This window comes from Aethalodelphis obliquidens, unplaced genomic scaffold (genome assembly GCF_003676395.1).
Source record: "Aethalodelphis obliquidens isolate GAN/ISIS:26980383/991018 unplaced genomic scaffold, ASM367639v1 scaffold20, whole genome shotgun sequence".
In the NCBI taxonomy this organism is placed as follows: Eukaryota; Metazoa; Chordata; class Mammalia; order Artiodactyla; family Delphinidae; genus Aethalodelphis; species Aethalodelphis obliquidens.
The window spans coordinates 27,843,550-27,987,728 of record NW_020837964.1 but is presented as its reverse complement, the minus strand read 5'-3'; the positions used below and the strand labels follow the sequence as shown (position 1 = coordinate 27,987,728).

Sequence of the window (144,179 nt, the reverse complement as noted above, 5' to 3'; positions counted from 1 at the left end):
GGCATGACGCTCCATCCCTCTCTTGCCTCCTCTGAGTCCCTGCTGTGGGATGTGCAGCTCAATTCTTTCTCTCTAAACAGCAGCCCCTTGTTCCTCTACAAAGAGAATGGTACAGTGGCAAGACTCTGGGCTGTGGCATTAGACCAACCTGGGTTCAAATCCTTTTCTGGTTCCTTAGCTACATGACCTTAGACAATTTCCTCTGCTCAGCTTCCTGTCTGCTCTAAAACACAAGGATACTTTGAAAGAGTTGTTGGAAGGATTAAATTAAACAGCATAACTCAAGTGTCTGTCATATGAGTTCCTTTCCCCTAAACTTCCCCTTATGATAATTGGGTTCCCCGGCTTCATAGTCCCAGAGAATCGAGAAACTGTTAATTCATTATAATGATAATTGATATCATTATCAATTACACACCTTCTGGGTATAAAGTATGGTGCTAAGATTATTCATCAGGTAGAGATAAAGCAACCCTGATCCAGCTATCAAGTAAGGAGTTTTCTGGTTTTCAAACACCCATTCCTGGCTTGCTGAATGGAAGACAGAGAACAAAGAGCCCTCTTTGCCAACAGATCCTGATAGATCTTTGTGGTTAAAATGAAACAATGTGCTGAGTCCTGCCCAGTCAAATCCACAACACAGAAGTTATCCCGCTTCTTCTCAGGTCATTGTATTTCTTTCATTCACTTGACACATTTATTACGTACTTATTCTATACAAAGCCTTGCATTGAAATGAACATATTTTAATTTTACTTGCAGGAATTAATTTCAGAAAAAAACAAACAGAAACGTTGATTCTTGCCAGGATAGATTTTTACAAAAACATCATAGAAATTGATGGATGATTTTAAAAACTGAGACCATATTGGATAAAAACTCTCCCTTCAAATCTTCCAGTTTAAACTGAACCGTGAAACTGAAGAGCAGCCTTCTCATCATTTAAAATCAAATGTATTACAAAAAGTAAATGCTGTGAAGACACAGATTAGAAAGGTAAACAAACATATTTTCCATTAAAATTACATTACCAACCAGATGGATAAAGAAAGTTTTGTTCTTCCCTAAATGCCCTCTTCCCTGACTTTTTGAGAACTAACTTTTATTTTCTGCTCTAAAAAGAATGAGACATCTAAGACAGACTTCAGTCAGGGGCTGTAGCCTGGTGAGTGTGTGTGAAATGGTTTTCATAAGGGTAAACTCTAGCATTGCTTCACTGAAGTCTAAGTGTTCAGCACTCTTCTGTCTCAAGGCAAGATAAGGTCTGGCCACGTCGCTGCTTCAGGAAATGCTTCCAGTGCCCAAGAATGTTACAGAACCACAGACCACCAAGATAGGGCCACAGGTAGGAGCTGGCTCTGCCTCACTATGCCACAGATGCCACTGTTAGCCCTAGTTTGGACCAAATGCTGAGGATGCCCGTTCTATTTGAGAAATTCAGACTCTGTGAGTTCCGGCAGAGTTGATCAGTTGTGAGTGCTGGAGCCTCCATTCTGAGAGTCCGGACTCTGGGGGGTCAGGCTGGTCCTTTTTCAACTAACATTCGCTGAGCGCCCCCTGGTGGACATAAAGAGGAACATGTCATGCCGCTGCCCTCGGTGAAAGTTATGGACAGTTGCTATGTCCTGTGATGCGTAGCGTGGGGTGAGGGCAGAGGGTAGCTTTGTTCTGGTGAGTCGGAGAAACCTCTACTCAATTGTAGAGCATTGTGGCAACAGGCCCTGCGAGAAATAAAAACAGTTAACCTTTATTGAGCACTTACTCTATGTAAGACTCTGCTCTAAGCCCTTAACATGTATTAACGAATTTAATCCTTAGAACAACCCTTCACGGTAGATTGTTATTATCCCTATGAGAATAGTCACAATGTGAAAAAGGTAATTCCCCCCCAAAGTTAACCTGCACGTTCTTGGGTATAGTTACCAAAGAAGGGAGAAGGTGTGGTGGAAAGCCCCAATGCCACCCAATATCCACTATTGTCCACCATGCTCGTTTGCTGATGTTAATTTACTCCTGGGTTTTCAAAGAAGGATTAAGTCTTCTGATGTCTAAGAGTGGTAATAGCTAGAAGTCTGTTTCTGTTTTCTAGTTCATTCTTGGGGACAATTTTCTTTTGTCATTTAAGGCTTTTTTTCTCCTGAACCTCCATCTGCAAATGCACTTAATAATCAACCACAACAGAGCCCCTGACAGATGGGCCTCAAAGCAGATGGCTTCATTGAAAGGCAGCAATTGAAAATGGAGGGTAATTTGAACCAATCAAGAAGATGGGGTCTCTAGGAGGCAAAGTTTCTACAGAAACTGTAACCATATCCCCCAAGTTCCTTTGGTGCATTTTTCACCGGCAGATGAGCATTCCTGGGGGTGGATCCAACTTTTTTTTTTTTTTGACATCTGGAACGTTGAAAAGGAAGAGAGGGAAGCCCTGGGGCCTTGTCAATCAAATTCACTTTTCTTTTGGCAAATTCAGCATCGGTGACAAATTGCGCAGTTTGATATAAACAAAGTTGATAGATGTCGGCAAAGCTGTTTTGAAACAGCAGCAACGAAGAGATGTGTAGGGTTTTTTTTTTCACTCAACAGTTTGCTTAATAACAAATAAAACAACCAGGTGTTTAAAAAATGCTACCACCTTCACAATGTCATCAGAGTGTTAGCTGCTGATTAATGAGAATGTGGGATTTATTCCCTTCCCAATTCAGAAACTTGGCAGGAAAGTCCATTTAATAGTCCAGTGGATAGCTCTTATAGTTCACGAAGTCTTCTAAGTTCACCTCTGAGTCTTTTGTGGACTAGAAAACACTGACCGTGATATCAGAAGACTTGAGTGTAGGCTCTGGTCTGCCACTACCTCCCTCTGTAACCTTGGATAAATCATTTAATTCTCCCAGAGTTTAGGTTCCCACAGGATGCACAATGATAATCAGCCCTGCCCTGCCCTGCCCTGGATTGTTGCAAGGTTCAAGGCCTATATTAGATGTGAATCACATTTTCTGTAATTTGAAAATTATTAATCTTTTCATTGAGAGATCATTTCATCTGGTAAAGTGCACAAATCTTAAATGTACAGTTCAATAAATTTTTACATATGTGTACACCTGTATTGCCACTCAGATCAAGATAGGATATTCTGGGGTTTCCCTGGTGGCGCAGTGGTTGAGAGTCCGCCTGCCAATGCAGGGGACATGGGTTCGTGCCCCGGTCTGGGAAGATCCCACATGCCGTGGAGCGGCTGGGCCCGTGAGCCATGGCCGCTGTGCCTGCGCATCCGGAGCCTGTGCTCCGCAACGGGAGAGGCCACAACAGTGAGAGACCCACATACCGAAAAAAAAAAAAAAAAGATAGTATATTCTGGCACCCCGAAAAGTTCTCTGTGCCTTTGCCAGTCAATACTTCCAAGGAAAAATTACTGTCACCTCTATCACCATAGATTAGCTTTACCTGTTCTTGAACTTAATACAAGTAGAATGGCATAGTATGTATCCTTTTATATCTGGCTTTTAGCTGGCAATGGTTTCTGAGATCCATTTATATCAATTCAGGAATCGTAGTTTCTTCCCTTTTTTTGCTGAATAGTATCCCATTCTACAGCCATACCCCAGGTGTGTCATTCACTGATGGACACATGGCTGGTTTCCAGTTTGGGGTTATTATGAATAAAGCCACTATGAGCATTTTTGTAAAAGTGTTTTTGTGTAAATGTTTCCATTTTTCTTGGGTAAATATCTAGGAGTAGCATGCCTGGGTCATAGGGTAGGTGTGTGTTTAACTTCTTTTAGAAATTGTTAGTTTTACAAAGTGGTTGTATAGTTTATATTCCCTCTAACAATGTATGAGAACTCTGGTTGCTTTACATCTTCCCCATGCTTGTCACCTTTAAACTATGGTGTCTTTTACAGGGATGGGGGTGTTATTACTATGAGAGAAGAGATAAGTGTAGGAATTAATATGGAATATAGAGTCTGAAGTCATGTTTGAATCATTGTTCTGTGCTGGGCTGACCATATGGCCTTGAGTAAGCCACTTAACTCTAGCCTCATTTTCTGCATCTTAAATGAGGCTGTCAATAGCATCTCTCTCAAAGGGTTGCTGTGAGGATTAAGTGAGAAAAGTCTTGCAGAGACCCTTAGCACAGTTATTGCATACAGCTCAGTTAATGATTGCTGTGGTCTTAAGTTCCTTTGTTTACTCTTTAACAGATCCCAGTTGTAGAGAACGTCTTTCAATGTCCTGTGTCTCTCAGGAGCTCTGACAGAGCCCAAGGATTATGAGCCATCTTATAGGGTAAGAACTGTCTATCCTGTCTGATCAGCAACATCTTTACTGCCCCCAAGATGGAGTTCACACCGAGGACGACACAGCAGAGAGATGGAAAGTCCCTGGAGACTGTGAGCTGCTGAATCAACCAATCTACTGCCAAACTTCCAATTAGATTAATAACACATTTCCTTGTTGTTCAGGCCAAATTCAATTGGTTATTTGGAGCTCAAACATCTTGACTGATACACCAAATGATCTCAACGTTCCTCCGCTGAGCCTGGACCTGCTCTCAGCATCCTTAGCACAGGATTTCTGGATAGACCCAACCAATTGTGAACACACAGGAGCTAGTGTTCTAGTCAAAGCCTGTTTGCCATGTCTGATGTCAAGTCACCTTTTGTGCAGCTGAAATTAAATTCATCTGAAGAGCAAAGTAAGAAGCTTCCCTTTTAAGCTTTTAATGACTTTTAAAGAATACTGCTAACCACTCAGCCACAGATCACAAAGCATTATGCAATTTGCTGCCACCCACTAAGAACCCATCTCTGGCAGCAGCAGCTCAAGTTAGGGGGCAATTGTGGAGCTGAATTCTGTCATTTAAGAAATATTTCTAGCTTTCTTTCCATGAACCGCATGCTAGGGATTGGGGGGGAATACCAAAGAAGTCAAACAAGGTTCTAAACTGCAAATAGTTGAGGGAAGGGAAAGTGATATGAATTCTGGGTAGCAAAAATATCGAATATTCTACAGTGGAGAGAATATTTTACTTTTTTTTTTACTTTTATTATAGTATAATGGATAATATATGTGCGGTAAAGTACACAAATCTTAAATGTTCAGCTCAATGAATTTTTAAAAGTGAATATATCCATCCACTCAGCATCCAGATTGAGAAACAGAATATTAACAGACCTCAGAAGATTGTCTCATTTCCCTTCCTAGTCAACAATCCTTCCTCCCTTCAAAATAACTACTGATCTGACAGTGTGTCACCATAGATTAGTTTTGTCTCATTTGAACTTTATATAAATGGAGTCATACATTTGGGTCTGGCTTCTTTTGCTTACCGTGATGGCTGTGAAATTCATTCATGTTGCTTTATGTGGTTGTAGTTCATTCTTTTATTTACTGCAGTATTTTCTTCTGTGACCACACCATAATTTATTTATCTATTATTCTTTTAATGGACATTTGGGTAGTTTCCACTTCTCGGCTAGTACAAATAATGCTGCTATGAACATTGATGTGCATGGCCTTGGTGAAAATATGTATACATTTATGCAAAAGATAGATAAAACGTACATACATACATATATACATACATAGAACTGTTGAATCACAGAGTATGTGTGTATTTAGCTTTAATATATTTTGCCAGTTTTCCAAAGTGTGTGTTCCTATTTACAATTCCTCTGCAGTATATGATGGTCTCAGTTGCTCCACAACCTTAAAAACTTTTTTTTTTTTTTTTGCGGTACGCGGGCCTCTCACTGTTGTGGCCTCTCCCGTTGCGGAGCACAGGCTCCGGACGCGCAGGCTCAGCGGCCATGGCTCACGGGCCCAGCCGCTCCGCGGCATGTGGGATCTTCCCAGACTGGGCACGATCCCGTGTCCCCTGCATCGGCAGGCGGACTCTCAACCACTGCGCCACCAGGGAAGCCCAAAAACTTTTTTTTTTTAATTTTGGTAATATAGACATAACGTAAAATTAACCATCTTAATTTTCAAGTGTATAGTTCAGTGGTGCTAAATACTTTCATAGTGTGCAATCAACATTACCATCCGTCTCCATAACACTTTTCACCTTGTGAAACTGAAATTCTGTACCCATTAAAAAATAACTCCATTACCACCCCCACTCCCCAGCTCCTGGCAACTACCATTCTACTTTATGTCTCTATGATTTTGGCTACTCTAAGTGAAATCATACAGTATTTGTCTTTTTGTTACTGGCTTATTTCATTAAGTAAATGTCCTCAAGGTTCATCCATGTTGTAGTATATGTCATAATTTCCTTCCTTTTTAAATTTTTTTAAATTTTTAATTAATTTATTTATTTTTCTTATTAGTCATCCACTTTATACACATCAGTGTATACATGTCAGTCCCAATCTCCCAGTTCATCCCGCCACCACCATCAACCCCCGCCACTTTCCCCACTTGGTGTCCATACGTTTTTTCTCTACTTGTTTGTCTCAATTTCTGCTCTGCAAACCGGTTCATCTCTACCATTTTCTAGGTTCCACATACATGCGTTAATATCTGATATTTGTTTTCCTCTTTCTGACTTACTTCACTCTGTATGGCAGTCTCTAGATGCAGCCACGTCTCTACAAATGATCCAATTTCGTTCCTTTTTATGGCTGAGTAATATTCCATTGTATATATGTACCACATCTTCTTTATCCATTCGTCTGTTGATGGACATTTAGGTTGCTTCCATGACATGGCTATTGTAAATAGTGCTACAATGAACATTGGGGTGCATGTGTCTTTTTGAATTATGGTTTACTCTGGGTATATGCCCAGTAGTGGGATTGCTGGGTCATAGGGTAATTCTATTTTTAGTTTTTGAAGGAACCTCCATACTGTTCTCCACAGTGGCTGTATCAATTTACATTCCCACCAACAGTGCAAGAGGGTTCCCTTTCCTCCACACCCTCTCCAGTATTTGTTGTTTGTAGATTTTCTGATGATGCCCATTCTGACCGGTGTGAGGTGATACCTCATTTTAGTTTTGATTTGCATTTCTCTAATAATTAGTGATGCTGAGCAGCTTTTCATGTGCCTCTTGCCCACCTGCATGTCTTCTTTGGAGAAATGTCTGTTTAGGTCTTCTGCCCATTTTTTGATTGGGTTGTTTGTTTTTATAATATTGAGCTACCTGAGCTGTTTATATATTTTGGAGAGTAATCCTTTGTCAGATACTTCATCATTAGTGTATAGGAATGCAAGAGATTTCTGTGCATTAATTTTGTATCCTGCAAGTTTACCAAGTTCATTGATTAGCTCTAGTAGTTTTCTGGTGGCATCTTTAGGATTCTCTATGTATAGTATCGTGTCATCTGCAAACAGTGACAGTTTTACTTCTTCTTTTCCAATTTGTATTCCTTTTATATCTTTTTCTTCTCTGATTGCCGTGGCTAGGACTTCCAATACTATGTTAAATAATAGTGGTGAGAGTGGACATCCTTGTCCTCTTCCTGAGGAAATGCTTTCAGTTTTTCACCATTGAGAATGATGTTTGCTGTGGGTTTGTCATACATGGCCTTTATTATGTTGAAGTAGATTCCCTCTATGCCCACTTTCTGGAGAGTTTTTATCATAAATGGGTGTTGAATTTTGTCAAAAGATTTTTCTGCATCTATTGAGATGATCATATGGTTTTTATTCTTCAATTTGTTAATATGGTGTACCACGTTGATCAATTTGCATATATTGAAGAATCCTTGCATCCCTGGGATAAATCCCACTTGATCGTGGTGTATGATCCTTTTAATGTGTTGTTGGATACTGTTTGCTAGTATTCTGTTGAGGATTTTTGCATCTATATTCATCAGTGATATTGTTCTGTAATTTTCTTTTTTGTATTATCTTTGTCTGGTTTTGGTATCAGGGTGATGGTGGCCTCATAGAATGAGTTTGGGAGGTTTCCTTCCTCTACAATTTTTTGGAAGAGTTTGAGAAAGATGGGTGTTAGCTCTTCTCTAAATGTTTGATAGAATTCACCTGTGAAGCCATCTGGTCCTGGACTTTTGTTTGTTGGAAGATTTTTAGTCACAGTTTCAATTTCATGACTTGTGATTGGTCTGTTCATATCTTCTATTTCTTCCTGGTTCAGTCTTGGAAGGTTATACCTTTCTAAGAATTTGTCCATTTCTTCCAGGTTGTCCATTTTATCAGCATAGAGTTGCTTGTAGTAGTCTCTTAGGATGCTTTGTATTTCTGCGTTGTCTGTTGTAGCTTCTCCTTTTTCATTTCTAATTTTATTGATTTGAGTCCTCTCCCTCTTTTTCTTGATGAGTCTGGCTAATGGTTTATCAATTTTGTTTATCTTTTCAAAGAACCAGCTTTTAGTTTTATTGATCTTTGCTATTGTTTTCTTTGTTTCTATTTCATTTATTTCTGCTCTGATCTTTATGATTTCTTTCCTTCTGCTAACTTTGGTTTTGTTTGTTCTTCTTTCTCTAGTTCCTTTAGGTGTAAGGTTAGATTGTTTATTTGAGATTTTTCTTGTTTCTTGAGGTAGGCTTGTATAGCTATAAACTTCCCTCTTAGAAGTGCTTTTGCTGCATCCCATAGGTTTTGAATCGTCGTGTTTTCATTGTCATTTGTCTCTAGGTATTTTTTTATTTCCTCTTTGATTTCTTCAGTGATCTCTTGGCTATTTAGTAACGTATTGTTTAGCCTCCATGTGTTTGTGTTTTTTATGTTTTTTTCCCCTGTAATTGATTTCTAATCTCATAGCGTTGTGGTCAGAAAAGATGCATGATATGATTTCAATTTTCTTAAATTTACTGAGGCTTGATTTGTGACCCAAGACATGATCTATCCTGGAGAATGTTCTGTGCGCACTTGAAAGGAAAGTGTAATCTGCTGTTTTTGGATGGAATGTCCTATAAATATCAATAAATCTATCTGGTCTGTTGTGTCTTTTAAAGCTTGTGTTTCCTTATTAATTTTCTGTTCGGTTGATCTGTCCATTGGTGTAAGTAAGGTGTTAAAGTCCCCCACTATTAATGTGTTACTGTCAATTTCCTCTTTTAGAGCTGTTAGCAGTTGCCTTATGTGTTGAGGTGCTCCTATGTTGGGTGCATATATATTTGTAATTCTTATATCTTCTTCTTGGATTGATCCCTTGATCATTATGTAGTGTCCTTCCTTGTCTCTTGTAACATTCTTTATTTTAAAGTCTATTTTATCTGATATGAGTATTGCTACTCCAACTTTCTTTTGATTTCCATTTGCATGGAATATCTTTTTCCATCCCCTCACTTTCAATCTGTATGTGTCCCTAGGTCTGAAGTGGGTCTCTTGTAGACCGCATATATATGGGTCTTCTTTTTGTATCCATTCAGCAAGCCTGTGTCTTTTGGTTGGAGCATTTAATCCATTCACGCTTAAGGTAATTATCAATATGTATGTTTCTATTACCATTTTCTTAATTGTTTTGGGGTTTTTTTTGAGGTCCTTTTCTTCTCTTGTGTTTCCCACTTAGAGAAGTTCCTTTAGCATTTGTTGTAGAGCTGGTTTGGTGGTGCTGAATTCTCTTAGCTTTTGCTTGTCTCCAAAGCTTTTGATTTCTCCATCGAATCTGAATGAGATCCTTGCTGGGTAGAGTAATCTTGGTTGTAGTTTCTTCCCTTTCATCACTTTAAGTATATCATGCCACTCCCTCTGGCTTGTAGGGTTTCTGCTGAGAAATCAGCTGTTAACCTTATGGGAGTTCCCTTGAATGTTATTTGTCATTTTTCCCTTGCTGCTTTCAATAATTTTTCTTTGTCTTTAATTTTTGCCAATTTGATTACTATGTGTCTCAGCGTCTTTCTCCTTGGGTTTATCCTGTATGGGACTCTCTGTGCTTCCTGGACTTGGGTGGCTATTTCCTTTCCCATGTTATGGAAGTTTTTGACTATAATCTCTTCAAATATCTTCTCGGGTCCTTTCTCTCTCTCTTCTCCTTCTGGGACCTCTATAATGCGAATGTTGTTGCGGTTAATGTTGTCCCAGAGGTCTCTTAGGCTATCTTCATTTCTTTTCAGTCTTTTTTCTTTATTCTGTTCTGCAGCAGTGAATTCCACCATTCTGTCTTCCAGGTTACTTATCCATTCTTCTGCCTCAGTTTTTCTGCTACTGATTCCTTCTAGTGTATTTTTCATTTCAGTTATTGTATTGTTCATCTCTGTTTGTTTGTTCTTTAATTCTTCTATATCTTTGTTAAACATTTCTTGCATCTTCTTGATCTTTGCCTCCATTCTTTTTCTGTGGTCCTGGATCATCTTCACTATCATTATTCTGAATTCTTTTTCTGGAAGATTGCCTATCTCCATTTCATTTAGCTGTTTTTCTGGTGTTTTATCTTGTTCCTTCATCTGGTACATAGCCCTCTGCCTTTTCATCTTGTCTATCTGTGAATGTGGTTTTTGTTCCATGGGCTGCAGGATTGTCCTCTTATTCTTAACTTTTACCCTCTAATCACTCTTATTTCTCCTTGATAGGAGCTTGATATATCTTCTTGTATCTGTAGCTGCTGATTGATTTTGTAAGCAGATAGGGTAGGGGGAGTCTTCAGAGAAACAGAACCAGACATGGCTTTCTTGACATCATAATTTCCTTCCTTTTTAAGGCTGAATAATATTCCATTGTCTTTATATACCACATTTGCTTATCCATTCATCTATCATTGGACACTTGGATTGCTTCCATGGTTTGGATATTGTAAATAATGCTATGTACATGGGTGTACAAATGTCACTTTGTGACCCTGCTTTCAATTCTTTGGAGTGTGTACCCAGGAGTGGAATTGATGGATCATACAGAAATTCTATTTTTAGTTTTTGAGGCTCCTCCATAAAGAATGGGTTTTTCTACTTCTGCAAAAATGTCGTAAGGATTTTTATAGGGATTGCATTGAATCTGTAGATCTCTTTGAGAAATGTTGACATCTTAACAATATTGTCTTCTAATCCATGAACATGGGATGTGTTTCCTTTTATTTATGTCTTCTTTAAATTGTTTCAGCTATGTTTTATAGTTTTAATTGTGCAAGTTTTTCACCTCCTTGGTTAAGTTAATTTCTAAATTATTTTTTCATGCTATTGTAAATGGAGTTGTTTTTGTATTTTCTTTTCAGATTTTTCATTGTTAGTGTATAGAAACGTGACTAATTTTTGTGTGTTGACTTTGTGTTCTGCTACTTTGTTGAATACATTTGTTCATTCTAACAGGTTTTTTTGGTGTGGAATCTTTAGGATTTTCTACATATAAGATCCTATCATCTGTGAACAGAGATAATTTACTTCTTCCTTTTTTATTTGAATGCCTTTTTTTTTTTTTTTTTTTTTTGCGGTACACGGGCCTCTCACTCTTGTGCCTTCTCCCTTTGCGGAGTGCAGGCTCCAGACGCGCAGGCTGAGTGGCCATGGCTCACAGGCCCAGCCGCTCCACAGCACGTGGGGTCTTCCTGGACCGGGGCACGAACCTGCATCCCTTGCATCGGCAGGCGGACTCCCAACCACTGTGCCACAAGGGAAGCCCTTGAATGCCTATTATTTCTCTTTCTTGACTAATTGCTCTTCCAGTACTATGTTGAAAAGAGGTAGCAAAAGCAGGCATCCCTGCCTTGTTTCTAATCTTAGAGGAAAAGCTTTCAGCTCTTTGCCATTGAGTATGATGTTTGCTGTGGGGTTTTCATATATGGCTTGTATTATGTTGAAGTACTTTCCTTCTGTTCCTAGTTTGTAAAGTGTTTTTATAATGACAGGGTGTTGAATTTTGTCAAATGTATTTATGCATCAATTCAGATGATCATGTGATTTTTCTCCTTCATTCTGTTAATGTGGTGTATTACCTTGATCAGTTTTCATATGTTGAACCATCCTTGCGTTCCAGAAATAAATCCATCTTGGTCATGGTGTGTAATCTTTTAAATATGCTGCTGCAGCTGGTTTGCTAGTATTTTGTTGAGAACTTTTACTTGTGGTATCTTTGGCTGGCTTTGGTATCAGGGTAATACTGGCCTCATAGAATGACTTGGAAAGTATTCCCTCTCCTTCAATTTTTTGGAAAAGTTTGAGAAGGATTGGTAGTAGTTCTTTAAATGTTTGGTGGAATTTACCAGTGAAGCCATTGGATCCAAAGCTTTTATTTGTTGAGAGATTTTCTATTACTGATTCGATCTCATTAGTAATTACAGGTCTACTCAAATTTTCTATTTTTCTTGATTTAGTCTGTGTAGGTTTTATATTTCTAAGAATTTGTCCATTTCATCCATCATTTTTGGGGCTACAGTTGTTCATAGTACTCTTATCTTTATTTCTGTAGATCAGTAGTAATGTCCCCACTTTCATATCTGACTTTAGTAATTTGATATTTCTCTCTTTTTTTCTTAGCATATATAGCTAAAGTTTTGTCAATTTTGTTGATCTTTTCAATCAATCAATTTCTGGTTTCATAGATTTTTCTCTATTTTTTTCTATTCTCTATTTTATTTACTCTCTGCTCTAATATTTATCATTTCTTTCCTTCTGCTAATTTTTTTTTTTTTTTTTTTTGCGGTACGCTGGCCTCTCACTGTTGTGGCCTCTCCCTTTGCGGAGCACAGGCTCCAGACACACAGGCTCAGTGGCCATGGCTCACAGGCCCAGCTGCTCCGCGGCATGTGGGATCTTCCTGGACCAGGGCACGAACCCGTGTCCCCTGCATCGGCAGGCGGACTCTCAACCACTGCGCCACCAGGGAAGCCCCCTTCTGCTAATTTTTGATTCTTCCTTTTCTAGTTTCTTAACATATACAGTTAAGTTGTTGATTTGAGATATCACTTGTTTTGTTTGTTTGTTTGTTTTAAGCAAGGTCTTCTTAGAAGCCCATATGATTTAAATTTATTTATTTATTTATCTCACCACTCTTCATCGCAGTGCGCGGGACTCTCACTATCGCGGCCTCTCTTGTTGCGGAGCACAGGCTCCAGATGCGCAGGCTCAGTAATTGTGGCTCACGGGCCTAGCTGCTCCACTGCATGTGAGATCTTCCCAGACCAGGGCCCGAACCCGTGTCCCCTGCATTGGCAGGCAGACTCTCAACCACTGCGCCACCAGGGAAGCCCCACTTGTATTTTTAATATAAGTATTTATAGCTATAAATTTCCCCTTTACTGCTTTCACTACATTCCGTATGTTTTGGTATGTTGTGTTTTCATTTTCATTCATCTCTAGAAAATTCAAGTATTTTAAAATTTTCCTTGTAATTTCTTCTTTGATCCATTAGTTGTTCAATAGTGTGTTGTTTAATTTCCACAAACTAAAAAAAATTTTTAAATTTTTGTGTTGTTGATTTCTAATTTCATCCTACTTTGTTTAGAGAAGACACTTTGTATAATCTATCCCTTAAAATCTACTGAGACTTAATCTGTGGCCTAACATGTAGTCTATCCCAGGAAACGTCCCATGGACACTAGAGAAGAATTCTGTTGTTGTTCTGTACATGTCTGTTATATCTAGTTGATCTATTGTGTTAAGTCCTCTGTTTCCTTACTTATCTTCTGTCTTGTTGTACTATCCTTTATTGAGAGTGGGACATTGAAGTCTTCAACTATTATTGTAGAGCTATTTATTTCTCCCTTCATTCTGTCAGTTTTTGTTTCATATATTTTGCTGGTTTGCTATTATATATGCAAATGTTTGTAATTGTTATAATTCTTGCTATGTTGAAACTTTTATTAATATATAATGTCCTTCTTTGTCTCTTGTCATCTTTCTTGATTTGAAGTCAATTGTGTCTGATAATAGTATAGCCATTCCCACTCTTTTTTGGTTACTATTTACATGGAATGTTTTTTTCCATCTTTTCCCTTTCAATCTATTTCTGCTTTTGGGTCTAAAGTGAATCTCTTTTAGATGGTATATACTTGGATCCATTCTGCAAATCTCTGTCTTTTGATTGGAGAATTTAATCCATTTCTGTTTAAAGTAATTGCTGGTAAGGAGAGACTTCTGTCACTTTACCATCTGTTTTCTGTATGACTTACACTTTTTTTTGTCCCTCATTTCTTACATTACTGTCTTCTTTTGTGTTTAGTTGAATTTCTGTAGTCAAATATTAAAATTCCTTTCTCATTTCCTTTTGTGTATATTCTATGGCAATCTTCTCTGTGGTTACCATGGGGATTGCATTTAACATCCTACAGTTATAATACTCTAATTTAAATTTACACCAGCTTAATTTGAATAGCATACAAAAGCTCTGCTCCTTTATAGCTCCATCCTCACCCCTTTCTGTTGTTGATGTCACAGAATTACTCTTTATGTACTGTGGGCCCCAAAAACTAATAATTCTTTTAAATGCATTAGTCTCTTAAATTATGTAGAAAACAACATGTGGAGTTATAAATCAAAGCTACCATAATGGTAAATTTTAGACTAATAATTTAAAAATATATATTAGTCTCTTAAATCATGTAGAAGACAAAATGTGGAGTTACATTGTTACAATAATATTTGTTTTTATAAGTGCACATGTATTTACCTTTTGTGATCTTTATTTCTTTATACAACTTCAAGTTACTGTCTATTGTCCTTTCGTTTCACCCTGCAGGGCTCCCTTGAGCTTTTCTTGCAGGGCATGTCTAGTGGTAGCAAATTTCCTCGGCTTTTAACCTGGAAATGTCTTAATTTCTCCCTCATTCTTTTGGGTTTTTTTGCGGTACGCGGGCCTCTCACTGTTTTGGCCTCTCCTGTTGCAGAGCACAGGCTCCGGACGCGCAGGCTCAGCAGCCATGGCTCACGGGCCCAGCCGCTCTGCGGCATGTGGGATCTTCCCAGACCAGGGCACAAACCCGTGTCCCCTGCATTGGCAGGCGGACTCTCAACCACTGCGCCACCAGGGAAGCCCTCTCCCTCATTCTTGAAGGACAGTTTGCCAGACATAGTATTCTTGGTCGATTTTTTTTTTTGTCCTTTTAGCATTTTGAATATATTGGCCTACTGCTTTCTGGCCTCCAAAGCTCCTAATGAGAAATCTGCTGATAATTTTATTGAGGATCCTTTGTATGTGACAAGTTGCTTCTCTCTTGCTGCTCTCAAGATTCTCTCTTTGTCTTTTGAAAGTTTGATTATAATGTACCATGTTGTGTGTCTCTAACTTCATCTTACTTGGAGTTCATTTAACTTCTTGGATGTTTTTCATACCTTCATCAAATTTGAAAAGTTTTCAGTCATTATTTCTTCAAATAGTCTTTCACCCCTTTCTTTCTTTCTCTTTTTCTGGAATTCCTACAATGCATATGTTGGTCCACTTACTCATGTCCCACAGGTACCTTAGGCTCTGCTCACTTTTCTTCAGTTTTTTTTTTTTTCTGTTCCTCAGACTCCATAATCTCCATTGTCCTAGGTTCAACCTCACTGATTCTTTCTTCTGCTTCCTCAAATCTGCCTTTGAATCCCTCTAGTGAATTTTTCATTTCAGTTATTGTACTTTTCAGAATTTCTGGATTCAGAGCTTCAGAGTAAGCACCAGGATTTCTTTTTGGTTTCTTATAGGTTTTCTGTGTCTTTACCGATATATCCATTTTGTTCATACATCATTTTTTTGACTTTTCCCACATCTTCCTTTAGTTCTTTGAGTATCTTTAAGGCTTTTGTTTTAAAGTCTTTGTCTAGTAGATCTGCCATTAAGTTTTTTTTCAGGGGCATTTTCTGTTGGCCTATTTGTTTCTTTGAATGGGCCCTACTTTACTGTTTCGTTTATTTGTATGCTTTATGATTTTTCTTGTGAAAACTGGACATTTGAATCTAGTAAGATAGTAACTCCGGAAATCAGATTCTCTCCCTTCCCAAAGGTTTGCTAGGTTTTTGTTATTGTTTTTGTTTTTATGATTGTTGTAGACTATCTTTGTGCCAAGGGTCAGCCTGAGGTGTGAACTTAAGGTCTTCTCAGGTCTTATCTGAGCCTATGCTTTTCCTTGGGTGCAGGTGGTCATTTTCTAATTTCACCCATGTATGTAGTTGTTTTTGAATACTCTAGTCTTTAACATCTGAGGAAAAGAGAAAAATGAAGTGGGGAGATAGGGCACTGGCCCTTCAAATAGGCTGGGAATGACCTCTGCTGGAGTGGAGGGGGAGGGACTTGCAACAATGGGAGAAGGTGTTAACAACAATGACTGCCTTCTCTTTGTCTGCACCTCTGAGATCAGAAGCAGCAATCAGTGATCAGAGCACAGATCCCCAAGATTTGGAGGATCTTGGAGGACAGGGCCTTTTTTACCCACGCCGGGTCCTGCAACTGTGTGCAAGCTGCCCCAGGAATATGTGCACAGCTGTCTGTCACATGGCTGGGGGTGGGGGATGGGTGTCTGAGCTTAAATACATGGAAATTAACTTCAATTTACCACCCAAGCCTTCCCCTGGAAGTTGCAAGCTTCAATAGATCCATAGTTCCAAAATAGTTACATCAAACAGATTCTGCCAGTGCAATTGTTGTCCAAGTGTGGACAGATTCCTGATGCTTCTTAGAATCCTCACTTTTCAACCTTTTTAACACTTGGTTTTGTCAATTTTTTAATTTAGCCATTTTCTCAACATTATCAGTAGTCAGAGAAATAAAAATTAAAACTATAATCATATATTCTATACATCTATTAAAGGGGCTCAAATAAAGAAAAATATCTGATAATACCAAGTGTTAGTCAAGTTTGGAGCAACAGGAACTCTTATACGTTGCTAGTGGGAAGGTAACATGGTACAACCATTTGGAAAACATTTTGGCAGCTTCTTATAAAGTTAAACGTATAAATACCATACAACCCAGAAATTCCATTTTTAGGTATTTACAGAAGAGAAATGAAAGCATATGTTCACACAAAAACATGTACAGGAATGTTCCTAGCCAAAAACTGGAAAAAAATCCAAACATTTATCAGAATGAATGGATAAATAAAATGGAGTATATCTACATAGTAAATACTTATCAATTAAAATGAATCAACTACTGATACAGGTATCAACATGGATGAATATAAAAAAACATTATGCTGAGCTAAAGAAGCTAGACACAAAAGATATGGCATGATTCTATTTACACACAGTTCTAGAACAGGCAAAAATAAGTTATAGTGACAGGAAGCAGATCAGTAGTTTCCTGGGATGTGTGTTAGGGGATAGAGAGGAGGTTGACTGTAAAGGGACAGAAAGAAACTTTTTAGAATGATGGAAATCTTCTATACCTTGATTGTAGTGATGGTCATGCATTTATTAAATACACCTAAGTATACTTTTAAAACAGGTCCATTTTTTGGAAGGAGACTGTACTTCATGAAAAATGTAATCATTCTGGCCTGGTGGTTGTTTAACGGTTATTCATTGCAGATTTAATTTGCATTACCCTATGACTAATTATGTTGAGTACCTTCCATATACTTACTGCTGTTTTGATATTTTACTAGTCAGGTTTCTCCACAGAAGGCAAACTAGAGACCCAGGAGAGTCTGTATTAGTTCCAGTCCAGTCCAACAGGCTCAAGGCCCAGGAAAAGTCAATGTTTCAGTTCATGTCTGAAAGCAAGAGGAAAAAACAGTTGAAAGCAGTCACGCAGAAGGAATTCTCTCTTACTCAGCATTTTTGTACTATTTAAGCCTTCAACTGATTGGATGGGGCCCACCCACATTGGGAAGGGCAATCTTCTTTACTCAGTCTACTGATTCAAATGTTAGTCTCTCCAAAAACACCCTCACAGACACACCCAGAATAATATTTGACCAAATATCTGGGCATCCTGTGGCCCAGTCAAGTTGATACATAAAATTAACCATTATAAATATCCTCTTTTGTAAAATACTTATTCAAGTCTTTTGCCCATTTCTAATTGGGTTATCTGTCTTTTCCTTATTGATTTATAGGAGTTCTTTATATATTCTGGATATGTCATAGTTCGAGAAATGTATTGCAAATTTCTTCAGTCTCTCAGTGGGGTCAAATTTATCAGTCTTTTCCTTGTAGTTAATGATTGTTGTGTGTTATTTAAGAAATGCTTGCCAACCCCAGGTCATGAATTCTACTATCTTATCTTTTAGAAGATTTATTGTGCTTTCTTTTCACATTCAGGTCAATAATCCATGTGAAATTTATTTTGGGTATACGGTGTAATGTAGGGATACATTTTTTTTCCCCTATAGCTAATAGGCTCATACTACTTACTGAAAGCCCTATCTTTTCCCCCTCTGAGTCACTTTTGCCATAAATCAGGTAACTATATCAGGTCCACTTCTGGACTCTCTGTTTCATTGGTTTATTTATTTATTCTTGTGCCAATTCTTTTAAAATTATTATAGCTTTAAATAAGTCTTGATATTTGACAGTATAAGTTCCCCTCCCACTTTGTTTATCTTCTTTAAGAAAGTCTAGGGACTTCTCTGGTGGCACAGTGGTTAAGAATTCTCCTGCCAATGCAGGGGACACAGGTTTGATCCCTGGTCCAGGAAGATCCCACATGCCAAGGAGCAGCTAAGCCTGTGTGTCACAACTACTGAGCCTGCACCCTAGAGCCCGTGAGCTACAACTACAACTACAACTACTGAGCCCACGTGCCACAACTACTGAAGCCCACGTGCCTAGAGCCTGTGCTCCACAACAAGAGAAGCCCCCACTCGCCACAACTAGGGAAAGCCCGTGCGCAGGCTTGGGGACCCAAAACAGCCAAAAATAAATTAATTAATTAATTTTAAGAAAAAAAGAATGTCTAGAAGGAACATTCTTGGCCTTTTACATTTTCAGGTAAAATTTACAATCAGCTTGTTAATTTCCTTTAAAATTTTTTCTGGGATTATAACTTGAGGTATTTGAACCTAAATCACCTTGGGGAGAATTGACATCTTTATAATACTGTCTTCAATCCAAAAACATGGCATATTCCTATGTTTATTTAGGTCTTCTTTTGTTGCTCTCAGCAATGCTGCGTAGTTTTTAGTGTCAAGATCTTGCACATTTTTTTGGTCAAGTTTACTCCTCATTGTATTATTTTTATGCTAATGTAATTTATATCATTAACATTTTTAATTTTCTATTTATTTTTGCTAATATATAGAAATACAATTAGTGTTTTTTGTTTTCGGTACGCGGGCCTCTCACTGTCGTGGCCTCTCCCGTTGCAGAGCACAGGCTCCGGACGCGCAGGCTCAGCGGCCATGGCTCACGGGCCCAGCCACTCCACGGCACATGGGATCTTCCCAGACCGGGGCACGAACCCGTGTCCCCTGTATCGGCAGGCGGACTCTCAACCACTGCGCCACCAGGGAAGCCCCTCCAATTTTTATACCTAGTATTTCTCTTTCCTGTCATAATGCACTGGTTAAGCCTTCCTGTACAATGTCAAATAGAAATGGTAACAACTGACATCTTTTTCTCAGGGGAAATATTTATATTTCATCATTAAGTGTGATGTTTGAGGAAGGCTTTTTAAAACCAAATTAAGTTCCCATCTATTCCTAGTTTGCTAAAAAATTTTTTTATCATAAATGAGTGTTGTATAAAATGCTTTTTTAATGTGTTTATTAAGATACACATTTTTTTCCATACACATTTATGCTGTTAGTGTGGAGAATTACATTATTTTCTAATGCTAAATTAACCTTGCATTTTTGGCAAAAAAAAAATCCCTTTTAATTATCTTTTGCTATATTGCTGTATTTGGTTTTCTAATATTTTATTTTGAATTTTTGCCTTATGTTTACTCAGGCTGTTGTCCTATTTCTTTTCTTGTAAGGTTTCTGCCAGGTTTTGAATTCAAGGTTATAAAGTTCTCATTTAACAAATTGTAAAGTGTTCTTATTTTTTCTATTCTCTGGAAGAGTTTGTGTAAGATTAGTGTTATTTCATCCTTAAATATTTGAAACAATTTGCCAGTGAAGTCATCTGGACTTGGAATTTTTTGTTTTGGGGTATGTTTATTTTATTTCAGTGGAAGTAAAGGGTGTGTTTTGAAATCCTGTCTGTCCCAGAGACCATGACACTTGCTTGTCCTTCATGTCTCCACATGGCTGCTCCTTCAGCGATTCAGTTCTTTGCTCAAATACCACCTCCTCAGAGATGTCCTCCATGACTGCCCCAGCTAAAGTAGCACCCACTCCTTTCAGCTACAATTTCCATTTTTTTGTAGACTTGTGTTCCCTAAAATTAACCTTTCCAAAAAATTGTTTATTTACTCTCTTTCTCTCCTGTTAGATTTTGAGCTCTGTGGGGCAGGAACCTTGTCAATCTCCTTCCCCTCTGAATCTTTACACTCAGAACATAGCAGTTGCCCAACAAATATTTTTCAAGTGACTAAATGAATAAAAGGAAGCCATATAGAGATGCTTTCCCCACAAAATCGCCAGAAGACAAGAGCAATGATGAGGATGTTCATCATCAAGTCTTACATTTTTAACAATAAATATCGCCTAGGGTCTCCATCAGACTTAATACAGAAACAAAAATCTGCTATATAATTCTGTAGTCTCTGCCAAATTATGATGTCATTTTGAAACAAAATGTAATGAACATAAAAATAAGACTTCTTGGGCTTCCCTGGTGGCGCGGTGGTTGAGAGTCCGCCTGGCGATTCAGGGGACACGGGTTCGTGCCCTGGTCCGGGAAGATCCCACATGCCGCAGAGCGGCTGGACCCGTGAGCCATGGCCGCTGAACCTGCACATCCGGAGCCTGTGCTCCACAATGGGAGAGGCCACAACACTGAGAGGCCCGCGTACAGCAAAAAAAAAAAAAAAAAGACTTCTTCAGTTTCTTTCTTTGAAAATGGAGCTGTTTAATATTTTTTTTGTTTAATGTTATTTTTTAAATGTATAGAACAAAATGTAACATGATGGTGAAAACATTCTGCTTAACATTGTTGAAAGCACCTCCTTACATAGCATGTGAGGGACAACCACATTCAGTTGGGAAAAGCTTACTGAATTCTGGCCTGCTGACTTTGTAACAAGCATGTTAGATGAGCTGCTGCAAGGGTTCAAGTAATCTTGCATCCTTCAGGATTATTTTGATTATAAGTGACAGAAAACCCAACTGAAAGTGAATTTTTTTTTCTCATGCAACAGAACATTCCAGGGGTAGGGTTAGCTTTAGTTTGATCTAGAAGCTCACATAATGTCATTGGATTCTGCCTCTCTCTCCATCACTACATTGTTCTCTTTTGTAATGGCTTCATTCCTAGGTAGGTTCTTCCCTCATGGCTAATAACTAAAGTTCTAAAAGCTTAATTTCAGGGAGTGAGGACTTCTATGAAAACTCCTTCACAGTTCCAATTCCAGTGGTAAAGAGAGCAACTGTGTGAGCAGAACATCTTGAGAATGAATTTTTTTGACTCTGTTGAGTCATAGGCCCATCCCTGAACCAGCCACTCTAGCCAGGGTAGAGCTCATACTATACTAGTAGTCTTCTGCTACTTGTTTTTCACACTTAAAATTATGTTTCCAAGATCCACCTGTGTTGTGTTTGTAGCTATAGCACACTCATTTTCACTGCTGAATAATATTCCATTGTTATAATACCCACAATTTATTTATTTAGTTAATGGACATTTGTTTTTTGTTTTTGTTTTTTCCTGTTATGAACTGTGCTGCTGTGAAGATTCTTGCAAATATCTCCTGGTGCACATGTGTAAGAGTTTTTCCTGGGCATGTATCAAGGAGTGGAATTGCTGGGTTTTACAATATGGAAGTATTCAGCTCCAAAAGGTAAACGTCCTGATTTTCCGTTTGGCAATGTTTCATGAGTATTTGTCTATGGTATTAAAAATTCTTCTTTACATAATAGAAAAAAGCAAGGTAAAAGGATAAAACATTATTCAGATGCAAGATGCTGTTATATTTGTGGATATTGTCTGACCACAGCAGGATCTGGTTATATTTAATAGCTTTAAGACAAAGGCCACACCCATATATATTGTCAATCAGCATCAATCATTTATACAGAACCCACAATATGCTTGTGTGAGCTGTTAAAGACAAACGAAGCTGGACACTAGTTAAAGCGGTAAGGACATATTTTAATCAGCAATATTCTATTGCAGTAAAGAACAGAGTCCAGCATGAATGGAACTCAACTTTGATTTGTACAGAGGTGACTGGGCGTTTCAAAGGGAGACTCAGAGAATAGGGAGGGGGTTGAGCTCTGCTGAGTTAGGGAAAAATTACCAAAAGTGGGAAGGAGGTGTCAGTCCATGTGAAACTCATCTGGATTTGCTAACTGGTGCTCACTGAAGTTAGGCTGCTGCCCTCGCACAGAGGCTGGGAGACAGGGACCCTATCTTCAGGTGTTGGCTGGAAAAAATGGTAAATTCTTTTGGCAGCCTTGAGTTTTCTCTGGCAGGTACTTTAAGAGGGGCTAGGGTCACCTAAGGATGTGGCCCTGAGCTGTTAGAAACTATGTTGGTTGTTTTGCTCAAGTTGTTACAGGCTGAGGTTGAGGCCCTAGAAGAGAACAGGGCTCAGAGGAGCCTGGCTAGAGTTCTGTCAAGGAGAGAATCTGTCAGAAGTGAGAGGAAAGGTGTGGTGAGGGTGGGAATAGCACTATTTCTCTCCTCTTTACCTTTGCTTACACCATTCCCCCAGGAAAAACCTCCTCTCTCTCTGCCATTCTAAGCCCTATTCATCCTTATGGCTCAGTTAAGGTGTCACTTCCCCTGAGAAGGCCTCCTTGACTTTCAACCCACCAGACCGGGTTAAACACCCTTAGCATCCTTATATAGCTTTGTCACGCACTTAGCACATTACATTGAAATACACTCTGCTTCCTCACCAGATCGTAAGGACTGGGTCTCATTCATTTTGGGCATATTGTGGGCACTAATGTATGTTGCATGTATGGGCACTGTGACAATCAAAGGTCCACTCTCCTTATGTCTTGGACACAGAAATAGCCTCCCAGCTCCTCTCTGCTTCCCTCTTCTCTACCCAGAGGGCTAGAGAGATCGTCTATAAAGGTAAGTCAGCTCATGTCACAGTTTGGCTTCAGATCCTCCGGTGGCTTCCATTTGCATGAGGAATAACTTCAACTTTCTTGCTGTGGCCTGAAGGACCTGCAAAGTCTGGCCCCAGCCAACTGTGAGTCTTATCCCACCTGAGCTGGATCATCCTCTAGCAGTCATACTCCCCTTCTTTCTATTCTTCAAACACCAGGCTTGTTTCCCGGTGGAGCCTTCAGATTTGTTCCCTCTACTTAGAATGTTCTGCAGCCAAGACTCTGCAAGGCTGACCCTTTCTCATCATTCATGTTTCAGCTCAGCCAGCACCTCCTCAGAGAGGCCCTCCCTGACCACATTCTCTTTCCCATCACACTGCTTTTCTCGTCATTGCCCTCCTTACAAACTGGAGGTGATTTATTATATTTTGTTTTCCCCACCAGCTTGAGAACTCCATTAGGGCAGGGATCTTGTCTGCCGTGGCTGCCACTATGCCCCCAGTACCTAGAATAGTGCCTGGCACTCGGATGGTGTTCAATGAAGGGTAAGAAATCCGCGCAGGCAATTGTGGGATCGCTTTCTCCGGCAGGAGCCGACTCTAACCACGTGGGAGGGGTGAGGGCGGTGGCTGGGTGCGTGTGGGGAGGGACAGCTCTGTCGAAGGCCCCGCCCAAGCCCCGCCCAAGCCCCGCCCATGTCCGTGTCCTCCTCCTCGGGTCTCCATAAAGTTCATTTGGCGGCGCGCCGCGCGGGGTCTTCTGGGAAGGCCGGTCTCGGCCAATCAGGAAGCGCGGGCGAGCGGCGCGAGACGCGGTCGCCGCGTTTTCTAACCCGGACCTGAGCGGCTGACGCGGCTGCAACGCCAGGTAAGGGTGTTTGTGGCTCCGTCCTTTCGACACGGGGCAGGTCCTTGAACCTAAGGTCCAGAGGCTGGGCGGAGCCCGGTCCCCGTGCTCGGAGCCGTGCTGCTCACACTTCCCGTTCGCCTCATGGCAGCCGGCACGCCTGACGCCTGCGACACAGCGCCCTGTCGAACCGCCCCCCATTATAGCGTCGGGCTGCGCTCCGGGAGTGCTTTCTATCTGCTCTCTTTCTGAATGCGGAGCCTCGGCCCCCTGGCGACCCTCCTGTCCCACTACAGCGCTCTGCCGGCGCGCCACGCCCCCTCCCCTGCCCTGCGAGTCCACCCTTGGCTGTATCGGTGCCCCTCCCCGCCACCACACTCCGCCTGGTATCTTCCTGACCGCGCCCTGTCAGCTCCCTCGCTCGCTCCTCGGGGATACTCTATCGGGAGGCGTTTCCCTCCCGGGAAAGGGACTACCCTGTGAGCCTTGGCCTATCTCCTCTGTCTGCATCCAGCGCAATGCGCCATCCCATGCAGGGAGATACTAGTGATTAGAACCTGGAGGTGGCCCGCACTTTTCTCTGGGCCCACAGCACCGCATCCTCTGCAAAGGCAATGCCTGCATTTATTGGGTCTCTTTTTTAAAAATTACGGGGCCGACCGCAGGGGTCTTTGTTCCAAGTTTGGACGACCCATTGACAGAGTTGCTGGTCCAGGTTTGCCCCTCTGTCGGGGGCAAAAGAGATGAGAGGTTATGATTTGTTTAGACCAAAATGTTTTTCAGCAAGGGTCACCTTTCTGTTCTGTTTGGGGGCTGTGAGAGGGTGCCCTTGGGCATCGTATCCTTCTTTCTTTCAGTTATTCTTCTTTGTGAATTTGTGTTTGGGACATTTTCATTTTTTATTCGTGGTGATCTCACTCGAGGCTCATCGTTCTTAATACCTGTTTATTAGGTTAACAGATCCCACATGAATATCTCTAGCCTGGGCCTCTCCCTTGACCTATATCCAGCTGCCTACTTTAATATCTCCACTGTGATGATTTGTAGGGAACTCAACCTGAACATTTCAAGATAGGGCTAGCAAGGTTCCCTCCACTTCTCTTCCCAGACTGCTTTTCTTGCTGTTTTTTTTTTTCTCAGTAATGTAAAAGGCTCTGACCGTTAACCTTTGAGTCATCCTTAACTGCTCTCTTTCTTTCTTACTTCACATCCAATGCTTGGCATCCTGGGCCAGGTCACCATCACCTCTCCTGGATTATTGAAATAGTCTCCCACCTGGTCTCCTGGCTTCTGCCCTGGCCTCTATTTTCAGCACAGCAGATAGAAGGACCCTCCAGTGGGTCCCCATCTCATTTAAAGATGAACTCCTTACAGTGAGTTATATGGCTTTACATAATCTGACCCACTGTTATTTTCCCACTTTCGTTTTCTGCTACCCTCTCCTTCCGCATGGCAGACATGCTCCGACCTCAGGACCTTTGTGCTTGCGATTCAATATTCATATGGTTCGCTCCCTCACTTCTTTCAGGTTTTTATTCAAGGGTCACCTAGTGAGACATTCCCCACTTCCTATCTTCCTTTATTGCTTTAGTCGTTCTTATATTTTACTCATTTATCTGTGTATTGTTTGTTTTCCCCCTCTAGAACATTATCTGTTTTGTTCCCTGATGTATCCCCAGCACCTAGACCTGGCACACAGTAGGTGCTCGACAAATAGAAAATAAATCCATGTTCCTGACACTGTTAGAGGCTTGGGGATCCAGTGGTGACTGAGATAGGCCTGTGCTCACTGAGCTGCTGTTTCTGTGGAGCACATCATCAGCAATAAGCCCGCAGGGGTAGCATGTAGTGGCAGGGCCTTTTTAAAAAGAGGGCAAGGATGTCTGAACAGAGACCTGTTTGAAATCAGAGAGGGGAGTATCTCGGGCAAGAGCATTCCTGGAATGGGAACAGCAAGTGCAAATACCCTGAGGTGGGAACATTAGAGATGTGGTGAACTTGAGTGTCTAAACCTGCTTCTTGATGGGCTGAGGTAGAAAATAAGGTAGAGAAAGATAGATATGCCAAGGAGAAGGAGGGGTCAGAGCAAAGACCTGGAGGTGAGGACATGAGGTATGTTCAGGGAACAGGTCACTTTAATTCAGCAGACATTTTATTCGGTAACTTTTTAAAGTTTGTACCAAACTTAGCAGCTGAGAATTCAAAGCTGAGCAGTCTGTGGACCTCACCCTACAGGAATTCTCCATGTAGAGAGAGAAACAGACTTGGGAATAAAATCATCACAACTCTTCACCTGGCCAGGGAAGAACAGTAATAGATGGTTGAGAATAGTGTGGGAGGGGTTTGAGGTAGGTAGGACTGTCCCAGCTGACTTTGCAAGGTACACAGGAGTTCCCATGTGCCAGGGTATGTTTGTGTTCTAGCAGAGTGTACACCTGTATGTGCCAGTGTGTGAAGGGAGGAAACAGCATGAGGCATCCCAAGGAATAGAGAATTGCTAGGGTATCTTTGCTGGGAGGCAGTAAGAGATGAGGATGGTAAGGGTGGCAGTGCCCATTCTTTGGATGGTGCCCCTATTGGCCGTGTCAACGCATGAGCACTTCCTTCTGTAGGAGATGGAAGGTGTTCCTGAGGGTATAAAGCCAGGGGAACGTTTCAGAAAGACCTCTCTAGCCAAGGGGAGTGTAGGTTAGAGGAACAAGAAGGCTTAGACTGTTGAGGTAATCAGGAGAAGAGCGTGAGGTTAGAGTGGGGGCAAAAGAGATGAGGGTTCGACTTTCCGAAAGGTTTGGGAGATAGACCTGGAGATTGGATGTTTGGAGAGGAAAGGGAGCCTGAGGTGGTTTCTGGCTGAATTGACTGGTGCTAATTGTTTTATCAAGAGAGACTGGAAATGCAGGAGGAGGAAGTGGTGCTGGTGGTGGTGGCAGTGGCAGCTAAGAGGGGAGAGAAGTGAAGCGTTTGGGATAATATGTAGTTTGAGGCATCCACTGGTCAGCCAGCTGTAGATGTCAGGTGAACAGTTGGAAATATTGACCCTGGGAGAGAGCTGGGCTGGACAGAGAGATACGGAAGTCACCTTTGTTTTGATAGGTCAGTGTCCTTGCCTGGGCCCAGATAGGCGTCCGAGGTCCATGGAAAGGCAGCCTTGAGCCTCCTGGCACTGCCTGCTTAGGAGTGTGTGTGTGGTTCTCTTGGATGCACATGTGTATGTGAACGGATTCAGAGAGGTCTGTAGCCATCTGGGAGATGAATGGCTGTGGTAGGAATTGTAGTTGAAGTTCAAGTGGATGTTATCCAGAGAAATATATAGTGTGAGAAGAGGAGGTCCAAGGATAGAAGCTTGGCATTTGAGGGGTGGGTAGGTGAAGGAGGCATAGCAGAGGAGGCTGAGAGAGGGAGGAGGAGGAGGAGACCCAGGAGAAGGTGGAGTCTTCACGTCTTGGGAAGAGAGAGTTTCAGGAAGGAAGGAGTGGTTAGGATGTCAAAGGCTGTGAGAAAGGAAGGATTGAAGAGTCCATTGGATTTGGCAGTTGGGTCAGTGGTGACTGCTGGGGAGTTCAGGAAATGGGAGGCAGGCAAGCAAAAGTTAGATGGCAGTGGTGATGAATGAATGACGTGTGACAGGGGATGGCCGTCTCTTTATGAAGGGAGTGGGAGCCAGAGGAGGACACGGGGTCGAGGAAGTTTTTAAAAATAAACTTCTTATTTTAGATTTGTTTTAGATTTATAGAACACATGCAGGATAGTACGGAGTTCTCTGTATCCCTCACCCAGTTTCCCCTACTGATGAGGAATTATTTTAGGGAAGGAGAGACCTAAATCCTAGAAGGAACCAATGACAGTGGAAAAAAAGGACAACCATCACTTCCTGAGCTCTGGCTGTGCGCAGGTCTCTGCCATGGGCTTTACTTCTATAATCTAATGCATCCTCACGGCAACCCTGTGATGTCAGGCTTACTCCCTTCCCTGTCTCCCTCGTTTCAGTAAATGGCACCTTCATGGTCTGAGTTACTCAGGCTTAAAACCTTGGCATTGGCCTTGACTTCTTTTCTCCTCTCACACTCTACATCAGCAATTCATGTCTACACTAAATCTACTCTTAAAATATAGTATCCATGAATCAGACCCACTTTTTGTCTCTTCCACCACTATCACCCTGGTCCACGCAGGTCTCAGGTATCACATCTGGGTGATGGAGTAGCCTCCTGACTGGTCTCCCTGTTCTTACTTTGTCCCCTCAAGCCCCCTGTCTGTTCTCCACACAGCAGTGGGAATGAGCCTTAGAGAAGGCTCAACCCTTCACTGGCTCCTGTCATAAGTAGGCTGAAATCCAGAGTCCTTGGTGCTGGGAAGCCGACATGATCTGACCCTGTCCCAACCCCTTCTCCCAGCACCCTTCCCCATGATTATGTGCTTCAGCCACGTGGCCTCCTGCTCTTCAACTATGCAAACTACACTTCTGCCTTGTTTCCTTGGCAAGAACATTCTTCCTCCAAATATCTACATAGCTCACCCCCTTACTTCAATCAGGTCTCTGCTCAAAGGTTTCCTTTTAAAAGAAGCTTCTCAGAACACCCCAGCTAAAGCAGTCCTACCATCCACTCTGCTGCATTTCCCTGTTTTACCTCCCTCATAGCATTTATCAATACTTGGCATCATGTGTCTATATGTTTATGCATTTTTATTGTCTGTCTCCTAATAGACATAAGCTCCCTGAGGCTGGGGAACTTTGTCTGGTTTTTCCATAGCTCCATCCCCATTGCTTTGAACAAACAGTACCTAGCATGTGGTAGATGCTCAATAAGTATTTGTTAAATGAATGAAGGAAAGCTGCCATATAAATCACCATGACCTGAGTGGCTTAAACAACAGAAGTTTGTTTTTCTACAGTTCTGGAGGCTAGAAGTCCAAGACCAGGGTGCCACATGGTTGGGTTCTGGTGAAGACCCTCTCTCTTTTTGGCTCGTAGGTGGCCACCATCTCAAGTGTGTTCACATGTACTTTCCTGGGTGAATGTGTGTGTGGAGTAGGGGTGGGAGATAGAGGAAGCAGTTTTCTGGTGTCTCTTTTTAGGAGGGTACTGATCCTGTCATGAGGGCCCCCTCTTCATGACCTCATCTAAACCTAATTACCTCCCAAAGGTCCCTTCTCCAAATGCCTTCACATTGGGGGTTAGGACTTCAACATATGAATTTTAGAGGGACACATTTCAGTCTGTAGTACCAGAAAAGTTCTGTTGTGCTTCCTCCCAGTCATTCCCCATCCCCACCAACCCCCCGGATAACCAGTGTTCTGATTTCTAGCACCACAGATTAGTTTTTTCTCTTCTTAAAATCCATATAAATCGAATCATGCAGTGTCTTTTTTTGGTGTCTGGTGCTTTAGTTCATTCTTATGTCTGTGAAATTTATCCCTATTGTTCCATGTAGCTTTAGTTTGATCTTTTCCATTGCTGTGTGGTATACCGGGGAATGACTACCACCATTAAAAACTCAAATGGTATAATTCTGTATATACAGTGTTTTAAGATTATTTGGGGTCGGTGGGGGGGGGCAGGGGACTCAGACTTTAGAATCTGATAACAACTATAGTGCTTCTCATATTTTTTTAAAAATGTATGCATATATTTCCCGGGGTTCCTGGTGCCTGTGATGCTGGTGTCATGGCTTTCAGGACAAGAAGCCTTCCTTAGTTTACAGCAGGGTTTCTCAACCTTGACACAATTGATGTTTTAGGCTGAATAATTCTTTGTTGTGGAGGTTGTGCTGTGCATCATAGGATGTTGAGCAGCATCCCTGGCCTCTGCCATCTAGATGTCAGTAGCACGTCACCTCTCTCTCTCAGTTGTGACAACCAAAAATGCCTCTATATATTGCCAGTGCTCCCTGGGGAGCAAAGCTGCCCCCAGCTGAGAACCGTTGGTTTCGAGAGACGAGCCAGAGCCTTTTGGAGGTAGACTTGGTGATCTGCCCCCGATTATGCCAGCTGTAATATGGGGCCTGTATCATTCCTCAGGTTCTTTATACAGATACTTTTCATCACCGCTAAAATGGGGCTGCTCCTTCCAAGGACACATTCATTAAGTGAGTTTAAAGACTGAATTAAAATATCCCACGTCTGTAGATTCTTCACGGCGGGCAGGACCTTAGAAATCACCTGAGCCAACCCCTTCCTCTCACCGGTGGTGAAACTGGGATCCAGAGATGAGGAAGGGCCGGTCCCAGGGTCAGAGAGATGATGCGGGGCAAAGCCAGGAAGGGGTGCACAGTTCTACTCCAAGAATTTGTCAGAAGGTAGGCTGTGTGGTTACTTTATGTTTCTGTGTGATGCCAGATTGCTTCTCTTTGCTCATTGAAGATGAAATAATACAAGTGTTATGTATCAAGAAAGCTGATACTACACACTCCTTACTGCAAACACTGAGTCATCCAGGCCCATACTTGTACTGAATCACTCAGGTCTTTAATTTCTCTTCTGTCTAGGGTAATTTATTTTAATTCTTTGTTTTTTTGTGTTTTTTTTAGATTTATTTTATTTATTTATTTTATTTTTTTCAACCAATAGCATTTATTTACAACATGTTTACAAATAAATCTATTACTTAAAATAGAGAACAGCTATTAAGAAAATTTTTTCACACACACACACACTGTATTTTATTTTTACAAGAGATAAATAAACTGACACCAAGCATTGTAAATGGATGACCACAACAAAAGCAATAATGACTGCATTTACCAAACACGAAACACACTCATACTATGTCATAATATTGACATTCAGTCCAGTAATCCTCCACTGTAACAGCTCCTTTATTTTTCAGTAAAAATTGATTTGTATATTTTTCGCCTCTGAGTCCTTGTGGGATTTTTTATTTTTTTATTCAAACAGAAAGTCACAAAAATTATAATCATCCTCATCAGTTCACTCAGTCCCATGTAATTAATTATTTTTTCATCTTGATCTTTTGTTAGCACTTTTATGAATTCATGAGTTTTCCATTAGAGTTCTGAAAATGCTTTTTCATTCAGTTCAGCAGTATAGTCAGTTACCAGAAACCTGTACTTGTCAGAGTCTTTTCCATGAATTCCTTGAAGATGAAACCCTTTTATAGGAACATATTTGCAAAAGTAGTTCTTTGTTTTCTCCAGAAGTCTACCTTCTGAATAATGATTAGGTCTAACTCTTTTACTTAGTTTCACAGGACTATGAAGAGTTAATCCAACAGCACTTTTTTTGTTGTTGTTAATCATTGTTTTTGTCTTCTAGAGGCATCTGAAACAATAGTATCTGTTAGGATGTAATTTTCTTTTGGTTGTTGTAATTGACAGCTGACAGATATAGTACAAAGTAGAATGATGCTGTCATTTAACCATAGTTTATGTATTCAGAAGAAGAGAGGAGAGCAGAACCAGTCTTCAGCTTTTGACACCTCCTGTGAGGCTTTCCTCATTAATCTTGGTGTTGGACATTGAACACTGTTCTTGTGTTTTAATCCTGTTGCAGACTAATTAATAATAAGTTTGAGGGCAAGATTTCCACTTGAAATTCAATGCTAAATTTCTTTTGAATCACACCTTCATTGTGGAAATTTGTATTTATAATTAAAACCATATTTGATAGTGGGGAATGTAAAAATTGTACATTTAAAAATTGCAGGTGTCTCCCAGAAGTTCTTACTGAATGATATGAAGCTGTGATTAAATGTCATAATTTAGTATCATATATTTGCTAGAAGATTTTTTTGAAGCAGAGACATTTATAATTGACAAAGTGTTGCCAACTTGGCAACTTTGGGAAAAAGCTAAAATAGCATTTTACAGTGATATAAATCAGGAGAGTTAATAATACTTTCTGTGTATCATCAACCCCTTGAAGGAGGTAAGCATTATCATCTCCTCTTTAGAGATGAGGAAATTATTTGGGTTTTATCCCCGAGGTAAATCAACTGATTTATTATGAAGGATGAATGGCCAGGTAAAGAGGTACATAGGACGGGGTCCGGAAGAGTCCTTAGCACAGGTGCTTCTGTCTTTGTGGACCGGGGTGCACCATTCTCGCAGCGTGTGGATGCATTCACCAACTGAGAAACTCAACAAATCTCATTGTTCAAGAGTTTTTTTTTTTTAAAGAGAAAGGTGAATATATGATCCAATTTTTAAAAAATTTTATTTATTTATTTATTTATTTATGGCTGTGTTGGGTCTTCGTTTCTGTGAGAGGGCTTCCTCTAGTTGCGGTGAGCGGGGGCCACTCTTCATTGCAGTGTGCAGGTCTCTCACTGTTGCAGCCTCTCTTGTTGCGGAGCACAAGCTCGAGACGCGCAGGCTCAGTAGTTGTGGCTCACGGGCCTAGTTGCTCCGCGGCATGTGGGATCTTCCCAGACCAGGGCTCGAACCCGTGTCCCCTGCATTGGCAGGCAGATTCTCAACCACTGCGCCACCAGGGAAGCCCCCAAGAGTTTTTATAGAGCTTAATCTGCAGCCCTTGCTTCCCCTTCCCAGAGGTTGGTGGGTGAGGCTGAAAGTTCCAACTCTCTAATCACTTGGTCTTTCTGGTGACCAGCCCCATCCTGAGGCCACCTAGCTTAACCTTTCCAATTTACCTCAATTGCATACATTCAGGTGTGCTTAAAAGGGGTTCCTTGTGAGTTACAAAAGACTCAGAACTTCAGGACATTCCAAGGGTTTTAGAAGCTGTGTGCCAGGAACTTGGGGACAAAGACCACATATATTTCTTATTATACTACACTACTCTTTTTTGGCTTGATTAAATATTTAACATGGTTATGTTGGGAATGTGGAAATGACCATATTTTTCATAATTAAGACACATGTTAATAGCAAGTGAACCAAAATTATTTGATGCATTTTTGCTCTGCCCTTTTTTTAAGTTCATTTCATCCTATATGCCATTTGGAGATTTTTTTTTTTCTCTTTGTTAAGAATGTTTATGTGCCTGGAAGGGACATTTTTTTGGACAGTGAATGACAGGTGAGTGCTGACTAATTTGAAGAAATGGAAGTCTGCCCAGTCCTTGGTTTTAGCTCTAGGTGAGAGCTGTCTCTCTAAAGCCGTGGCTTTAATTTTTTCCCCTAGTTAATTTCTCATCATCCTCTAGGTGTGGTGAAGAGGTCTGGATCTTGGGAACTTCCCACTAAGAGCATTCGCCATTTCTGTTTATTTATTATTATTATTTATATATATTTAAAATTTATTTATTTATTTTTGGCTGTGTTGGGTCTTCGTTTCTGTGGGAGGACTTTCTCCAGTTGCGGCGAGCGGGGGCCACTCTTAATCGCGGCGCGCAGGCCTCTCACTATCGTGGCCTCTCGTTGCGGAGCACAGGCTCCAGACGCACAGGTTCAGTAGTTGTGGCTCACGGGCCCAGTTGCTCCGTGGCATGTGGGATCCTCCCAGACCAGGGCTCGAACCCGTGTGCCCTGCATTGGCAGGCAGACTGTCAACCACTGCGCCACCAGGGAAGCCCTATTATTTATTTTTAATTTTTAAAATTTTTTTGGGTATACCGTGGAGCATGTGGGATCTTAGTTCCCAGACCAGGGATTGAACCTGCACCCCCTGCATTGGAAGCACAGTCTTAACCACTGGACCGCCAGGGAAGTCCCACCATTTCTAATATAGCAGGGTGTCTGCAACCTCTGAAAAACAGTGGGTCATTGTCCTTCATTTTGATGGGGTACTTTTTATTGAAGTGCAATACACAGTCAGAAAAGTACATAAATCACGAGTCTATCTCAGTGAATGTCTTAAAATGAACACACTATTAAGCAGCACCCAGAATAAAAAAACAAAGTTACCAGCCCCCCAGAAGCCTCCTTTCTGCCTCCTCCTGTTCCCCCCCACCCCCCACCCCCCCACCAAAGGATAACCAGTCTTGCCTTCTAACAGCAGTGATAAGTTTGCCCTTCATTTTAAGGCTTACCCGGGTGTTTGAGGAGGTCTGTGGAGGCTCAGTAGGACTTCTGCCAAGAGGCACGGAGAGCAGTTTGTTGCTCAGGGCCCTCGTACCCTGCCATGCTCTCTGAAGCACCTTTCGGTGTTTCCAGAGGCCACTCAACAATCAGGCTCAGAGTCATGCTGACAGAGAGGAGTCTTAGTGCTGTCTGTCCTTGCTGGCCTTTTCCGGTCCAGCCCCAGTTTTGCTGCATTGACTGTTCCACATCCCACTTCTGTGGGTTCTCAGTGTGGCTTCTTCCTGGCTCCCTCCTCCATAGCTCCCCAGGGGTGCAGCTGGCATCCAGTCTCTGCGTGTGTCTTGGCCAGATTTTTTTCCCAACACAGAGCTTGGACTTCACCCTCTCACCTCCGCTCCGGCTAATCATTCTGGTTCTCACTATTGGACAAAGCTAGTGAGGTTATTTTCATGATCAGTTTTCAGTATCTTGGGTCAAAATTGATATTCAGTTTGTTTAACCCCTATATTTTGTGGCTAAATTGATATTTATTTTGCAGAAGGGTTAAAAATCATCTTTAAATGTGTAAAATTAACCATATGTTTAAAAATTTTAATGAGATGATGACTACATCAAAGTATACATTTGGAAACTTTGATAACTTTTTTGTAAATCAGTTTCCACTGGTTGAGTTATAATGCAGGACAGATCCAGTTTTTCCCAAATATGGTATCATATACATTTCTCTCTTCTCTCAGACAGACATGGAACAAGCTTATTTTCTACTCTAAACTTATATAGCACAGTTCTTCCTGTATGTATATTTGTTCTTTTAGTTTGGAATTTGTTCACCTGAAAACTGGGCTGTTTCTTCTAAAATATCACTGGGTTTTTGTCTGGGTATTTAGAGGGAAAGCACTAGTCTGGACCAAGCGTGATCTGAATTCATGCCATTTATACTGTCTCTGCCTTATGCTGTGCAGCCTCAGAAATGTTAAGTATCAGTTGGTAGTCGGAAGGGAATGTTTTTGCTTTGGTCTCTGCTTGCCAGTGGGTGCTGATTTGGCAAGAGTGTGTAGGAAGCCTTCAAGAAGAACAGTCTCCACAAACGGAAGAATAAAACTCCCATTCATTCAACAGATGAGAACCTACTATGTGCCAGGCACTGTTCTAAGAACCTGGGGTACCTCAGTGAACAAAACAGGCAAAAAACCCTATCCTTGTGCAGTTTACATTCTAGCTGGGGGTGGGGGGGAGTGCTGAGGGTGGTTGCAGGTTGCACTCGTAAATATTTTGTTATAGGTCGGCATCAGAGGCAAGCTGACAGTTTAGCTGAGAGAGATAGGGAATCAGCCATGAGCATATCTGGGAGAAGTGCGTTCCAGGTAGAGGAAGTAAGGAGTACAAAGAAAGCCTCTATGGCAGGAATGTGCTTGACGCACTGGGGGACCAGCAAGGAGGCCCCAGGGTGGCTGGAGCCCAGGAAAGGAAGCGGGACAGGACTGGAGATGAGTCTAGGAGGTAAGAAGAGATGGCTTGCTTCTGTAGGACTTCACTCTGTACAAGAAGTTTAAACAGAGGATGGATGTGATCAGACTTTCAAAGGATCACTGATCGCTGGATTGAGAAGACACTGTAGGAGACAAGGGCTGAAACCGGGAAGCCAGGAAGAGGTGAGAGTGACTTGGGTGGGGGAATGTGGTGGGAAGAGGTAGATTCTGGGTGCATTTTGACGGTAGATTTGAAAGGCTTTGTTGGCCTATTTGAATGTGGGATGTGAGTCAGGGAGGCCCTTAAGGATTTTGGCCCAAGCAACTGACTGGAGCAGGCCAAGGAGCAGGTTTTGTAGATGAAAGGTTAAAGCTCAGTTTGGGGCATATTAAGTTTAGGATGTTGTTTAGAGATTCAGCCTTTATTTTACTATGGTCAAAATAATTCTATTTAGTTAACTTTTAAAAATCATATTTATTGGACCATATTAAAGTAAATCATGACTTTTATTTTGCATTTATTACCCTCAGATCCATCACTTTAAATCTTTGTATGGGCAAGTCATTTGAGAAGTTGAGCATTTCCTTTGTCTGAATTTGTCTGACATGGAAATGTTACGTGAAATGATAGATATATTTTTTTCCTTTATTTTTCTTCTTTTTTTGAACATAAAAAAGTTTTGTTTTATTCAGGGAGTTCCAGAATTTTCCTTATGAAGGAAAAAAAGTATTTCCTTCTCCTTGGCTCTGTTAGACAAATTATTTTTATCTTAGAGTAAAAAAAAAAGTGTGGGGAGGGCTTCCCTGGTGGCGCAGTGGTTGAGAGTCCACCTGCTGATGCAGGGGATGCGGGTTCGTGCCCCGGTCCGGGAAGGTCCCACATGCCGTGGAGCGGCTGGGCCCCTGAGCCATGGCCGCTTAGCCTGTGCGTCCGGAGCCTGTGCTCCGCAATGGGAGAGTCCACAACAGTGAGAGGCCCATGTACCGCAAAAAAAAAAAAAAAAAAGTGTGGTGGTAAGAGGCAGCATATTTCTTTTTTTTTCCTCTTTCTGGTGAGTGACCATGTTTCTGGTAGTTCATAGAACATCACTGGCCCTATAGGTTTCTGAGGAAAAACATATCTCCATCAAGCAGGAGCCATCGTTTAATTATACTCTCTGCTTCTTTCTTCTTCTGTCCCTGAGAATACCTTCTCAATCTGTGATCCACATTTTCTCACAGGTAGAGGTGGCCAGTTACAGCTTGATTCTATTAGTTTAAAAAAAAAAAAAATGACAATGATTATCTAGAAACTTTAGGTAAAGAGTTGTAGTGTATATGACTTTTTGTCTAAAGATTAAAGTCAGCTTGGCACTTCATAAAGAATACCAAAATATCTTCATGTTTACTCCAGCTGAGCTATTTTTGTTTTAACCTTGTGCCCTTGCCTTTAAAGTTAATGTCCTTTAATGTTCATTTTTAAAAGTCCTTATTCTACTGCTGTGGATTTATGGTGGAAACCATGCTCTTTTAACATTAACCTGAGCTTCATAGCTGAGATATAATTATATATTACATTAACATTGTAACTACAATTCTAGACCACAGGGATTTCTAAAGTACAATAGAAGCCATGGGTTTAAAACAAAGGGGAAAAATATAATCAAGAGCTACTATTTAAAGAATATTGTTCTTTTTTTAATAAATAATAATTTTGTTAACCTTTTAGCGATGTAATTTTTTAAAATGATGTTGATACTATTTATCTTCTGTTGACTTAAATAGTGGTAGGAGTTAAAAACTTCTCTTAGTTGTGAACCTTATACAAGGATGGTACAGTATATAGAAGATTCATAAATGCATTAAATATCATATATGCATTAAATATCAACATTGTTCACAGAGCTTTTCTCAGTTGTTGGAGAAACAGGTGATCTTGCTAATATTCATGGTCTAGAAGCCAGCTGCTACTTAAATTAATATAATTGTTAGTTGCAACAGTATCTCTAAAAGTAGTAGGTATATTAAGTCATATTCTGAATGTCATATATAATAAGCAGACATGGATCTCTGCTCTCAGAGATAAAGCTGAAGAATGAGTGAATGGAGACTTGGACATGAATTTAAAAAGACTGTCTTTTATGTTAGCGAAGGAGACTAATGGGATTAGTCAGAAGACCTGTGTTCTTCTGGTTTCAGTTCAGCCTCATTGCAGCAGAGAGTATTCTAGGCACAGAACTGAGCTCTGTGGACTGGAGTTCCTTCTCTGTCTTCTCAGGGTCCTCATGGGGTTCTTTGGGAATCATATGAGATGAGATGGCCATATAAATTGCCAGCCGTCTGCGGGTGGAGGTGTTTTTCTGTCTAAGACAGGTGGAGGGAGAGGAAGTTTGAGTGAGGGTTCTTTACGCCTCCCAGAGGTTGCCACCATGGCTTCTGTTGCCTTGTCGGCTTTGAGTCTGAAGTGAGGCAGGAATCCTGATCTGTGCTTTAATATCTTTGCGTTTGTTCTGGTGGCAGAAATCAATCTTGGGGCTGTCAGTATGGACAGAAATGATCTATTTCTTCTCAGTCTGACTCATTTTCTCTGTCAGGACTGTTGTTCTTGGGCTATGTTCAGGAACAAATCCTGCTTGTTGACGAGCTGTCTCCTTGTCTGTTTACAAAAAGTCCTAGTGTTTGTTAAGCTTGTGACAGGTTCAGGCAGTGTTTGAAGCCTATCTTTCCTCTTGATTTGGGTCTCTTCCTTTTTCTCCCCCACCTAGGATCTGCATCTCCAATGGATACTGAGGGGTTTGGTGAGCTCCTTCAGCAAGCTGAACAGCTTGCCGCTGAGACCGAGGGCATCTCAGAGCTTCCCCATGTGGAACGGAACCTACAGGAGATCCAGCAGGCAGGCGAGCGCCTGCGTTCCCGTACCCTCACACGCACATCCCAGGAGACAGCAGATGTCAAGGCGTGAGTACTGGTGGGGAGGCAGCACTGGTGCTGGGTGGCTCGGGGGCAGGATCTGCTTCTTTCCTGCCTTGAATTTGGATGTAGTCTGTAAAAGACAGATACAAGCCAGAGTCTCAGGAATTCAAGAGAGGTTTTATAAACAGGTCAGCAGCCTTGCTTTGTCTCCCTGCCTCCTGGGTTTTCCAGCCTGTCTGCCTGACCAAGCTGCGAGTCCCTATCACAGGCAGAGATGATGAGGGTGAGAAAGGGCGAAGGGCTTTGTCATACAGAAACCGTCCCAGTCGTTCCTGCTTGGGTTCACTGACTGTTGGTGATAAATGGCTCACGTAGTATATTGGTAAATGTGGGTCACACAGATAAATGTTACCCTCCAAGCCAGAGAGGGCCCAGTGATGAGCAGAGTTTTTAAGAGTACTTGGAAGAAACTGATGAGCAGTTAGTGATGAGAAGCCATCCAAGTGAGGAGTGATCCTGTCTGCTTACTGTCAGCGACCCCAGAGGCTGCTTCTAAAAGGCCTTGGAAATGCAGTGGCTGCCAGTTGATTGTAGAAGAGGAAAGTGGGTGAGCCTCAAGAGAGTGCAGCAGGAGAAAAGTGCAGGTTGACTGGCCAGTGGCTGCTGCTGCCTCACAACATGCTTTGGGTTGTTGATTCCACAGACATGTGTTTGGGATCCCCACTGTGCCAGGCCTGGGCTGTCTCTGGGACTACAACCATGAATTAGACATGGTCCTTGCCCTCAAGAAGCTTACTATTTGGTGAGGCAGGAAAAAATCTCGCCTCTTTCCATAAGAAATGTGATTTACTGGTTACTTACTCTGCATCAGTAAGATTTTGCTTAATCCTCACAACAAATAGTAGGACTGTGGTCCCTGTATTACAGATGAGCAGCTAAGGCTCAGAAAGGGCAAGTAACTCTCTCAGATCACACAGCTGGTGAGTAGTGAGTCAGGATTCAAACCCAGTGAGGTTGACTCCAGAGTGTATGCTCCTTTAGACCTGATGGAAGGGTCATGGGAGGATGCAGAGGTGCTGTTACTGGTGACCTTGCTGGGTCTGGAAAGTGGCTGAGATTCTCTGTGGGAAATACTGTATGGGAAATCGTCAGTCATCTGCTCAGTCTTCATTCCTTAAACTTGATAAGACCTAAGTGCTGGTGTTAAGGTGGGGACATTGTTTTGGATACATAGTAAATGTCACAGGGGGTGAGTATAAGGGCTACATTTTTTTTTTCCCAACTAATCTTGAGAGCTGAATGTTTTGGCTACTCTGCTGAGTCAGTAAGGATGTTGTAGAAATTCTTATGTAGGCCTCCCCAGAATTTTATTTATTAAAATACTAGTTAGTTTGTGTTCTGTTGGTATTGGTAAAGGCAAATCAGGGGAACCCTGGCAGGGGTTTTTCACTATCCAGCCTTGTAGCTAAATGCAGCCAACTGCTCCACTACACTTTTCCTCAGCACCCCATCCAGCCTTTAGACATTTCTGCTAACTTGCCCTCCGTGCAGGCTCCTACTGCTGCTGCTGCTGGTTGCCTGCAGTTACCCCGGGTCTTTAGCGTGCAGGCTTTTGCTTGTGTGAAAGGATGCTGCTGGAGCGAAAGGACTGTGATGCCAGCTGAGTTGCTATAGTTATAATTTAATTGCATTAGCTTTACAGCCTATTAAGAGCAAAAAGGGAAAATGTTTTCTTGGGAACAATTATCAGTCATGCTCTCTTTCTTGTAAATTTCCATTCTTCCTCATATCTTTCTACCTTAAATTCATCATTTTAGGGAGGAGGAAGTTGGAACATTGAAAGAATGGGTATAGGGTGGGGCAGGTGCTCAAAAAGAAACCAAAGGGCTGATGACTGTATTTTTCCATCTCCTTGATAGGCAGAGACATAAAGTGTGATGTGAATATTTCAGTACAGGATGAGGGCAGAGGAGAGAAGTGAATAGGGAAAATTTTCTTACTCGAAATAAATTTTGAAAAAAATTTCTGTCTTCAAGATTTTATTTAAGATTAGCTTGTAGACCTAAGAGTGAATTGTTCTGTGTTGAAATTCATTTGTTTAAATAGACTTTGTTGGATTTTTCATTTTAGGGAACAGATTTGCTGGCTTTTTTGCATGTGTGATATTCTTAAATTGTAAAATACCTTCACACATAAAGAAGCATATGTATAACATATATAAAGGTATAAATCAGGGGTTGGCCGACTAAGACCCAGGAGCCAAATCCAACCTGCTGCCTGTTAAAGTTTTATTGGAACACAGGCACACTTACTTGTTTATGTATTGTCTATGCTGCTTTTGTGCTACAGTAGCAGAGTTGAGTAGTGATGACAGAGACTGTATGGCCGGCAAAGCCTGAGACACTTAACTGTCTGCCTTTTACAGAATAAGTTTGCTGACTCCTGGTGTAAATAATAGGAAAATGAATGAATACTCCTGTGCACATGTCACAGTTAAGACATGGAATATTATCACTAGCTGTGAAGCCCTCCCTGGGTACACATCGTCAATTGCATCCCCCCTTTTTCTCATTGGAGATGCCTCATTGGATTTTTCCATTCAGCTCAGAAGCCAAACAACCTAGAGGTGTACAAAGAAAAATGCAGCAATCATTCTCTCTCCCTAACTTTACCCTCCAAGGTAATCAGTGTTATTAATTTACTTATTCTTTCACACTTTTCTTCATGTTCAAGCAAAGCATGTATAAACATTTATTTGCCCAAAGTTAAACAGCAGATTATAACTTTACTATGCTCGTACTAACTTACCTTTTAAAGCACTTACTGTTTGTCAGACATTGTGCCAAGTACTTTACATGCATTTTATACTTTCCTCTTAAAATAACCCTGTGAAATAAGTGTTACTGTCTCTGTTTTATAATTGAGGAGAGTCAGATAGCAAGTGGTCAGTCACACCAGAACTCAAATCCAGCTTGGGCAGTGAGAATCCCTCACGTTTGTAAGGCACTTTCAGTTCCCCTAGGCTTATAATAGGTGCTCTCTTGACTGGTCTTCACAAGCCTGAGAGGTGAGAGGGGCAGGGTTTTCCTTCACATGTTAGCAGGAGAAAAAGGAAGCTTGGAAAAGTGATGCACCCAGGATTTTCAGTCAGTAAGTGACTGGTGGGACTAACTCAAGCCTCTTGACTTTTTTTCTGCTCCCCATGTATACTGACTGAGAACAGCTTTTGTCCTTCTGTTCTCCTGGGACTGGACTGTTTGACTCCAGCCTCTCTGGCTCTGTGCTCAAGAGAAGCTGCCTGGCGTACAAAAATTGGGGCAGGTTGGGGGCAGGGAACCTTTGGATTTTTCCACCCTTAGAAGCTGAAAGTTTCTGGTACAGCCTTTATTTGTAAAACCATCCCTACCCTAGATTCCCTGCCTCCCCCATCAGGACTTCTGCATATGCACTGCACAGGCCCACAGTTCCTCCAGGCACCAGCCACTTGGATGACCTTTCTCTTCTCATAATTCTAATAGTTAATTTTTAAATGCCAAGGTTCCCAGTCCTGGTATGCCTTAAAATCACTAGGCACTGGATACGTTCTCATGTATCTCTGGTGGAGATAGAGTGCCTGCGGCACAGAATTTGGCAATAGCTAGTGCATTTACTCTTGACCCAGCAGTCCCGCTTCCAGGGAATCTCTCCCAAAGATACACTGGCAAAAGTACGAAAAGATGTGTGCACAAGGTTATTCTTTGCAGCATTATTTGTAATAGCAAAAGTTGGAAACAACTCTGACATCCATCAATATGGGACTGGTTGAATATTGGTACATGTGCATAGCTTTTCAGTAGCACAAAGGAACGAGAATATACACTGCCATGGATGGAGCGACTCCAGGCCATATCGTTAAGTAAAATAAACATGCAAGGTGGAGGAAAGGGTATAGTACTTTATCATTTATTTAAGAAAGCAGGTGAAAGAAAGTCCATATTCATGGATTGGAAGACTTTATATTATTAAGATGGTAACACTCCCCAAATTGATCTATAGATTACATGCAATTCGTATCAAAATCCCAGCTGGCTTTTTTGCAGCAATTTGTAAATTGATCCTAAAATTCATATGGAAATTCAAGGAACCTAGAATGACCGAAACAATTCCTTTTTTTTTTTTTTTTTGTTAGTTGAGTATAATTGACCTTCAACACTATGTTAGTTTCAGGTGCACAGCATAGTGACTCGATATTTCTGTACATTACAAAATGGTCACCACAATAAGTCTAGTTACCATCTGTCACCGTACAACTTTATTACAATATTATTGACTATATTCCGCATGCTGTGCATTTCATTCCAGTGATGCATTTATTTCGTAATTAGAAGTTTGTACCTCTTAATCTCCCTCACCTATTTCACTCATTCCCCCCACCTCCCTCCCCTCTGGCAACCACCTGTTTGTTCTTTGAATCTATGAGTCTGTTTTGTTATGTTTGTTCATTTGATTTGGTTTTTAGATTCTACGTATAAGTGAAATCATATGGTATTTGTCTTTAAAGCTTTAAAACTCTTAAAAGTAGGTGTAAATCTTCTGACCTTCTTGGATGTGAAACCAAAAGCATAAGTGACAGAATCAAAAATAGATAAACTGAACTTCATCAAAATTAAAAAACTTTTGTGCTTTAAAGGACACTATCAGGAGAGAAAACAACCCACAGAATGGGGAGAAAATATTTGCATATTACAATATATGTTGAATAAGGGGCTTATACCCAGAACATATTAAAACTCTTACAACTCAATAATAAAAAGACAACCCAATTTATTTTGAAGTATAGTTGATTTACAATATTATATTAGTTTCAGATGTACAGCATTGTGATTCAATATTTTTACAGATTATAGTCCGTTAAAAGTTGTCATAAGATAATGGATATAATAATTCCCTGTGCTATACAATATATCCTCGTTGCTTATCTATTTTATATATAGTAGTTTGTATCTCTTAATCCCATACCCCTAATTTGCCCCTCCCCCTTTCCCTCCCCCTTTTGGTAACCATTAGTTTGTTTTCTATATCTGTGAGTCTGTTTCTGTTTTGCGTATACGTTGGTTTGCATTATTTTTTAGATTCCACATGTAAGTGATATCATACAGTATCAGACTCTGTCTGACTTATTTCATTAAGCGTAATGTTCTCTCAGCCCATCCACATTGCTGCAAATGGCAGATTTTCATTCTTTTTTGTTTGTTTTTTGTTTTTGGCTTCATTGGGTCTTCGTTGCTGCACGGGCTTTCTCTACCTGTTGTGAGCGGGTGCTACTCTTCGTTGCAGTGCGTGGGCTTCTAATTTTGGTGGCTTCTCTTATTGTGGAGCACGAGCTCTAGGCACACGGGCTTCAGTAGTTGTGGCGTGTGGGCTCTAGGGCATGCGGGCTTCAGTAGTTGTGGCGTGTGGGCTCAGTAGTTGTGGCGTGTGGGCTCTAGAGCGCAGGCTCAGTAGTTGCGGCGCATGGGCTTAGTTGCTCTGTGGCATGTGGGATCTTCCTGGACCAGGGATCAAACCTGTGTCCCCTGCATTGGCAGGTGGATTCTTAACCACTGCGCCACCAGGGAAGTCCCTCATTCTTTTTTATGGCTGAGTAACAGTCCACCATATGTGTGTATCACATCTTCTTTATCATCTGTGGCTGGGTACTTGGGTTGTTTTCATATCTTGGCTATTGTAAATAGTGCTGCTGTGAACATTGGATGCATGTATCTTTTTGGTTTAGTGTTTTCATTTTTGCCAAGTACATACCCTGGAGTGGAATTGCTGGATTATATAGTAGTTCTATTTTTAGTTTTTTGAGAAGCCTCCATATTGTTTTACTTAGTGGCTGGACCAAAAGACAACCCAATTTTAAAATGAGCAAAAGATCTGAACAGGCATTTCTCCAAAGGAGGTATATTAATGTCCAATAAGCAAATGAAAATACGCTCAACATCACTAACCATCAGGGAAATGCAAATCAAAACCGCAATAAGATACCACTTCACCCCCACTAGGATGGCTGTAATCAAAAAAGACGGATAATAACAAATGTTGGTGAGAATGTGGAAAATATTGAAACCCTCGTAAACTGTCAGTAGGAATGTAAAGTGGTGCAGCCACTTTGGAAAACATCCAGCAGTTTCTCAAAAGGTTAAATATAGAGTTAACATATGACTGAGCAGTTCCACTCCCAGGTTTATACCCAGGAGGAATGAAAACAGTTGTCCACACAAAAACCTGTACATGAGCGTTCATAGCAGCATTACTCATAATCACCAAAAAGTAGAAACAATCGAAATGTCTAACAGCTGATGAATTGATAAATAAAAGTGGCATATCCATATAATGGAATACTATTTGGCAATAAAGAAGAATGAACTACTAATACATGCTCCAACATGGATGAACCTTGAAAACATTATGCTAAGTGAAAGAAGCCAGTCACAGAAGACTACATATTGTATAGTTCCATTTATAGAAAATGTCCAGAATAGGCAAATCTGTAGAAACAGAAAGTAGATTAGAGGTTGCCAAGGGAGTGGGTAGATTAGGGGACATAGGGAGTGACTGCTGGTGGGTAGGGTGGTTTCTTTTCTGGGTGATGAAAATATTCTAAAATCGATTGTAGTGGTGGTTGCACAAATCTGTGGCTATACTAAAACCCACTGAATTATACTTTTTTTTTTGAGATTCTTTTTTCCCCTCTTATTGCACTTACTTTTAACACTTTTATTATGGAAATATTAAAACATACACAATAGTAGAGAAAACAGTATAATAAACTCCCAGGTACCCATCACCTATCATATCAACATTCTGCCATTTTTTAAAATTCTTTTTAATTTTTATTTTATATTGGAGTATAGTTGATTAACAATGTTGTGTTAGTTTCAGGTGTACAACAAAGTGATTCATTTATAAATGTATCTATGAATTATACATTTTAAGTGGGTGATTGTATAGTATGTGAATTATAGCTCAATAAAGCTGTTTTTAAAAAGTACGTAACACAAACATATACATAACTGCTAATAAAAAAGAAGGAAGGTGTTTAAAAATAGCTGAGATTTACTATAATCAGGTATGGTAAGACATGCAAACATGGATATGACATGACTATCATGAAGGAAGAAGTTTCTACTCACATTTCTTTTTTTTCTTTTTTTGGCTGCATTGGGTCTTCATGGCTGTGTGCGGGCTTCCTCTAGCTGATGCAAGCGGGGGCTACTCTTCGTTGCGGTGCACATGGTTCTCATTGCTGTGGCTACTCTTATTGCAGAGCTCAGGCTCTAGAGCGCAGGCTTAGTAGTTGTGGTGCACGGGCTTAGTTGCTCCGCGGCATGTGGGATCTTCCCGGACCAGGGCTCGAACCCGTGTCTCCTGCATTGGCAGGCTGATTCTTAACCACTGCGCCACCAGGGAAGCCCTCTACTCACATTTCTCTGGAAACAGGAGGCAGGGCATGCCATGCAGGGCCACTGAGGGAGCACTGAGGTCAGTCAGGGGGCAGAGGAAGCAAGGGGAAAACCTGGGCGAGAGCCTTTACTGAGGTTTCTCTGGGAAGGCAGAGTGAGCAGGCTTAGGATTGGCTAGTTTGAATAGCCTCAGTGGGCTCTAGGGTAAAGTTGTCTGGTACCTCACCCTGAGATGATTAGAGCAGGGGATAGTGACCCATTGAAGGAGGTGGTTGAGGTATGGGCTCTGGATTGATTAGTGTGCATATGTTCTTATATGTGCTTACAGGCCTCTAGGAAGTAGCTAACTCTGGGAGAGGCAGTCGCTCCAGTGCCAGCAAGGCCCGAGATGTCAAAGCAACAAATACAGGAAATTAAAAGGTGTGATTAGGGCTTCCCTGGTGGCGCAGTGGTTGAGAGTCTGCCTGCTGACGCAGGGGACGTGGGTTCGTGCCCCAGTCCAGGAGGATCCCACAGGCCGCGGAGCGGCTGGGCCCGTGAGCCATGGCTGCTGAGCCTGCGCGTCCGGAGCCTGTGCTCTGCAACGGGAGAGGCCACAACAGTGAGAGGCTTGCGTACCACAAAAAAAAAAAAAAAAAAGTTGTGATTAATATAAATGGTGTAAAGAAACAAAGGGTTACCTGTAGGAAAAGGGAAAAAATAAGGTGAAGATGGACTTTTTTATAGATTTGACTTTGGAATTGTATAAATATTTTGTGTAATTATAAAACAAAACTAAATTTCAAAAAAGGAATTCCTAAAGAAGGAAAATAAATGCTCATTCAGTTGGTGACATAATCATTCAGAGAGGAACATTTCCAAGTAATATCTTAATCGGTCTTCAATAATGATATCGTTGGTAGAGGGATTGATACTGCTGTTTTGAGACTATTGTGTGTATAGTGTAGGATAAAGCAAATAAGTAGTTAAGGTGGTGATGCTGAGAACTAGGACTTTGGGTATGAGAGAAAGGAGATACAGATAGAAAATCTATGAGGTTAACCCCAAACTTTACGTTTTTAATTTTGAATTGGAAGTGTCAGTATGAACTCATGATGTAATTTATCTTAAGGAAACTGAAACAAAAGTAAAAACTCTATTTCTAGCTCTGCCTACTGAAAGGCTTAGAAACAGTGTAGCAATGAGCACATCTTAGTGCCCAGATAGTGGTCTCTAAAAATCCATTTCTTAATAAAAAGTAACTGGGGCTCTTTGGAGAGTTGACCGATTCCAGGTCTGGGGCAAGATGAACTTGTCTTGTCATACCAGATGGCAAGGAAGTTATGTAGGTCAACTTGAGTCATGTCAAAAGAACTGAGAAACCAACTTGAAAAGGCTTCTACTGGCCAAAGATGAGATGATTTTGAGCATGATAAGGATAATAACTGCAGTGGATTGAAATACATCAAATATGTTTAAATTCATGAGTTCATAATGACACAAAACTCATCAGTCACCTTTGGAGAATGCTAGAGAATCAACTCATTATTCAGAGTAACCATGTAGTTGATGAAGAGTGTCTCTGAGGGGAAATATTCCAGCTAATAGAGACAGAATACCACCATTTTGCAACCTCTAAGGAATTAATGCATCTAAGCAATGATCATCAGTGTCTGGTAACATTCCAAAAAGAGGTAATCAGATATTACATACCTCTTGATAAAAGTCTGAAGTAATTGAACCAAAAAAATGCCACCTGAATCTGATCAAACCATTAGCACTTACTTTCAATTTACAGGAAATTGGATAGGAGAGGCAGGAGGAACATGTTAAAATTACATCATGGGGATGCAATCAGTAAAACCTGTTATGTGGGAAACTACATCCTTGCTACTTTGAGTCTGGTCTATAGATCAACAGCATAAGCATCAGCTGTGAGCTTTTTAGAAATGGAGACCCTCAGGCCCTATCCCAGACCTGCTGAAACAGAATATGCTTATTAACAAGCTTCCCAGGTGATTCACATGCACATTTCAAGTTTGAGTAGCACTGCTCTATGGAACAAATAATCTAGAGTCTCCAACAAAGAAATTGTAAGAAAAAAAAAAATGAGATGGAGGGACAACTCAAAGATTAAAAGACATTTGGAGGCATATCAATTATTTGCAGGTAGAGAACTTACTTGTATTCCATTCAAACAAACACATTTTAATGTTATGAAATAATTAAGAGAATATTTTGGATTTACTTCGAAATAATCTGGGTGGTAGAGAGAGGAAAGTAGGTAGGGATGTAGGTGAAAATAGAGTTTGCTACGACATGCTAGTTTTTGAAGCTGGGTGATAGGTACAGGGTTTATTATTTTAATTTCATATTAAGATTTTTTTCTATAATAGTTTAAAAAGGAGTTGGCTAAAATGGCTATAATCAAAAAGGTAGTAACAGGTATTGGCAAGAGTGTGGAAAAAATTAGAACCCTTGTACATTGCTCATGGGAATGTAAAATAGTGTAGCTGCTTTGGAAAATAGTCTGGCAGTTCTTCAGAAGGTTAAACAGGGAGTCAATATATAATCTAGCACTTCCACTCCGAGGTGTATACCCAAGAGAAATGAAAACATAGTTCACTCAAAAACTTACACATGAATGTTCATGGCAGCATTTTTTATAATAACCAAAAGTGGAAACAACCCAAATGTCCTTCAAATGATGATATGTTCATTAATATAAAATATAGCATATCCATATGATGGAGTACTATTCAGTAATAAAAAGAAATGAAGTACTGATACATACTACAACATGGATGAACCTTGAAAACGTTATTCTCAGTGAGAGAAACCAGTCATGGAAGACCACATATTGTATGATTCCATTTATAGAAAATGTCCAGAGTAGGCAAATTTATAGAGACAGAAAATAAATGAGTGGTTAGGGGGAGATTTGTGGAGACATGAGCATTTTATTGATACATTCCCATGACTGCTTATGGAGTGGGGGAAATTTTGGCAGGGAGGGGTGATGAAAATATTCTAAAATAGATTGTGGCGATGATTGTACAACTCTGTGAATATACTAAAACCCATGGAATTCTACACTTTAAATGGGTGAATTGTATGATATGTTAATAATATCTCAGTAAAGCTGTGATTAAAAAGGGAAGGAGAGCCTAATACTGATACCCGTGCTCCAGGCTTACCCAACACTAATCAGAATCATTGGGAGGAAAGTTGTCTAGACGATTCTAATGTACAACCAGGACTGGGAACCACTGTACTAGAAAGTTAGCCATCAAGGATTGTTAGAAGAGAGAGGCAAGATTATCTACTTGAAATGATAGCCTGGAGGGGAAGCCTCAGGGATGGCATCATAGCTGACCAGTCTGCACGGAAGAGACAAAAATCTACAGTGCGGAGCCCTCTGGGTGCACATTATCTATTCCTGTGGTACTAAGTAGAATGGAAATAAGCATGAGAAGTCTTTTCTTTTTTCCAGTAAGTATGTTAGTTCAGAATTGGTCATCTTCAGTGTAACACCCATAGGTGTTAGGGTTATTTGTGCCACCAGGTGGTCTAGCTTCTTCTAAGTTAATAAGAATGAGCACAGACTTTGTCGATGGGATTTGGAGGTACTAAATCATAATCCAAAAGCAACAGTCTAAACAATTAATTTCCTTAAGTTTCTTTCTTCCAGAGAGTGTTCTAGATATTAGTGAGACTCTGTAATTTTTTTTTTGCTCTCCCATTGTTACATTGCTCCAGATGAGTAGACATAAAGCCAGCTGTAGTGTTCCCATCTCTCTTCAAAAGCATTTATTAGTCAGGTGACAGCTTCCTCTACTGTTGGACTGGGCAGCAGAGAGGGAATTTGAAGATGTACTGCACATGGTGTTTGGCTTTTGAAGAGAAGCTTTGGAGAACTGGCCTTGGATTCTGGTTTCCCTGCCCTTTGCAAGTTATTGATTGCCCTGGACTTTCAGTTTCCTTAATTAATGAATGAAGTTTAGACTAGGTTCTCCTGAAGCTTCTAAAATTTTGTGGTTTACTACATCTGTCTTTATAGAGGCTGTAAATATAGGATGGTGGTTAAGAGTTCGTGCTGTGGAGCTTGGTGACCTGGCTCTGCTGTTTCCTGGCTCTGTGACTTTTGATAAGTTGGTTAACCTCTTTGCACATTGGTTCCCCCATCTGTAAAACGGGGATTGAGAATAATATCTACCTCACGATTTTCTTCACTATAAAGTGTTTGGAACAGTCTAGCCTGTAATTTTATTGATATGCTATCAATTTATCTAGACAGGTCCCTCACTAATTTAGGCATGATCAGAACTCTCTCTTACTACCAAATGCAACGTTGTGTCTGTTATCCCAGGTGGTAGATCTTTTTGGAAAGGTATGAAACAACCATACAAAAGTGTTTGGGCAGTATATAAGAAGTTTTAGTTTCATACTAAAAATACTCTCTAGTATTTTAGGAAGCATATTAGATGTTCTAATTCTACTTTTTTCTCCCTGCCCTATATCCTCATATAGGTCAGTTCTCCTCGGGTCTCGGGGACTTGACATATCCCACATCTCCCAGCGATTGGAGAGTCTGAGTGCAGCCACCACCTTTGAGCCTCTTGAGCCTGTGAAGGACACAGACATTCAGGTAAGGGCTGCCAGGTACCAGGACTGGTGCAGGTGCAACCCTGAGCATGCAACCCAGGCTGAAGGCCCTGGCCTTTTGTTCACCAGCTGGTTTAGGAATACCACATTTCTTTGTTAATTCTCTTCTTCCTCAGATATTAAGAGAATGGGAGGCTCAGCTTTGAAGGAACATTGGATTATTTTCAGAGTGCTCTGTAAGGCTGAATTTAGGAAAGCATTTCCAACCTGCACTTTTTAAATTATTGTAATTATGAGCACAGATTTCTCTTCCTTCTTTGGGCTTAATCCAAGGCACGGAGACATTAGTTGTAAGTTTCTCTTGCTTTCTTTGCTAGATCTCAAATAATTTTACTATTCGTCTTCCACATTTCTTTTCTACATCTTGCTTGTGTGGCTTGGCAAAGAGCTGGGGAAACTAAATAGCTTTACTATTTACTGAAACCTACTCATCGATTTCTAGGAAGTATTTGGCTCCATTAGTGGCACCAGGAAATGGTCTAATAGAGCACTCCTGTCTCATTTAACCTAGCATGCCACTGGCACAATTGATTGCTATTTTAATCTAATCAGAAACTGGGTTTGTGTGTGTGTGTGTGTGTGTGTGTGTGTGTGTGTTCAAAATTGTTAAGGAAAAATCTTGTGATCCATTTAGTTGTTTGGGTTTTTTTATATTTGTTTATTCATTTATTCATTCATTCATTCCTTCAGGCTGCACCAGGCCTTAATTATGGCATGCAGATTCTTTAGTTGTGGCACATGGACTCTTAGTTGTGGCATGCATGTGGGATCTAGTACCCCAACCGGGGATTAAACCCAGGCCCCCTGCATTGGGAGCACAGAGTCTTAACCGCTGGACCACCAGGGAAGTCCCGTGATCCATTTAGTTCTGAGGAATTGGAACACTGACTTGTGTTAGAGTGAAGGGATAGTGGGATACCATTTTTATCATCGATTTACCTTTGAGATGAAAGGATGCAGGTCCTACAAAGGCAAATCCTAGTACAGATGAATCTGTTATTTATTATTTGGGCTCAATTTGAATTAATACTCTTTACCCCACCCTTCCGAGAACTGTTTTAATCCATCTACAGTAATGGCCATAATTCTACTGCATTTATTCCACTTGAGAAACCTAAAACCCTCAACTTTGAGTTGAGAGTTCAGTAACTATAGATATTCATTATTTTCCCTGTTATTGATATGTTCCCAGAGTATGAAAATCCAGTTTTTTCCAGTTTTATATACTAAATTATATTTGCCTGTCACCTTATAGATGCCTTCTTATTTCCGTGCAATCTTCTTTTTAAAAAATTAATTAATTTATTTTTAGCTGCATTGGGTCTTCGTTACTGTGCGTGGGTTTTCTCTAGTTGCTGCGAGCAGGAGCTACTCGTCGTTGCGGTGCGCGGGCTTCTCATTGTGGTGGGTTCTCTTGTTGCGGAGCACGGACTCTAGGCACGCTGGCTTCAGTAGTTGCAGCACGCAGGCTCAGTAGTTGTGGCTCATGGGCTCTAGAGCGCAGGCTCAGTAGTTGTGGTGCACGGGCTTAGTTGCTCCACGGCACGTGGGATCTTCCCAGACCAGGGCTGGAACCCGTGTCCCCTGCATTGGCAAGCGGATGATTCTCAACCACTGTGCCACCAGGGAAGCCCTTTCCATGTAATCTTAAAATGGCATGTATACTTGCCTCTTTTTTTTTTTTTTTTGAAGTTTTAGCTGTTGTTCTCCCCACCTTCTATTTCAACTGCTTGATGCCCTAGAAACAAATACTTACTCCCATAACAGGTGAGTGAATGAGATACAGCTCAGATAATTTGAATAATCACCATATACGTGCAGAAGTATTCCTAATAGTGTGGAAAGAAATGACATTTGCTGAAAGGTTATTTGTTTGTTTGTGTTGTTTTTAATGTTTAAAATGCCAAATAAGTTGTTTATTTTAAAAACTGCTTTTTAGATTTTCTTTGGCATATTGGTAATACATATTTGGAATACCCAGCAACATTTAGTGATGCACTTCATGAATTCCAGCTGATGTGGTACAACATTTTTTGCTTTGAGATATTAATGACAGGTTTATAAATGTATTGAGTCATAATGATCATTTATTCTAATCTTCTACTTTATGCATGAACACTGTCCTTCAATAGCCCCATTAGGTGGCTTCCTAGCAATGCATGCTTGGTCACATCAAAGAGAGTTTCTTAATTTGGAATGAGCACGGCTAAGAGTTTTGGTCCTGCACCACTGGGAAGTCTTTGAACTTTGAGAGGAAGGATGCCTCCATTTCAAAATTTTACCTCTCAGTTGAGCTTTTCTGGAATAGCTTAAAAAATGTGAAATGGTCACTCCAAGGTAAGTTTTGATTAATTGGGAATGGATCATCTAGACCTGAAGTAAAGATTTAAGACTAACTAGTTTCAAAATAAAATCCTCTATTGACTTCATCTTCTTGCCAGCAAAGGCTTAAAGGAGAAAATTTAACTTGTAAAGGGCTGAGTCTTCGGCCTAATCTGAGATAGCTCTAGTGATTGTATTGTGTGGCTCAGCTGATCTATGCCTAAACTTCCTGTACACATAGTAGTATCATGTCCTTCCCTGACTTCCTGTGTAGTAGTCAAATATAGGAGCCAAGCCAGCTTTCGCCCTTAGCATGGAGTGGTCCTCCTTTTAATTCTTCTCTTAATGTGTTAGTTGTCCAGGAAGAGTTAATTGGGATATTTTCAATTTTTTGCTTTTAAAAAGGCCAGATATACTTTTTTTTTTTTTTTCTTCCAGTACGCGGGCCTCTCACTGTTGTGGCCTCTCCCACTGCGGAGCACAAGCTCCGGATGCGCAGGCTCAGCAGCCATGACTCAACGGGCCCAGCTGCTCTGCGGCATGTGGTATCTTCCCGGACTGGGGCACAAACCTGCGTCCCCTGCATCGGCAGGTGGACTCTGAACCACTGCACCACCAGGGAAGCCCCAGATATACTTTTTTTTTTTTTTGGTGGTACACGGGCCTCTCACTGTTGTGGCCTCTCCCGTTGCGGAGCACAGGCTCCGGACATTCAGGCTCAGCGGCCATGGCTCACAGGCCTAGTCGCTCCGCGGCATGTGGGATCCTCCCGGACCGGGGCACGAACCCTTGTCCCCTGCATCGGCAGGCGGACTCTCAACCACCGCGCCACCAGGGAAGCCCCAGATATACTTTTTGATGGACTTTTTTTTCTCATTTATTTTTACCAGCTTTACTGAAATATAATTCACATACCATAAATCTGATAGATTTTTGTGTATGAGCTTTTGTTTTCCAATCAGTGCAGTTTTTGAGATGAGAACGTACCCTAATCCCACTGAGTATCAGTCAGAGTGAATTTATGTCAGCTTATAAATTCATAAAAGGAAATGCTGAAGGATCCTTTGACAGGTGCTGTCCAAGACTTTGTACCATCCATTGTTTGCATTACCTATAAGCTTGGAAAGGCATTTTCCCATGAATAGGTTGTCCTTTTCTGTTTGGTAAACATTGATTGTATTTGCTTCTTTTTCTAATGGAGCTTGAAATTAATACAGGTTTTTTGTTGTTTGTCATAAACAGTGATGTTGGCATGCATTGATAATGCATTTTTGAAAGACTGCTGTGGCCAGCAAAGGTAACATATTTAAATAAACCCACTTAAATATATGTATGGCTGATGCTAGTGGAATTTTTTTTAATGTTTATTGATTTAATTTTTGGAAATGGTCATAAAGAAGGCCTGCACATTTTTGTAATGGAACTGAAGAGCCATAACTGTTAAGAGGATATGGTACTAAAACAACTGTACTGCTCTATTCTGAGTGACTTTGTGGTGCTTGCAAGTATGGTTCCTCTCACAGAGATCCACTTGCTCACTTCTGTCTTTGGAAAAAAATATAGAGGGCAGACTGCACATTTTTACTGTGGTCTGAACAGACCTAATGTACCATGGATGATGTGTATTATATAGTAATAAAGTGCACAGTTACACAGCTTAGTTATATCCTGGGCTTTTTCACTAGATTACATGTATTTTTCAAGAAGGCTCTGCAGAAATAGCCTGGGTTGGCCATAAAAAATGGGAGCTGCAGTTTCTCGGCATTAGGCTGTAATATTTCCAAATGGCATTAAACCAAAATATAATAATATTATTGCTGAACTTACTGTATTAGATTCCTATGGCTGCCACAGCAAATTGCCACAAACTTAGTGGCCTAAAGCATTAGAAATGCATTCTCTCACAGTCTGGAGCTCAGAACTTTGAAATCAGGGTGTTGGCAGTGCCCTCCGAAGGCACGAGAGGAGACTTTGTCCTCTTTTAGCTTCTGGTGGCTCCTGACATTCCTTGATCTGTGGCAGCATAAGTCCAGTCTGCCTCCATCTTCATAGGTTTTGTTGTCAGGTGTGTCAAATCCACTTCTCCCTTCTCTTATAAGGACACCAGCCATTGGATTTAGGGCCCACTCTAACTCCAAGGTGGTCTCATCTTGAGATGCTTACCTTAATTACATTTGCAGAGACCCCATTTCCAAATAAGATCACATTCACTGGTACCAGGAGTTAGGACTTAGACATATATTTTTGGCAGTACCCACTTCAACCCACTATACTTACAGTGCCAGAAAATTTAAAACTGTCAATTAACTGTAATAAATGAAACATCTTCAAATCTAACTCTGTTTCATGGAGGAGTTTCAGGATAAGACATCTATTTCTAGTTGTTCCAGGGACTGCAAACCTCAACCAAGTATCTGATCTCATCCTCAGCACTCTCTTTCAGGCCTTGGAAAGTGAGGCTGACTACCCTTGTCGGATTCCAGAGTTTAGTCATAGTCATTTTCTCCAAACAGGTTAATGTTCTATAATATGTTTAAGAGATTTCTCAAGAGACATTTTCCAACTAGAAACAGTCTGATTTTTTTTTAAAGTATTTTTAAGTACTCTAGTTTACAGGGTAAGTATAGGTAGGATTAAATTGTTGGGGGGTGGGGGCGTGTGAGAAAGAGATTTCTACTTCAGCTAACCAGGTTACCAAACTCTTTGATTTTCCTTTTATACTTTAGGCCTTTGCTCACCCCCTTCCTTTAGCGTGGAGTAGCACCTCTGAAAATGTCTGAGCCATAATTTCAGTCTGACCCTCTTAAAGGCTTTCCTAGATGCCACCTCTTTCATAGTCTCAGATCTCTCTTGCCATGGCCTCCAAATATAGCATGTTGGCTTTACTGCTTAGGAAAAAACAAAACTTTCTGAATGTTCCCCCACAAAGTAAACAACTTTAGATTATGTTGTTGGAATTGACTTAGCAACCAATTTAAATCATGATAAATGAAAATGTAGCCCCTTCTACACACAAAAAAACTCTATATGGAACTAAACATCTTCATAATATGCTCAATTTCCAGATGGAAATCTGTCCTGTATGAATAAAGAGAAAAAGAAGTCTTAAAAAGAGGATAAAATATAAGAGAATGGTGCAATAATAATTGACTTGTTAAAAACTCGTTCTACTTACCACACTATATCTATAATAAAATTTTCATTATTTCCTTCCTTTTTCTGTCCTTGGAAATGTAGAGTATACTCAAACCACTCTTAGCTTATCTTTTAAATAATCAGAAGAAACTAAATGGCTTTGGTAAGCATAAAAATGAATCACTGGTGGTATAATCCCATATCACCTAAATTGTTATTTTCATGGTTTATCTTTTAATTTTATACCTTCAGAATTAAGGTACTGCTGATTAAATGCAGCTGTGTATTACAGCTAAGAGGAAAAGTAGTTGTCTTGAGTGCTAATTGTGTGTGTGTAGTACTGGCAAGTTGTTGGTAGGGAATTGGTTCCAGAAATCCTGTGGCAGTTTGTTGAAAAGAAGTTCAGACTTTCTTAGAATGATTAGTATGCTAATAGCAGCTCTTCAGGATTAGTACTGGCAAAGTATTAATATTGAGGGAAAGGTGCAGTAAGCTTTCCCTAGCTCAAATTAGTTGAGGGAGGGTGCATTCTGAATGGGTGAACAATATCTTAATTCTGGAATTATTTTTAAAGAAATGTAGTTGTCATTTTCATCTATTCCTAGAAACTGAAACTGCTAAGTGTGTGTACCAAGGAGAGGTCTTACCAAAGCTGCTTTAGTAAATTAAGGAAGAGATGAGGTTCTTTCATAAGAGTTGCATCTATTTGCATACTGATAATTTGTATAGCAATTCTGAGAAATGGTTTAAGTAGGCAAAACATACTTATCTTCCTTATTGTTTCTGCTCTTAATATGCTTGAGCAGTCTTTTCTGCAAATAATAGTGATCTAGCCCAAATTGGATGATTAGAAATTTTGAATTGATGGACTCTGAAGGAATAAAACTTTGCTCTTCAAATGTTTTCACATAATATAAAAACGTAAGAGACTTGCATGGAATCTAACAGTGTGAAGATTTTTAGTTAAGCATTTGATTTATCGACCTCCTTTGTTATATTCCTCTTGCTCCTAAGAGAGTCAGTGGGAAGTTCATGGTAACCTTTCTTATGAATTTTTAGAGGACTTTAATGGATATTTGAATCTTGCCCTTTCCCAGCTTATAACAGCTGCCTATCCTGGACTTGAAACAACCTATAGGTAATGCTCTTGGGTTCACTAGCAAATGAATCCAATTCCCACTGGATCCAAAGCCCGTTAGTTAGAGAGAAACCCTTTTCTAGAACAAATACCAGGTACGTTTTAGGCCAGAATTCAGTTGTAGTGGCTGAGGTGCATGTGGAAAAGACACACATCACACTGTGTCCAGTGTTCTTGTTCAGGGCAGTAGCTGTGCTAGGCTTCGTCTGCTGTGTAAACACTGCGGTGCCCACATCACCCCCACTTAATGAGTATATTTGCTGTTCCTTGTCATTAAACCCTGACCCAGAGTAAATCCCAGATTTACTCAGAGTAAATCTCAGAACTGGTAAAAACCAGTAAACATGTAAAAAGGAAAAAATAGTGTCTTCACAGAGGCAGGTTAATATGCCATCCTATTTTGTGTTTATAATTAGGTAGTCTAATGCTGATTGCTGTGGTAAGTACTGAAATGATTTAATTTTTCTGCCTGTTTGTGATAAGAGGAAAGGTAGACATTATGGTATGGTGGCAAAGTATGCAGTTGCATTAAAGTGTCCTCTGAATGGAATTAGAAATGGTAACTTTGGAATAAAAATGGTTGTTAAAGGCATCGTCTGTGGAAAATGTGAAAAACTGCTTTTATGTGAGCCAAGGATATAAGATTTCAGCTTTTTTACTTAACCATTCACACTTACTCCTGAATGCAGGGCTTTCAGAACAAGCAAGGAAATGGATGCTGAATGCATTCTGTGCAGGCAGGAAATGACAGGCTTTTTTGTCTTCTCAGAGGTTTCTTATATCCTGTAGTGAGCAGGGGAATATCAATTACCAACTTAAGAAAGAAGTGGGAATGGTTCTGTAAGAGTATTTTGGAAGAAGCCCACGGCTAAAATATTTATCTAACAATTTAATAGAGCACTTCAAGTATTGGCCAGGCCCTGGTGCCTTTGAACTGGAGTTGAGTCATCCCCTCCCTCTTTACCAGCTTCTCTTAACCTGCCGATATCTATTGATGCCCCAGTACTCCGGAGATGGGGAACATATATTGTTATCTTCACTCTGGTATCTTTAAATTGCTTGGTTTCAGGAATCAGAAATGGGCTAAACTGTTTGATTTAAATGGGGGTTAAAACCTTGTCAAATATTGAATGCACTACTGTAGACCAGTCTGTCATTCTCAGATGGCAGCCCTTGACCCTGTGCGCCACTTTGATCTGCTTGCCACAGCGCCCTGTGATCTCTTATTTCTGTTTCGGAGTGTTCAGTCCAAGGCTTTCCAGGCCAGCAGCCTGATGCAGCTCCTTCCATTGGTGGTGGTTACAAAGTGTGGCTCCGTAGTCATAAAACTTTGGGACTCAGGTTCTCCTTGTCTCCACTAAAAATCCACATTCTGTGAAGGAACTGAGAGAGGGGCTCAGACAGGAGATACTCTTGGTTTTGCTTTTTTCTGTTTGTTGTTTGGCAGGGACCAGGAAAAGAAGCTGGGAGGTAGGATGAACAACATCCTCTACTGACAAGACCAGTACTATAATTTCTTTTGCTGCAGGGCTCCCAGAACCAGTGCGTATTGCTTCCTTTTTGAGCATTTTCCTGTCTCGCAAATGGTTGGCTTCCATCTTGCACATCAGATATGGAGAGATTGAATGAGTCCCATGCTCAGGGTGAAGGCAGCTCCTGGTCTCCAACACTAATGATGAGCAGCGGTGCACGCGCTGCTTCAGTTATCCTGGAGGGCAGAAGGGCTAGTCCCCGCTTCTCACCATGGAGTGGCTGTGAGGCCGAGATGCCATCAGCAAAATCCCGCCTGTGCTTTTCAGAAAACCACAGCACTTGAAGCACTGCAGCAGAATCTGCTGAGCAGGGCTGGGCGTGACACAGCTTCCAAGAAACTGTACAGAAAGAGCCTTTGTCTTATAAAACACATTTACAACTAGAGCCAGGCTATTCGTTTAGTTCATAACACAAACGGGAGGATTAGGTCAGCAGAACATAAGTGGGAGTGTGGATTCACTGGCTGATTTTTATTACTACCTGATTTGATTTATTTCTTTAAATGACACGAGCACAAGGATGTGGGGCAGAGTTTTCTCCATTCCTCCTTTATCTATTAAAAAAATATTGTCTAATTAAAAAAAGCTGTTACTATCTTAGGGACAGGTAGACACAGCCATGGAAGGTTATAATATGCTTGATTTGCTCAAGGTACCAAAGTATACTTGTATGATATTATCTGGGAGTGCTTTCTCATTTCTTACTCGGTTCTCTGTTATCCACAGTGCATATGAGCCTGTCTCAGCAGAAGCAGTCTCTAAATGAGCAGGGCCTGGTGAATCCTTGAAGGTTTAAGGCATTCACAGTAGCACTTGGCTCTGTGATGAGGCCCCACACTGCCCCACATGTCTTCCTGTTGAAGGAATATGGTGATGGGTGTTGTATTCAGAAGGTGCTTACATAATCCGTGCTTCTCAAATTTCTTTTTTCCCAATTTATCTCAGACTGAGAGATACTTTTATAAAATACAGCAAAAAAGAATTACTAGAAAAAAATGAAATAAAAGACATGCAGAATATAAGCCTTAGGTTTTGTTTTTTGTTTGTTTGTTTGTTTTTGGCCATGCCATGAGGCTTGTGGGATCTTAGTTCCCCAACCAGGGATTGATCCTGGGCCCCAGCGGTGAAAGCATGGATCCTAACGACTGCCAGGGCCAGGGAATTCCTGTAAGCCTTAGTTTTTTAAATTAAATTCAGTGGACATAAAATTACTCTGTCAGATTGCTATAAAAGTTTCTAAATGCTGATTCTCAGATTTTGTACTTACCTGCTGCAGACTGGGAACAAACTACTTGTGGACGGGTGCTTCTTCAGCTGTACTTTGGGTAGTACTAGTTTCAGTAGCTATGTTTTCTTCCTTTCTCCTTCCCCCCCCCCCTTCTTCCCTCCCCTCCTCCCCTCCACTTTCCCTCCTCATCTCTCTCCCCTTCCTTTCCTGTCTCCCTTCCTTTCTTTTGTTTAGTTTACTTGTTGGTACAGTGAAACATGGCACCAAAGACAATTTTGAATTCCGGTTTTCTGTTTTACCCCAGCTAGAATAGGGAAGGCAAAGCTAAGGTTTACTGAACATTTATTGTGTCCAGACACTGTACTGAGCACTTTGTGGGTTTCCTCATTCAGTCCTTCCAGTAACCCTCTGAGGCAGTTACTACTGTTAACTCCATTTCACCAAGGAGGAGCCTAAGGCCTAAAAGGCTATTATGCCAGACTTGAAGTCCCTTCTGTGGGTTTGAGTTCAGTACTGTGCCCTTATTCCCCTAGGTTTTAAATTTCATTGTAGACTAATTTTCAGGTTATATTTGAAGGAGAAAGATGGTAGAAATAGGAAATAGAAGTATAATTGATCACTCATTTAGAGCAAAATAAAGAGCATAAAGCCCACAGAGAATGGATGTGGTGGGCATCGCTCTTATTTATATAAGCTTAGTAGTAAAATAATGTTGATTGAGGGAGAAGCTGGAATGTGCTTTCTAAACCTTAATACAAACACTGCTGGTTTGGGGGGAAGATGAGTTTTGCAGGAAGGCCAAATGTGCTTCCTCCGTTTATCTCCAGGTGCTGGTTTTTTTGCCGTAGTTTTCTGCTTGCTGAGCTGTCAGTTTAATTTACTGTCTAAAGCCCAGCCTATTATTTCTCAGTTTTGCTGCCCTACAGGTACACTGTAAAGGATTTCTGTGAAATCCTGGAGCAGCTTTTAGTTTTGAAATGCCAAGGCTTTGTGCTTGTAAAAATAGGTTGGGTTCAGCTTCTTGCTTGATCATCTTTGTTTTGTTTTGCTTCTGAAGCTGAGCTGGAGTTAGAAGGATGATGCTAGAAGCAATTTAAAGGGCACATCAAATTTTTACTGTAATCCTGAACTATTGATTGTTGACTTATTTGTAGGTTTAATGCAGACCCATTTCCTTACTTATTAGTGTCTGACTGGCCATTAAGCTCTGGCAGTGTGCCGGAATGTTGAAATCTTGCATCTTATAATATGATTTGGCTGCCTATGGGTATTATTGTGTTTGGCTTTTAAAGACACAGGCAGAGCCTTCAACTTGGTGTGTGCTCCAGAATACAGGAAAGAATTTCTGCACAGCAAAATTACTCACTTCTAGGAGACAGCACAAAAGGGAGGAGTTGACATTCAGCAGAACATTAATACCTGAAGTCATGCAAATTGGTACTCTTTGGTCTAACTGGCTCTTAGAAATAAATGCAAACTAACATAACAGAATCTTGAAGAGAAGACCAGCAGGGAACTAACTGGGCAGGGGTGATGGTGTGCAAAGAGTAGGTCCCAGCTAAGCAAGCACTCCCACGTAAGTGGTCCTCAGCGTGTGCCTGGTGCCACTCTCCCAGTGTGAAGTTGAAATTAGAATCTAGTTGAGGGTCAGGTACAGTGGCCTGCTTATGGAGGGAGCTGGGCTCAGAGTGATTGGAAGGGAAGCAGTCACTGCCTATGAAAGACTTTTACCCTCCTTTTCACAACCTGGACACCTCTTGACTGGAATAGAGGGTAAGTGAGGGCTGAGGGAGTTAGATGACAAGAAAACATTAAATTTGGGATTTTAAGGGTGTGAATGAGGGAAAATTCACTTTTCCCTCTAATTACAAAAGCAAGATGTCCTTAGTTCACAGAACTTGGAAAATGGCTCCATAGTGTACTTTCTTGACTGCCACCATTTTGGGAGTGTTGAATTGTTTGGACCAGGTACTTGAAGCTGTAGAACATCTTTGAAATGACAAGGGAAATTGATTTATTTTAACAGGGCAGTGAGGAATTAGTCCATGAAGCATGTGTTAGAGGTAGACTGTAAGAATGGCCCTCATAGTTCAGAATTGGTCAATTCCTATAAAGTAATATACAGTCTTTTCCTTTATTCTGTAATGGAAAAAACTTCCTAATGTGTGAAAAGGGATCTGAGATGTGCAGATTTCATGAGCAACCATTATGTCATTTCACTCTCCCCCTCAAACCGTTGGGAAAGGACTTCCCTGGTGGCACACTGATTAAGAATCCGCCTGCCAATGCAGGGAACACGGGTTTGATCCCTGGTCCGGGAAGATCCCACATGCCGCAGAGCAGCTAAGCCCGTGTGCCACAACTACTGAGCCTGTGCTCTAGACCCCGCGAGCCACAACTACTGAGCCCACGCGCCTCAGCTACTGAAGCCGATGCGCCTAGAGCCCGTGCTCTGCAACAGGAAAAGCTACCGCAATGAGAAGCCCTCGCACCGCAATGAAAAGTAGTCCCCATTCACCACAACTGGAGAAAGCATGTGCGCAGCAACAAAGACCCAACGCAGTCAAAAATAAATAAATAAAAATTTAAAAAATTATTTTAAAAAAACTGTTGGGAAAAATAGTTATTGAGAAGCTCTATGACTTTGTCCTAATTTAGAAGTTTTAGGGGAGAAGTAACAGGTTAGTAATTTTATGTGAACTTTGAGGGACACACCATAGTAATCTTTCCATTCATATAATACTTTGCAGTGGGCTTTGTCCATCACCGTCTTGTTCCTTACTGCAGTGTTTGAGGTGAGGTGAATGGGTGTTAGCATCATCTTTATTTAGAAGCAGAAGAAACCGAAATCAAGATAGATTAGTTATTATCAAAGGTGGAACTTGAACCCAGATGCTTCTTAATACCTTGCCCTGTATCCTTATTATCATGCCTTGCTGAGGAAGGCATCAAGGGGTGGACTGCTTGGATAAATTCCTCCTCCTCCTCCTCATCACCACCACCACAAAGATGCTAAGCTAGTTCTTTTGCCACTGGTCAAATTTCTTGATGTTTTGGTTCTGTCTTTCCCCTTAGACCTTTTCTTACTTGTTTTCTTTGAAATGACATTTCCATTTATTCCTTTCCATGTGAAAGATTTGCTGGTTAACTAAATCAGTCGTAGGTATGAAAATGCTACTTAGAAGGGTAATACTGTAGTCTGAATGGGGACAAACCTCACTTTTTCCATCAGGGATATACTTTGGAACAAAAAGTGATACTGAACAAAAGTGCTGCTGCTGCTGATATATTTTACAGATGCCCTTTATGTGAAGGGGCCCAGGGTTTCTTGAGATTTGTCACACTAGAGCCTATCAGCCTTGTTTGTGCTGAGTAGGTCACTGGTGCCAAGCAAATGCAAAGTGGCAAACCAGAACAAATATCATATTTGAAACTTTAGGTGGACTAGGCTGTCAGGGTTCAGAGCAGGTTAGGGGGAAGATTTTTTGTTTTTGTTTTTGCCAGTTTTTTGCTTTCTGTTTCACTCTCCCTGATTCCTTTCTTCCTTTGGACTATCCTCCCTTCTTTCATTCTTTTCGTCTGTTCTTTTTGTCTTTTCTCCTTTTTTCCTTTCATTCTTGCTTTCCTTCTGTCTTTTGCATCCCTCTTTCTTCCCCCACCCCCCCAGTCCCTCCCAGCCTTTTAGACTGGCTGGCATCCAGAGCAGCCATTGCTAATGGGAGTGTACCTCCTTTATTGCAATCAAGTGGCAGCTGTGAAATCATGGCTGGCTTCAAGAATTGGCTTCAGAAGCCAATCAAGAATGGCTTCTGCAGCCTGGCAGCGTACAGCCATCAGCGCTGTCTTGCTCTGTAGAGTGAGTCTAGGTGTGGGGTTGGGGCTGGGCCTGGTGGAGAGGCTGGGTCTACTGGCTGCCAGAGGTGGGCCTCTTCCTCACGTGCTCTTGTTACTTGTGTTTTCTGCTTTTGCAAACCCCGAAGAGGTGGAATTTAGTTTATCCATCTGGCTAACCTGCTCATGCTTTGCTCTTTTGATGGGTACTCTGAAGTGCATTTCCTTATTTTTGGCCCTTGCCTAAAGCCTCTGCTAATATTCTACTTTTTTGGTGCCTGACTCAGCTTGATATTGAGGGTGTATAAAACTTTTCTGTTATATAGTACATAGCTGTTTTGGGTGAGGCTGTTTCAACTTATTTGTTTTTTGAGGATTGATCATACATTAAAGCCAAATCCTAAGTAGAGAAGATGATGGGGAAGAAAATGACCAAGGAAAAGGGCACATTTGATTTTGTTTTTCATGTTTTAGGAATGAAGTTATAAATTAATCTAGCTCTCAACTTCATATATGTTCTTCACCATTTGTTAACTATTCATCCTACTAGCTCATATTTTGGGGAAAGGGGGAGTGTTATGGAATAGGGTTTGTTTTGGAGCAGCAAACATTGCAGAGCCCTTGAGGCCTCCAGGATTTTCTTTGGGGGTTAGGAGGGGAAAGGAGCTACAAATCTCACCTTTGTCTTTGTATTAACTTTCTACTTCAGGTTGGTTTTAATTTCCTTCTCCATTCCTCTCATGCCCTGAATGCATTTGACAACAGGAAAGAAGCTCTTTATCAGTGATTCTAAAGTGTGGTGCACAGATCAGCAGCATCAATATCACCTGGGAGCTTGTTAGAAATGCAAATTCTCAGGCCCCACCCCAAAGCTACGGAATCCAAATCTCTGGAGGTGGGGCCCAGAATGTGTGTTTGAACAAGCCCTCCAGCATGAGGTCCACTGGGTTAAGTTATTACAGAAGTTTAGTTAGTATAAGTAAACCCTTTTCTAGCCATCTCTGCCAACTTTTATACTTAGTCCACCTGTGGACCAACCCTGAACTTTCAGCGTGCAAAGCAGTGTATTTATCTTCTAAGTGTTTGAGTCCATAAAGAATTTGTAACCACTCATGAAGGACACAGTGGTCAATAAAATATGTTAAAAACTTACATATATTAAAAACCTATGACTTATAATTGGTCATTGATTATTTTTTTTTACCATGGAGGTATTGACTCTGATACCGAGGCTGTAGCTTAAAATACACTGCCTAAAAAGCAGTCAGAGCCCAGTGGGGAATGAAGAAGAGAGGGGGACGGAGGAAAGGGAAGTGGAGGGATTAATAATCCCATTTTAGTTAATCATCACTTTCCTCTCTGATCACTGTGAGCGGATGTGCTATTGCTTCTGCAAATGTTAATAATTCATGGATGGACTGTGCCAAAAGAAGGCCTTAAATCTGGTCTCTCAGCAGATTAAATACACCGTCTGCCATCATTAGGAGCCAGGAGAGATGAAAGATGGACTTATTGTTTTTATTCATTAACCTGATTTTCTCTGCCTTTCTCCTCAGCTCCTCTCATCCTCATTTTGTTTACCTTTTCATTTGCTTCTCTCTGTAACTCCCTCCTGCATTGAGTGAGCGCTAAAGATCTTGGGTCTTACTGTTAATGACATTAGATTTTACTTTTCCTTACCTGCTAGTAACAACAGATGCCATGAGAGAAAGCAGAGAGGCAGAATAAGTATTTCCTTGGAAATGTCTAAATCAGTCTGAATAGTTTAAAAATGTATTAAAATGTGCAGCCTGTGTGTCTTAGAAATCATTTGAAATGGCTTCTCTTTGCTTTGAAGAGTAATCCTGTTGTATAGGCAGTTGAAGATATACATAGTGTTCTTCATATAGGTGTAGCATTTTCCCATTTTACAGATGAGGAAACTGAGGCATGGTGTGAATAACTTGGGTAGGGTTACCTAGAACCCAGTTCTTTTGACTCCCAACTTCAGCATGCTTTCCACTAGGTTTAATAACCTCTTGCCTTTAGAAATCATATGTAGGTGGCTTTACATGGTTTTTCACCCATAAGGCTTAAATAGAACTTAATTAGATTAAGTGTGACTAATATATAGGTAGCTTCACAGGAACACTTCAGGTTAAATTCTAAATGTGAGTTTGCCCAGAAGCACCACAGTTGGAGAAGGCTGACAGCAAGCTGCAGTTCTGTAGACATTTCTCGAGCATCTGCATAATAACCTTCAACAACTCATAGGTTAATCAATAAATATATTTGAGCACTTAACCCTGTGCATGATGCTTTGTTAAGCACTGTAAGTGGATATAATATAGTCCCCATCTTTATTAGATCTTCAGTGTTTTAGGTCTACCGAAGGGGATTCAGCTACTTGAAATGTCCCAGTACCAACTTAAGGATGTGAGATGGCAAAATAGTAGAACTGGAAATGTTTTAATCACCTCAGTAGTTTGCTGGAGGATTTAGTATGTAAGAAGCATGTTAGTAAAACTGGACCATTGTTTTTTAAATGATTTTCACCTGTGTCACTGCTGGAAGGATGGTGGAGAGAATGGTGTGGGAAGAGCAGATTTTAAAATCAGCCTAGTTTTCAAAAAACTGTCTTAGAATTGCAGATTGTCATGTTCCTGTTGTAGAGATGTGGAGGGTACAGTACTGAGATGGAAACCTGAGCCGAGGTTCTTACAGGGAAGCATAAGCTCCTGGGGCCTAGACCAGGCCATCTGTCCAACTTGCCTTGGTTGTCTGTCCTGACCTGAAAGTGGTGGGTGATGAAAGGCAGGGCCTTCTCTCACCTCTCCCACCCCATCATGTAGGACCAACATCCCATGGAACCTCAGTCACCATGTTTTCTGTTGCAAATTCATTTTGTTGTTATTTTGCATATAATTATTAACTCTTTTTTTTCCTTATAAAATTTTTCTTAGAAAAATTTTAGGAACTTATATTTTATATGTCAGTGAATTTGAAATTCTGACCAGATAATGAAATATATACAGGTTTTCCCTTGTTTAAATTACATTGAGGATTGAGTAATTTTAGTAATCCTTTTCTATTGAGGAGTCTTTTTTTTTTTTTAATCAATTTCTGGCCTCATCAGTGTTTTCTAGTTAATAACAGAAATGGTAAATAATATGCAGCAAAAAAATTGCATGAAAATTGGGGTTTTAGTGTCTTTTCTCTAAAATAATAGTAATAATATGATAGACCTTGCTTTAGGAAGCAAATCCAAACTCTGAATATCTGCATTTATTAAAGAAATCGTGGGGCGATATTTAGCTTTAGTATTCCTTCAAATAACAGCTTCCCTACTGAATTTAAAATAGAAGTTGTTTAAAAGAGTTCTATTTACAATCAACCTGGTAAGAAATACATCTGTTGTGTAAAGTACGTTGGTAACAAAACTAGCAAGCCAGAAGCTGTTCTTTTCTATCCACCATCATCCTCCATGTAAGAACTTCAGATTCCATGAAATAGAGTCCATCAAGCACACACCCGGCCAGGTTTTGTTGGTACAGTGTCCTATAGTGCTGTGCAGAGAACTCAGGCCCTGAACCCAGGACCTGGAGCTGTGAGAATCTGAGTTTCTCTGTGCCTTATTTTCTTAATCTATGCCACAAGGGAAATGAGTCACCCCTGAAATTTTATGGCTACAACGAAAATGAGTCTGTATTTACTGTATTATTTCATTTATTATTATTGAGGTAGAAGTTCTTCATATAGTCTACACGTTCTTGCCAAAATCTCTTGTTCTCTTTATCTAAATACTAAGGCTTGATTAGATGCTGTGAGTGTGTGTGTGTGTGTGTGTGTGTGTGTGTGTGTGTGTGTGTGTGAGAGAGAGAGAGAGAGAGAGAGAGAGAGAGAGAGAGAGACCCAGACCCAGACCCAGACCCAGACCCAGACTGACAGAGAGCTCTCATTCTGAATTTCTGAAACTTGGGATTGCAGTAAATTGCCCTGGAGGAATATTTGAGGAGAGCTGCTTCCTCCTCCCATTTTAGCCCATTCCCATTAGTAACTGCACTTACTGAGGAACTACTTCCCAAAAACATGTTTAAAGTGGAAATCTTACTTCTGAAATTACCTTCACCTACCTGCCTTAAAGTTTCTGGCCCACTTCTAAACTGTGTTCCCACCCCTTTTGGCTTATAGGCTTACCAAAGCAGAACCCTGTGCTGGGCAGCAGGAACTCATCAGCTTCTCAGGCAGAGAGCTTTCATTTTCCCTGTTGTTTCTTGACCCCTGAGCAGACAAGTTTGCATTTGAGCAACAGAGAGTGGACCTTAATTTGTTTTACTGCTAAAAAATATGTGCAGACATCCTCTGACTCTTTAGTGACTGCGTAAATCTAGTGGTCCTCACTTAATACTCAAGGCGAAATGTCATTGATAAAATTAGCAGGTTGCTTTTTCATTCTCAGCTGATTTGTCAAGGCAGATCAGCTGTGAATGCCACACCACTGACTTTGGCTAGGACCATCTCATTTTCCCGGAACCTCCTTGGCTCTAGATGCAACTGAGAAGGAAGCCGACTTTGGGAATTGAATACTGTTGGTAATATTGCTTAGTCACAAAGAAGAATTTGGTGCCTCTGCACATTGGCCAAGAACCACCTCAGCATTTGTCTTAGTACCTAAGGTTGCAGTCATCTCAAGGAGCTGAAGAGATTTGAAAGAACAAACAATAAGCGAAAGTAATATTTAGCTCCCCTTTAAGTAGATGCTTCCATCTCCCTGGGTGGGGCCTAGTGAACACTAATGAAAATCAATGAAGTGGTTTTGTTGCATGAGCATTAAGGACAGCACTATGGTAGGCACTGATGACAATCAGAATAAACATAAATTCTGGATACTGCCCCCTAGAAGCTCATTGTTTTCTACCTGGAGAGCCCAGACTAACATTCCTATATAATAGGGTCAAACTGTCCAAAACAGTGTAAAGTGACTGGCAAAACTGAATGGGAATGACATGAGATTCTACATGCCATACGGAGTTCAGAGGAGAGGAAGGGGGTAATGACGAATGACTTCAAGGGTGATTGGGGAAGATCCCCTGGAATAGTCAGGATCCCAATAGGCCTTGAAAGATTAAATGGGCTTAGCTTGCAGGAAGTGAAAGAAGATATGAGAGTAATAACCTGAACAAGGTCAGGGAGATGAGAATAGAAGTTATGTGCTAAGAAATAAAGTCTGTCAGTGAGGGGGGGATCAAATGTGAAAGGAGTGACTGCCAAGCAGTGGAGTGTAGGCAGTACATGCTGTTAAAAGTTTTGGAGTAGGTAAATGTCAACACGGAAGGAGGGAGGGTGTGGAAACACTTATGGAAGTTATTAGCATGGCCAGTGGAAGGATACCTGCTGCGGTGTTGTTCAGAGGCAATTGCAGTAATCCAGGCACAGTGATGATGGCCAGGACCAGGTTGGTGGCCGAGAAAACGGAGAGGAAAAGATGTGTGAGAGACATTTGGAATAAAACATCTGCCGCACTTGGTGCCTGATGGGCTTAAGAAGGATGTTCAGAAATAACTCAAGGTTTGTGGCAAGACAAGGATTGGTGCTATTGGTCGAAGCTGAGGAATTAGGAAGGTTAACTAGATTGAGAGTTGAGATTTTGTTTTAGTTTCTGATGTTCTGGCAAGACATCACCATGGAAATGCCCCTCAAACACTTAAAAGTAGGATAAGAAACACTGCTCAGAAAATAGCTCCAGACAGAATTTTCCAGAGCCACTGGTCTAGAGGTAAGAGTTGTGGCAGTGCAAATGACTGTACAGGACAGGAAACATATAGCATGGGGCAAGGGACCAAGGTCTCAGCAAGGAGAGAGGAGCCAGGAGGAGGTTGGTGATGGAGGCTGGGAAGGGAACTGGGAGCCAGCTGTGCCTCAGAAGACTAGCAAGTAGGGGACAGTGACTGCCCGACCTCATGTGGCCTCTCATTTTTAACTCTTAAAAGCACTTAGCCACCAGTGATATTACTTGATCTTCCCAGCAGCCCAGTGAGCCTGGCAGAAGGCAGAACACAGGTAACCAGCGTTCTGTAAAAGCTTGATTTCTGGGTAGAGCCCTGCATATTGTTAATGTACTTTAGAGCTTTACAGTTGTGCACTTGAACTTCACCTAGTGATTTTTTATTTATTTTATTTTATTTAGTTAGTTTTGGCCCCACCGCGCAGTATGCGGGATCTTAAGTTTCCTGACCAGGGATTGACCCTGTGCTCCCTGCAGTGGAAGCATGGATTCTTAACCATTGGACTGCCAGGGAAGTCCCCACCTAGTGATTATTATAAGAACCATAGAATTTCAGTGGCTTCCTTTTTCTACTCTATAATCTTATTTGTTAATGGTAACAGGTTTGTTTGTTTTTTTAAAGGAGTACTAATGCCACCCCTTAAAAAATGTCTCCTCATCCTTGGTTGTTTCAAGCATGGGCCTAAGGCTTGTTTCAAGCATGGGCCTAAGGCTTGTTTCAAGCATGGGCCTAAGGAAATTGGAACTGTTTTCCCCCCTCCTTTTTTTTTTTTTTTTACCTTCTCAGATCTTTCAAACCAGTTAACTACATGAGGGAGGAAGTCTGAGAGTCTTTGGAACCTGGATATCTTAAGTTGGAGGAAGTGTTCCTACTATTTTCGGAATATTTTTTCTTTCTTTCTTGGTCCTATACCTGTACTTTGCTAAGAAGTTCTTTAATGGACTAACTGGGAGAATCTGTAGAGAGATGGAAATAAAAACAACAAACTTGAAACTTCTATTAAAGATTCTCATTACAGTGAATTCTAAGGAACTATCTAAAGGCATACTTTGTTGGAATTTTATATGGAATACTGTTTAAAAATTCAAGCCCTCACCTGAAATTTGGAGATCTTTCAAATACACAAAGACCTAATACACTTTGGTCATTGTGATAATAAGATCCATCTGTCTTTACACTTGGGTGTCTACGTTTTTTACATAGAGTGTGTGTGTATCTGATGTACAAATTAGCTGCCGTTGTAGTTCAGAATGGTGCAGTGTACAGAGGATTTTGAAAAGATTGTATCGATCCCCTTTGGTAGAAAGAATCAGACATCATCTTTGCATTTGTATAAGCAGGCACATTTATGTCCCTTATATTAATAAGTGCTGAGTCCACTACTTGTCTGTCCTTTTCTCTTTGTTTTAGTTTTTGGTGATTAGGGCTATATAAAGGCAAAACACAGAATTAAACAATGGACTACCAAATAGGCATTTAGGAATGGATTAACTCATCTAGTGATAAATCAATTGGAAAAGTACCTCCTTTGTAAGGTGGCTTCTGTCCAGCGTTTTAATGATCTCCACATACTTATTCGGGCTTGGAGTCTGAGGCAGGTTAGTTAACACTTCTCACTAGTCTCTGCTCCGAGGTCCTTTGCAGTCAGAATATTCTCCAGTTCATCTGGTCTCCTTGGGATATTCATAGATTAGGGAAGACTGAGGCTGAGCTTGTTTATGGTTTATTCTAGCATAAAGATCTATCCTCTGAATGTATTTCTTTGGCCATAGTGGCATGGAAAAATGTGGTTCCATGACATGGGTTTTTTAAGTAATTGAAGGGGGTTTTCTCAGTCCCCTGTAGTGAACTTCAGATGTCTCCCTCAGGAATAGGTTTTAACCGTCAGTGAAGTGGTTTGACTGTAACCAGACTGAGGTCTTTGAGTTCTTTTTTTTCTTGCCCCTTCCATCCCCAGGCAGAGACTCCTATTGCTGCATATCCGCTGTGTTCCAATGCTGTATTTATTTGATCAGAAACAAAAGAGTTTGCTTCTTGCACTGGTTCAGAGAGAGGTCCCCCAGGATTGTCTTTTGTTCAGTAATTGGAGCATAAGCTGAGCCTGGTTAATTTCAAAGCTACCCCCAACACGATCCCCTCTCCCTCCTTGTGCGGTTTTGAGTGCTAGTGCTATCTTGTATTGGGTCTGGAACAAAAAAGCTTGAGTTGTTGAATGTTAGCTACAACTACTGTGACATCTGCTGTGGCACCAAATAGCACTGTTGGTGCAGTTAATTTTAAGTTAGGAGAAGAAACAAAACTAGAAAGCTCTTCAGCCTTACAGCTCTTGTTAACACATGCACCTCCAAATTATGCATTTGGTGCTATCACAATGAATTAAACAAAGGAAATCATGGGTTGATTTTTATGTTAGTAACATAAGTTCTTTCATTGTTATTCACTGTTCAGACACCAGTGTGTTCTTATGTTCATTCTTTTTCCCTTTAGTTTTATTTTTTCAGGGCAGAAACGTCTGAAACATCTCAACTATGAACATTTAATTGGCAAAAGTTCTGATATAAGAAATACAAGTTGATTATATTAGTTATTTATCTTTTAAAACAGCAAAGCCTGTAACCTGGTTCTGCTTCTTTGCATACCAGAATGATTATTATAGATGAATAAGAACCTTAAGTAGCCAAATTCTAGATACTAAGTAGCCAAGTTAATATTTGTATAAAAATGTGTTGTGAAATTGGCAAATCATGTGTTCTTCAGGTTCCGCAGTATAGGTATTGGTTTTGCAGCCAACACATTGCATCCTAGGGTTTGTGGGTTTTGTTTTTGAAGATGGAAGGGTCTTTTTCTCGATTTTTCTTTTGCAATCTGCACCATAATGACCTTCCACTACCTTACTGGCCTGACTTTAATCATCTGGTGCCTGGTTCTCAGTGCAGTTTCATCTCTGCTTTTGCACAAGCTTTCCTGTAATTGCACAGTTGTTTGCTGCATTGAATTTCTTTTAGTGACAATAAAAAACACATGTTAGTATTTTGATGTAGTCTTTAATTTTCAGGTTATACATTAAAACACGGAGGGAAAAAAATCCTTTCTGAGGAACATTTTAAAAAACCATTACGGTAGTATGGGAATATTCATTATTTACACATCATATATTTTTCCCTAAATGTTATACAGAGAAGTGACAGTTGAGCTGAGCATATGTTAATAAAAGGTCTGCATTTTCCTGTGTCACTGACAGTTTCATTGGCTGTATATTCCTGAAATGCAAATAACCTCGGTTCTGTTCAAAGCTGTAATTAATCTGAATAGTTATTTAAACAGTATCGAAATATTTTAACTACTGAGAGGCCAAACATATAAGATGGTGAATTTACTGTTCTGTTTGAAGGACAGTGCACTTGATGAGGGTACAGTGAACTGAGATGCTTGTGGATGTTGGATCTACAAATTCTGTAGGCTAAAATGGCAGAATCTGCCTGCTGCTGTATAAAATCTTTTAACCACCATTTATTTTAGCATCATGGCATGTGCAAATTCCTGCTGCTCAGTTAAGGGACCAGCTTCACAACTGGTGTTAAAATCTGTGGCCACAGCACTGCATCACAATGCAGCAAATGCATTTTCCACATTAACCAAACATGACAGCTGAAGCGATTATTAACCATGCAAGATGTCGGAAGTCATCAAAAATTCACATCAGAGTAATTGCAGTGGCTTGGGTCAAAAAAAAAAAGTATCATAGCATTCCTTGCCTACATGTTGTCTCTCCCCCTCTTAAATCTTAACTTGGTACAGTCCGTTAACAATAAAATACCCTTCTGTAACCTATAAACTGTTACTCCCATCAGTTTGTGCTTTCAAACTGATCGCTGACTTCTCTGAATTTGTGTGGAGCAGCACAAATAATGATGCTGCACCCAGGGGCTGTGTGCACCCTTTTTAAGGGGACCCTGCAATCTCATTGTCTAATTAGACTCTTTAGTGCTTCAGTCATATCAGCATTTGCAGGGTGTTCTCTTTTCCTTTTTCTTCTTTCTCTCTCTTCTTTCTCTCTTTCCTCTCTCTCCTCTCCCCTCCTCCCCCCTCTCAATTCTGGCTGTTCGAAGTGGGAAAAACTTGAGCTCTGGTTCCAACAGAGCTCATCCCACACAGAAGGTATGGAAGAGCTGCGTGACCAACAGCGTCGACCGGTCTGTAACTCCTTAAATTTGAGAGCTGCAGGTAGGATTGCCTATGTTTCGTAAAGAAATTAAGATTATTGCGCCCTAGTAAATACATTGATAGCATGTAGTTGCAGTACCTCTGAAAGACAAAGTCTCGGTTTGCCTAAAATTTTGAGATGAATTCAGAAGCATTTAACTCGTTCAGTAGAAAAAGTACTTGATTCTTCTGATAATTATTCAGATTTGTGCCCTGTCATTCTACATTTTTCTTAAAAAAAAAAAATCTGTTGGGTGGGGCAGAGAAGCATTTGCTTAAAGATTTAAATAGTTGGTTATTTAGGATTTTTGCAGGCTTCATCTTTAAGTAGTAAGTAGTGTGGTCTTTCTTTAGGATTTTTTTGAAAAGATGCATACGAAGTGCAGAATTCTTACAAGAGGTAAAATATTAAAATAGAATTTTTCTTTGCTAAAATTAGATCCTTCTTTGGGATTGTAGGTGAGTGTGTGTGTGTGCGTAGATGCTTTACCAAGGAATTCAGTCATTTATATTTTGTTATAGGGAAAAATTACTATTTGATATATCTGGAATTATTTCACAAGAAATGCTTTAGCACAAGGCTTTAAAATGTGGATTCTTAAGTATTATCAAATGTAGGTGATTTGAATTACGATAGTTACTTTTCCTATCCTAAATTCATCCTCAAAAGAGTATGATATGAATGCTTTAAGTATACTTCCAGTTTTTGGTGCAGAGAATGTGATTTGTGTAAGTGAAATGAAAAACTTCCCAAGTCACGTAAGCATTATCTGGAGGGTGGTAAAATTATAAATGTTGCCTATACCACTTTTAATACCTTGATTAATATCAGAGATAAAATACTTTTAATTCAGCATTAAAAAGCAGCTTGATAGTTGTCTTCCCTTAAAAACAAGCCCCCCCCCCAAAAAAAAGACAATGATGTATAGCTTTTTACCCCAAGGAATGTATTTGTATCATGGGACCTGTAGGGTCTGGACTTCTTTCCAAAGCGTGTACTTGGAAACTGCTCACCTAGTTGAGAGATTTAGCTCCCTTCAGAGGTGTGGGACTTTCTGTACTCTTAACAATAGGAAGACTTGAGGAGCTGTCAAGTGGGGAATAGAAGAGAGCTGCTCAGGGAAGGGAGAGGAACTGTGAGAATTTCACTTGTCTCGGCGTTGGAGGTCTGGATTTACCCATGACTAAGATTCCTTTAAAACTCTGACCCAGTGCAGCATTACAGAGAATTGATTTCTGGGATGAGACAATGAGCTGTGGTTTGCATTTTGTAAAGATGGAGGAAACCTCTAACACTGACCCTGTATGGGAGATGACTCAGTTATCCGTGCCTTGGTACAGTCGCAAATTATTTTCCTTTGTCTGAAGTGGGAGGATGCCAGTGCCTTCATCAGAGCTCCTTAATTTAATGTATGGAAAATGTCTCAGCCACCATTTTTAACAATTAGCTGTATCATGGTTGAGGTGAGCTGGGTTCTGAAGGCAGCTGCAGGGCCATTTCATTTACATTAGATTCTGTGGCACGAGAGCTTTGTTACTGTAAAACTCAGAAAATGAAATTGCACACTGCATAAAAGAGTTCTGTAGGAGGGTGGAGAGCATTCCCAGAAAGAAAATGGAATCCTTTTGTCTACAGTAAGTATTTCTCATACTCATAAAGTGGTGGGAGGTTGAAAATTTGTCTTTGGTTGAATGGGCAAAATAGACTTTAAAATGAACGCTGCAAATATTAAAGGTATATTACAGAGATTGTTAGATGTATTTTTTTAATGTATGTGTTAGAAACCAGGTGTGATATATATTGGTGTGTGTGTATATATATATGTATATATACTTGAAATATAGGTTTTGTGAGTGGTTTTAATACATGCTTTTAATTAAATATTCATTGGTAATTTAAGTTAATGAAAGGTATGAATTTATCAGTAGTCAAAGATGAAAATGACACTTGAGAGAAAAAAGAAATCTAAATATGGTATATTTAAGAGAGTCCAGGCTTCTTTTCACTGTCTTTTATAGTTTATTTTCCATTTATGAAGAAAATTGCTGGATTTTATTGTTTTTGTTTTTTTTAAGAAAATGCTTCCATGTTAATGATCTATAATAGCTGATTAAAATATATAAGAAAAATGTTTTAACAAAAGAAGATTTTATCTTAAAAGATCAGTAGATTGAGGGCTTTCACTCTCATTAATGGGGATAATTTTTAGTGCCTTCTGTTTAATTAATAGTTGTGACTTCAAAGCTACTTGTGGAAAACTCTTGTTTGTGATTGTAAGCTTAGAAAATCTTGATTCTTAAAATTAATTGGATTTGACTCAGCTTATTCCTTTGTTCCTTTATGCTGTTACTAAGAGGAAACAAGTGGATTTTAACTTTGATTTGTGTGTTTATCTTTTTAAAGGCACTTAACCCTGAGGAATTTATAGTAAGTGTATTTTACAGTAAACTGTACCATGAAGAATTTGCTCAAAATGCTCTAGTAGCTGTTTCAGGAGTTGAATCTTCACAGAACTAGATACCTTTTAACTTGATATCAAACTGATAAAGCCAGCTGTTCTTCCAAGTCTTGTTGCACTAGCTGTTGTTCATCCTGCTCACTGAATGCTGTTTTCTCTAATTAGGAGATGTCTTTGAAACTAGGGGAGAGGAGGATTTTCACATCAGTCTTTTCATTGAAATAAGAAGGCTCAGTTTTCCTAAGCCCTGTTTAGAATCCCACAAAGATTCCGTAAATCTTGCATTAATCTTATGCTTGTAGCATAAGAGCCTAGATCTCCATATAATTTTGTTAATCCTGAGAAGGACATTTAATATATTAATTGTTTACTATATAATGGAATGCAAAGGGATTCTTTTCCTTTGGTTTTTTACAAGGCTTGCACTTTGAAATAAGACTTTTAGGGCAGCAAATTAGAACTCCATTTTAACTGCATCTTTGCTTGCATAAATGTTTGGTTGGATGACATAAAGGGTATCACAGAGGCTTCCTTTGAAATTTTTAAAGTAAAACTTGGTTGAAGATTCTGGTCTTATTTTCTTTCTCTGGCTTTCTGTAAGCTGTGTACCAGGTACTCTGAGGACATAGCAGAGACCCAGTTGCTTCCCATTTTCTTTACCCCCATCATGGTCTACTCAAGTTTGGCTACTCGGAAGAGGCTCTCCTTTCTGGTACTTGTAGGGGATTCCTAAACCTCTTCAATCTGAAATTTTAGCCTGGCTGGTAGTAAAGAGTCAGAGGTTGGTTCTTTTTGCTGCAAAAAATACATTCATACCAAACCTTTGAATGCTCTGGCAGTGCCAAAATGTAGATAAGCAAGCCTGTTGGCCAGCCCGCTAGGAGACGTTCGTGGCACTAAGATGGCAGTGAGGAAGGAGTAAAATGGCGTCACCAGGAACACTGTGATAAGAGGTGGACCGCACGGGTCATTTTCCTTCAATCAAACTTGAAGATACCTCTAGCAGCACTGCCTGCCAATTTACAATTACTTTTTATTCTGTTAGAAGATAGAAATTTTGAGGTTTTCCTGAACTAAAGACTTAATTAGCACTTATATCTAGATAGCTTCTGATTGTTGCTTTCAAGAACTTGGTGAAAAATATGGATAAAATAAAATTTTAAATAGCTATTTTCTATTAATACTTCTGAATTTCCTTGCTTTGTGCTGTCTTCTTTTTTTAATTGTGAAAATGTACTCCTTTCAATATAGGATGAATTTTCAGAAAACGGGACAGTATGCTTCTGCTTTATGGCAAGATGAAACTAGCATTCCTATAAAAATACTTTGTCTTTGATTCTGATTTTTGTTCTAGCTCTCTGTGGGCTTTGGTTATTTTAAATATTAAATATATGTTGGCTGCCTTCAAAAACAAAGTTTACTGTATTTCTTGTGTGGTTTTAAGGTATGGATTATTTCAGAAGTGAACTATATAGTCATGACAATGCTAATTTCTTACCTGTTCCCACTTCTCATGGAGTTGGAATTTCTGGAGCTGGCCTTAGAGTTTATGTAGTGCAGTCAGCTCATCTTACAGTCAAGTAAAGCAAGGTTTACTGTCATTAAACAGCTTTCTCAAGGTCATACATCTGGAAAGCAGTCAATTTTGCCTAAATCTAGGCCATCAGACTCGTAATCTGTGCTGTGCCTCTGCTTGCATTTGACTCTTTCTCTTTGTGGGCTTACTGGTTGGTGATGGATCTAATGGACTGAGCTTACAGCAAAGTCTGTCTTTGCTTTAGCAACCTACTCACAGAGATAGATGTTCCTTCGCAGTCTTACCGGAAATGGCTTATTGAGCTGTGCTTGGAGTCCTCCTGGTCCTTTGTTGTAGATGATATGCATTTATAACCAAACAATTAAAACAAGATATATCCTGCAAGTCAGGCTTTTTAGGTTCACTGTGTTGCTCCACATGAAGGGCGAAGTGCTTGTCTTCCGGGATGGGCACAGGCATTCTGACATGTCCTCCCAGCAGATCACTCCTTTATCTCTCGGTCCCACAGTGCAGGGTTGCCCCTTCTCCTCCGAGTGTGCATGAGCTGGGTGAAAGGTTTTAGCTCCCTGTAAGTTTGGGGCAATTTGTGTTTGAAAAGTGGTCTTGCCCTCTCCTTTCCTGTTGCTTGTATTTGCCATTTTAGCTAAGCAGTGTTTTATGTTTTCTGTACCCGTGGTGACAGTGGTAGTGCATCCTGCAGTATTCCCTCAGCTCTGACAAGGCAAAGTCAAAACGCTTCCAAACTTAATTAAGAGAGTGTGAAATCCCAAGTACTGTTAGCAAAGAGGTACCATGACAGATTCCATTTAAGGCAACGGGAAGTTATAAAAGAGAAAGTCTGTTGTTTTAGTGGTCTCCAGACAAATGAATTTTTGAAAAACAATTTCTGAATAAGAAGAAACTGCAGCAAAACCAAAGCTCCGTTTTCTGTGACAGCCATGATGATCAGTGCTCCAATCCCATCAGCATAAACAGTGCTGCATAGCGGGAGGAGCTGTGATTTTCGACTGCAGTGTAAATGACTGACACCATGTACCAGCAGGGAATTAATATGACACGTGGTTCCCAAACATTGTCTTGACTAACCGCGTTCCTTATGCTTGCTAAGTAGAACTCAGGCTTAATCTGAGGGCTGTGGAAACCAGCCTGGCAAAAACCACTCAGCTCCCACCTGAGTGCCTCAGAGACACACACTCTGCTGTCTGTCTTTCTCATGGCCCCCAAATCTTGCTTTTGTCTCCTGTTTCCAAAGGGAAAAGACACTAGATCTGACAAAGCAGGCAACCTATATATTTTTTTAAATAACATGGGGTTCTTTTAATAAGTTCTTTTAGAGTGGTTTTTGGGGGCAGTGGGAGGGGGCTTTGGCCATGATAAGGGCCGTGATTGATGCATTCCCATTTTATATTGCAGTGTGGTTTTAGTACTCAAAGTTCTTTGAATGTGGACTAATTCATCTCCAAGATGGAAATCAGTTCCCCAAAGACATATTAAAACATTTTATCATCCCTTAATGTATCCTCCTTATCTTTCCATCACCTAAGAGTGGCTATGGGTTTAATATTTTTTAGATCTGTTCATACCTTTGGGTAAGGACAGGGTTCTTCAGCTGATTTTTGAAGCCACACATACTTTGGCACACTGTTTATTCCATTTGCAAAGCTAGATTGAAAAGTTTTCTCTTCAGAATCCTCCCTGTTCTTGTGTCCCCAAAGGGTGGCTCTAGCAAGTATGCTAGTTTGGGGCAGGGTGGGGCAGGGGTACGGGTTTGGGGGGCGGGGAGAGGAGATAAAATGCTCAGAGTTGCTGTCCTTGCTTTCTCCTGTGGGGCCACCTCAGCATTCTGAGAGCAGTTGGCTGGCTGCTCTCCCTCCCTCTCTCCCTCCCTCTCTTGGTTTCTAGTTTTCTTGCTCCTCTGCCCCCCCTTCCCAGGAGTGGAGAGAGAGGATGGCCAGCAGAGGTCCAGCGACTGCAGCATGGCACATCCTGCTGCATCACTAGGGTGCAGGCTCTGGCTAGTTTTCTGGAAGTGGTGAGGTATCAGTGCTGAGCAAGTTACATCCTCCCCAGACCTCTTGTGACCAGCAGGGAAAAGTTGCTTACACAACCCTGAAAGGTTATTGAAGGGCTCTGCTGGATTTGAGAGGGGGGGGCATTTCTGCTGAAAAGCATTTTCCCTCCCTAGTTGACTAAATGGCCATCATTTTTTATTTTACTCATTTATATTATGCCCTTACTACTTGCTCCCCCTCTCCATAGAGTCTCCCAATAACTGAGCTGGACAGATGCTTTCCTTTCCTTGATGGCCAGAGATAGATAGCAGGGATGCCCTGGGCCCTCTAAAAGAGACAGAACTGGCTTTGCAGTACAAGAGACTTAAATGGCCCTCACAGGATTGCAGACCTTAACCTTGGCCTTATTCTCCAAGTGCAGCAACCAGATGTGCTAAGCAGCCCCAGTTTGATGCCTTGGTGTAGGAGTAGGAAGAGGCATCTAGTAGTTATATGCCTACATTGTGTTGGCAGGGGAGGTGTGCTGCACATCCTTGCACCCCTCACCAGTGCCCTACAGAAATGACATGTCCCCATTCTCAAAGCTGACCTTCTCCTTCTGGGTCATAGTGAGTCCTACTTCTTATATTCTTTCTTTACCCAGTGATGAAAATCTTGGAAGTTTGGGTGTTTGTTATATGATAGTTATTTCCTCCTCCCCCTCCTCCTCCTTCCCTTCCCCTTTCTTTCCTCCCCCACCTCCCCTTCTCTTCCTCCCCTTCCTCCTCTTCCCCCTCCTCCATCTTCCCTCCTCCCCCATCACCCCCTCTCCCTCTCCTAAGATGGGAAGGCTAATTCTTGAAGCTGTAGGCCTGAGGTCCTTGCTCCTTTTCCTCTCCCAACTCCCCTTCCTCTTCTCTCTCCCTCTCCACTCCCCCCCCTTCTTTTTGTTCTTTTGTGGGATGGAGAGGATAATAGGTAGGGATCCACAAAGGCTATTAGACGGACTTACATGAGTGGCTCTCTCGAAGGCTTGTGGCTTTTCCAGAAGGCACAGGGGAGATGGAATTGTGTCACAGTTGTGTTGGCATGGCTGCAAGAGATCAGGCAAGCCAGTACACTTGAGTCGGAATGCTGCCGGTAAGGTCCTAGGTGGGCCCAGGAGGAAGCACTGCTCAGAGCTCTGTATTCTTGGGTTTAGAATCTCTTTGCACACGTTGAGTTCTCTTCAGCCTGTGAGAATTTGTAGACCATCTTGTAAACCAATTTGGATTATATGGGAGCAAGTGATTTGCTTTGCCTTAATGGGCCCAAATCCATCATGTAATTGTGTGACCCTTTGTTTAGGCCAGTAGCAGAAACCATGTATGAAATGGGACCCTGCAGCCTAACAGTGACAGATGGCCTGGTGTTCACACAGCACCAAGGTCTGCCACCTGTGACTCCAGAGCTGCCTGTAGGCCAGTGGGTCTGCTGAACTGGCAAATGATGGGACAAACTCCACAGCCACTCTTGCAGGGTCTGTTGCCACCTGCTGAATGAGGGTGGCTAGGCTTTTGCATAAATGCACAGTGAGAAATCATACAACAGCATTAAAAATGTATTACAATTGACAATGTCAGATCTACCAGCTTAGCACTGTTTTCTGCAGGGGTATTTTTTGAAGATATATATATATATATATATATATAAAATTAAATTTTAAAGAGATATATATTTTTTAATTTAATGCAGTCTGAAAAAATATTTTATTTAATGCAATCTGTGAACAAACAATTTAAAATATTAAAATTTTGGTAGAAAACAAGCAGTAGAACTTATTCTGAATATCTGAGTTGGAGAATAAAGCTTGGATTTGCTATTTAGTCTGTATTTCTTACAAAGGGAGATTCAGTCTCTCTTGGGCCTTTTAAGCTGACGTTTTATATACTCTTATTTTAATGCATTAAATATTGATCTAATAAAATAACCAGGCATGCTATAAAACCATTTGAATGTTCCCCAAATTTTGAAAATGCCCCAAATTTTAAATTTCTCTGTTCATCTTTTGGGCTTTCAGTAAAGAATATCTCTTTGCACCTGAAAAATTCCTTGAGGGTTCTCTGTAGGCACCACAAAGGGAGCTAATGAAAAGCATGTCCACACCATCTGATAAGCCCAGCAGCTCGAGTGCTGGCAGGATTTCTGTTGTGCTCATCTGAAAACAGTATCTTGCTTTGTCCTTCCTCACTTTCTCCTTTAGTAGTAGTTTTACCTTTGTAAAAATTTTACCCAAGAGAAGACTTCAGAAGAGGTCATTCGTTCAGAAATTGGGAAGAAGGTTTGGGAGAGGTTAAGGGAGTGGTATTTTATTCAGAATGAGCTCGAGCAAAATAATGGCTACAGCTCATATTCCTGTCTTGACAGAAAGCGGACACTTCTCCATTTCACTATCTAAAGTTCTAAGGAATACTTGTAATGCTTATTGGAATTCTTGTTTCATCTTGGAACAGACCCTCTTGATTATTCTGTTTTTTAAGTTTATTTTTTGCCCTGCTTATTTTTCTTTCCTTTTTCATTGCCCTCCTAGCTCCTGCTTGTGTCTTGGCAATGTTTTTTCAAACCACAGTGACCATTAACTACGGTCACTGCTTACTTGTGTTAATATTATTTGGATTTGGAATGTTGGTTATTGACTGCCTATAAATTTGTATATATTTTATGTATTAAATGAGAGAAGAGACAAGATTTTTTATAGCACTCACCATGTGTTTTTGTCTCATGTCAGATACCTTCTGATAGAAAGTCAGGCCTGCTATGGCTGCCTCACTTTAAATTTTGACAGGGTGGATTGCCAGTTGGTCTGTTGAAGGGGAAGAGACCTAGAACGGTCTTTTGTGTTTTGAGGGCCATGTAAAATATGGCTTTTGTTTTGTGGGGACAACTTAGACTAATTATTTTATCTTTTTTGTTTTATTTTTTAATGGTTAGGAAGTCTGTATGCTTCAATTCAAACTGTTTACGTAACTGTTCAATAAATCACTTATTTGTTGTTGGTGGAAAGCAAAGAACTGTGAAAGAATCAATGCAGGCTCTTTTTGCCATCATACTTTCCTAGCTAAAGTGGATACTAAAATTTTTCTCACAGAGACCCTTCTTTCTTACAGCTTTCACTTTTGGAAGGCAAATAAGTGAAGAGAATTTGGCCATTTGACAAAAACAAACATCCTTTGCCCACTCACTTTTTCTACAGTCATTTATATTCTGAAACCCAGAGTCTTCATGGTGATTAAAATAAGGCAGTTTTTCATACTTGTCTTTCTAAACCTGAGCCATTTAAAAGCCAGTTTGGCTGCCAGGTCCCTGAGATGTGACTACAGTTTTGATAGGAGACTTGGCTTACCTTGCAGTTACATTCTGGGTTATTCTCAGACTGCATACATTGCAAGGCAGCCCACTTCCTCTGTTAAAGATGGAACATGTGGCTGGAGATATTGCTTGTGCAGGAGTACAGTGTTTATTGTTCCACAGCAATAAATAATAATAATATTTTGGAACACTATAGAGTTGGCAGGCTAGAACAGTGATTTCTCCAGCTTTTTTGTCTGTGATCCATAGTAAGAAATACATTTAACACCATGACCCACTTCATACATACAAATAAGTATATATAATTGAAAGAAAGTTTCACAAAACAGTATTTACCCATACCACATATCTGTATTACATTTTATTTCATTTAAAAAATGCTGGTTGATTTCATAACCCAATTATGGGTTCTGGCACACATTTTGAAAAACACCATTCTAAAGGAATGCCCCAAACTTGTTTCATTCCTCACCTATGTGAAGTAGGGGAGGAAAGGAATAAATATGCAAGCGTAAAATAGCTGTCTGGCTCATCTTGACTTGCACGGTAGAGTGGAAAAAGGTAGAAAAGGGGTCAGAAAATTTGTATTCTAAGTCTGAACTTGGCTACTTACGAACCAGGTGGTCTTAATATGAAACCACAGTGTTTTAGGGTTGATAGAAGCTCTGGAAACCATCTCACACAGCCCTTTAAGAACATACTTTAAAGGATCATCCAGTTAAGTACTATTGAGAGACAGTTTAGCATTGGGTTAAAAGCAAGCCAATGAACCAAATGTGTGTAACACACTTAGCACAAAGTAATCACCATATCCATATAAGTGTTAGCTCTTACTAGTACTGATATAAGAATTAGTATTCTCTGAGCCTTCAACTTCATCATAAACTAATAACTAAAGGGGAACTAATAACTGATGAAGAAAACCAATTTAAGGATATTTTGCTCCCCTCCTGGACTCCCATCCTTTTAGAGATAAAAGGAAATTTATGTTTATTTTCTAAATTTAGAAGTTTACTATTCCCTAAGTATTTCAGAAACAGTTGGTCTTTTGAGAGTTAGAGCTGAATTCTGCCTCTGCCTCTTCCTGGTCAGAAACTCTTGTCATGTTAGTTGAATGCTGAAATCTGTTTCTTACCTGTAAAGTGGGATTGGCGGGGGAGGGAGGAGAATGGAGTGATCATGTCTACTCTTTCATATTGTTAAAAGATTAGCAATAATGTCTTTGAATTGCTTGGAGCAATGTCTGGCCCTTAATTGCTTCTCGAATGGGAGCTATTATATGTTACAGAGAGCTTGAAACCAAAACCCATTCAAGGAGTCAGTTAGAAGAGGGTCTGTCTCCAGGACTCTGGCAGAGAGGAGCGGTATACAGATGGTAAGTCAGGGGTAGTTATCTTACTTAGCAGGCCTGCAGATGTTTATGGAATGTTCTTTATTGAGTGGGCCAGCAGTAGAAGGGCTGGGTGGGAGCACTTGTTGGCAAAAAGAGGAGGTATTAATGATGAGTGTCTCTGAGGGTCAGTTAGATGGCTGGCATCTCCAAGTAGGAAGTGAGCTGTTGGGCCTTTGCTTTGACCAAGAGTCTTCAGTGTGGCAGGGAGCCCCACCCAATGAGTGAGGGCACCTCCTAGTACACTGTTCACACCCCAGCTCACCGCTGTAGAAAACCCATTTTCTGATAAACTATAAAAATATATCTCTGAGATGAGGGGGCTGAGAGGTGCCTCACAGGGAGCTGGAAGGAAAGGAAACACACACATGGAAAAGGGAAGTAGAAGAGATCCATGGGAAACTTGGGCTGAGGCAGGTATTTTCTTGCCCAACTTATTAGTTCTTTGATTTGTTGTTCTTCCTTAAGGTATATATTCTTTACAAGAAACTAACTGCCACTAGATGGCACACGGATCCCAGCACTATTCTGACTGTATATTATTTAAGATTCTTTTCAAAAGATAGGTCACTAATACGTTGTTTTTAAAAACAAAATATGATAGGAGGGGACTATTTTACATAGGTTACATAAGCAATAAATGATGAAAGAAGGAACAAAGGATGAAAAATTAAAATTCAAAATCTATATATTTTGTGGGCTTGGTTTGTGCTATAGAGAAAGCCCAGTTGTAGAGGTGCATAGTGGCTCATGATCTTTGTTCATATGTAGGTGATGTCTGTAATTTGATTCTCATGCACAAATGCTTCATTTAATTTATTAAGTGAGATTTTTGGAAGGTAGGTTTATAAAGAAGAGAGTAATCTGCCCCCCAAAGCAGTGCCTTTTTTTCTTCTTTTTCTTTCTTAACCACTACTTGAAATTTCATTTCTTAGAAATTTCGAAATTGTGTTTCTTACAGAATATTATGTTGCTTTTAAACAAATGTGTCTGATTATTGCTTTGCATTTGTGTTTGAATTGTGTTTATGTGTATATGGGTTATACGCAGACACGGATGCAGTTAAAAGAATGGGATGGGCTGGTCACTGGGACGAGCAGAGAAGCCCAGAGAGGGGGTGGGGCACTTGGCACACTCCTTGCCACCCCAGCCAAAAAGAAAAAAATGAGACCAGGCCTTGTCAGGCAGTGGTTATTACCACCACTCTGGCCATCAGCAGCAGCCATGAAAGGGTGCAACAAAGCACAATCTATGCCCTTTGTTCAGGAACAGCAGTCGAAGATAAAATTTCTATAGCTTTGTTTATAAACTGTGACACTGTAAACTGCCTTTAGCTTTAGCCACTGAAGACCCGCTCAGAAAAAGGGAAATCATAATAAAGATTTGTTGACTTGATGTAATCATTTGCTGAGAAGGGTATGAACAAGGTCCATTAAAATCCTTCCCATGATTTCTTGTCTGGCTCCCTTGCAATGGCCAGAAACAGGCACGTGGTGAGAAGCTGCCCCCTTCTGATTGGATTACGTGGGGTCCTAGCTTTATGTGCTCTGGTTTATTGAGGCCATTATTTTAGAAGCAAGTGGCCGATGCTTCCCTCCACCCCCGCGTCCCCACCACCGAATATCAGTAGAGGTGTTTGGAGCAGCCTCTGAGTCGTGTCCTCAGAGCTGCCTGAGAGCTGCCTCAGGGACTGCCCTGGAGGAGCCGATGAGGGAACTGTTCCCCGAGCTGCTGGCCATTGTCTCTGTCCATTCCAGTGCACTGCCCAGGTTGGGATGTAACAACAGATGTGGAGAATCCTGTGAAGATTAGTAATATTTTATTTAAATATATGTCCCCACTCTTATCCAGCCCCCTACCCCTGTTTTGTTTTGTTTTGTTTTAAGAATCACAGACTTATATCTGCGACTGTTTGAACAAAATACACTAAAATGTTACAATTGTTGAAATATAAATAAGTGATCCATAAATTAATCAATTAACCATGAAAGTAAGCTTTCAAGAAAACTGTCAGATGTTTTAAAATTTAGCATGTCACTTTAAAAACTTTAGCTTAGGGGCTTCCCTGGTGGCGCAGTGGTTGAGAGTCCGCCTGCCGATGCAGGGGACACGGGTTCGTGCCCCGGTCCAGGAGGATCCCACATGCCGCGGAGCGGCTGGGCCCGTGAGCCATGGCGGCTGAGCCTGCGTGTCCGGAGCCTGTGCTCCACAACGGGAGAGGCCACAACAGTGAGAGGCCTGCGTACCGCAAAAAAAACCCAAAGAAAACAAACAAAAAAAAACTTTAGCTTAATTCTACTTTGTATTATATTCCCCCAAAGAGTTCCTAAAAGAAAAAGAGCAAAAACATGATTCTGAAAAAACAGATGATTTGGGACATGTATAAATACACCCATAGTGTGCTTGACACGCAGGTACCTTGCATTCCATAGTGTAGGTGGATCTAATGTATAGGGTGACTCAGAATCTTTTGTATTACAACCAAGAGTTTGATCTCTACTTATTAGTTAATGGATCATCTTCCTTTCCTACTTGGCCCCCACATCCCAGGCTGTGGGGAGAAAGCTTCACCCCTGTGTGAATGGCAAGGCATCAGCATGGAAGCCCACTCTGTCTGCATCTGTCCCTTGTCCTCCTCCCCAGGATCTCAGGTTGAGCAATGAGGACAATGAATAGCAACTAGGAAGTCACCCTGGGCATCTTTCTTTAATGTCGCCAACAGATCTAGATCTAATCAATACTAATGCTAGAGCTACATGTATTGAGCCTTGGGCCAAGCACTTGATTACATTGTCTCATTTAATATTCATTTTACATATGAATAAACTAAGGTTTAGAGAATCTGGGTGACTTGTCTAAAATCGTCACCCATGCAAGTAGTAAATGGGGGACCATGATGTAAAACTAGGTCTGTTGTGTTATCATGAAGTTGCATTTTGCAGACATTTAACCCTGTGTGTATTAAACCAGCCTTGTGGGCCAGTTCCTCTTCACCCCACCTGTATTAAATAAGCAGCAGGTGTCATCAGGCCTGAAATAGGGAGTGCACGTAGCACAACCCCAGAAGAAAAGCATAAATAAATGATTTTTCAGGTATCCCAGCCATTGACAAACAAGTGAAAAACACCCAAACAAAGGGATGGCTGATGCCTTCCTCAGTGTTAGTAAGAAATTGAAGAATTAACTGAAAACAACAGAGAAATATAGACTGAGGAACAGTTACAGGCACTGTGACTGGCTGCATAGCCAAAGGTGTATCTATAACATGGGCCATATTCAACTTGAGAGAGTTTTGTGAGGGTGAAGGTAGGCAGGGTAGCAGTTATCCTTACGGGTGTTTTCTTCTTTTTCCTACAGTGTGTTTTTGATTATTTGAAGGTTAATTTTGTTAATTTTAACCTAAATTGTGTCATTTCTCTCCTCCTTCCTAGGGCTTCCTAAAGAATGAAAAGGACAATGCCCTGCTGTCTGCCATCGAAGAGTCCCGGAAGAGGGTAAGAAATGAACCCAAATGTATATGTATACTGTTGTGAGAGCAGCAGTGTATACTGGGGCGTGGAGGTTCTAGAAACTGGATTCTGTGTTCCAGGCCCAGCTCTCTTGATAGTTCACCAGAGGGAGTTCTACAGGAACCATTTTTGAGGAAAATACCATGCTCGTAACTCTACGTGTATTTAGTGACTGCATCTGAAACACTGGGCTGGTCAGTTAATTATTAAGTTAATCATAAAATGGAAGGGCCAGACAATTCTTTGGTTTCATTGTTACAGTATAAATGGTATTTTGGTTTCTACTGAATCAGCAGTTCAGAAAAGCAATTATGATATTGATAATTTTCCTCAATTTCTTTTCCTTTTATCACACAATTTGACTTTCTACACCACCTTTTAAATTAACAATTTCTCCAAGCTCTTTGAAACAAACAAACAAAAAACATCTTGATATTTGAGAGGATAGTAAATAAGTCAGCCAGAACAGCCATTATATGTGCAGCAATATTTCACAGCAAGCATTCCCTCAAGATAGTCAAAGATCATTTACTTTACTAACGTGAGTTATCTCCATTTGTTTGACAAGGACTAAAAGATCAAAACCTTTAGAATACATTCCATTATGGAGTAAGATTTTCAGGCCCCGGGGGTCTTTTGGGGAGGGAGGGAGGAGGAAGGTTAGTGGTCATGTGGAGTTGGTTCTAAAAATGCAGCTTTTCCCAGGAAGGAGGCTAGAGGGTTCACATTAGTCTGGAAGCAGTAGCTGTCTCTGCAAGGGAGTAGGGGTGAAGGGAATCTCTGTTTTGCTGTTTACTTATGTAAGCCTTAGATCAAGTGAAATGTATTTGTGTATTATTTAAGTGGTTCAAAAAATAAGAAAGTAAAAAAAAAAAAATGCTGCTTCTCAGTGTGCTTTATTAAAATATTCCATACAGGTGGAATTGTCTAAGTAGGGCTGATATGAGTGAGATAGGGCCTCAGGGGGGCTTGCCAGCTCTAATTTATAAGAATATGTTTCAGAGACATTATTTAAATGACTGATATGTTTAATTATCACAGTAAAATTCCCTAAAATTTAATTAATTATATTTTTGGCAATAGTACTTATTCCTAGAAATAGAGAAATTCACTTGATCCAGATCTGAAAATATTTTTTTTAAGGTTTTTTTTGGTTCACACTTGGAGTGAGTTACTCACCAACATTGATTCTCCTGCTGTAAAGGACTGATGAAATTAAATTAGGATTGTCGAATGCCACCGAGCCTTATTAATCCATTTACCCTGCGGAATGTGTTTCTGAAATTGGCAGTCTCTGAACGTTTTGCCATATTGAGGCTAAATGTGCAGCCAGCCAAAACATTTAAGTGACATACCACAGTGCAAAATGTGTGCATATGTGTTTGTGAGGGAGATGTTCCGGTGTTGGGAGCTGGCCCTGGTGGGGAACCTTTCACCTGTCTGGACACCAGAGGCTGCTGCTGAACAAGAATCATTTTCAAACAAAAAGGTGAGCAGCTTTTTGGCATTATTGGTGGTAATTTCACGTTTGAATAACTTGCCAATATCCTGCTGAAATGCCAAGAAAACAAGCTACAAAACCACAAATGTGTACTATCTTTTCCCATTTGGTGCATCCTAGCAAAAACAGAACAACATTATCAGAACATATGTAGAGTTTCTAAACGCCAGCAACGGCTCAATAATAAGTGGGTGTGAAGTGAAAGCAGGTTGCCCTCTTCCCTTTATGAAAATGGGGTTCGAGTGCTCCCCACCTGTTCTTAACCTGTTCTTTCCCTGCCTTCCTTTCTTAACTATGTTCAAAGAGATATAGTTCCCCACATAACTTGAAAGATTCGGATTTAATTTTTTTTTTTAATATATCTGAGGTCTGCCTGTCTTGACAATGACAATTTTTTTTTTTTTTTTTTGGTTGCACTGGGTCTTAGTTGTGGTATGCAAACTCTTAGTTGCAGCATGCCTGTGGGATCTAGTTCCCTGACCAGGGATCGAACCGGGACCCCCTGAATTGGGAGCACAGAGTCTTTACCACTGTGCCACCAGGGAAGTCCCCGGATTTAATTTATAATAGTTTCTCCACTGCTTTGTCATTTTCTGTGGTTTGTCTTTCCTTATCCCTGCTATTCCTGTCTCTCACCTTGTCTCAGACCCTCACTGTCCTCCTTTTCTCTTAGTTCTTAGCTCTTTTGAGTAGCTCTGTTGATTCTCTCTCATTAGCTCCTCTGGTTGACATTCTTCTTTGCACCTGATCTGGTGGTTCAGATGTGGGTCTAAAGGGAATAGACTGGAAGAGGGCAGATGGGTGGCTGATCATCCCTGATTAGCCCACAAATTGGATGTTCCATTATCTCTAATGTAATTAAGATAAGCTGGGGGTGGCATGGTGATGGGAAGAGAATTTTAATGTTGGGCCATTTATTTTTATTTGAAGCTCCTTATCACACTAATGATGAATGGAACGACAGTGCCGTTTGTTCAGGTTGTGGAGCCGTTTCTAAATGAGTAGCCTGGCATATTTCTCAGATACATCTGAGGATTTGAGCCCAGAAAGCTGCCAGTTTTCAGAGTATTTCCTGTGTTCTTGAAGCAGGAGCTCTTGGCACACAGGTGGGCAGCTTGATTAACAGGGGATGGTTAATTCCCACTGTTGTCGCCCTGACCCTTACGTGATGCTGGAAGTCTGCCCCTGCCATCCTCATCAACAGTGTCTCTGAGACAGATTGTGTTTTCTTCAATTACCTTTAGTGCTCTGCTATTCTTTATCAGCCAGAGGACTTACCCTTAAGAAAAATTCTTGTGACACTGTGGTGTCCTGGGTCAGTGGCAGCGCTTAGTCAGTGCCTCACTTCCTATTACAAGTTTGCAAAGCTGTATGGTATGCCAGCCCTCCACCTCCTTATTTCAGCCCTCCCTGGTCCTCCTGCCCCATGACCCTCTTATTTTCCCTTTCTGGGACAGGTTCAAGGTTAAGGAGGTGGATGCCCACTAAATGGAAGAGTTTTAGAAGAAATGTGGTTCAACATGTGCACTATTTCTGGATAGCTTCTAGGGAAACTACCTTTTCCCCTCACCTCTACCCCACCTCTCTATTCCAGCATACTTTTCTCTGTTCAAAATGCATAGCTTTCATGTTTAAGGTCACTAATGTAGCAAGAGAAAATGATTTTTCTCCGGGTATATTTTTCAATCCAGGCGACTTGGAGTGGTCCTTTCTGCCTGACCTTCAGTGGGAAGAAAACCAGATGAAAGACTGTTTTTAAAGTTTTTGATAGCCATTTCTTTTTTTGTCTTTACAATACATATTAGAAAAGAGATCCATTGATAGATGGACCAAATCAAATTTGCAAGATGTGCCACCCTTCTTCCTAATCATTTTTGTGGGTTTCTGTTCTCTTTTTCACATTTTAATAAATATTGGTCCACACTCAAACATCCCATTTGTAGAAAGGGTATATGATTTTTCTGATAGTTTCCCAGAGCTCATATATATGAATATTATCAGTATAAATTATCTGCATTGCGAAAATAAAGCAGGCATTACTAATACTCATACTCTTGGTGCTGCCTAATTAGATGCCAATCTGATTGTAAATGAAATAGCTTTTTGAGAAGTGGGCTTAAGCTCATGGGAAACCTGGTCTGCCAATTGAAGAATAATAGGCTAAGAATGGTTATGATTCAGTATGTCTCTATAAGTTGCTTTAATCTCCTCCTCAGAGGGGTTTTGGTTTTGCTTTTGTTTGGGTTTTTTTTTTTTTCCTTTTTTTTTTGGGGTGTGTGTGTGTGTGTGTGTGTGTGTGTGTGTGTGTATTTTCTGCCTTCCTTCTTCCCTTCCTCTTTTCTTTAACCACTCTCCTAGATTTTTTTTTTTTTTTTTAGTTATTTTTGGCTGTGTTGGGTCTTTGTTGCTGCGTGCAACGGAGGGCTTTCTCTAGTTGTGGTGAGCGGGGCTACTCTTCGTTGCGGTGCACAGACTTCTCACTGCAGTGGCTTCTCTTGTTATGGAGCACAGGCTCTAGGCACATGGGCTTCAGTAGTTGTGGCACGCAGGCTCTAGAGTACAGGCTCAGTAGTTGTGGTGCACAGGCTTAGTTGCTCCTAGGCATGGGAGATCTTCCCGGACCAGCGCTTGAACCCATATCCCCTGCGTTGGCAGGCAGATTCCTAACCACTGCACCACCAGGGAAGCCCCCCTTCCTCTTTTCTTTGTTTTCCTTCTTTCTCTTTTTTTCTTTTCCTTCTGAGTGCCTTTGTTTTGGCAACCTGCTGTGTCACCAGCAGATAGAAGTGAGGTTTGCCAGACATTTCAGTAGTGACTTTGAGAAGACTGATAGGAAACCTAATTGCAAAAGGCTCTGTTTTTTCTTTTACTGATTTGCTTCCTCATATGAAGATATTACTGTTTCTTAAAAAAATAGACACTGGGAGAATCTTACTTTTTGTCTTATCTTAGAGGCTCGTTAAATCTTAAGATACCATTGACTTTATAATCCGTCATTATTTTATGTACTACAAAGAAAAAGTACTTCAACTTAAGCTTTTGACATGCTATCAATTGTAATATGTAGCCTAATTTCAGAGGTTTTAAGAAGATATTTATCTTAATAAGCACATGAAAAGATGTTCAGCATCACTACTTATTAGAGAAATGCAAATCAAAACCATGAGTTATCACCTCACACCATTAGCATGGCTGCAATCAAAAAAACCCAGAGAATAGTGAGTATTGGAGAGGATGTAGAGAAATTGGAACCTTTGTGCACTGTTGATGAGAATGAAAAATGGTACAGCCTCTTTGGAAACATGCAATCGCTCAAAAAATTAAACAGTATGACCATCTGATCCAGCAATTCCATTTCTGGGTATGTATCCCAAAGAATTGAAAGCAGGAATTTGAAGAGATATTTGTACACCCATGTTCACAGTAGCACGATTCACAATTACCAAAAATTGGAAGCAACTCAAGTGTCCATGGATAGATGAATGGATAAACAAAATGTGGTGTGTACATACGGTGGAGTATTATTCAGCCTTAAAAAGGAACGAGACTGTATATGCTATAACATGGATGAATCTTGAGGACATTTTGCTAAGTGAAATAAGCCAGACATAAGAAGACAAATACTATATGATTGCACTTCCATGAGGTACCTAGAAGTGGTCAAAATCATAGAGACAGAAGTAGAATGGTGGTTGCCTGTTACTGGGGGAGGGTGGGAATGAAGATATTGTTTAATGGGTGCAGAATTTCATTTTTGCACGATGAAAAGAGTTCTGGAGATGTATGGTGGTGATGTTTGCACAGCCGTGTGAATGAACTTAATACCACTGAACTGTACACTTAAAAAGGGTTAACATGGTAAGTTTTATTGTTAAGTGCATTTTGCCACAATTAAAAAAAAATGTAGTGTGTTAGACTTGATGAAATAGGGCATGTTGCAAACAGTTGTCAGTAAATTCTTTAAGGATAATTTAAAATAGATTGCTTTTGCTCCACTTATGGAAAGATGGCAGATCTGGAGGGCTTTGAATTTCTGTTGCGCTTCAAGGGAAACCGTGTTCTTTGTCTTCTCATTTGGGTCATCTCTCTCTGCTCCTCTCCAACAGACCTTTGGCATGGCTGAGGAGTACCATCGAGAGTCAATGCTGGTTGAGTGGGAGCAAGTGAAACAGCGGATTCTCCACACCCTGCTGGCATCGGGAGAAGATGCCCTTGACTTTACTCAAGAAAGCGAGGTAGGTTGAGTCCAGAAGGTAAACCACGATGAAAACTGTGAGGTCAGAGAATGCTTGTCTGCTTGACTACTGACAGTCCTGGCACGGTTGATCACTGTCTCCTCCTTGAAACCCTCTTTTCATTGCCTTCCAGATGCCCACATTTGCCTGGATTTCCTCCAACATGTCTGGCTGCTTCTGCTCAGCCTCTTTTGCTGAATTTTCCTCAAATTCCTTGACTCCTAGGTGTTTGTGTGTCCCAGGACTCAGTCCTTGACCTGTTCTTGTTTCTTCCTCAGTCACTGCCCCATTGATCTCATCTGGGCTTGTGGTATTAAATACCATCTATGTCCTTGAAGACTTAAATTTATATCACAGCCCCAAACACCCCCAGACTCATTTTTCTAGTGGCCTTCTTGGCTGTACTCAGATGTCTCAGAGCCATCAAGCTAAACATGTTTAGAATTGAGTCATGGTAGCAACTGCCCTCAACTCCCTCCTGGCATCAACCTTCTTTTCTCAGAGTTTATCCTCTTCATAAAGGGCAGTTGCAGTTTTTCACTTGCTCAGATCAAACACCTCAGATTCATTTTTGTCCTCCCTTTCTCTCACCTAGACTCTCTTACATGTTGGCAAATTTACTTAACCCTGCTCTCAAAATATACCCAGAATCCAACCACTTCTTACCACCTCTGCTGTTAGCACTCTGGTCCAAGTCACCATCATCTCTTGTTCACATTATTGGACTAACCTCCTAACTGGTTTTTCCATTATCTATTGCTATGTAACCAATCACTCCAAACCGTAGTGGCTGAAAACAATCATTTAGCTTAGCTGCATTTACCAGAAATAGTTCAGGGTCTCTTGAGGCTGTGGTCAAGATGTTGGCTGAGGCAACACTCATTGCAGGGCTAAACTCGGGGAGGATCCACTCCCAGGCTCACTCACATTCCTCTTGGCAAGCCTCAGGTCCCCTCTGGCTCTTGGCTAGGGACGTCAGTTCCTTGTCATGTGGGTCTCTCTTGTGTTGCTCACAGCATGGTAGTTTGCTTCCCCTGGAGCAAGAGTGAGGGATCCAAGGAAGAGCTAAAGGGCCCCCAAGACAGAAACCACGGTCTTTCCGTGACTTAATCTTGAAAGTAATATCCTGTCGCTTTGCTTTGATCAAGGTAAGTCACTAAATTCAGCCTGTGCTCAAGGAGAGAGGATTAAACGAGGGCTCGGATCCCAGGAAGTGGGGATTATTGGGAGCCATCTTAGAGGTTGTCAGCCACACTGGTCTCCCTGCTTTTGCCCTTGTACAGTCTTTTCAACACAACAGCCAGAGTGACGCTATTAAGACACAGGCTAGATCGTGTCACTCCTCCGTTTGGGATCCTCCAGTGACACCCATCTCACTTGGAGTGAAAGCCAGAGTCTTTACCATGATCTCTTAAGTCCCTACCTGACCTGGTCTTGTTGCCTCTCGCAGCTCAAGTTATTCTGCTCTCCCTGTTGCTCTTGCTGCTCCAGCCAAAGAAGCTCGTTGCAGGTTCCTTGAACGAACCGGGTGGGCTTGCTTCTGCCTCAGGTCCTCTGGGCTTCCTGTTGCTTGTGCCTAGAAGGCTCTTCCCCCAAATAACTGCATGGCTGTCTCCCTCACTTTCTTCACATATTACCCAGTGCCATCTCAGTGAGGCCTTCCAGGGCCTTGATATCTGAAATCCAAACCAACCTTTCCCCATTCAGCACTTTCTATATCCCCTTTTCTTGCTATATTTTTCTTTTTTCTTTTTTTTTTTTTTTTTTTGTGGTACGCGGGCCTCTCACTGCTGTGGCCTCTCCCGTTGCGGAGCACAGGCTCCACATGCGCAGGCTCAGCGGCCATGGCTCATGGGCCCAGCTGCTTCGCGGCAGGTGCGATCTTCCCGGACTGGGGCACGAACCCGCGTCCCCTGCATCGGCAGGCGTACTCTCAACCAGTGCGCCACCAGGGAAGCCCTATATTTTTCTTTTTAGCACTTCTTCACTTTAAACCATTGTATGTGTTTTATGTCTTTGTATTGCTTACTGTCTCACAGTAGAATGTAAGCTCCATGAAGGTAAGGATTTTTGTTTGTTGTGTTTACTCATATCTCCAGTGCCTAGAAGAGTCCCTGGAACATATTAGATGCTCTAGAAATATTTGTTGAATAAATCATTTGGCCTTAGCTAACTTTGTGCTAACCAGAGTATTAGGGATATGTTGAAACAGTGTGATTTTAGAGTGGGTATGTTTAATAGGGTTTATTTTAATTGCCAGTGTTCATTGATTGGTGATGGTGCTAAGTTGAGGGGTTTCTCCTCTTTAAAATCTAATTCTTTTTTTAAAAAATAAATTTATTTATTTATTTATTTTTTGGCTGTGTTGGGTGTTCATTTCTGTGCGAGGGCTTTCTCCAGTTGCAGTGAGCGGGACCCACTCTTCATCGCGGTGCGTGGGCCTCTCACTGTCGCGGCTTCTCCTGTTGCAGAGCACAGGCTCCAGATGTGCAGGCTCAGTAGTTGTGACTCAGTAGTTGGGCTTAAGCCCAACTAAGTAGGGCTTAGTTGCTCCACGGCATGTGGGATCTTCCCAGACCAGGGCTCGAACCTGTGTTCCCTGCATTGGCAGGCAGATTCTTAACCACTGCGCCACCAGGGAAGCCCTAAAATCTAATTTTTTTAAAGGCAATGTATTCATATGACTCAAGAACTAAAGAACCCTGTCCCCAGAAGCTCATCCCCTCCCCACTTTGCCTCTCCCTGGAAGTAATCACTATTATTACTTTCTTGTGTAATATTTCGAGTCTCTTTATATGAATACAAGGCAATATATTATCTTCCCTCCTTCTTAAACAAAAGTTATTTTACTATATGCTCTGTTCTATATCATGTTTTTTTCACTTATTTATCCTGGAGATCTTTCCTGAGAGGGATTTGAGGCTGCATCTTGGGATCAGCAGGAAAGTGTGTCGTGCTTGATTAGTGATGTCTGCCCTTGTGCCAGTGGGAGCTGTGACTTAACCACACATTTACCACGCTGGTGCTGGGGAGAGAACAGCCCTGGGGTTCAGATCCTAGCTTCACCACTGACTAGTTCTGAGACCTCATCCAAGTTATTTAATCCTGCAGACATTTAATGTCTTCATTGGTGAAATGGGATTATTGGGAAGATTAGTGATAACATAAAGCACCTGACTCATAATGGGCGTCCCTTACTATTGTTTTAAAGTAAGTAGTTTCAGATAATTTGGAGGTGCAAGTTAAAAATTATAATGTCACAAAAATTATAGCGTTAGACATTTCAAGTAATATTGCCAGTGCTTCCTGATAAATCTTTTTACCAGAAGTTGTTTCTTAACTAGCTAGCATTCTTTTCTCATGGGAGATAGGACAACTAAGGCTCAGAGAGATGTGTAATATGCTGGTGAGATCCAGGACTGTTGGCTTCTAGGCCATCGTTCTGTTGAAGTCTGGGTCAAAGGTGGGTAGCTTGGCAGTGTGTCATGCCTGCAGGGTAACTTCACACATCCTGTATCTACAAATTTGCTCCTGATTTAAAAACCCAGTTTTTCTATTAAATTAGCCCCCCAAATAAATAGATGCTAAAGTCATTTATCTTAGGAAATTACTCATTAATGACCCTGTTCCACATTTCTTAGACTCAAAGATTTCAAAGAAGAGTAGAGTCTTTGGGAAAAAAGAGCTAATGTATAAAATCCTTGGCTAGCCTAATGTTTCTTTCTCAATTTCTTGTGAGTCTGGGCAGATAAGTAGAACAGCTCATGGTTTTATAAACTTCATTTTTTAAAATTGTGTTAATAGGTTGTAGTCTGTATTGGGATTTGGAAGTAATTATAAGCTGCTAATGAGATATTCTTTCTTGATTGCTCTTGTCTTAAAATAGACCAATCTATTTAGTAGACTCTGCTTCCTTGACCTCGAGTCCTCCCTCTTGGAAGGGAGTTATTGATGCTTTTGCTGTTGTCTGTTGTGACACCTAGCGGAGTGGATAGCTTTGCTGAAAAAGCTGGCAAATGATGCAGATGGTTCTTCAGATAATCCAGGGAACTGCCATTTCTGGAACCTTGTAGGTTTTGTTGTTTGTTGCTGTTTTGAACTTTTTTCCTGAAGTATAACATATATACAGAAAAGTATGCACTTCTTAAGTATACAGCTCAATGAATATACCAAAAGGGAACACACCCAGATGAAGAAACAACATTGTTGGCATCCCAGCATCCCCTGTTCTGTGCCTTTTCATTCACCACCCCTCACCACCACCACCAAAAGAAACACTGTCCTAACTTCTGATGTCATAGATTTTTGCCTGTTTTTAAACTCTGTGTAAATGGAGTCATATGGTATGTACTCTTGTTTCTGGCTTTTGCTTAACATTCTGTATATTGTTACATGTAGTTGAAGACTATTCATTCTCATGGCCAAATAGTATGACTGCAATCTGTTTATCCATTCCGATGTTGATGGACATTTTGATAGTTATCAGTTCTTAGCTTTTATAAAGAGTGCTATTGAGAGCATTCTTGTACCTGTCTTTTGGTGAACATACGTTTGCACATCCATTGGGCACATCTAAGCGGGCAATTGCTGGGACAGAGGGTACACATATGTTCAACACTGTTCCAAAACAGTTTCTTAGTGTACCCTCCCACCAGCACTATGAGAATTCTCTTTGTTCCATACCTTTGCCACACTTGGTATTTTTTGTCTTTTTCAGTTCAACCATTCTGGTGGATATGTGGAAGAACCATGTTTTTACAGGTTTTTTCCATGTAATTTTCTTTAAAATGATGGAAAGGTGGTATTATCTCCACTTGGGCAGGCACCTTCTCTGCCCTCTTTGTAAGAAACCGCAGAGTGTGAAGGCCTGAGACAGGCTTTGGAATTCTGCAGGCCTAAGTTCCCGGGGCTCTCCCGGGAACCTCCCTGTTCTCATCCTCATTGTAAAAGGCCTCTCTTGAAGAACCCTTGGAAGGAACGTAGAACGTGTGTAAGGTGCCTGGCCCAGAGCTGGTATAGAGTGCACGCTCAGCATATCGCAGCACTGTTTATGGTAGTGGCTGGTATTTGGTAAGCTACACACTATTAAGTTTATTTTTATCATTTTAATATGGATCTATCCCTTTTTAAGTGTCCCTTGACCTATAAAGTCACTAGGAATGAAAAAAATCTCAGGACATAAGTAGAAGAAATAATTAAAGTATGACTTGCCATCTAAACCATTCTTTCCTGGGCACTTTATTGTCAAGAATAAGGTTGTTGGAATCCAAAGAGTCATTAGCTAGGAAAGAGGCTTCCAGTCATTTTGAGCTGACCTTATATTTGAAGGAAAATGTCCAAATTTGGTTAATTTAATATGAAGAGAGGCTTGAGGCTTTTATTTTTAAGCAAAAATGAAGTAGGAGATGGTGGTTCCTGAATCATTTTTCCCCCAAGCCTTCCAATAACAGAAGAGCAACAACACGTTAGTAATATCTATTCCTGGCAAGTTTTAATAAGGGAAATGATGCTTCAGTAGCATAAATTCAATTTGGGAAGTTAATTTCCTTAGAATATCATTGAAGAAAAAGGTATAATTTTTAAAGAAAGGTAGGAATCGAAAGATTGTTAATAACTTTCCAGGTTGTAGTCTGAATAAAAATGATGTGCTTTGAAGCAAGAAAGAGACTCCTGGCTAAGAACTCCCATACCCTAGTCCTTGCGTCTGGCCTGTGGGGAAGAACACCCCCCGTCTGCGCTCCTTGCATGACACTACGGGCTTTGAGCATCGTTGAGAATCCTTGATATATCTTAGGCAACATTTAAAAGTAAATTTTTACCTAGCCTCAGTGTGTCGTGGCTGTACTGATATTAGACATAGTCAGTGGACGTTGCTTTAATGTATTGCTTTAATGTGTTGTCTGGAAAATGGCTCAGCCTAGCAAGCAATAGGCTCAGTAGAGAAGCTAAATTGTAGCTTAGTCATTACAGATAATGATGTGATGTGTGAACAGTGTGTGTTGAATGTAGTCTCTAATTTTGATCACTGACTTAATACCATATTTCACCAATTCCCAGTTACACATCTTTTCTATATTTTAACATCTCTGAAATCAGGATACACCTTAAATTCAGTGGTGTGTCATAGTTTGTCCGCATTTTTCTTTCCTAATGGTACATAAATAACATGATGCCTTGCAGTTGATGGTGTATTAGATTTGATGGAATACAGTAAAAACATAGACTGACAGTATGAGTTTGAAAACCCCAGACTAGATGATTCCAAGCTGTATTTTATGGCTCCCTGGTAGTTTCCTAATTTGTTTCATGTATTGGAATTTGAGTAGGATTTCAAGTATAGAAAGTGCTCAGCTGCTCTTTCAAAAAGAAGTTTAAAGAACACAACTCAACGGGCCCTTCATTTTGACATCAGGATATATCACATGAACACCTTCTTCTTACACAGCGTTCTACTGGTAGAGATAGAGATAGAGATTGTGAAAATTCAGCTGCTCTCCTCTACCCCCAACCCAAACATAACCTCTGACATTCTATCCTTCCAATTCCCTCTCAGGTATTTATGTGCACATTTATACGTATATGTCCATCTGATCAGTTTATTATCAATTTACTCCATAAACGGCACCATTTTATATAATAAATGATTCTACTTAGCATTATGTTTTGATTTTTTTTAACTTATTTTGGAGCTTTTTCTAGGTTAGTACATGTAGGTGTCTGTCATTTTTTAGTGGCCGTAATAGATTTCATTGTATAAATGACCCAAGTATTCTGTCCGTTTTCTCCATGGAGAATGATGCTCCAGAAAAGTTAGATGTCATTACCCAAGGTCACACAGTTGGGTTGCGTTTAGAACCTGGGTCTTCTGGTGCCCAGTCAGTGTTTTTTCTGGTAGTACTGGGCTTCTGTGTACAGATACTGTAGCCAACTATTGTACATTAATTACTTTGGTTCTGTTTTGCTTACATAAAGCCAAAACATTCCACTTGGAAATTAAAAACTCTCTTTCTTCTGTAGTATCATCACATTTTCTTTTTACTCTGTACTTGTTTTGCTAGAAGTGAGTGCTACATTCATTTTTCCCTGCCTGGAATGTGCTCTCCTTGGGAAAAGAGATTTATTCATCCCTGGATATGTTATATACAAAAGTATTGCTTGATAAAAGCTTGCAGTTCCCTCCTGCCACTCTCCAACCACATCCTGCCTGTTCAGGAATGTTCACTTAGAAAATGGCTGTTTGGGGAACACCAGGTACACTGAGAAGACCCTTCTCATGTCTGTGCTCCCAGAGACTGCTGTTTCTTCACATTATCTCCAGACTCCTGGGTGAGCCCCTTGTTGTTCTCTCTGGCCCTGCCTACCCATCTTCCCTGCCTTTCTGGTCTCTGATTCTGTGCTTCTGTTATCCCCACTGTGCTCCGATCAGGCCCCAATACAGAGAAAACCTGAAGAGTTTGGAATGTTATTCCCACACAGCATACCGGCGTCTCCTTTCCCCGCCCTCTAGCAGCTCCTGGCTTTGAAATTCCATTGAATGTTTGCTGGTTCCTCTGCTCAGGAATGTGCATGTACACATCCTGTTGATGGATAACTGACTTTGTGTGTGGTGAAATAGAGGCTCAGCCAAGGGCAAATGAAGGAAAGGTACGTTTGAAAACAAGGGCATTAGGCAAAATTAATTTAAATGGAAATTTGAAGGCCAAAAAACCAACTACTTTTTAAAATTAGGTTTTTAGTAGTACTGGAAAATATTTCTCAAGGCTGTTTATGTATATTTAGCTGAAACAACTGTGTCCTTGCAGAAGTGTTTAGCGCCATTCCCCCTCTCCTCCCCATTTATTCCCCCCAGTTAGGTTACTGGAATTAACAGGCTTAGTGCTCTGTTCTTTCAAGAGACTCGGGGATCATCAACTTTCAGAGAGTTCTGTTCCAGAAAGATGGCCACATTATAGAACAGTCCTCAAATGCAGTGTTACTGGGAACACTCAGAATTAGTCCAGAAATAGAAAATGAGCTGCTGGGGGATTCTTTTCCTACAAGGAATGTGTTTTCATTGTAGAGGAGTGAGATGAGAATTTCCAGCCAGCACAAAGAAAATATCTTAGATTATGTTTCTGTAGTGTCTATATCTATCCACTGTTCAACATCTGATTTAGTCCCATGTTCATTATGGTTTATTTTTTATTTAAAAAGTGGTAACAGCTAGCATTTACTGGTCAAATGTTGGACAGTGAGCTCTTTCTACTTATTCCTACTTACTCCTTGTGAAATAAGTACTGTTTTCTTCCCAGTTAATTTAAGATTATTTCACAAATCTATGAGGGAGATACCATTGCTGCACCTGTGTTACAGCTAAAGAAACCCAAGCTCAAAAGAAGCAATATACTCAATCAAGATCACATAGCTAGTGAGTAGTGGAGCCAGGATTTCTAACTGCTACTCTCTCTTGTTCTTCGATGGCCATCCTTGGACAGTTGCCCCAGGCTGCCCTGGCTGGCAGTGTGGCCCCAGGCTGTGGGCACAAACCACGGCTCCACTACTTCCTATTAGAGTGACCTCTGGCAGGGTGCTTTCTGTGCGCTTTGGTGTCTTCATCTGTAAAATTGTTATAATAAAAGTATGTATCTCATAGGGTTGTGGAGTTAATACACAGAAATTAAGACAGTGCTTGGCATATAGTAGTTGCTCAGTAAGCGTGTCTGTTGTTACTATAACCTGATGGTTTTCAATCATTTCAGATAGGAATGCTTTCAGCTGTGAGTAACAGAAAACTTGAGTTTCTGTAGGTTGAATAGCGATTTATTTTTCTCACCTAACAAGTCTGCAGGTGTGGAGAGTATGGGCCTTAATTCAGTAGCTCTGCAGTGCCATCAGAGGCACCTCCTTGTCTCTGTATACCACCATTTTTAGCACGGACACTTACTTTGGGCTCACAAGCTGATTGCTGCAGCTCTAGACAGCCTGTTTGCATTCAGGGGAGAAAGCTGAAAGGCCATGCCAGGCTCTTTTTTCTCCCTTTATCAGGAAAAGCAGAAACTGCACTAAGCCAGAATGTACTACCAGGCTTGTGCTTTCATCCGGTTGGCTAGAACCAGGGTTCATGGCCACTCCTAGCTGCAGTAGAGGCTGGGAAAGGGTAGTGTGTAGGGGTCAGCTCATGAGGACCTATTGTTAGAGTTTCAGAAAATTTGCCATCTAGTTGATACTACTTGGAATAGCTTGATTTCTGCCATGGTGGGAATATTTACACCAGAAACCAGCAAACGCTACAAGTCAAGTTCCCTTTCCCAAGCCAGTTGTTAAACATTTACCAGCACACCATTGGATATATTTAACTCCATATGCCAGAGTGGGGAGTGGCAGTGAGTAGAAGTGAGAGGTAGGGATGTGAAATGGTCATTGGGTCAGCCAAGCAGCAGCATCTTCCAAGCTTACCATTTGATGGAGAGAGTAAGATGCCAACATATGGAAAAGTTTATTAGTCCATTTTTTAGAAAGACTAAAGTTAACCTTTAGCTAAGCTTATTCCCTACTATAAACAAGTATGGATCAAAATTAGGTGTATTCTACTAGGTATATTAGTTATATTCTTAAATTTCCAATACATTGGTTTTTACTGTACTGTAGTGAGATCAAATTCGATATTTTGAACAGTAAACTGCTTAAAGCTCTTTTAATACCAATGATTGCAGAAAATCAGAGCTGGGGAGGACCTCTCGAGATTGTCTAGGACAGCCCCTTCATCAGCCAAAGGGAACCTGAGGCTCCAAGGATATGTGCTTTGCCCAGACGCCAAAGCAAGGGAGTGGAACAGTCCTCCTGGAACCCAGGTGTCCTGACAATCCAGTGTTCATTCTAGAACCTGAGGGTTTACAGCCCACCTTTCTGCTTCCTGCTTCTTCCTATTCTCTGTCCTGCCCCAGTGCATGCTCGTGTTGGTATCCCTTTTACCAGCTTTGGTGGTGCTAGGAAGTTTTGCTGCTATCTGTCATGTGTCTCCCAGGAAACCTACTTTAAACTGCTTTGTTTTAGATTTTAGAGAATAGAGCATTGCTTTTTTTTTTTTTTTTAATGAGAGAAGCTTGAAGAATTTGATCTTTGCTGCAGTACAGTACAAACTAATATTGGAAATTTAAGAATATGCCTAATATACCTAATTGGAACATACCTGATTTTGGTCCATATTTTTTTACAGTAGGGAATAAACTTAGCTAAAAATTATCTTTAGTCTTTCTTAAAAAAGACTAATAATTTTTTCCATATGTTGGTGTCTAACTCTCCCCATCAGATGGTAAGCTCTTTGGGAACAGCCTCTGTGGGCTGTCTTGTCATCCTGTGGGGATAGATGTGTACACACTGTGCATGTGGCAGGCAGGCACTTGGCAGATGTTTGCTGAATGAATGAATGCCCAACTTAGGCTGGCTTCATATCTTCAGATGCATAAAGTTCATCAGTAGCTGTTGTCTTAGTGTGGACTCTAGATAGGAAATGTCTGAATCCTGGTATTGTGACCCTATAAACTCCATTTCGTCAGCTATCTGATCTGAGTGATGGAAACAGGAGACCCACATACACCACAGCCTCACTGGTGTAAAGACATGGAGAGGGAAGATGAGGTGGACTGGGGGATTGAAACCGAATGTTACAAAGAGGTGCCTTTCCAGAAACAGTTACTGAGATATCCTTACAGCTTCTCCAGCCTCCTGTTATTTTTGAGTTGAGTCCCATGCCTGCTCCCTTCTCATGTGATCATGGTAAGAGAGTTGCCTTCTGTTGAAGCCCCTAAAAATCATCGTTTTGAGGAAGTCTGACTAGGAAACAGAAACAGCTTTGTTAAAGACAAACATATGTTTATAGTTTTTTTTTTCTTTACATGACTGAATGCTGTTCTGAACCAATTCTGAATGTGTGTTTCTGTACAGCCAAGTTACATCAGTGATGCGGGACCCCCTGGTCGAAGCTCTCTGGACAGCATTGAGATGGCCTATGCCCGGCAGGTGAGTGTGTTCTCAAGGAAGATCGAATCCAGGAAAATCCTCTATGAGCCCGCTGGGAAGTAAAAGAGAACACAGACTTCATGTGAAAGTCCAACCCTGAAAACAAGTTGGGTTTTCATTCAGAGGATGCGTTAATATTTTACCATCTAGGTCCCTGGAGAAGTCTATCAAATTGGGTAATAGAATGACTCAGGTTTGATTTAAGGAAATTGAAATCTGCCTCACACACTGACCAAGGCATCTCATTTTGCATTTGGCAACAGCCCATGTACAGTAAAGCTTTGAGTAACTGCACTGCTAAGTAAATGGAGTTCTGTATTAACTATCACCTGGTCGGTGAATGGTATTATCGGAAATGCTTCTTCACCCCGTTGTAGAGAGAAATTTTCTGAATGCTTTTCTGCCTTGGTAAGCATAATGTACTCACCATTACCTGATATTACTGTCCTGGAGAAGTTTATGATATTTGGGGGGTTGTGGTATATCATGACCATGCGATAGTTTGAGTATGGATTGAGACACTTTGTAGTAAAGCTCTGGGACTCTGTTGACTGAAACTGCCCTTAGGACAGTACATACCTGGAATTGACTTTTTGAATAAAGCAGTGCTGGCCACCTGTGTATTTTATTCTAATTTGCTGCTTTGCTGCACAAAGTATCAAGAAGGGGAAACAGTCTTGTTTCTTGAATTGAGGGTGGTGGGCTTCCATCCCGTTTAAATTGTCCTGCACCAGCAGTGACCAAGGAACATCTGTTCTGTCGTGACCAACTCCCACGATTCTTTTTCTTTTTTAATAAATTTATTTATTCATTTGTTTTTTATTTTTTTATTTTGGCTGTGTTGGGTCTTCATTGCTGTGCATGGCTTTCTCTAGTTGAGGCAAGCAGGGGCTACTCTTCTTGCAGTGCACGGGCTTCTCATTGCGGTGGCTTCTCTTGTTGCGGAGCACAAGCTCTAGAGCGCAGGCTCAGTAGTTGTGACGCACGGGCTTAGTTGCTCCACAGCATGTGGAATCTTCCCGGGCCAGGGATCAAACCCTTGTCCCCTGCACTGGCAGGCGGATCCTTAACCACTGCGCCACCAGGGAAGCCCTCCCGCAATCGGTGCCACTGTGGCCCTCAGCATCACCCAATTCCTTTCTTCCGTCCAACCTGGGCTGGGGTGGGGTGGGGTAGGTGGAGACAAAAACACGTGGTGGCTATAGAGGTGAACAGGGGGAGGGGAGAAACTGCTAGACCCTGTGCCTTTGACAGAGGGATGCCGTAACTGAATTATTTGGTGAGCTGATGGTATTATCAGAGATCCTTCTTGTACCCCTTGTTGAGAAAAATGTTCTAAATGCTCTTTTTAAGCCTCTCTCCTTCAGCGTACCACTGCCAGTTCTAACTCTAGGCATCTGAAACCAGCCACATCAGCTTCCCTCACATAAGTCCCCCTCCTTCCAACTCCCTCATGTTTTACTGCTGGGCCTTCATTTATTTTTTCTTCAGTTTTTAGATCTTCTTTTTCTCCCACACTACATCTACATTTTTTTAAATTTCACTTTCATTATGTGACTGACTTCCATTGCCACAGGCACCGTCAGAATTCAGGCCTAATGAAATTACAAGCTTTTGAGGAGAGAAACCATGTATCTTCTGTGTCTGTGAAGACTAAAACTTCATAAAACTAAGGTTTACTAGCACTCAGGACACTGGAATGTCATGTATCTGTTTACATGGCTATCCCCTCCAGTGGAGAGCAAATCTTTATATCCCATGTTGAACACAGTACCCCAGGGAAGGCTCCTCATAAATGCTCATGAGTGAATAAACACCACGTTCTGGTTTAAAAACCGTTTCATTTAATCTTTATAACACTCCTGGAGGCTGCATGATGCTCTCCCCCATTTAGAGTAGAGGGAGGTAAGGTTTGACAGGGTCCTGACTTGTCTAACATCACTACCTTGTTCAGTCCTCGGTAGAGCAAGGACTTCAGATGCAAAGAGTAGAACTTAATAGTTTTTACCATCATTATGTTGGTTTTTAAAAAATAAAATCCAAAGTAATATTGGCTTTTCCATTTGTTGAACGTCACATAGTTCCTTTTTCTTGAGAAAATTTTACTAAGGAGCTGGGATTCTTTCCCGAGAAACGGGTACTGCAGATGGGCAGCAACTGCTCTTATAAAACACGTGGAGGGCTGCGACCTGACAGTCCTTACTAAGTCCACAAGCCCTGGGCCTGGGGCCATTCAGTCCTTTTGCCAGAAAGATTACCAAATGTTTCCCTGGGTTCCTAGGAAGCAGCAGCAGGAGACCTTCCACTTTGGTCCTTGCTCTCTGGGACTGATGGTCTGCTGGGCAGAGCAATGCAGACCTGCCCGTGGGACTCCCCCCCCACCCCCGGGACCACCCTGCTCCCACTCCGCAGATGTTAGGAAGGCTGGGCTAGCGGCTAGCTTTCGTGGGTGTTGGTGCTGCTTTCTGAAGCTTAGGCACAGAACTGGGAAGCTGGCCGGAGGCCTTGCCCTCCAGGCAGTGTGGATAGCTCAGCCACTCTGAGGAAGGAAAGCTTCTGACCATTGGGCAGAAGCTGGTTTCAGAACTGCTTCAAGGGGTTCTAAAAAGAAAAGGTGAAAATAGAATTTGTGCGATTTACTTTGCTTTTCCTTTCAGATTTATATCTATAACGAGAAGATTGTCAACGGACACCTGCAGCCTAACCTTGTGGACCTCTGTGCTTCCGTCACAGAGCTGGATGATAAGGTAGCGCCCAGAGCTGACCCGAGGAGACATGTGGGGTCTGGGGTTCCAATGGGATTAGCAGCTTGCTGACTTGGCAGAAATGTGCTGAAGAGAAACTCTATGCCCTGGAAGAAGATGTTAACTGTTCTTCAGAGTTTTATTTTAAATAATTTTGGGGTGGTGTTTTTGTTTTTGTTTTTTGCGGTACGCGGGCCTCTCACTGCCGTGGCCTCCCCCGTTGCTGGGCACAGGCTCCAGACGCACAGCCTCAGCGGCCATGGCTCACGGGCCCAGCCGCTCCGCGGCATGTGGGATCCTCCTGCACCAGGGCACGAACCCGCGTCCCCTGCATCAGCAGGCAGACTCCCAACCACTGCACCACCAGGGAAGCCCTTGGGGTGGTTTTTTGATGATGATCCTATATATATATATAAAAATATATGTATCTTTATGCATCTGCAAAAGGCCCAGCAAAGCTGTGTTTGCTTTGAAGTTCTGTCAGGCTCCAGCTCCTCCCTGCCAGTTTCCCTCCTTAGACAGACTAACAGGCTCTTTCATGAGATGTGAATTGTAAAGGTGATGCGGTTTTCACACCAGTGAGCCCCTTGACTCAGGTGGGGTCTTTAAAAGCCACTTGGTTCTGTTCCTCTCTGACTCCCCATCTTTATTCCTGTCCCTCAGTTCTTATCCTTGGCCAATTTTCTCCCGCTGGGGGAAAAAAATTAAAAAGGGGATGGATAGATTGGTAGGTGGCCAGGAGGAGGGGAGAAAGGAGGAAAGGCTGTAACGGAAGCAAGCACTCGTACACACTTTTTTTTCCCTTCAAAAATGCTTTATTTTTTTTTAATAGTAAATATAAGGCAATACAAACCAATCTAAAGAAAATAAGAATTTATCTACCATCTCACCACCTAAAAAGGGTCACATTTAGGGTGGATTTTCTATAGTTTTTAATTTTTGAGGGAAACAGTGAAAACAGGATTTTCTCTTTTCCTTTGGAAAAGGTGTAAACCTGCTTTTTCTCTAATCGCTACTGTCTTCCAAGGATTCTTTATATTTTGCAAAGCATTCAGGGAACACATTTTTAGGAGAGGTTTACAGCCAGGAGGATTCTGGGAAGAGGGAGTCACAGCTGTGTGGTGGTAACACACAGGAGAGATCACCAGTGCCTTTCCTGGGAGGCCACAGGAAGCCATCTTTTGAAGGGAGTGAATAGGCAGGAGAAAAGGAGGCTGTGCCACTCACACGGTGGGGTAAGAGCAGTGGACCCTGGAGAGCCTCTGGGAGGACAGAACCTGTATTATTTAGGTTAAACTCTTATTTTAAGCCTTAAAAAACTCCAGTGACCTTGTAAGGACTGAAATGCAGCTACTTGAGTTTAAACTCCTAGAGCTTTGGATGATTATAAATGTATTCACTCTCTCTTAAGGGATAACCCACTGAGATTCAGTGTTCTTGTTAGTTTTATGTGGTCTTAGTTATGTAGGTGGTTATGTCAGACCTGGAATAGTAATTGATCTGAAAACCAGCTCGAGACGGGGGCTGCTCGCAGGGAAGACGGGAGCTGGCAGCTGGTTGGGAAGAGGTGCGTCTTCTGTACTGGGCTTGAGCCTGAGGACCTCAGACAGGACGTTAACCTCTTCCCGCTCCATGTCCCGCCTGCCTTTGAGTCAGATTGCCGTTAAGAACGAGGCAATTTCCCCGGCCCCACAGCATTGTCACATGCAGTCTCATTTATGTGCAGAACATCTCTGACATGTGGACCATGGTAAAACAAATGACAGACGTGTTGTTGACACCCGCGACTGATGCCCTGAAGAGCCGCAACAGCGTGGAAGTGCGCATGGAGTTCGTCAGGCAGGCCTTGGGATACCTCGAGCAGAGGTAAGGCAACGGCAGCACAGAGGCTGGCTTTAAAATCCCCCGAAGGCAGCCATTCTTGGGTTTCAAGTAGTCCTCAAGCTAAGTGCTGTGTAGCTGGTATAATTTAAACAAGGTTGAGCAAGTCTGAGAGGTGTTAGGCTGTTTTCAGAAACACTTCTCTACCAGAACTATTTATGCACCGATATAAAATCATTTTGAGTGGGAGCATTGAGCACTGTTAGGCTTTTCTTTTTCTCTTTGTCCACTCTCTGTCCCTCAGTACAGAGTCATGATTATTAGAGCACGATGCCTTGGGTCAGGATCCTTGTCCCTCCTGTGGTTCAGCCATTACTGCTTAGGCTCTTTGTTTTCTCTAGGCATTTTAATTTTCCCACCCAGCATTACCACCTTCAAACCTTAGGAAGGCCCCTTGATCCTTTGTTTTCCTTCTGGCTCTACTTGGTTAATCCTTGTGAGTCCAGATCCTTCCCGGCTGCCTCTGATTTGTGCCTGGGGTTTTTTTGCCATCTCCTCACTAATTGGAGTTGGTCACCAAGGGGTTTGTGGCTGTGCCCTTGTGCCCTAACTATTGTCCCCCTCGTTGGTAGGGCCCGTGCCATTCATCCACTCCCTGTGGACACTTCTTCTTCTGAATTGGCCAGCAGGGGTTGTCGTGAGCGTGCAACAGACCCTCTTTATTTCAGAGACAGGGTGCTGGGCCTCTCTCTGTTAGCTCGAGAAGAGAAAGCCAAGCTGAATATACTTGCTCAATTGCAGTTCTTTGCTGCTGAGCCCATGCAGCTGCCAATGGCCTTGTAGTGTGGTCACCCTCTGTCAACAAAATAATAGTTCATTAGGAAGTCAAGGTAATTCAGACCTGGTACAGCACAGAGAGAACAGGTTTTTATACCAAATACTAAATTAATTATATAATGGCTACACGAGATGAACACCATCAGACATATTAAACTCGCTAGCCTCCATTCTGTTGTTAAGAAAAATCTGGAACTCCAAATGGTTTTTTATTGCTTCTAGCACAGGGCACAAAGAGTTCATAAAGTATTATATCAGGCTTTCACTAAATTTTTGTAATGTAAATTTCTAAGTCTTCAGCCATAAAGAACCTAATGTATATAGTGGTATTTATTTGCTACAAGTCAGCAAAATATGAGTCAGAAGTTATTACAGTATATAAAAAACATGAGGATTTTAGTTTTTAACGTGTGTACATATATGACTGCTCGTGACTGCTTTTTCTTCAGTAAACCTCATCCTTAACGTTGTTGCTTGACTTCACCAGTGGTACCAGGCTGCAGTTTTTGGTTTTATATATGTAAGCTATCCCATTTCTTTTATTATTCTTTTCATTTAGTTTTTTTGGAATTATGTTGTTCCATTAATTCCTTTAGCAGCACTTGGAGCTATTTGGGAGTTTCCTGTGAACAACTATTGTATGCTTATTTTCTTTTTCACTCTAGTAGCATCACTCTCGGATGGCATCCTTTTTAAGATTTGTTGTCCCTTTTGATAAAGGGAATATTTCAGATAATTGTACTCACTAAAAAAAATATTTTTTCTAATGCTAATCCACTGACAGTGTAACGTACGTACAGTATTTCAAGTGATATAATACACCAGGTGGCAAAGTAGACCTGGTCCCAAATTATTTTTGGGGTATAAGGCTGAAAATATTGAGAAAACATAGCATTGTTTTGTTTCCTGCCACATTCCAAATTTGAAGCGAGGTACACATTTCTTAGCTCTCAAGGAATTTAGGCTCTGAGGCCCTTTCCAGCATGTGAGTTGTCTTCATTCGAGTTTGAAGAGACCATAGTGGGCATCTGTTTGTCCTGGTTGCTCCAGGACTGTTCTGTAATCTCTTTTCCAACCTCTGCTTTTAACTACTTCCAGTGATGGCGAACTCATTTTGCTAAATTGAATTGTGTTCATTTTTCATTATGAAAATACTACATGACTGTTACAGAAATTTTGGAAGATGCCAAAAAGAGGACCTGAAAAAGGGAGCAGTCCCCTCTCCCCCGCCCAGAGGCCCCTGGCACCTTGTTGTATTTCCTTACCCCCACACCACCCCTGCCGCCTTTTTGGACGTATGAATATTTTGTTTGATATGTATCTTTTACACAGCTTATGATCCAAATGTGTACAATATATGGTTTTATATAGTTTGCTTTTAAAATTTTTTGTCAGTATCATTTTTTATGACTACATCAATTTCCATTGAGTCTGTTTTCTGTAATTGACAGTTAGGTGTTTTTCTCTGTGTGTGTCTCTCTCTTTTTCTCTCTCTCACTCTCACTCTGTCTCTCTCAGTTGGTTATTATACTTAATGTGGTATAATATTAATATTATTATGTGGTTGAACATATGAAGCACCTGACTTTTTGAGGCAGTCTGTTTTGTTTTGGACAAGAAACATATTTAGAAAGTTCTTCAATGTATTAACCCCATGTTTGGGTATCTATAACTTGAACCATTTAATCTTAATATAAAAGCAATTTTAAAACACTGTAAAGGATTTTAAGAAACCTGCTAGCAAATAAATAAACAGGAAATGATAGAAAATCATTTGCAACCACCAGTGTGACAATGGGTTCAGCAAGGACCACCAGTGGAAACTATTGGGTGAAGGATTATTGGTGAACAGATTATTCACATGACCTCCAAGTATTACCCCATAGAGTACTTATTAATTACAAAGGGGGAAGGAGGTGCTTTTACAGTGGTGAAATCTGGTGGACAACACCTTTAACCAAGTGATCAAATTAAATGTTACCAAGAAGGGCAAAATGGTATTACCTGCCTCATTGTGGTGCTGTGTAGGTAGGGTTCTTGGCAAAAAAGTTGAACCTGAATCAAGTCATGAGAAACTATTCAGCTTGTGGGACATTTTACCAGGTAGCTAGTAGCCTGGATTCTTTTTAAAAGGTCAGTGAAGTATTTACAGATGAGGTAGCCACTGATTTCTATATTTCTATAACATTTTCAAATGGTTCAGAAAAAAAGTATGTGTGTTTGTATATGTGTGTATATCTACGTATATATATAGAGAAAAAAACATCATACAAATATTAACAATTGGCGAATCTAAGTAAAGGATATATGAGCATTCTTTGGACTATTCATTTTTTTAGGTTTAAAATTTTTTGAAATGAAAAATTTGAAAAGATCCCACTAGAGCATTAGGCTGTGAGCTGGAGCAGTTATTATTCTGCACATTAGCCCTTAATGCATTTGAAGTCCACTATTATATTGCTCAAGGGATTCTTTTGAGTATCCGCAGTGATGAGAAATCTTCACAGTGGTCCACTGCCCAATGAATAAATAATGTAGTTTGCTTCATTAAGCATGCACTGTTTCCTCTTCTATGTTAGGTTGAAATCCAGGCCCTTCCCTGTGGAGTTCACAGTCTAATGTTTGTGGGTATGGACATAGATACATGTAATATGTGTTTTCAACCTCCCTTTTTTTGCCTTTAAATTTTTTCCAGTTATAAGAATTATACCCTTGTGACTGTCTTTGGCAACTTGCATCAGGCCCAGCTGGGCGGGGTGCCTGGGACTTACCAATTGGTTCGAAGTTTCCTGAACATTAAACTTCCGGCTCCCTTGCCTGGACTTCAGGTATTGGCATCTTTCTCTATGTGATGAGTTACCTTCCCAGAGCAGTCTCTCTCGGATAGGCGTTTTCAGTTTAAATGAGGTTATGTGTGGGACCTACTATATGGAGAAGAGACCAGAGGGGGCAGGGAGAGAAGCTAGGAGACCTTGGGAGACTGGTGGTGCAGGAGTCCAGGTGATAATGGTGGTCGCTCAGCTTAGGGTGGAGGAGGGTGCAGGGGGATGATGTCATTGGGTTCTGGACATGTTTTGAAAGTAGACCCAGTAGGACTGTGGAAGAACTTGGATGTGGCAGAGTCAGGGCTGACTTCTGAGGTTGTTGGCTCAAACAGCTGGAAGAACAGAGTTAGATATGGGTCCTAGAACGTGCCTTTCTTCTCAGCTCACAGTCTAGTTACAGTCAGATACAGACCCTGTGCAAAGTGCTGAACCGGAGCTGTGTACCAAGGGTGGTGGACTGCAGGCTCCTGGCTTCATACAGGAGGTGAGGCCCACATTTGTGCTTAAAGAGTAGGGGCTTGCCAGCCAGGGGTCTGGGAAAAGGGTATTCCAGGAGGAGGGAGGAGCGTGAACAAATGCGTGGAGGCAGGAAAGAGTATCTGGTGTATCGGGTGTGTGGTAGGGCTGGACCAGCTTGGGGCCAGCTGGTGACGGCCTTGAGCACCAGGCTAAGCACTTAGGATGTAAATTGCTCAAAGGGGTTTAAGTGAGGAAGTGACACGATCAGATCTGGACTTAAGAAAGAGTCCTGCCGAGGGAAGGGTGGAGGGGCCAAGAAGGGAAGTCTGAGGTCCACTTTTCTGGAGGAGTTGGGGAGAAGGAGAGAGAGGAGTAACCACAGGGCTGCTGCGCAGGTGATGACAAAGCCACTTTTAGGAGAGAGAAGCTCTAGTGCTGGGAGAGTGGGAACAGAGCTGCTTTCCTAGATTCCCCAGTGCATAACGAAGCACGGTGTCCAAAACAAAGATACTAAGTGAGTGAACAACTAACAGGTGAATGGAAGTGCCAGAATCCATTTAGCTGATCATTAATGGTTAACATTTTATAAACTCAAATATGATGATAGTCTCTTATTGGTCAGTGAACGTCCTTAGCCTGAGTGCACATCTGTAAATTATCACAGAAGAACATGTCACCTGATTGCTGTGGGTACTGGGGTTCCACGGAGAACCCACTGGCTGTCTTTGAAGCCTGTGTACACAGTGCTGTAGAGGAAAGGCTCTCGAGCCAGACTGCCGCTTACCAGCTTACCTTGGAAAAATTATTTAACATCCCCATGCCTCAGGTTCCTAGTTTGTAAAACAGAGAGGAGGAGGCCATTCACGGTCCCTGCCTAGTGGAGTTGTGAGATTAAGTGACTTAATACAAGAAGAGGGCTTAGCTGAGGGCCAGCACATCAAAAGTCGTCAGTTAAACCTTTCCTCTTTTAGGATGGAGAGGTGGAAGGCCATCCTGTGTGGGCGTTAATTTATTACTGCCTGCGCTGTGGAGACCTGCTTGCCGCTTCACAGGTGGTCAACCGAGCCCAGCACCAGCTGGGAGAGTTTAAAACTTGGTTCCAGGAGTACATGAACAGCAAGGACAGAAGGTACAGTGAATGAGATGGTGCATCCAGAAGAAGCCACGTGGAATCAGCAGGGTGGCCCCCACTGGCGTTGCTCTCTTTTCCTTGTGCGTGGCTCCAAATAAGTTTCTGCTTGGGAGAAAAATGAAGTTTAGAAAGCAAGTAGAACTCTGTAGAATAACAGTTGAGAACATTAAAAGAGCCCCATTCCAACACCATGTGTACACTTACAAAGTCCCAGGCACATCAAGGATGCTTTAGTAAATGAAACTTTGTTGTATTACACTTCACTTGTTCACATTTAGTGCTTTTCCGGTTGACCCAAATGACAATATACGCTTCATACTCAAAGGCCAGAGTTAGAAGTTAGCAAACTTGAGATATAATCATTGAATTAATTCAGTAAGTTTTTTTTTTTTTTAGTTCTCTTGCATTAAGGAACTGCTAAGCATTCATTTTTCTCTGGTTTTTGTTAATGTAATAGGACTTAAGTTCATATTCAAACCCAGTTTCAATATACAGACATGTATGTAGAAGAAATAATGGTGGTTACCCTGGTTATACATGTGGAAAACCAGGGTTACTTTTTTGGCAGTGTCAATAATGCCGTGTCCAGAGATTGTCTTAAACCATAAGCCCTGTCTTGCTCATGTTAGAGAGTGTAAAGTAGGGACAGTGTTTTAGGGTTCCCCCAGATGCAGACTCTTCCCCCAGATGCAAGGGTTTGAGTGCATGGAGTTTATTTGGGAGGTGATCTCACAGGGATAAGGGAGTGGAGAAGCCAGAGCGGGGCTGAGGCACTTAAGGGACTGACTCTCTCTTGCCCATCACTGCTTGAGGGCTGCCAGGGAGGTGGGTGGAGGATTAATTCCCCAGACCTTCTCACGTGCCTCTGACAGCCACTACTTGAGGAAGCCAGTGGGTGGAGACGCAGGTGTTGGTAGCTGCAAGTCTGGTTAAAGTGATGGTGCCCGTGGGTATGGGTGGGACAGTGTTACCCTCCATGAAGGAAGGCTTTGTGACTTTGCTGTGTGGTTGGGACCTGGGTACTTTCAGATGCCCGTGAGGGTCTTTAGCATATGTGTCTGTGTGTTCCCTTGTGTCTCTAGATTGTCCCCAGCTACGGAGAACAAGCTCCGACTGCATTACCGCAGGGCCCTCAGGAACAACACGGACCCCTACAAACGGGCTGTGTACTGTATCATTGGCAGATGTGACATCACTGACAACCAGAGCGAGGTGGCCGACAAAACTGAGGACTACCTGTGGCTGAAGGCAGGCGCTGCTTCCCTTGCCCAGTAGGGCATTCTCCCCTTCCCCCTGCTCACACACTGCACACAGATGTTACTGCTTAATGTATAATGCCAATAGGGTGACTGGACTAGTGGATTTCCTGTCTCCTGGCCCATTTTTTATTGTGTAATATTCGCAACCAGTAACACAGCCATTAGCGTAGCCTTGAGCGTGGCAGCTAATCAGCTACAAGTCCGCACCCGGCACAGGAAGTAGCTTGTACCAATGCCTGTATTTCTCTTGGGCGTTTAGTTGAACCAGGTGTGTTTCGATGATGACGGCACCAGCTCCCCACAAGACAGGCTCACTCTCTCTCAGTTCCAGAAACAGTTGTTGGAAGACTACGGTAAGATACCCAGAACATAACTACCTTTCCTCTCTTGTCCACCTAAGGTCTCTGCTTAGCTTTTTTCTGGGAAAATCCATCTCTGAACTCTGTCTCTCCTTCAGAACCCTCTGGATCTTCAAAACACAACAAAACAATGAGTTCAAATTTGGGTAGAGGCCACGCACGTGGCCGTAAACAGAGTATGTGACTTACATGGTCGTTGACAGTAAACTCCACTAGTTCTTTGAACTGCTCTGGCAGACACTGGCTCAGGGAGAGACATAAGAGGACTTGGTTACTGCTTCCTCAGAGACCTCGCAGTGACTATATCTGAGCACAAACAAGGGAGAAATAGCTTTTAATTTTTTCTTTCTCTCACTGTTTAAAAATTGGGGGAAGAAAAGGAGATTCCAACTAGTGGTCCGCAGTGTTGAACGCAGATATCTGTGAATCTGAGTATACCGAAGCTTTGAAATCATTCCTGTCCTTATTGAGTGACTTTTATCAGGATAAAGGAGAGAAACAGCCCCTTTTGTATTCCGTTTTAAGGTCCTGTGCTCTGTTTCTCTCCCAACTAATGCAAGCAGTTTGGGTTTTACAACACAGCCCCCGCTCGCCAGTTGTTTTGTGAGGTCCGGAGGCTGTGGAAACAGGCCACGGCTGGAGTGGCGTCCACTGTGTCCAGAGCCCCCGCATCCGTTCAGGCTCAGGCTGGTGCTTTTGTCCCGCCCAGCAAGTCCTTTGAGCACATAGGGCTTCTTCTGGGCTCGGGGCTGCCGGCAGAGGCCGGCTCCTTCTGAGTCAGCTTGACCTCCTCTTCCTGGACAGGCGAGTCCCACTTCACAGTGAACCATCAGCCCTTCCTCTACTTCCAAGTGCTGTTCCTGACCGCGCAGTTCGAAGCTGCCATTGCCTTTCTCTTCCGCATGGAGCGGCTGCGCTGCCATGCTGTCCACGTGGCGCTAGTGCTCTTTGAGCTAAAGCTGCTTTTAAAATCCTCGGGACAGAGCGCTCAGCTCCGTGAGTATTTGTTGGCAGTGGCACATCCATAACACATCCCCCCATCAGATGGCAGTGGACACATAGCTGCAGCCAGCAGGGATTTGGGCAAGTGGTACCAATCATTTTAGAGTGTTGTAGGCGGTTGGGCTTATGAGATGATTAGTATGAGGGTTCTTGCCTTTCCCGCCTCCATTAGTATTCCCTGAGGTGTTTAATAGATAAAATGCTGTGCTAAGTGCTAGTTTTGTGGCCAGTGAGTCAGGTCGCCTGGAGGGTGGTGCAGGAGAAACAGTCCCTAGAGTCGTGAGACTGGTTCCCATTAGGGCTCTAACTGGAGACATTGGAAGGCACAGCCAGCCATCTTGTGTGCCTACCTGCATCGGGTGGGAGTCCGGGGAGGGAGAGAAGATACCTGTGCATGAATGGCTGCAGCTTCCTTAGTAGCACAGCAGACTCACTCCAGAGCACATGCCGTAATGGTCAGTTGTCACCATCTTTTCACTCAGAGACCAGCATACCTAGTGATTTACTAAAAATGCCACTTTCTCCAATCTGTACTTGGGACGAAATTGAGGACAGGGTGGTGAAGGGGATTGGCCTAAGCTCACAGTGGCAAACATTGGCTGGGCTGCAGGAGTAGGTGCCACCACTGGGTCTTTGGACTCAGTTCCCATAGCTCTCCGTTGCATGGGTCAGAAGGGCAGTGTGGTTGTGACCAGTTCTGTCCCCGTCGGTGCAGTCAGCCATGAGCCTGGCGACCCTCCCTGCATGCGGAGACTGAACTTCGTGCGGCTACTCATTCTCTACACCCGGAAGTTTGAATCCACGGACCCGAGAGAGGCCCTCCAATACTTCTACTTCCTCAGGTTAGACTGGCTTTTGACCATTTACTTCATCTGGTTTTGATTTCTGCCACTGTGAGAATGACAGAGACCTTGGGGCCACACCAGAAACCAGGTTGATTTTGTCCCCTTCTAGAGACGAGAAAGACAGTCAAGGAGAAAACATGTTTCTGCGTTGTGTGAGCGAGCTGGTGATAGAAAGTCGAGAGGTATGTCTGTTAACTTTTCTCCACGCCCCCATGATTTCCAGTGTACAAGTTCTCATGCTGATGTGATACTGGATGGTCACCTCAATATGAGTTTGGTGGATGTGGCTGGGGGCAGGGGGGTGTTAGAGTTTTCTTTGGTTTCTGACAATGAAAACGTTGATTCAGTCTCACTGTTCTCTAGTTTGTGCAAGACTTCTCCCACCTCCCCTATTCCTCTCTTGTCTTCAAAGAATTGTGGATTATGTATATATCCTCGTCCAATCAACTGAGTAAACTTTTTTTTGTCTCTGCAGTTCGATATGATTCTTGGGAAACTAGAGAACGATGGAAGTAGAAAGGTGGGTTAAGTGCACCCCAGAGGTGTGTTAGTTTGCAGTTGGGGATTTATAATTGTCCAAAGAATACAGTTAGATTTTAGGATTCAAGGTGCTGAAGATGCAAATCTGAATGAAGTTGCTTAGTTTTAAAAACAAAGAATGAAAATTACAGGCCCCAAATGATGACCTTGATTTTACATACATTTACATTTCTCCTTAAAATATGTAAATTTGTGGTTAGATAGTTTTTTTATTATGTTCAGAATACTCATCTGTTCACACCTGCCATATTTTCAGCTGAGAAGGCTACATTTCTGCCATTCTTGGCTCAGAAAATATGCAAGAAAGAAATTGGTTACTGCACTTACTCTCCCCAGAGGGGAAAATTACAAATGCACTTGACCTCTCTCCAAAGATAGTTTTTGAGGGCTCAGAACTCTACACTGACCCCAGAGATGCAGCTGCTCCCCTGAGCCTTAGCAGTTCCCTAAGACCCATCATGGCTATTGGGCAATGTAGAAGGGGCAGAGGCCCTAGTGTCAGAGACCCCTCCTGACCCACTCGGGCACTCTCCACATGCCTCTCTTAGGGACTCACTTTCCTCATCTGTAAAAATGGGTGGTTTAGAGACAGCAGTCTCAAGATGACCTCCCACTGCTCACACCATCCAGAAGAAGAACAGTGGCAGTGCTGGTGACAGTGGCCATGCTTATGGAGCAGTGACAACTGCCAGGCCCCTGTGCTGAATGCTTGACATGTATTTTCTCACTTAATCATCACAAGAACCCAACACAGTGGGAACCGTCATCTGTTTTTCAAGGGAGGAAGTGGAGACAAGAGAGGTTATTTTCCTCAAGATCACACAGCTAGTAAGGAAGTGAGCTGGAATTTGAGCCCAGTCCTTCTTGACCCCAGAGCCCATGCTCTTCACTGATCTCCTGTGCTGCCAGGGTGGTGGAGCAGGTCACCCGACTTGGTCCAGGGCTGATGGAGAATCAGATGGCCAGTCAGACGTCACATAGTCTGCCCTCTCTCTTCACGGTACCTCAGGCCTCTCCCATACTTTCTTGACCATTTGGTTGCTGTTGAGTGATGATGCAGATTTTTTTTGTTTGTTTTTAGTATCCTGACACCACTTGCCATATATTTTTTCAGGACTGGATTTCTTTTGCCATCTGTCTTAGAAAACAAATTCAGAATCTTTCAGATACTTTCTCTGAGCCTCCTGGTTTTTTCCCCCTAGTGCCTACTCATCAGCAAAATTAAAATCATTGATGATTTCACCGATTCTCTAGGTCATTTTGGAAAATTAGAAAGCATAGTCTTACTGGTGACTCCTGTGCTGCCTTTGAGTCTGCCTCTTCATGGGTAGTTTCCTTGGTCCTTTTCATATGTTTAGTACGACCTTATATCTTCAAGAAAGCCAGAGTCTAGCTGATGAAATATGTGCATTGCCCAGGGCAAGTATTTTCAGTTAAAGTAGTTTTCGGATCTCAGTTGCTTCTCTGTGTTTAAAATAACAGCTCTGTCCCCCCATTTCTCTCTTCCTCCCCTCCATGATTTGTCTTGTCAGCCTGGAGTCATAGATAAGTTTACTAGTGACACAAAGCCTATTATCAACAAAGTTGCTTCCGTGGCAGAAAATAAAGGACTGTTTGAAGAAGCAGCAAAGCTTTATGACCTTGCCAAGGTAAAATGTGCTCTTTTCTTTCTTCTGCACTTAATAGATCTGTCATCGGCCTTTTGGCATTAAATGCACAAACATTTCAATGGTGCCATTGTTGTACCCCTCTCCCTGCTGAGGCATTTTCTCCTAGTGCTTAGGCAGTTAATAGTCCAGTCAGGGTGAAATTCCCATTTTACAGAATTATTTCTGCCCATAAGGTCTTTCTGGCCAAACAAGAGTGACATATTGAAAGGCTGTCCCACGGGCACTGAGCAAAGCCTCCCTTGGCAGCAGAGGAAGCGCCCATCATGCTTGGGTGGTGAAGCTGCTGGTGAAGATCCCTGGTGCTCACCCTCCGGGCAGCCGCACAAACACTGACCGGTGTGTGTCAGGGAACAAAACCACAGCTGAGGGGTTCTGAGAGAACTGGAGGAAGTAGCTCGTTGTGAGAACATGCGGGGAATACCGATGACTGTTAGGGCCTGAAGAAGAGTACATTCTCTCCTTTTATCAGCTGACCAACGTGGGCAAAAAGAGGGTTATAATTCATTTTTCCTTTCATTTAAAAGTGTTCTGATTGAGGTCTAATTAAAAAGTAGAAAAATGTACACATATTCAGTGAACAGCTTGATGAGTTTCCCACAGGTATGTATCTGTGTCATCACCACCCAGATCAAGATACAGAACAAAAGTTACCTCTTTGGTTTCGGTTATTTAGTTTTTTTCCTCTTATTGATTATTTTTAATTGATTCCTTTCTTAATTTAAAAAACCAAACAGAATGCTGACAAGGTGCTGGAGCTGATGAACAAACTGCTCAGCCCTGTCGTCCCCCAGATCAGTGCCCCGCAGTCCAACAAGGAGAGGCTGAAGAACATGGCGCTCTCCGTCGCGGAGCGGTAAGGCCGGGGCTGGCTCCGCGGGGTCCCGGGGCTCCCAGCGCCCACCCAGATGCATCTGCAGCTTTACCGTAGCATCAAAGAGTTCCCCAGCATGGCTCTACTCACTCACCCTCCCACCAGCACTGACAGTTTGACAGTTCCTGTTCCCCCACGTCATAACCAACTGTCACTTGGCACTGTCACTTGGTAAACATTCTTGCGAAAAGGAAGGGTATGAAAGGGTATCTCAACATTTTAATCCTGTACATGAGGTTTAATTCTAGGCATTATACTCATCTATATGTCATTAGCAGCCATCTCAAAGACATTTTGGAACAAAGCTAGTGATGGATGGATGGATGGGGAATTCTTAGAGATGTAGTGGCCAGTGTTTCAGAAGCTACCTTCCTCCCCATGAGTTCGAGGAGTTATCATACTTTAACCAGTGTAACTCTCAGGCTGGGGCAATAGTTGTCACTTTCTGTGCCCTCTGCAGATACGCCCAATAAAGTGACCCAGTGAAAACTGGGTTGGAGATGCTTGCTGAGATGGGGGCTGAGGCAAGAGAACTGTGCTTCACACAGAACATTTATAGGTGGATTTCTGTCAAACCCGCCATCAAATGCTTGGCCATTTCAAAAGAAACACTGTTTTCCACTCCTTAGTTCACTTCATCTAGAGAGTTTAAGAGGTTTTGTTTGACATTTTTTAGATGCTATCCTCAAGTTATAGATTGCACAGAAATTCCTAATATACCCCCCTTACTTCTTTTTTGTCCTTCAGGTATAGGGCTCAGGGAATCAGTGCAAATAAATTTGTGGACTCCACGTTCTATCTTCTGTTGGACTTGATCACCTTTTTTGACGAGTATCACAGTGGGCATATTGACAGAGCCTTTGATGTAAGTTTCAGGAGGGGTGTTTGAAGTGCAGGTTAATGTATGCCCTTGAAAAATCAAAACACTTCGTGAGATTCATTTAAAACAAAGGAAATGTCACCAGTATGCCTGTTAAGTGAAGAAGGACAAGTATGATCCTGTGAATATAAAAGGGATTTCTGTGTTGCTCTTTTTTTCCTTTTTCTCTTCCTTTCTTCTTTAGTCTAAAAACAGAGAGGTTTCTCAGAGTAATTTGAAATCTCTGAATTGTAAAACTGCCTCAGAAAACGAGGATAGGAATTGAGTCAGTCAGCAAGTTAGAATCAAAGCCTTTGAATGAGGGGATTAGCATTTCCTATTAAGAAGCCCACTATGAATGTGTTAGATGCTGACTATGTGTTTGAGGAGATGAAATGACTGTGATGGTTGTATCATATGGGACCGATGGGTTTTGTTTTAAATAGATAATTGATCGGTTGAAGCTGGTGCCCCTGAATCAGGAAAGTGTGGAAGAGAGAGTGGCTGCCTTCAGAAATTTCAGTGATGAGGTGAGTCCTTTTCTTCCTGAATTATAAAATTCTTTTTTCCCCCACTTCTAACTGAAAGCTTTTGTTTTAACATAGCCAATAACTTTAACAGTCCTACTACAGTCACCATCCAGACTGAGTTTTCTAAGACAAGTCCAATTTCAGGTATCCTGGGCTGGTTTTTCTGGGAGTACACACACCCCCATCAGATTATAGTCTGAGTTCCTGACTCAGAAAATACACTCGCTTTAGAGACCAGACATATTCTTGGGAGAAACAGGTTTCTTGTTGATCTGTGGGATCTGGTTTGATTCTTTATTATGCACTTGTTCTAGAGGGTGTGTCAGTGCTTAACTCTGATCTTGTCTAAGTAGTTCCATTGGGTACATGAAATATGCATCATGATTCACGTCCTTCTTTCCCTTCTCTGAACCATTTTGTCTCAAGAAGCAGGTGCAGTGACCACGGACTCAGTTATCAGCCCAAGAGCCCCAGAGCTACTGTCTCTCTGCAGGGTTTCTAGCATGTTGCCACTGCTTAGCCCAAGGGTGCTCAACTGGGCTGCACACTGGAATTGCTAGGAGACCTTTAAAAAAATCTGTGTGCCCAGGCCCAGAAATTCTGGTTTCCCTGATCTGAGCTGCAGCCCAGAACTCCCCTGGTTATTCCCATGTGCAGCTAAGGGTAAGACTCTTCTCTAGAACCACAGGCACTGAGGACCAGCTGCCTGGTTCCAGGATGTTCCTAACAGTGTTTCAATTTAAAACCATTAGTAAGCACATTCCTTTTATGAAAGCATGTTTCTGTTCTAGAGGAAGAAGAAAGGCCGGCTTCTGCACATGTGGTGAGGCAGCTGCCTGCTGTGGTACACACAGTTCAGGAGGTCTTACCTCTTGCCAACCATCCCTTCACACCTGCTGCAGTTCTACCCCTAGCCACTCCTTCTGTTGATTCTTGCCCTCCCCTGGTTACATCATTCAGTGTTTCATGGACTCAAGTGTTGTACCAGGGCCTGTCCTCATAGACACTCCCAAGGACTCTGCTCAGGCTGTGCTGGTCCCATGGAGACAGTCTGGTGGGTCTGAGACAGTGGGGAGTGGTAGGGACTGGAGAACCAGTGTATGCGTCCCTGCCTGCTGACATTCAAATGCAGGCTTTTGCTAATCACTCTTGCTGGCCAGACGTAGTGGGCATGCGTTTTGCTCACTGCCCCTGCCTAGGAGGACTGGCATAAACAAGGGATCAGAAGAGTGACCTACCTGACCTTCTGAGTAGCATTGCCTGAGCTTTGCTTTCACGCTTGACATTTCAATGCCATCAGCTCCTTTTTGGTGGCTGTGTGGCGCTCCACCTGGCAGCTGTGGAGATGTGATGTGACCAGGCCTTCCTGGAGCACTGCTCCCCCCTTCCCCAACCTGTGGTTGGCCCCAGGGCTTGGTTCTTTCTCCTTACTTCATGTGTGTCCCTCTGTGCAGGTCAGGCACAACCTCTCAGAAGTGCTTCTCGCCACCATGAACATCTTGTTCACACAGTTTAAGAGGCTCAAGGGGACAAGTCCATCATCGGCATCCAGGCCCCAGCGAGTCATCGAGGACCGTGATTCTGTAAGATCCCAGCCAGATGGTTGGCCAGAGCCATCGCTGAGAACCACCTTTCTGGTTTGCTGTCCATTGCACCTCATGAGACCACTGCTCATGACCCTAAATTGCTCGTTTCTTTACTACCTGGCAGCTGGGTAAAGTTTGTGTCAGGGGCTCCTGGAAGAAATCGAACATTAATGGGGTTGCTACTCTTCTCAAGCTAAAAAACAAAGATGTGCTAAGTCAGCGAATATCACCTTTTAAAAAATCAAAATGCTAATTTATACGGATTCCCCAAGAATTCCAGCCCTTTTTTTTAAAATATATATTTTTTTAAATATTTTTAAATAGAAGGTCATTTTATGAGTCTCAGTTCAGCACTTTCATGAAAACCATACTTACTTTTGGTCAACAATTTGATGCAAACCTTGTTTCTGCTGTCATCTCACAGTGACTCCAGAGAGGTACCTAGGACAGTCGTTATCCGCATTTTACAGTTGAGGGATCTGAGGCCTGGGTCAGGAGGTGTCTTGCTTTTGTGGGCCCCTCAGGTGGTAGGTGAAGGAGCCACGTCTGGAAGCCGGGTCTGTCTGATACCAAGGCCAGTGCCCTTTCCATTGCCTGTGGGGCCTCCAGCATTGCTTGGGTCACGCAGAGTCCAGGTAGATAGAACCCTGGGATTCCAACAGTGTATGGTGTACAGTTGATTTGACAAAAGGGGAAAGAAAGGTGTTTGACCCAATTAAACCATTAATTCCGTCGCGCAATGGATAGCGCATTGGACTTCCAATTAAACCATTAAAACAGGCAGTGTTTTAGAATTACCTTTCCCTTAACATTTCCACTTAATGTTTGGTGAGTCTCTCAGCATGGTGTACAACAGCCATACCTGATTTTGGCAATCAAGAAACTAGAGCCTTGAAAATCTATCTCCCGCCTCCATGGATATCTGAGGGCTCTCTCTGCTATGACCCCTACAGGCATTGTCACTGTCAGAACCTCTGCCTCGTGAGTGACGGTGGGAATTTTCACCTTTAGCAGCATACATAGCAGTGCTCAGAAGTGGTCCTCTGACGTGGTAGGCCCATCCGTGTGTGCATGAGAGGCAGCTGCAGGTCTGCCATCTGCCCTTGGACAGGCAAGAGCCTACATAGGAGATGTGCCAGCAGTGGGCTCGCTGTGCTGGGGCCTTGGCAGCAGTGCTGTTGTGAATACAACTACTGAAGTGGTGGGCGTTTCTGATACTCTCTACTGCTTACAGGTCAGAGCAGGGCTTGCTCACAGAGAGCAGAGCTGGTGGCCTGGCAGGTCCATTTTCCACATCTGAAGGGAACTGATTTAAGACTAGCTGGACTCACACGCTGTGTGTTTTAGTCTCTCTTTTTTAGGCACTTAGTTTTTACATATGATGGATAAAGCCATTCTCCTGTCTTCCTTTTACCCACCGCTCTCCTTTGTAATGAAAGGAAGGGATGGGTGGAGTCGAGGAAAGACTTATGTGTAAAAGCTGCCTGCCCAAGAATTGGCCTCATGGTTTAAGCTGCAGTGTTGCCAGGGAGTGGATGGGTCACTTGGCCTGCATACCCCTAGAGCTTACGTAAAGTAGCTGCAAGTTAGGCAGGAGAACCCATGCACATTTTTGCACTTTTAAAGAAAATCTGATGGATACTCTCATCATAAAGTAAATTTCTTTTGGTTTGGACATTCATTAGGACCTTTACTTGCCAATTTACTTCACATATCAGGTAAAAGGCACTTACCTTTCAGTTTTCTTCTTGAATGGTCCTTAAGAAGCCTAGTAAGTGACCCTTGAATTTTTCTTAAAAATCTCATTACTGATCCAAAAGATGTGTGTAGACCCTCCTTTTCTATTCCAGATATGGTTTCCTTTCCTGCTGGTATAAGCATCCAACACACCTCAATGTGGGGCAACCTGAAGCTGTTCTCTTACGTTTCTTTATTCAATAATTTATCAGTTGGAAATTGGAGTGAAGGTTCCTATTTTTGTTGTTGGAAACACCTGAGTTTAAATCTTTTTCCTTCCTGGAGCAATCCAGGAATCTCATAAATATTGTTGCCTGAGAAAAGAGGACCAAGCACTTCTGTCAGGAAGGAAGGAATGTAAGGAGTGAAAGGAAGGAAAGGGGAAGATGCAGGAGAGGAAAGAGCTGGAATGGGCCTCACTTATGCACGACTGTTGCCTCTGGTAGCGCAGGTGCTTCACGAGGGTCCTAGAAAGAAACTCAGGACCCCATGGTAACAGTTGGACAGAAACAAGCCAGGAGAGAGAGAGAGGCTCAGAGAAGTAGAGCAGGCAGTCTGAAGCACAGGGCCGTGTCAGCAGCTGGTCAGACATGTCAGGTGAGGCAGCTTGCCCGGCACATCCATCCATCTTTTGTTAAGCAGAAGGGCTTTGGAACTGAGGCCCCAGCAGCCGAGCTTTGCTAACTCTGCACCATGCTGGAGGAACATGATGGTGGAGGGTGAGACTGTCATCCACCCACCGGGAATCTGCCCTGACCCCAAGGGGTAGAAAATGGAAGGCCGGGGTGGTGGTTCTCAGGACAGTGCCCTGACCCAGAAGTTAACTGGATTTCTTCTCTTCTTCCCCTTTCTCTCAGCAACTCCGCAGCCAAGCCCGAGCCCTGATTACCTTTGCTGGGATGATACCCTACCGGACATCTGGGGACACCAACGCGAGGCTGGTGCAGATGGAGGTCCTCATGAATTAAGTGCGATGCTCCAAGGGGCTCCTGGGGCTGCTCGCTGTCAGTAACTCAGGCCTGTGGGCCTGCCAGGGTGGGGGGAGTTTCTGGTTTTGTTTCTGTTGTGTTAGTTTTGTTTTGTTTTTTTGTATTATGTATATTTGTCAACACCAATAAATTTCTTTGATTTGTATTTCTTTTCACATTCTTTTATTTTCATTGTTTTGTTTTGTTTTTCCTTTGAAATTTTGTTCAAATTTTTATTTGTGTGGGAGGAAATGTCTTCACTAGTGCTTGGGCCAGAAAATTATAGGCTTATATAGGCATCTGTGATTTGGTTAAAGTTGACCTTAAATGATTAAAAATTCACCCAAAATGAGCAAGGAAATGAAGCCTTTGGGAGTTGCTTTTATTTAGATATAACATTCCCTGTAGCAGGGTCACAGTTTGCTTTTCACATTTTTATTTGAATGTGAAAGCCAGTCTCAGCCTTGGTAAGTTAAGATTTGTGTGTGAAATACCAAGCACTCCATGTCCTCTTCCCTCTTACCTCACCAAGGTGGGCCTTGGCGTCCGGGGGTCCAAGACCATCCTCCAAATTATTTGGTTTGCTGTTCTGTTGAAATCCCACTGGAGATGAAAACATAGGCCTAGGAAACGATAGCGTAGTAAATGAACCTTGCCGGGGTCTCAGCTGGAGCTCAAGGGAGGGCAAACCTGGGAGCCCTCTGTAGCTGCAGCACTGCGAGGCGACTGCTTGGCCTTGTGTGCTCTCCTCTTCAAGAGGACTCCTAAGCCCCTCTTTTCCCTTCTCTGGTGCTTGGTTCTTCTGCTTGGACAGCTTCCCCTCTCCCTCCCTTTCCCACTCATGAAGCCAGTTGGCCGGGCCGGCTCATGGGTCTCATTACATTGGGCATCAGCACCGTGGATGTGTGGTCCCTGAGCAGAGGTTGTCCCCCATCATTGGCCCTGTTTCTCCCGAAGCCTTGGACTAAACTAGAGAGGACGTGAGGACGAGTGTTTGTTCCTGAATGGACCAGCTGGGGGTACGAGAAATTGGGTATGGTCGGCTCTACCGGTTTTATGGACTGCTCCTGAGGCGGGCTCTCCCAGGAGGATATTAAGATCCCCAGAGTCTCCAAAGGTACTTTTTTGCTTCTAGGGAGGAAACTCTCTCTTGTCACAGGGCATGGTTACCCTCACAATCCTCTGGTTATAAAAATACTAATTGTTGCCTTTCCTTGTAGTAAAGAGCTAATAGATAGATAATGGGGCCATCTGCTGTTCATCAGTTGGGTCCCCTTATATCTATCAAGGATGTAGCCTAAGGGGCTGTCTCCCTCCTCTAGTCCCATCTATTCACCTTCGATTGGGCTTTACTAAGAAAGTCTCAGAACGCAAGCACGGCAGGGGACTTGATTTAGCAAGTTGTGCCCAATTTATATGTGTTGATGATATTTTAAACAAAGCAAACAATTTGCTTTAACAGTGCCTTGAAAAGAGTATTCTGAGGACTTTTCATAAAGTTTGATTTAGGGTTCTTTCTTTTTTGATACTAGGTCTTGTAGATAGAAATATAACAGTGTCATAAAGGAGAGAAGGCGCAAGGTGTTTAAATATGTATTTGCTCCCTGGCTCACCTCTTGTTCATCATTCTCATTGTGAGAATTAATTGTGAATTTGCCTTTCCTTGCGTCATGCAGTTCTGCCAGCTCCAAATAGGAGAGCTGCACGTGAGCCCTGCAGAGGGGGATGAGGTCCTCTACCCTTGGACAGAAGGGAGAGGAAAGCTGCCCTGAAGGGGGAGCTGGGTGGAGTTGAGAGGAATGCAGTCCCTGGTTGGCATTTGAGAACTTGCGTAGCGAGAGACATTTATAGGAGAAATAAGGTAACTTGGTTCATACCAGAAGGGCTGGGCCAGGCTAATGGAGCAAACCCAGGGCTTGTCCTGTCGACGGATTCTGTGGTAAAGCAAGGCCTGCTGGGTGCAGAGATGCAGGAGACATGAGGCCGAGTTTAGAAGGCCACAGCATCTAACAGGTTCCCGTGTACTCATGGTTACAGCTTGTGGCCAGAAATCATGGTCCTGTGATAGATTATTAGGTTAAAAGTCATCCTTAGCTCACTCGGTCAGGGAGCTAAATCCTTTCCCTTGATACTGGTCCATGATTTCACCATTTACCCAGAGAAACTGAGAGAAAGTGGTCCTGGTAGTCTTTCATCTTCCCAGGATGAGATTCCAATCTTTCTAACAAAATCAAGGGTACTTGGAGGCTGACAGGGTCAGTGCCTGCCTCCGAGTGGCTCATAATAAACTCACTGAGACACTCAGAGGGATGTACTGACTTGATCTGAGTCCCTTTCAGAGGCCTAGGGATTTGATTGCATGGACTCTGTTCCTTTGATTTTTTTTTTTTTTAAAAACAACCATGGCCGCCTAACTTCTAAGGGAAAACAAGTGGAACTAGTGAGCTCTCAGAGCGCGAATCCTTTGGTTTTATCACTCCTGAGCTGGACGCGTTCATCAAAGAGCAGGAGATGCCCACGCACACTGAAGCCAGAATGTAGGCCCTGCTCCTGCCCTCCAATAACTTACAGTCTAATTAGGGACTTGTAATGGCAGTAGAGCAGCCACTATTGTTATTCTTTTGATGAATCATTTAAATTCTAGGGTTTAGGTTACTTGAAGAACAGTACTATAGACTTTCCCACAGAATCCCGCACTTGCTGATATAGAGGGGAAAAAAATTGAGGAGAATTTACTCTTTGGATTCTCACCCCTGCCCGCTCTGTTTGAGTGAACTGTTTTGGCCAAAGCTTTAATACTTAATTTAACTATAACGTGCAGATGTGCCAACGTCCTACTGCTTTACACTGATCCCCACAATCATTGTTTCTCCATTAGGCATCTGAACCTTTGTCTAGCTCATTAGGTAGTTCACATCACTGCCACATTTCCATTATGTCACTCAGAAAGTGACTCGGGCATGCCAAACGCTGAATAAAACCCCAAGCTGGGGCATTGTCCCAGGCCCACCAGAGTGCTGGCAGTCACCAGCCTGCCTGGACTCTCACTTAGCCTCAGTCAGTCATAGAGATTGACTGAGCCCTGTGTCCAGCAAATTGGGAGAAAACGTTATAAAATTCCTAATGGAGATGTGCACTTTATGGTATTGTTCAAGATGCTCATTTTATATCAGTAAAAAAAAGGCTTTTGTGCCTGCATTTCAGGAATATCAGGAGGAAGTCAGCAACTCATTAAGCGGAAATTGTGTAGCTCCCTGCAGGAAAATGAGGCTGTTTTGAGGTCCTGGATGGTCCCCTGTTCTTCATCCTTTGTAGGTTGAATTCAGAAGTCACCTAACTCCGGCCCATCTTTTGACAGCTTCATAGTATACTAGTATCCCTCACAGGACAGGGACAGGAGGGAAATAAATGTCTTGCCACTTGTTTCTAACTAAAAAGGGTTGGTGGAAAAAAGCTTAAAACCACTAACTAAAATGTTTCCAAAATTATTTTCAAGTGATCTGTGCTTCTCCTTGCCTTGTTATACATGTAACTGTTGTGACTGGCTATAGCTCAGGGAGGGCCTGCCTAAACAGGCCTGTGTGTTGATGTGTCAGCCTAAGTTCAGTTCAGCAGTTACAGTCCTGCATGTGCGGGGCTGTGCTAGGTAGCTGGGGATAGCCAGGTCATCAAGTCCCCATCCCAGAGTTGTTCAGATGTCTAAGTGGGCTCTTTCTTTCCTTTTTTTGCCAGGATCATCTAAGTGGAAATACTGTTGGTTATAAGTGGCTAACCCAGGAAGGGAGGAAAATTCTTTGTCCTAATCTCGATTTTTGAAATAGCTTCCGTGTGCCCTCTCCTAGGTATTTAGCCCACGATGGCTCGCTCAGCAAAGGTTTGAATGAGCAGATTCTTTGCTTCAGCCTCCTGTGCCAGCCCCCTCCCCACGTCCTCTGTACCAGCTCCACATGCCTGGATTCAGACTTAGGGGCCTTTAACAGGCATTCAGTCTGAAAGAAGGTAGAGGGGAGTGTCTCCTGGGGTTAGATAAAACAGGGCTGATCCTTCAAAGAAGGAAACTTGCAGAGCTGCACAGTCTGTAGGGAAACATTGAGAAGAAGGGGTGGACATTTGATTTACTGTTAACAATGATAAAGGCCAGACCTTTAAAAAAATAAATAAAAGGTTGAGGGGCTGGCAGAAGCCCAGCATTGCATATTGGCATACTCTATATGCCCTGTTGCCTTTGCCCTTGGGGTCCTTGAGAATCTGTTTCTTAGGATGGGGAGGGCAAAAGAGTTTGCCTCAGACAGTAGCTTCTGTTTGAACAGGAAAGAGGGGAGCCCGTGATCCCAGAGGCGACTTCTAACAGAGAAACAGACATACTGTAGCCTCTTGGCTGGCCGCAGCAGAGCTGACCTAGGCAGGCTCTCAGGTGGCATCCAGGGCTGGCACGGCCTGCAGCTAAGGCCCCTTCATCTGCCCCAGATTTAGCAAATAAAAGTACAGGACACCTGGTTAAATTTGAATTTCAGATAAACAGTGAATAAGTTCTTAGTATAAGTTTGTCCCAGTTTTTTCTGACTGCCTTATTCAGGCTGGCCTCTGCTGGCATCTGCTGCGTAGAGGCTTCCAGGCTTGGTACAGGCTGCCAGTAGCTCTCCAGCTACATTGGATTACCCTGATTTGTTGCACTGTTTGTGCCTCTGTGGGCAGCGGAAATGACAGTGAGATATGAAGTCACTGGAGAGAGGGCAGTAAGGGGAATTCAGTTCTGAAGAGCCAGGCAGGCTGACTGAGTTGCATGAGTGTGGGCCCCCGTTGACCTCAGCTGCTAGCTTCTACTGGGTATTTTTCCGTCAGGAATTTCAAATGTGTATCCTATAAAAAAAGCAAGGAAGCAAAGTACAGCCTTTTCTCACTTGATCAGTAACTTTGATTAGAGATGTGGGGGGGGGAGAATTCTTTGCTTTGTTTGGTTGACTGATTATTTTCCTTTCATCTTTGCTTTGCTGACGTTGTCGCTCTGTGTGCTATTTGTGGGGAGAAGGGGCAGGGTGGGAGAGAGTCGGTATATGTTTTCTCACGTTCCTTCCTGTACAGTAACTTCTGCATTTACTCTGTTTAGGATGGTTCCTTCACCACCACCCCTGTCCGTAGCCAGTAAATTTCCGGAATGTTCTCCCTAAGTGTCATGTGCCCCCTTTGTTCAGTCCTTCAGTGGAGCAGAAACCTCTCTCAGGCCTCCTTTCCTGGGAATGTCCTTAACTGAGGCACAGCCTGGGGCTCCTTGGAAGGCAGCAGAAGTGCCTCTTCCCAGCCTCTGGGGGTGACTGGGCCTGGCCCCTTCTCCACTCCCTGCAAGGAAGGCTAAGGCCTGCCGAGCCCCTGGGTCCTCGAAGTCCCCACAGGTTTCTGTAAGTACAGGACTCCCATCCCAGCTCCGAAGTCTTGCTCTCCCCTCACCAGCCTCAGAGTTCAGTCCCCTGGCTAGGGATCTGAGGGAGGTCGGTCTGGCTGGAGGTGTGGTGGGACAATAGATCCAGAGTATTTTGATGGTGACCCAGCATGTGGCATACATTCTGGGGCTAGGAGCTGTTGGAGCTCTGTGACCATTGACACTGGGCTCTCAGTGGAAAGCATTTTAAATGGGGGTCAATAGCCAGTTATTGGCCTTGGGAAGGGGATGCAAGATTGTTTCAATGGTGGGAGAGACTTGGGCCTGGTCACAGGACAGTTGTCCCCTGCTCTCTTGGGCAGTATCTGCCTGTGTTTCTGACCAGGAAGGGTTTTCAGGGTCTGGGGTTTGGGCTTCTGCCTGGGGATGTGCAAATGGCTGAGGAGGTAGGGGGTCTTCATTTCTCTCCACCTGGGAGACCTGGCCCTAACGAAGAGACAGGCTCTAGCTGCCTGGTGGCAGGATACTCTTTCCTTGAAGGAGCCACATGGAAGAGCTTCAGCCCATTCCCTTTGCCTGGGGGCCCTCAGCTTGTTTTGGCCCCTGCGACCTATGTGAGGCCACTTCCTGATGAATCACCTGGAAATCTGGGCCTCAGACAAGTGCCCATGTAGGGCCCACCCCATGTAGGGCTTAGTGGTCTCTTCCACGCTCTGCAGCACCTCCTGGAGCAGGGGCTGGCAAGAGCCGGTGGCTGGAGAGGGGAATCAGTCAAGGGGCTGGGGGCAGGTGGAGAGCTGGCTGCTGCAGTAAAGCGTAGCCCCGTTTACCCAGATCTCAGAGCTAGAAGCTTTTCAGCGGAGTCCTAGTTAAAACCTTTAAAATGCCACCCACGAGGAAAGAGGACAAGGTTAGGGCCACTGGTCACCCCAAATGAGGGGTGCTTTAGCCATTCCCTTGGAACAGCCAGATTTCCATAGAAGCCCCGGGAAGCACACAGCCACAGAGAAGTATAAGGACTGATGGTGGGCAGTGAGGCCTCAGAGCCCAGGAGAGCTGCATGCCGGCGGTGCTGTTGCTGGGGTAAGACATTTTCCTCAGGGAGGTCGGCTGGAGAGCCCCTCTGCCCAGTTGCTGCAAATGCCTCCCCCCAAACAGTGCCGGCCCAGAGGCATCACCCTCACCACCCGGCTGACCCTCTTGCACTCAGAGTGGGTCCCTGGGTGAGCTTTCATACTGGTCAGCCACACACATCAGCTGGCTTGTATTTTTAGGAAAATTAAACCAAACCCAAAAGGGCATTTTGATTCCCTAAATATGAATGTTTGGGATGTGGCCCTCTGGTGGCTGCCAGCGATTATTAGCTTTAGAAAGCACGAAAGGCCTAAGAAAGATTTCGAGACTTTTTTTTTTTTTTGCGGTATGTGGGCCTCTCCTGTTGCGGAGCACAGGCTCCGGACGCGCAGGCTCAGCGGCCGTGGCTCACGGGCCCAGCCGCTCCGCGGCATGTGGGATCTTCCCGGACCGCGGCACGAACCCGTGTCCCCTGCATCGGCAGGCGGACTCTCAACCACTGCACCATCAGGGAAGCCCCATTCGAGACTTCTTTGAAAACTAAATTCTGAAAGGAAAGAGCTCAGCAACAGTGGGGGTCGGGGGGAGGAAAAGGAAATGAATATTGAGGGGCCAGCCCAAGACTGAAGGCTCTCCAAGCACAGAGCCCTGAATGGAACAAGCCCACCAGGCCTCAGGGCCTGGCATTTTCAAGAGACGCCACAAGCCTTGGAGCTGGCCTGAAAGTTGGGCTAAAATCACGATTTCACCATCTGGTAATCATGTGACTGAGGGCAAGTCGTTTGACTGCTTAGAACTAGATTGCTCAGATGTAAAGCAGGGATACCAATCATATTCCATCAGGCTAATGGGAATATGAGGTTAATTTATAGAAATCACCTACCTATTGCCTGACATACTGTGGGCCCTCAATAAAGGTTAATTTTGGCCACCCTACTCCCAGCGTTGTTTAGATGGGTCTCTAGGGCTATAGGTATGTCCTCTACCATTTGGCTTCTGCACTTCACAACAGGTTTTTCACATGGGTGCAGGGTGGACTCAATTACCCCCACCCCAGGGATGGCAATCTTTTTGTTTTTTGCAAGAGACAAATTTAGGTTAAAATTAGTAAGCCAAAAATTTGCTACAAGGGGACCAACGTTGGCATGTCAAGTTCAAGTTGTGATTCCTGTTGATTCAGTGACCGCTGATTGAAGAATGCAGTTCAACAAATGTTTGAGCATCTATCCTGTGCCAGGCATTGTTCTAGGACACAGTGGTGAAATGAATTGACATCCCTGCCTTCAAGAAGCTTACCTTTTACTGAGGTGAGACCAACAGCAAAAGGCTTCTTCCTAGGTGAGACCGAGTTGCATTTCCTGCTTTTGTAAGCTCATGGTGTGGTGTGGTAGGCGGGGAGAAGAGATAAGCAGGTGTGTGCGTGCGCACAGACACTATAATAAAATAGGAAGCCTTAGGAAATGTCACAAGGAAGGGCTAGATAAAGAAGATCAGATTTCCTGTGGCTGGGGGATGCAGGAGCCATCTGCACTTGACCAGGATCCAGACCGCAGAGGGGTGGGTGGGGTGGGGGGCCAGCGTGGTTTGGGTGTGGCCACCCAGCCATCCCAGAATGATACAGTGAGCTCCACTCCAGCTCCCCACTAGACCCCAGCAGTCTCATGCAGCTGTTAATCTCTCCTATGACCTTGAAGCTGGGGAAACAGCAGGACTCAGGTGAGTTGAGGGGCCTTGGAACCAGGTGGAGAACTGCCGGAGGTCACAGGCCTCATGTGCAGCCCTTCCTGGCTGAGCAGAAACCTGATTGTGGGGCATCCACCTTGTCCAAGAGGTGAGTATGTGGGGTTTGCACCTGGGGTGTGTGGTCCATCAGGCAGAGTGATGAGGGGTGGTCTCATTTGGGGACACACACTTGTCTTACAAATCAATAACTGTAAAGCTGTCTGTTGGCCTTAGGCAGTGAATTCAAGCAAAGGGCTGATAACCTGCTTATATATTCATGAGTCTACCCAGGATAAAAAAGCTCTTTAAAATCCTTTTACAACATGAAAGATTATTTTTAAGAACCCTAAATCAGCATTACCTTTATCAAGAAAAGCCAGATTTTGTGCTGTGCACAGCCTTAATCAACACATCTTTCTCAAGCTTATAGCCCCAGCTCTGCCATTCTCAACCCTGGATAGCGATTAGGATCACCTGGGGAGCTCTTAAAACTACTGGCTTCCAAGCCCCTGCCCCCTGAGTTTCTGACTTAATTGGTCTGGGGAGGGGCCTAGGCTCTGACTGGTTTTTTAAAGTTCCCCAGGTGATTTTCATGTCCTGGGTCAAGAACAGGGTCAAGACCATTGTTCTGAAGAAGAAGGGAGTGAAGTAGGCCCCTCTAAATGTGGACTCCCCCCACCTTCCTCAACGGGGACTTTCAATAAATCATAGATTGTCAGAGATACACTAAATAGGAAGATGAAAATTCTAACTAGTTAGGGCCCATTGGGTCAACTTGCCCATTGTGTACCCACCAAGGTCAAAGCTAGTTGTCTAGGATGGTTTTTGATGTTGATGGTTAATCAGTAAAAATGACACCAGTTGAAATGCATTACTGTGGGGGCGGGGGGGGGGGGGGGCAGGGACCGCAGTGTCCATTTCCCAGGAAATCACAAGTGAATGACCATCTGACAACTCTGGCCGAATCCCTGGGCCCTCATCAGAGGTGTTCTTTCCTAGTGTCCACCTGCCCCCAGCCTTCCCGCATCCACCTTTGGCAGGTACAGGCCTTGCCGGGCTTGTCCTGAGCCTCTCCAGCACTCAGTGCTGCTGCTAACGAAGCTTGCTGGGAGTGAGGACTCGATTCCCGCTCCACGTGAAGCCCCTCGGACTTCCTGCTGTAGGGCTCCATACCCTGGGGACTCGCACCCAGCCAGAGGGACCGCGTCTGGAGGGCAGACTCCCTTTGGATCCAGCCCCTTCCCCACTTCCCCATACCCTGGGGACTCGCACCCAGCCAGAGGGACCGCGTCTGGAGGGCAGACTCCCTTTGGATCCAGCCCCTTCCCCACTTTAGCACAAATGCAAGTGTGCACTTGTGCACTTCCAGATGGCAAGTGTCATCTTGCAGCTGAACCCTTGGTGACCACCGGCAGAAGATCGTTTGGGATATATATTAAGGAGGTCAGTAGCTTATTTCAAGTGTCTGGTAAAGGGGCAACAAGATGATGGGGGAGACCCTCTCTCTGGGCTTCTGGGATCCTCTGGACATTTGCCCTGTCGAAGCCCAAGTTGTGATGAATGCAAATGACCAAATCCAACTCCCTTTGGGTTTCCACCTTCTGATCCCAAGCAACCCTTCCCCGCGACTCCTCCTAATGCCCTAACTTTTTTGTTTGTTAATAAATTTTAGTGCCTGCCCTTACTAAAAAGCATTGCCTTAAATAGTCAAGAATGAGTTGGTTTCTTCCCCCACCCCCACCTTTCTTTTCTGGTAGCTAAAGAGCTGGGGGAAGGGTGGGGGGTGGAATACACACACACACACACACACACACACACACACACACACACACACACACACATATTTGCAGAGCAATATTAATGTCCTCTGAAATGCTTCTTTCACAAGTTCCCTCTCTCGATTATCAAAACACTCATTGAGAAGAATTATCCATTTGGCAGATGATGAAACTAAGGCACACAGGCCTGAGGTCATGAGGTAGGTGGTGCAGAGCCAGGTCCAGGCCTCCTTTGACTCTTATCCTTCCCACTCCCTCCATATGTCTAGGGCTGGACCCAATTTGGGCGATGGGGTGGGGGAAGCTGAGCTTTTAAAGCAGTTCCTTGATTCTAGGTCCCCTGGCCCCAGCTCCAGTATCAGGTCAGAGGCTCCTGAGCTCCAAAAGCTGCCATTAAGGAGTATTCTGATTAGGAATGCACTGTGGAGTTCAAAATCGAGCAGAATGACCATGTTTTTCCTCTATTTTTTTCAAGAAAGACAAAAAGGTTTACAGGAAAGTTAGAAAAACTGAAGGTGTATTTAAAAGGGAAAAGCTGGGGCTAGGAGAAACAATGGGTTTGGCTCCTTGGTCTCTTGGAGAGCACATAGGCTGAGTCATCAGGGGGAAGAGCACATGGTCATGCCTGTGACTATAGGACCGAATTTCTGTTAGAATCACTGCTTCAGTTTGTGTTGATGCAGCAGGAATGAGCTCAAGCCACCCTTGTTTTGGGATCTTTTCCAAGTTTGGGTGGAGGGGTCAAGGGTTGATGGAGATTTATTTTCTTTATGAGAAGAGGAAGAGGGGGAAAAAAAGTGAAATCTCTTTTTATCAGATAGTGACTACTGATTATAATTCTACTTTTTGCCTTGGCTGCCAGGAAGCTCCAAGCTAACACATGGCACTCTCCTGCCTTAAATGTTTGTTTATCGCTTTTTGCCGTCATTCTAACTGTGCTACTTCATACATCCCACTCCATCATTACCCCAGCCAGAGGAAGTCATCCCTTCTCTGAACCCATGTAGCATTTTATCAGGGATTTCTGCCTTTGGGCCTTGGGTTGTGGCTGTTGTGGTCATTACCTCCTCTGAGGAACTATATGCTACTTGAGGACATTGTGCCCTGTCCTTCTGTGTATCCTCCAAAACAGCCAGGCTGTGTCTAATACATTATTAATACCTACAATTACTGTGGAATGAATGTTGGCTAAAAAGACTTTTTTAAAAAAGCAAGTCTAACCGTGAAGAAAAAGGAACCAGGAGTTGTTCCTTTAACAATGAAAATATCTTAATCATCAAACATGTTTCCCTTTTGCTTTAGCTGCCAGTAGCTTCAAGGTACTTCAGTGTTCAACTGCTGTAACACTGTCTGGATAGAAGGACCAGGATTGCAATAGACACACTTATGTGGTTTGCAAGGCTCAAGAGAAATCTCAGTTTTCTTGGTCCTGATTGCTTGCAGAGGTTGCAGTCAGCCTCTGGCTTCCCAGACCTCTCCAGTGCCAGACACCTCCATTGTTGCCCTTCCCCCTACACTGTATACAGGGTTTTGTGTCTGCTCCCCACTTCCTCACTACCATCAAGTCTGTGCGCCCCCCCTGTGGGCAGGGACCCAGCCTCCATCATTTGCGGCCCTGGTTCTCTGCATGGTGCTGGCCCAGGGCAGCCATCGGTCGGGGAGGATGTTTGCCCAGGCTTGTCATCACTGCCTCAAACCCTCGGAGCCACATCCAGAGGAGGAAGCTCGCCGAGTTCTGGTATCGTTGCTGCAGCTGGTGTTGTGAATCAGGCCGACGAGCAGCGCATCCTCTTACCCGGCTATTTCACGACACCAGGGTTGCATCATACCCATCCTCTCCAGGCGAGCCTCGTGGGACCGGGGCGGATGTGGACGTGGGGATGGGGCGGGGGTTGGTGTGGGGGTGGGCAGTCTGCGTGTGAAAGATTGTTCTCTTTAGCCCACTGGGTCTCAGCCTGACTGCCCAGTTCCACCTGGGGAGATTTCTAAGAATACTGATGCCGGCCCCTCACCCCCTTTTCAGCCCCAGGCCCATAGCATCTCCAGTGGGGGAGTCAGCATTTGTCAGAGGCCCCAGTGAGATGGTTGAGTGTTGTGTGCAGTCAGGGATGAGCCCGAGGGCTCAGAGCTGTGCAGTTGTCTGTTCTGCCTGACTGTCACCAGAGCCCCTCCTGGCCCTCCCTGGCCCTGTTCTTTTTTCCTGGCACTGCTCACCACCCCACTATGCTCCCCACCAGCTTTCCAGAAACAGATGAGATCTGATCCCCCAGGACAAAGGCCAGTCTCCTACCCTGGCATTCAAGGCCCTCCTTGCCAGGTGTCCCTACTCAAAAATGACACCACATTTCCCCCATAGAGTCCTCCCTGTTCCCCTCTTCTCTCCAACTCCTGTCCTATATGAATCCGTGTGCTGGTTCTATCGGCTCTGCCTTCAGAATATATCTCAACTCCCAACACTTCTCACCACCCTGCCATCCACATCTACTCCCCGGCCCGGCCACCACCTTCATGCACCCACAGTGGCCCCACTAGTCGTGCTTTGCCCTTGCCTCCCTCCATCCAATCTCCACACAATGACCAAAGTGAACTTTGAAAAATATAAATCTGACCATCATATAATAGAACGTGCAACTTCTAACCCTGGCTTATAAGGCCTGGTGTCCCCCCTTCCATGTCTCAAACCCATCTCCTCAGTCCCTCGGCTCCTGCCATCCTGGCCTCCTTGCCATCTTGAATCCCCAGCCACACTCCTACCCCAGAGCCTTTGCACATGCTCTCTCCTCTTTCTGGAACCCCTGTGCTCACACCTGCTCACTTATGGGTGTCTCCTCCTTATTGTTGGATCTCAGCTCAAAATTCTCATTCTCAGAGAGGCCTAAATGTCCCTCCTTTAAAAAAAAAAAAAAAAAAAGCGTTGTTTTCTTCATAGCACTTATCACTGAATGTACCATGATGATTGCTTGTTTACTGCTTGTCTGTCTCTTCCACTAGAATGTGAGCTCCAGGAGGGCAGGGCCTTTGTCTTGTTCCCCGTGGTGCCTTCCTTACCTAGCACAGGGTATGGTATGCAGTAGGCACTCAATAAATGCGAGTGACTGAAGAAACAATCGGACCACTTTCAGCCTCATCTCCCACCATTTCTTCCCTCCCCCGCCCACCATGGCACTGTGAGCTCCAGTCCCACCACCTGGTCCCTCCCACTGACCGCGCCTTCCCAGGCCCCCATGACCCAGAACCCCCTCCATCCTTGCCTACGTCTCCCCTCGAGGCTCCCCCTCCTCCAGGGCAGCCTCCCTCCTCTGCTAGCCAGTTGCTGCGATCTCCTTGCTGGTTAGTCTGCCAGGCTAGGCTGTGAGTTCCAGTCCTGGTGCATAAAGGCTTAGGTGCCTCAGTGGCTGTGAAGACAGCAGGCCCTTCTGTCCTCACCATTTCAGCCCCCTGTGCCTGGGGTTTTCCCTTCCAGGGAGTTTCCTGAGTCTTTCTGTTCCTTTAATACCCCATTCTTCCTCCTCCGAGATCCGGGAGAGTCCAGGGGCCCTAAGTCACCCAGCCAGGGGCCCTTGAGTGAGTGAGAGCCAGCCTGATGTAGGTGTCATTTCCATTTGGCTTTTAAGTGGTGGCAGAGGGGGCTGAGGGAACGACTTGCTCAGAGCCCTGGAGAAACTGACAACTGAGATGGGAGCCTGAAAGCCCCTGAGGCCAAATCCCAGGGTTTCACTCAGGGTTCCTCTAACTTCCACTCCTGGTCTCAGACCTGACAGGCTCTGGGCAACCTGGCAGCTGAAGCCCTGGACGGCAGGAGTCGTGTGTGACCCACATGGTGCTCCCATCAAGAAGAGTGCCTCTGTGAGCATTTCTCAAAGGGATGGACTTCCATCCAAGGGCAGGAAGCCCCTTTCTTTGGCGTCTGTGCTTTGGGACAAGGAGTTCCAACAGTCCCTTCAACTGTCCTATTGATAAGCCTTTTGAGGGGTCCTGCTTAAATCCCCCCACCCAGAGACATACAGGTATGGGGGGCACAGGAAAGGCTTCTCGAAAAAGCAAATGCTCCCCTCCAGGGCTGGAAGGGACCTTGGAGCTGACCCAGGCCTGGGAATTGTAGAGGGGGAGGAAGTGGCTTGCTCAAGGTCATCCAGCAAAGCTGTGGGCCCTCATTCTGCCGGGGCCCCAGTGCTGCTGGAAACCAGCCTTGGTCCCTCTGACCACTTCCTTGCCTGAGATCTTAATCACGAATTTTCCACAGCTGCTCCGGGTACAGGGTATGTAGGGACAGCATAAGGGGGTGTTGGGCAGCTGTGATTTTCACCAGTCAAGTGGCAGTTAAAGATGGAGAGGGCGATAAGGTCTGTAAGCTCTACCCGGAGGCCCCGTGGGAGGGAAGGAGTAATTGGCAGATGGGGCAGGGCGCTGCAGGGAAGGTGGAAAACTGACCACAGCTGTGGTCCTGGCCCTGGAGTCCTCACCTTGGAGCCTTCCCCCGTGCTGGCAGCTGGCTTGGGACTGGGGACACCCTCCTACAGAAGCCTCTCTGAGGAGGGGCCAGACGTCCTGGAGAGGGAGTAGGCGAGTCTGGGGGTCTGGGGAGCCCCGAGAAGAGTCTTTTAAAGAATTGAACACATAGTAAATATATCAACTTTGCAAAACAGTGCACAGTGATCATAATCTTTGGGGTTTATCATCGAGGACCAGCCGTCCTCAGCTCACCTCTGTGCCTGGTTGAGCTGGGAGGACCCCGAGGACCTACCCTTTGTCCCCATCCCCACCCCCGGGGTAGTTCTGTCAGCCAAGGGTTTCTGTGGCAGCCTCTCTTTGGTTCTGGCTTCCCTTCGTTACTCATTCAACAAGCGTTTAATGAGGACCTGCTCTGTGCTGTTCTAACTGCTTGGGAATGTCAGTGAACAAGATGGGCCCAGATCCCTGCCCCCGTGGACTGGTCTTCTAGCAAGTTGGATGAACTTTATGCCCCCCTTTCCAGGAAAATGCACTTAGGTATGAAAACTTGTCTACAAATTTGTGGGGCTCCTGGACCCCAATTGAAGCACTTCATCTTAGAGGGGTGATTCCCTAACGCAGGTTGCTACCCTAACACAGTCTGAGCATTTCCTCCTGTCCTGGGCCCCTCTGAACCAGGAGTGAGGGGGCAGCAGAAGCCAGCCAGGCCCCCCGCAAGTTCTCAGTCCACTGGTGCTGACTTGCTGATGGACGTCATGGAGCCCCGGGGGGCTCTGAGCATCTCAGAGCTGGTCTCTGGGGACGTAGGTGAGCTTTGAGAGCCCAGCTCAGGTCTGAGAGGCAGGGCAGGGAGATAGAGAAAGTGTGTCCCTCAGGAGGAGGGCCAGAGCCTGGGCATAAGCCAAGCTTAGAGGCCTGTGGCTGGTGGTGGCCTTGAGGGCTCCATCCATCCCCTGCCTTCAGAAGAGCAGCTTGTCCTCCAAGACTCTGGTCAGGGGTCTGTCCTGTCCCTGGTTGTCCCCACCCTGACCCTCCTCCATGTGCATCTCTCCCATCGCTGCCCTCTTCACACAGCGGGGCTGGTCTCTTTCCAGGTCCGTTTCCCCCACTAACTCAGCAGCCCTGTGAACGTAGGCCTGTGCCCGCCGTCTGTGTTCCTGCCTCCTGTCTCCACCCATGACATGGTCGATGGTCAATAAGGTTTGTTAGTTGAACGGCTGAAAGATGCAAAACGCAGCAGGGATAACAAAGAGATGAGTGGTTTTCCTGTGAGCTTTAGGCCACCCACCCCCAGGAAGCAGACTCTGAGACAAAGGTGAGCCTGCAGGGCACTCACCAGTAGAGCTCTTGGGGTCAGTACCTCTGGCGAGAGGAGAAGGAAGCAGGACAGGACAGAGGGAGGAGTGGGCTGCTGTGTAGACAAAGCCTCAGCTGACCCTGGGGACTTCTGGAGGTGGGGTGGCTCCTCAGATCTGGGGGCAGGGCATCAGGCCTTTGCATCCCGCACCTATCATTGGATGAGAGCTCCATGGGGACCTCAGCCGTAGGCAAGGCCATTGCCATAGGAGCTGACACTGAGACCCCTCGCAGCAGCTGGGGGTTGTGCTTCTTTTCTGGTGGCACATCAGGTGGCCACCACACTACCTCTCTCATAGTAAGAGAGACTAACCTTTTATATATGTCTGTGTGTGTGTGTGTGTGTGTGTGTGTGTGTGTGTGTGTGTATCTTTTTAAATGTCATACCGTTCATCTATTCGAACATACTAAATAAACAAAATATAAAACTAAATACCATATACTGAAACAAGAGGTTTTTGAACCTGCGTGGAGTGGGTCCTCAGGCCATCAGGCTGTCTCTGGGGACCCTCGTAGGGTCCCTAAGGATCCTCTTGGTGAACACTCCTTCCTAGGGTCCGGCTGCTGATGTCCACTGTCCCCAAACTCAGAAGAGCCTCTCTAGGACCCAGGGGCTGGGCATGCCCCCCTTCTCTGCTGACCCAGCCCCGGCTCCCAGTCCAAGGCCATGTTGCTATCTCCAAGATCAGATGGTGAGTAGGACAGCATCAGGCACGTGCTCTGCCTCCCACCCTGTCCAGGGACCTTGCTCGCCAGCTGTGGGCGGTTTGGGCCAACCTCTCCGCCTCCTCCCTGCTGTGGCCCCAGCCTATAAAGCCACCCTGCGTGTCCCCGCCGACCCTGGCCCCCTCCCCCGACTCCCAGAGCCACAATGGCAGAGCTGCCGGTGTCGGAGATGCCCAGGGACCCTGCTCTGTGCAGTGGGCGCTTCACCATCAGCACGTTGCTGGGGGGCGATGAGCCCCCCCCACCGGCCGCCTATGAGAGCAGCCACCCCAGCCACCTGACCCACGGCAGCACCTTCTACATGCGCACCTTTGGCTACAACACTATCGATGTGGTGCCTGCCTACGAGCACTATGCCAACAGCACCCTGCCCGGCGAGCCCCGAAAGGCCCGGCCCACGCTGGCCGACCTGCACTCCTTCCTCAAGGTAAACACCGTCCCAGAGGAGTGGCCCTTCCTGCTGTGTGACCTTGGCCAGTTACCTAACCTCTCTGAGCCTTGGCTCTGTCATCTGTGTCATGGGGACAAACAGGTGTCTTCCTCATGGGTTGAGAGGCCCACATGGAATGCGGGTATGGGAGCTGTAAAGCTCTGGGCACATGTAATATTCATTGCCCAGTCATTGGCGACCCAGTCAAGCAATCTAGGGTTGCCCAGAGAGGTAATGAGCTCCCGGTCAGTGGAAGTTTACAGAGTTTACACTCACCTAAAGGAGATGGGGAGAGGAGGGTAAGAAAGGTCTGCAGCAGAGACGGGGCTTGCTGGTTTGCTGCTTGGGAGGCTGGACGGTGGAGGGTGGGGAGGCGGGGGAGCTGGATTGTCATGACCCCTGCCTGCCTGACCCACGGTCTCTGCGCTCCCAGCAGGAAGGCAGCCACCTGCATGCCCTGGCCTTTGACAGCCGGCCCAGCCATGAGATGACCGATGGGCTGGTGGAGGATGAGGCAGGTACCAACGGCGAGAAGAACCCTGAGGAGCCTGTGCGCTTTGGCTGGGTCAAGGGGGTGATGGTGAGTGGGGCGTGGATGGGATGTTCAGGGATGGGGGTAGGGTGACAGAGCTCCATTCAGGCTCAGCTTGGACTCTCGGGCCTTAGTAGTCAAGGCAGACCCAAGACTCAGCCCGGGCCTCAGTTTCCCCTTCTGCCTAGTGACCTCAAATTTTCTCTGCTTTTGTACTTCCTGACCTCCGTTTACCTCCCAGACTGAGACCTAACCCTGGGGAAGATCTCTGTTTGTCTGCTCAGTCATCATGTGACCTTAGACAAGTTACTTAACCTGTCTATGCCTCACTTTCATCGTCTATGAAATGATGAGCATTCAATGAATTAATAGATGTAAAGCGCTTGGATGAATGCCCACCTTGGAGTTGAGAGAAACTGTGTTT

The 144,179-nt window shown here is 42.8% G+C and overlaps 2 protein-coding genes across 8 annotated transcripts in view; both read left to right on the top strand.

The window, feature by feature from the left end:
- The first annotated feature begins 23,672 nt into the window (after positions 1-23,672).
- Positions 23,673-126,479, top strand: NUP93 (nucleoporin 93). Of its 7 annotated transcripts, XM_027119853.1 has the most exons (22): positions 23,673-23,788; positions 37,921-38,113; positions 50,008-50,125; positions 87,453-87,515; positions 93,138-93,266; positions 104,190-104,264; positions 106,922-107,011; positions 108,735-108,874; positions 112,362-112,494; positions 113,922-114,079; positions 115,165-115,330; positions 115,601-115,694; positions 116,505-116,696; positions 117,418-117,544; positions 117,657-117,729; positions 118,023-118,067; positions 119,620-119,736; positions 120,492-120,610; positions 121,376-121,493; positions 121,934-122,017; positions 123,472-123,600; positions 126,198-126,479. In XM_027119853.1, the coding sequence occupies exons 2-22, from the start codon at positions 37,935-37,937 to the stop codon at positions 126,306-126,308; spliced, it is 2,460 nt and encodes an 819-aa protein (XP_026975654.1). In that variant the 5' UTR covers positions 23,673-23,788; positions 37,921-37,934; the 3' UTR covers positions 126,309-126,479. The 7 variants fall into 7 exon arrangements, with proteins under 7 accessions (XP_026975654.1, XP_026975652.1, XP_026975653.1 ...); XM_027119851.1 differs by having other exon boundaries at positions 123,472-126,262; XM_027119852.1 differs by lacking the exon at positions 23,673-23,788 and adding an exon at positions 29,940-30,063 and having other exon boundaries at positions 123,472-126,262.
- Positions 126,480-142,751: 16,272 nt separating this feature from the next.
- The window catches only part of SLC12A3 (solute carrier family 12 member 3), a 37,053-nt gene continuing 35,625 nt past the window's right edge, over positions 142,752-144,179 (top strand). The window contains exons 1-2 of the mRNA XM_027119849.1: positions 142,752-143,220; positions 143,657-143,803. Coding sequence (XP_026975650.1) covers positions 142,939-143,220; positions 143,657-143,803 — 429 coding nt within the window. The 5' untranslated portion in view covers positions 142,752-142,938. The remainder of the gene's footprint in view (positions 143,221-143,656; positions 143,804-144,179) is intronic.

What these genes read in the sequence shown, in the direction of transcription:
- NUP93 (XM_027119851.1), top strand. Translation starts at nt 37,935, where the DNA reads ATGGATACTGAGGGGTTTGGTGAGCTCCTTCAGCAAGCTGAACAGCTT. An exon ending in TCGAAGAGTCCCGGAAGAGG is followed by an intron (nt 87,516 to 93,137) that starts GTAAGAAATGAA and finishes CCTCTCCAACAG; the next exon opens with ACCTTTGGCATGGCTGAGGA. An exon ending in CAATACTTCTACTTCCTCAG is followed by an intron (nt 117,545 to 117,656) that starts GTTAGACTGGCT and finishes GTCCCCTTCTAG; the next exon opens with AGACGAGAAAGACAGTCAAG.